General features: G+C 40.5%; 15 protein-coding genes, 1 long non-coding RNA gene and 1 pseudogene across 21 annotated transcripts; 4 read left to right on the top strand and 13 right to left on the bottom strand.

Moving 5' to 3' along the window:
- Nucleotides 1-22,526: 22,526 nt before the first annotated feature.
- Nucleotides 22,527-23,673, top strand: LOC115666172 (germin-like protein 5-1). The gene is made up of 2 exons (XM_030587951.2): nt 22,527-22,676; nt 22,959-23,673. Exons 1-2 carry the CDS (start codon nt 22,553-22,555, stop codon nt 23,495-23,497), a joined length of 663 nt encoding a protein of 220 aa, XP_030443811.2. The 5' UTR covers nt 22,527-22,552; the 3' UTR covers nt 23,498-23,673.
- A 3,087-nt stretch (nt 23,674-26,760) lies between these two features.
- LOC115694360 (pentatricopeptide repeat-containing protein At3g56550) lies at nt 26,761-29,613 on the top strand. Its single transcript, XM_056304084.1, has one exon. The coding sequence runs from the start codon at nt 26,865-26,867 to the stop codon at nt 28,647-28,649; it is 1,785 nt and encodes a 594-aa protein (XP_056160059.1). The 5' UTR covers nt 26,761-26,864; the 3' UTR covers nt 28,650-29,613.
- Nucleotides 29,614-30,263: 650 nt separating this feature from the next.
- LOC115694363 (phytochrome A) lies at nt 30,264-36,476 on the bottom strand. 3 transcript variants are annotated; one of them, XM_030621488.2, is made up of 5 exons: nt 35,454-36,476; nt 32,786-34,983; nt 31,728-32,544; nt 30,822-31,112; nt 30,264-30,665 (listed from the first exon to the last, which is right to left on the bottom strand). In XM_030621488.2, the coding sequence occupies exons 2-5, from the start codon at nt 34,839-34,841 to the stop codon at nt 30,452-30,454; spliced, it is 3,378 nt and encodes a 1,125-aa protein (XP_030477348.2). In that variant the 5' UTR covers nt 34,842-34,983; nt 35,454-36,476; the 3' UTR covers nt 30,264-30,451. The 3 variants fall into 3 exon arrangements, with proteins under 3 accessions (XP_030477348.2, XP_030477350.2, XP_030477351.2); XM_030621490.2 differs by having other exon boundaries at nt 32,786-34,992; XM_030621491.2 differs by having other exon boundaries at nt 32,786-34,853; nt 35,454-36,475.
- Nucleotides 36,477-38,823: 2,347 nt separating this feature from the next.
- Nucleotides 38,824-40,639, bottom strand: LOC115694364 (uncharacterized). Its single transcript, XM_030621492.2, has one exon. The coding sequence runs from the start codon at nt 40,493-40,495 to the stop codon at nt 40,094-40,096; it is 402 nt and encodes a 133-aa protein (XP_030477352.2). The 5' UTR covers nt 40,496-40,639; the 3' UTR covers nt 38,824-40,093.
- Nucleotides 40,640-53,064: 12,425 nt separating this feature from the next.
- Nucleotides 53,065-54,010, bottom strand: LOC115694362 (uncharacterized). The gene has a single exon (XM_030621487.2). It carries the CDS (start codon nt 53,666-53,668, stop codon nt 53,246-53,248), a length of 423 nt encoding a protein of 140 aa, XP_030477347.1. The 5' UTR covers nt 53,669-54,010; the 3' UTR covers nt 53,065-53,245.
- A 1,796-nt stretch (nt 54,011-55,806) lies between these two features.
- LOC115694371 (uncharacterized) lies at nt 55,807-60,637 on the bottom strand. Of its 3 annotated transcripts, none has more exons than XM_030621497.2 (8): nt 60,430-60,637; nt 59,926-60,069; nt 59,660-59,842; nt 59,039-59,112; nt 58,327-58,476; nt 57,608-57,893; nt 56,679-56,912; nt 55,807-56,594 (listed from the first exon to the last, which is right to left on the bottom strand). In XM_030621497.2, exons 3-8 carry the CDS (start codon nt 59,813-59,815, stop codon nt 56,229-56,231), a joined length of 1,266 nt encoding a protein of 421 aa, XP_030477357.1. In that variant the 5' UTR covers nt 59,816-59,842; nt 59,926-60,069; nt 60,430-60,637; the 3' UTR covers nt 55,807-56,228. The 3 variants fall into 3 exon arrangements, with proteins under 3 accessions (XP_030477357.1, XP_056160051.1, XP_056160052.1); XM_056304076.1 differs by having other exon boundaries at nt 60,349-60,637; XM_056304077.1 differs by having other exon boundaries at nt 60,332-60,637.
- A 1,323-nt stretch (nt 60,638-61,960) lies between these two features.
- Nucleotides 61,961-63,539, bottom strand: LOC115694372 (pentatricopeptide repeat-containing protein At4g38150-like). Its single transcript, XM_030621499.2, has 2 exons — nt 62,875-63,539; nt 61,961-62,466 (listed from the first exon to the last, which is right to left on the bottom strand). Exons 1-2 carry the CDS (start codon nt 63,479-63,481, stop codon nt 62,111-62,113), a joined length of 963 nt encoding a protein of 320 aa, XP_030477359.1. The 5' UTR covers nt 63,482-63,539; the 3' UTR covers nt 61,961-62,110.
- Nucleotides 63,540-65,037: 1,498 nt separating this feature from the next.
- Nucleotides 65,038-70,437, top strand: LOC115694370 (DEAD-box ATP-dependent RNA helicase 57). Its single transcript, XM_030621496.2, has 12 exons — nt 65,038-65,203; nt 65,295-65,427; nt 65,544-65,668; nt 65,783-65,874; nt 66,292-66,388; nt 66,530-66,610; nt 66,686-66,918; nt 67,757-67,951; nt 68,034-68,124; nt 68,626-68,748; nt 69,400-69,550; nt 69,855-70,437. The coding sequence occupies exons 1-12, from the start codon at nt 65,120-65,122 to the stop codon at nt 70,061-70,063; spliced, it is 1,614 nt and encodes a 537-aa protein (XP_030477356.1). The 5' UTR covers nt 65,038-65,119; the 3' UTR covers nt 70,064-70,437.
- Nucleotides 70,438-71,423: 986 nt separating this feature from the next.
- LOC115694368 (uncharacterized) lies at nt 71,424-84,131 on the bottom strand. Its single transcript, XM_030621495.2, has 21 exons — nt 83,748-84,131; nt 83,575-83,659; nt 83,130-83,169; nt 82,783-83,031; nt 81,685-81,784; nt 81,535-81,609; nt 80,594-80,692; nt 80,040-80,156; nt 79,828-79,943; nt 79,522-79,621; nt 78,578-78,936; nt 77,967-78,297; nt 77,026-77,237; nt 76,246-76,464; nt 75,792-75,978; nt 75,051-75,301; nt 74,191-74,283; nt 73,994-74,095; nt 73,050-73,407; nt 72,573-72,710; nt 71,424-72,493 (listed from the first exon to the last, which is right to left on the bottom strand). Exons 1-21 carry the CDS (start codon nt 83,877-83,879, stop codon nt 71,858-71,860), a joined length of 3,999 nt encoding a protein of 1,332 aa, XP_030477355.1. The 5' UTR covers nt 83,880-84,131; the 3' UTR covers nt 71,424-71,857.
- A 1,152-nt stretch (nt 84,132-85,283) lies between these two features.
- On the bottom strand, nt 85,284-87,016 carry LOC115694367 (probable serine/threonine-protein kinase PBL26; annotated as a pseudogene).
- A 2,122-nt stretch (nt 87,017-89,138) lies between these two features.
- LOC115666802 (uncharacterized) lies at nt 89,139-90,768 on the bottom strand. Its single transcript, XM_030588457.2, has one exon. It carries the CDS (start codon nt 90,713-90,715, stop codon nt 89,387-89,389), a length of 1,329 nt encoding a protein of 442 aa, XP_030444317.2. The 5' UTR covers nt 90,716-90,768; the 3' UTR covers nt 89,139-89,386.
- A 1,309-nt stretch (nt 90,769-92,077) lies between these two features.
- On the bottom strand, nt 92,078-93,052 carry LOC115666801 (major allergen Pru ar 1-like). Its single transcript, XM_030588456.2, has 2 exons — nt 92,632-93,052; nt 92,078-92,524 (listed from the first exon to the last, which is right to left on the bottom strand). The coding sequence occupies exons 1-2, from the start codon at nt 92,813-92,815 to the stop codon at nt 92,235-92,237; spliced, it is 474 nt and encodes a 157-aa protein (XP_030444316.2). The 5' UTR covers nt 92,816-93,052; the 3' UTR covers nt 92,078-92,234.
- A 4,051-nt stretch (nt 93,053-97,103) lies between these two features.
- On the bottom strand, nt 97,104-98,684 carry LOC115666793 (MADS-box transcription factor 21-like). The gene has a single exon (XM_030588451.2). It carries the CDS (start codon nt 98,361-98,363, stop codon nt 97,284-97,286), a length of 1,080 nt encoding a protein of 359 aa, XP_030444311.2. The 5' UTR covers nt 98,364-98,684; the 3' UTR covers nt 97,104-97,283.
- A 1,367-nt stretch (nt 98,685-100,051) lies between these two features.
- Nucleotides 100,052-100,881, bottom strand: LOC115666792 (major allergen Pru ar 1-like). The gene is made up of 2 exons (XM_030588450.2): nt 100,605-100,881; nt 100,052-100,498 (listed from the first exon to the last, which is right to left on the bottom strand). The coding sequence occupies exons 1-2, from the start codon at nt 100,786-100,788 to the stop codon at nt 100,209-100,211; spliced, it is 474 nt and encodes a 157-aa protein (XP_030444310.2). The 5' UTR covers nt 100,789-100,881; the 3' UTR covers nt 100,052-100,208.
- Nucleotides 100,882-106,891: 6,010 nt separating this feature from the next.
- LOC115694374 (G-type lectin S-receptor-like serine/threonine-protein kinase At1g61370) lies at nt 106,892-109,800 on the top strand. The gene is made up of 5 exons (XM_056303957.1): nt 106,892-108,481; nt 108,551-108,658; nt 108,747-108,919; nt 109,003-109,213; nt 109,322-109,800. Exons 1-5 carry the CDS (start codon nt 107,161-107,163, stop codon nt 109,600-109,602), a joined length of 2,094 nt encoding a protein of 697 aa, XP_056159932.1. The 5' UTR covers nt 106,892-107,160; the 3' UTR covers nt 109,603-109,800.
- Nucleotides 109,801-119,987: 10,187 nt separating this feature from the next.
- Nucleotides 119,988-120,762, bottom strand: LOC130135258 (uncharacterized). The gene is made up of 2 exons (XR_008814717.1): nt 120,651-120,762; nt 119,988-120,224 (listed from the first exon to the last, which is right to left on the bottom strand). It is a non-coding gene; the product is annotated as an uncharacterized LOC130135258 (long non-coding RNA).
- A 2,188-nt stretch (nt 120,763-122,950) lies between these two features.
- On the bottom strand, nt 122,951-126,337 carry LOC115694366 (probable serine/threonine-protein kinase PBL26). Of its 2 annotated transcripts, none has more exons than XM_056303960.1 (5): nt 125,903-126,337; nt 124,976-125,169; nt 124,699-124,888; nt 124,171-124,574; nt 122,951-124,082 (listed from the first exon to the last, which is right to left on the bottom strand). In XM_056303960.1, exons 1-5 carry the CDS (start codon nt 125,967-125,969, stop codon nt 123,285-123,287), a joined length of 1,653 nt encoding a protein of 550 aa, XP_056159935.1. In that variant the 5' UTR covers nt 125,970-126,337; the 3' UTR covers nt 122,951-123,284. The 2 variants fall into 2 exon arrangements, with proteins under 2 accessions (XP_056159935.1, XP_030477354.2); XM_030621494.2 differs by having other exon boundaries at nt 124,171-124,562; nt 125,903-126,335.
- Between the last annotated feature and the right edge of the window lie 4,340 nt (nt 126,338-130,677).

Here is a 130,677-nt window from a genome sequence, read left to right on the forward strand (position 1 = left end):
GGTGACTCACAAACCGTAACCTGAACCAGTTTTTTGACAGGTCCGCATTTGGAAAAATTGCTTGACATGATTACAAAACCCGATTATGATACATGAGCATAAATTTCCAGCTCTAATAGCCATGATATTGTGATGATGTGGATGTGTGAGTGGCACTAATGATTTGGTAGTTCATTGATGCTGACATCATATTCTGGAGCATGGAGCAAGGCCAAATAGTGGCACGAAGCAAAAGAAGACTAGTAACACATGACTAGGTGAAGTCCGTGGTTTCTAGTGTTCAACTCGGAGAACAACTACTTGTCTGATGAAGGAAAAGATTGGGACGAGTTGTCTCGTCCCGACACGTGAGGTTTTTGTCCATGGTGGAGTTGAGTCGCAGTTGGCGTTGACTCAACAACGTGATTCTAGGGTTCAAAGTCTTTCGTAGTGGATCGTGGCGGAGACTATCTAAGTGGTTGGTGGTGAGTTTCGATTGAAGGGTTATGTTAGCGAGAGACAAATAAACTAAAGGCCTTCTGTAAATCGGTGGAATGCAATATACAAGTAATTGCGATCATTTATAGAGAACCTAAACTAATATAGAGTAGATATATGATATCATGATTCTAGACATAATCTGACCATATATAACATACACGCGATAATCCGGAAAGATTTGGTAATTTGTGAATGATGTGCATTACAAATACATCTAACAAGTTGCAACATTCTTTCATAAATTAATGTTTTTAATCCGATATTACTGTTTAAAGGTCATAGTACAAAGGACATAAAATAGATATTAGGTGTTAATTTGAAGGGAGGTTTTCGGCTAGTGATTTTGTTAGATATACGGATGTCTCTTTACTTTAACTTTAGGCTTTTTCTCTTTTTCGACTTTTTGGAGTTTGAAATCAGGTCTTGATTTAACGTCAAACATCTCAAATTTTTAAAACTAGGATAGGGAAATTCAAAGATGGAATTTTAATTTGGTTTATAGCAAGAAAAATTGATTGTAAATATCTTTGGTTGTTGTGCGTGTGAAAATGAGAAAACGCGGTCTTCGTCTTCTGCAGTATTGCTAGGTACTTGGATTTGATGGTTGATTGTGGAAACAAAGAAGAGTCGAATAAACAATGGCACGCGGTTACGAAACTGTCACGGAAATTCTTGTCCATTTCTCACATTTGAAAGATATGTCAAAAAGTAGAAGGCGATTTACGAGCAGATGCTAATTCTAGAAATGACAGTCATATGCCAAGCAATTCTTGTCCATAAAATGTGCGAGTAGTCTGCATCTCTCTCTCTCTCTCTCTCTCTCTCTCTCTCTCTCTCTCTCTCTCTCTCTCTCTCTCTCTCTCTCTCTCTCTCTCTCTCTCTCTCTCTCTCTCTCTCTCTCTCTCTCTCTCTCGTCTTTGCCATCGTTCGACTCAAAAATAGAGGCATCGAGCTCAAACCTGCAACGACGCTTGATCAAATCTAGCATCGAGCTTGAGCAATTCTAGCATGCATCGAGCTAGATGCTGTGACGGACTTTGATTGCTTAACTATGCCCAACCTTTTCAAATTGTCATATATAGTTGTGTTAACAAGAGACATATAAGTTGAATGCTTTTTTCTATCTCGCTAATTGGATAGTACAAGCATTGCTGATCTTTTTATTGATCTAGTGCCCAAAAAAATATGGAAAGATACATGATATCACATATTAAAACATAACGACGATTATATACAATATGAGGTGTTCCTCAAACATTAGCTTCTGCTAATGTGTGTTGGAACAAGTCTCTCGTTAGGATTGAGGTTCATGAAGAGTAGCAAAATAACAATGATAAACGAGAAGACATGTTGAAGGTAGTCCTACAAGAGTGTTGCATATAACGTTCAGCATAGGAAGTAGAGAGATCCATATACGAGCAGATTCTGTAGGGAGAGCAAATCTGAGGAATTAAGGGTGCATCAAGAAGAGAAACTAGAGGTAAAGACGGAACCAACATGACTGACTGGCATGTGAGAGCCATTCATGGATGCAGAATGCAGTATTAAAGAACCATAAAGAATGACCTAGAGGGACAGAAAAGGCAATAGATTGACCAGATCTAGTCAGCACTTTTCTCTTTTTCCAACTTTTTCTGGTCTGAAACGAGGTTTCGATTTAATTGCAAACATCTCGAATTTTTAAAACTACGATTACCGAGGTCGGGTGGTGGGCTGGCCTCTCATCTATTTATTTATTCATTTTGGCTTTGTTGCTTTTTGACGAAAACATGACCATGTGCCAAGGAACACGAAGCGAGAACCTCGAGACACTTCACATGACAATACGGTAATACATTTCTGACTAAAGTAATTAGTGACACTACACAGATCCTCCATTTGAAATTAACTTCATGATGCATCTCTTGTTTATCAAAAACTTCATAAATGAGCCTCTCTCTTTGGAACATCGCCATGGATAAGAAAACTCGTGACACTATTGGGATATAACAAGCGAGACATTATATTGATAGATATTTAGAAAACATGAATTGATTCAATTTGCCTCCTTGAGATACGACATGTTATCTATATATAAAAAGATAATGATGCGTCGCGGTTTTTGATTAAGTAAGTCCAGTCAATTAATCGAGCAAATTTCAATTCTAAATTTTGTTAAACAGATGATCTTGTTGTTATTTTCATTGTGATATGAGATTCTCGAGTTTTAAGGTCGAGATCCATGATTCAATCGAGGCGGCTATCCATCGATCTTTATTAACAAACTCTTGAAAATATGTCATCCAATGATTTCTTGGGAGAAAAATACAGCAATAAACGTGTTCTTTACCCTTTTTATTGGTCTCTCCCCTCCCCTGTCCTTAGGCAGACGACATGACAAGGTTGATGATTGAAGCAAACGTCAAATAGTTGCGCTTATAATACATATCTATTCGTGTGAGTTTTGAGACGTCGTTATTTTCATTAAAACAAGTCAAATAATCTGAATAGAACAAGAACCTAATATCCATATCAATAGGTGAATTGAACGTGTAGTTGTGTATATTTAGTTTTGGAACATCAAATCTTTTTTTATGGGTCACAATCTCTTCTTTATATCAAGTCACACGTTTGGTTCTAGATGTTTCCTCGTCCCATTCATTTAATAACAAATTTAAAATTTGAAGCCTAATAACAAAGCTACAAAAATCACGGCCCAAAATAAAAAAAATTCATAGCTTTAAAAGCAGAGGACATAAAAGTGAAATTGGGATAGAACACCAAGATGGTTTTTCAGCTTTTCTTAATTTTAATCATATTAGAGAACATTTCAAAAATCTCCTCTAATTTTGTACATGTATCGAATACATTTCTCAGTTTATGATATTTGAAGCAATGTTTGTCTTTAGACAAAATTCTTAAAGTAAAAGATTAAACTACCACTCTACTACAGACGATTGATGTGTTGTAATCGACCAATCCCACATGGCCCGTGTACTATCCATGTCATCGTAATTGGCACTTAAAATATTTCAATGCACTTTGTCCATTCATGAAAAACATCAATTTAAGAAACCAATAGAGTGTTAACAAATGTATTTCTAGCAAAAAAAAAACAAAAGTGTTTACAAATGTAGGTCGAGCAATTGGTTCAAAATTGTCCTAATAGTCAATGTCATAATCTTGCTTAAAACCGTTGGCTGCCAAGCAAGCTTAATACTGCTCCATGGAATCATTAGAGTGAGTCTCAACTTAATAAACCCACTTTTGGGGTGGAAGATCAATCAAATCTTTTGTAGGAGTCCTTTCTAAAGCTTGCAGCTCCTCAAGCATTAGCTTCTGCCAATGAGTGTTGGAATAAGCCTCTCAATAGGATCAAGGTTCATGAAGAGTAGCAAAATAACAATGATAATCAACAAAACAGTATTGAAGGTAGTCCTATTTGCATATAAGGTCCATATTTAGGAAGTAGTAAGATCCATACACGAGCAGATTCTGTAGGCAGAGCAAATCTGAGGAATTTAAGTGTGCATCAAGAATAGACAAACTAGAGGTGGAGACGCACTCGACATGACTGACTTGCATGTGAGAACCATTCATGGATGCAGAATGCAGTATTAAAGAACCATAAAGAATGATCTAAGTGGGACACAAAAGGCAATCGATTGACCAGATCCAGTCAACACTTATCTCTTTTTCCAACTTTTTCTGATCCGAAATGGGGTCTCGATTTATTGGCGGGCCTCTCATCTATTTATTTATTTATTTTGGCTTTGTTGCTTTTTGACAAAAATATGACCAAGTGCCAAGTAACACGAAGCGAGAACCCGAAATTACTTCACACGACAATACGGAAAAAAAACTTGTTATACAAATGGGATATAACAAGCGAGACATTACATGAATAGATATAACAAGCGAGACATTACATGAATAGATATTTAGAAAACATGACTTGTTACATCACCATGGCTAAAAAAACTTGTTATACTAATGGGATATAACAAGCGAGACATTACATGAATAGATATTTAGAAAACATGACTTGATTCAATTTGCCTCCTTAAGTTATGACATGTTATCTATATATAAAAAGATAATGATGCATCACGGTTTTTGATTAAGTAAGTCCTGTCAATTAATCAAGCAAATTTCAATTTTAAATTCTGTTAAACAGATGACCCTGTTGTTATTTTCATTGTGATCTAAGGAGCTTCTCGAGTCTTAAGGTCGAGATCCATGATTTAATCGAGGCGGCCATCCCTCGATTTGTCTTCTTTATCAACAAATTCTTGAAATTATGTCATCAGATTAATTCTTGGGAGAAAAATACAGCGATAGGCGTGTTCTTTACACTTTTTATTAGTCCCTCCCCTCCCTCGCCCTCAAGTAGACGACATGATAAGGTTGACAATTGAAGCAAACTCTAAATAGTTGCTCTTATAATACATATCTATTCGTGTTAGTTTTGAAACGTCGTTATTTTCATTAAAACAAGTCAAATAATCTAAATAGAACAAGAACCTATAATTCATATCACTATGTGAATTGAACGTGTAGTTCTTATATTCAGTTTTGCAACATCAAATCCTTTTTTATGGGTCAAGTCACATGTTTGGTTCTAGATATTTCCTCGTCTCATTCATTTTATAATAAATTTAAATCTGAAGCCTAATAACAAGGCTACAAAAGTCACAGCACACAACAAAAATTTCATAGCTTTAAAAGTAGAGGATATAAAGTGAAATCGGGATACTACATCAACATGGTTTTTTAGCTTTTCTTAATTTTAATCACATTAGAGAAAATTTCAATCTCCTCAAACTTTGTATCTATATCGAATACGCTTCTCAGTTTTTGACATTTCAAGCAATGTTTGTCATTAGACGAAAATCCTCAAAGTAAAAGATTAAACTATCACTCTATTACGCGCGATTGATGTGATGTAATCAGTCAATCCACATGATTTGTGTATTGTGCATGTCATCCTAATTGGCACTTAAAAAATTTCAATGTCCTTTGTCCATTCATGCAAAACATAGATAAAAGCAACCAATAGAGTGTTAACAAATGTACATCTAGCAATTGGTTCACAATTGTCCTAATAGTCAATGTACTCCTGCTTAAAACCTTTGGCTACTAAGCAAGCCTAGTATTGCTTTATGGAATCATCAGAGTGAGCCTTAACTTAATAAATCCACATGCTAACCTCTGGTAATTTTTCCCGGGTTAGAAGATCAACTAAATCCTACGTACGAGTCCTTTCTAAAGCTTGCAGTTCCTCAAGCATTAGCTTTTGCCAACGAGTGTTGGAACGAGCCTCTCAATAAGATTAAGGTTTCATAAAGAGTAGCAAAGTAACAATGATATCAAGAAGACGTATTGAAGGTAGCCTTATCAGAGTGGCCGTGTAAGGTTCAACATCGGAAGTAGCGAGATCCATATAAGAGCAGATTCTGTGGGGAGAGCAAATCGGAGAAATTAAGTGTGCATCAAGAAGAGACAAACTAGAGGTAGAGACCCATCCAACAAGACTGACTTGCATGTGAGAGCCATCACATGGATGCAGAATGCCGTAATAAAGAAACATAAAGAATTACCTAGGGGGACAGAAAAGGCAATAGATTCAAAAGATCTAGGCAACACTTTTCTATTTTTTTAACTTCTTAGGGTCTGAAATGAGGTTTTGATTTAATGTGAAACATCTCGAATTATTAAAACTAGAAGAGGGAAATTCAAAGCTGGCGTCTTAACTTGGTTTATAGCTAGAAAAATTGATTGTAAACATCTTTGGTTGTGTTGACACCAGAAAATGACCAAATCTTTACAATCAACATGATGTCGATTTAAGTGAACATAGAGACTACTGATAACGGATGTGGCTATCGGTAAGTCGATGACCATGACATACAGCTACCGTTGTACGATGGTGAATGGTCGGCGAAATGAAAAAAATCAATACATGGCCAATGTCATAGTAAATTTGGCTAAGTGTTCAATGCAATGAGATAGAGAAAGGAAAATGAGGATGTTGATCAAAGACGAAGATATCAATGGACGGTTGAGCTCAGTGGCACTTAAGGAGTTGTAACCGCCTGTGGATAAGGTCGACGAGCGATCGTTGGGCCCAAAGTTTTGGAAATATTGCGATAACTGTCATTAGAATAGAACAGCTTATGATTAGTTATGTTGTGTAGACTATAAAAGTTAGTACCCGTTTATTGTAATAACAAAAATCACGGTCATCCATACAAACCTATGTACTTTTTTCAGTTTCAGGTTATCAATATATTTTCAATTTCCAGCATTCACTTTCCTGATTTTATTGTTCATAATCCTTGTTAATTTAATTTATGTCTGAATCGCTACTGAACCCGTTTAATAAAAACCAAATTTCAACTTCTGGTGAAAGGTATTTCACTACTCGAGTCAATATTCAATTTCCAGTGAAACAAGTTGTGTGTACGTGTGAAAATGAGAAAACATGGTCATCGCCTTCTGCAGTATTGCTAGGTAATTTGGATTCGGTGGTTGAACGTGGAAACGAAGAAGATTTGAATAAAAAAATCGCACACAGTCTACAAAATTGTTCACGAAAGTTCTTGTCCATTAGTCACATTAACAAAAATATGCCAAAAAAAGAAGAAGAAAGAATGCTGTTTACGAGTAGATGCTAATTCAGAAAACGACGAGCAGATGCTCAATTTGGATGAGTCGGACCATCACATGAACACCTATTTCTTCGTCGCAATTTCTGCTTCCCAATGGATCTACTTATTATAATATCTCTAGTTTGTCATGTCTCTTACGTAGAAATGTTATACATAATCAGTCTTGAATTAGTCAAAGTTTGGACAAGTTTCTCAATTCTCACGCCAACTCATTCAAATTGCGAGATTCTCACGTTAAACGTAATCGACTTTTGGTTCAGTCATCAGGGATTAACTTACCATTCTCGGGTGATGGGGTAGCCTCTCACCCATCTATTTGTTTGTTTATTTTGGCTTTGTTGCTTTTTAACAAAAACACGATCACGTGCCGAGTAAGAGGAAGCGAGAACCCCAAGATGCTTCACATGACAATTTCTAACTAAAGTAAGTAGTGACTTTTGTTTTTGTCAGAAAAAGCAGTATTATATTTGCTAATTTGCTAGCAAGGTCAGTAACAACCTTTCGACAAAAAAAAAAAAAAAAAGGTCTGTAACTACCCAAACCGGGAAAGTCTAGACTAAGGATGGCCGGGCCTGTGGAGGGACAAAGAGCAAGTTGGACTCCCTTGGGCAAAGGGCTATGCGGATGGATGGATGGATGGGCCTGGATAAGCTTTAGACAATCGGTGCTAAGAAGACGCTCCTCCCGGTTGAAGTAATCTGCTCTAAAGTGAAAGGGAAAATGACACAAATAATTTCTGAATTTTGATTAAATGTGCAATGTGATCCATAAACTTTTAATTTGTTCAATGTAATCCTCGAACTTTAACCCAATATGTAATGTGATCCTTAAACTTTTAATTTATTCGTCCCCGAGCTTTTTGTACGTGTTCAATACATTGAATATTTTCATATAGTTCGGGATTACATTGAACATATACCAAAACTCCAGGGACCACATTGAACATTAAGCTAAAATTCAGGAACTATATTGAATAAATTAAAAATTCATGGACCACATTGCACACTGGACCAAAGTTGAAAGACCGTTTATGTCATTATCCCTAAAGTAAAAGATTGAATTACCACTCTACTAAGTGTTTAAAATTGCCCCTTAATCTTTTCACATTTGTCGGTGATGATACATAAATTGGCTAATCAATTAGATTAACTAAGTTATCGTAAAAGCACAACAAGTATGCTATCATTGTACTTTAAAAATCAGAATTAGGTAGGAAGACAACTTTAGTGTATGGATGTACTGACGCAATACCGTCATCAGATTATTATTATTATTAGTTGTAATGCGTCATCAGATTATTATTATTATTATTAGTTGTAATTTTGCGGAGCCGATTCAATGTTTCACGTATTGCTTCCGGAATAGAGCCAACACTCGAAAGACCATGGAAACTTCTTGCAATTGTGACGGAACGGGCAAACGAGAAGGATAAGTTGACAACTTTAACTTTTCAATGTTCGTCCTGGGAAGAAAGAGAGAAGTAGATGCTAATCCCCGGAATAGCCAAATGATTCTTGTCCATCTTCTTCTAAGTTATAATAAAAAAACTTCATCAAATACGCGAGTTTTCTTCGGTGAAGTTGAAAAGTGAGTTTCCTCTTAAGAAGAATAGATCATCTTGATTCATGCAGTTTTCTCGATGTCATTGATCAATCAATCGGTCGTCATCGTTGAAGTTTCCTTTTCCCATTCATTTGATAAAAGAATTAGAATAAAAAATCTAATAACAAAGCTACAAAAGCCACAGCACAAAATCACAGATTCATAGCTTTAAAAGTAAAGGATATAAAGAAAAATCTGGGTAGAACATGAAGACGTTTTTTGAGCTTTTCTTGGATTAATCACATTAAAGAAAAATTCAAATTATGCTCATTGTGACACATTTACTCTAAATTTTTTCTTGTGACATAACAAACCTCAAACGTGTGTCTATGTAACACATTAATCCTTTATCAAGGTTCCGTCAGATATTTTTCAGTCAAAATGTCGTTCTTATTTCATGTAAGCCACATGAGTGCCATATCAATAACGTTTGCTTTCCGGAGTCAATATAGGCAGATTATTAATGATCCTCATTGATAAAACTTTGATGGAGGATAAATGTATCACATAGATATAAGTTTGGGATTTTTTGTGTCACGGAAAAAAAACTTAGGGTAAATATGTCACAATGGACATAATTTGGGGGTTTTTGGTAACTTTTGCCCTGTTAATTTTATATGGTTCGAAGAAGGGGGTGTAAATGAAACGATTTCTAATTTTATGACCGCACAAAATATTATGTATAGAAACTTCTAGATTAATCAAGTCAAAGTAATCTCAGTCTTCAAAGATTTTATGTCGCAAAACATGCCGATCGATTGGTTTATAGGTCTTATAAATGGAAAACGCATAAATCATCTAAAAAGAGGAGAGCTATAAATAAACAAGTACTTTAATTTATTTAAGGGGCAATCATCAAACCACAATTATCATGAAATCACATAGGGCCCAACAAAATCAGTCCAATCCAATAAGCCCAACAAGAACAGATAATTATGCCCCTAATCCTGCTACTTGGTACATACCATATGCCATCCCACAAAACATGTCGCTTGCTAAAGGAAGCATCACTTCCAACTTTGACCTCGACTTCTTTCTTAACAGTGACCTTCTCTTCGATCTTGGCAATCTCCATCGCATTCTCTTCACCTCGTAATACTTTGCCATGTCGCTTTAATCGACACCGCTCACGGACTATTGTCATTATAAGCCATCGATATGTGGGTAGTCATTTTTGAATTGTTCACCCTTTTTCGAAGGGCATAAAGGCTTAGCAAGATTTGATTTTTATTTCCACTGCACCTCCAACTTCAACCTTGAATCAAAATCGTCCCATTTTGATTTCTATTTACCTCAAAACTTCGAGGCGGTGCGCCACACAAGATGACCAGCGATGACTGGACAGTCATATCAGCAATTTCCGACAAAAATCGACCAGAATGACTACATTGGAATTTCGCACAAAGGTCTAGGACTAAATTGACAAATTGAAAAGTTTAAAACTAAATTAACATTCGTACAAGAGATTTAGGATTAATTGGGCAACTTTTACTATTGAAACATTTAGATAGGAAATGGAAATTCGAGGCTAGAAAGAGCAAGCAATCATAAAATGAATTTGCATGGAGAGGCAAAAGAGTTACCGAGAAACCGGAATTAGCTAATGCATGGGAATTATAAATGGACATCTGTTATGCTATAGCTTATTATGTATAAAAGTAAAGTGCAAATCCAAACATTAATTCGAACATTCATTTATTTTTTAATGTGATGTATATAAGTAATCTCGAATCCTATCATTAATTACTTGTATTATTTCATTTGAACGTACGGTCGTATAAGGAAACCGAAATCCATTGTTGGGCTATTTGTATTAATTATGTGCATTGTACATAAAGGTAAATGAAGATTCAATCATCAATTTGGTCCGTTTAATTTTTGTTAACAGAGTACATGTATACATATACCGGAATACTTTTATAAATTAATTCAGGAAAATTACCCAATCGGTCCTAAAATTTATTCTATAGATGTCAATTCAGTTCTAAACTTTTCAGTTTTACCAATTTTGTCTTAAAACATATGGCCCTTAATGGGGATAATTACCAAAAAATTATTTAATATATTGTACAGATAACAATTTAATCATAAGCCTTTCAATTAAGCCAATTTGCTCCTAAACCTTTTGACGTTTTGCCAATAGTCCTTCCGGCAAAAATTGATCGGAAATCAGTGACGTGAACGCCGACCTCCCTACGTTGCATGGCCGACGACAATCGGCATTGATGCGGACTTTCAATTTTTCTGAATTATTTATTTATTTTTCTTTTCTTTTTCCTTTTCTCTTTTCTTCTCTTTTATTTTTCTTTTTCTTGATTTTTTCCATTGTGACCGACAAGAGTTGCCGAGGATCGCCAACCACTAGGCCATGAAGCCCTCACCAACCACAAGTGAGGCCATCGCAAACGCGAGCGAGGGCTTCATAGCCCTCGCCCGTTGACCAACAAGCTTCGGTGACCCTTGCTGGCCACAATGAAAAAAAAAATAAAAGTAAAAATAATTTAAAAAATAAAAATTTATCCACGTCAGCTCCGACCATGCCTCGTATGACGATCTGCGTCCACGTCATCGATTTCTGGCCAAAATTGACCGAAAAGACTACACTACTAAAACATCAAAAGGTTTAAGACTAAAATGGCTAAATTGAAAAGTTCATGACTAAATTGACATCGTACAATAGGCTTAGGACTTTTTTGATAATTTTCCTGTCCTTAATTATATGATTTCAATTTACCTATCTGTTTATATACTATAAATACAGATAAAATAATTAGCTAACTAATGATACGATTTTAGTTTACATACTTATACTCTACACAAAGAATGTATCTAAACTAATTAATGATAGGATTTGAGTTTTCTTATATACAACGTATATAGCAATAAAATAAATGACCTAATTAATGATAGGATTTTAGCTTTCTTTATATACAATGTACATAGTAATAAAATAAATGACCTAATTAATGATAGGATTTCACTTTACTTATACACAACATAAGTTTAACAGTATATATGAATCTATACACATGTTGTTGGTATGTAGGTTCACATATCCTTCTTTCAATTCCCAGCATTTGCTGTATTCCATTGCTCCTAGACTTTTTAGGCTGCTTTCATCTGTCCAACCTCTCATTTTCACATCCTAATTTCGCCATTCTGTCTCCTAACAGTGGTTCTATGTGTTATTATGGGATGGCTTCGGCATTGGGTGCTCTTCCCATCACTTTCGTCTTGAGATGGTGGTCGACGAGTTCTGCATCGGTTGGTTCGAAGAGAAAGAATGAACCAGGGGTGGAAGCTAGCAATGCCCCAGTCTCATACGCACATAACTTGTATTCATTCCTTCCTTGCATGAATTGTCCGCGTGCAGGAAAACATGGCAAGAGATCGGTGGCGAAGAGCTTCTAAGGTGGTTGGGAAACCCGAATGTAGTCTTGCGTTGTAAATCCCGCGAAGAGTTTCTTCAGAGACAACACAAAAAAGATCCGCGCAGAATTGTTTGAATTGTTTGAATGACGCTGATGTGGTCCTGGCGAGCCTAAGCTGTTTGAACGATGCTGTGCAGAGTTTCGATTGTTGTCTCTGAAGAAACTCTTCTCGGGATTACCAAACAAGACAACATTTGGATTTCGCAAAGACATTGGAAACCCTTCACTTCCGGTTTCTTGCCATGTTTTCATGCTCGACTGTGACTTTGCAAGCTCCCACCCCAGATTAATTCTTTATTAGTGGGGCTGATTGTCTAGTTGCCCTCGTTATTCTTTGTTGTATTATCACCGTCTCTTTTATTTCGGATTTGTATCTTTCATAGCTTTATTTGCAGAAATCACATCAGCGCGTGTATGAACTGCTTTCTTTCACAGGATTCTCTAAACGCCATTGCAAAATCCGAGTATCACCACATCATATACCGCCAAGAGTTTCAAGAAGATAATCCTAATTGTTTAGGAAAATCCAATTTGGAAAGTGAAAATCAAACCAGAAACCATGTTGAAGCGTTATTGCATGAAACACACGAAGTTAGTGCAAAATCAGACTCAAATTAGGAAAGTAACTAAATTGGACTTCGGTTCCAACTAGACCAGCGGCAGAGGGAGGAGCACGGCGACTGGCACGGCGACTGGCAACGGCAGAACTCTCGGAGGCTACTGTGGGCTGGCTAGGAAGTCTGCTGATGGTAGTACAGCTTGATGGATTGCTCGGCTTGGCTCGTGGAAGAGGGGTGTCAATGAGCTCGTGAATCGTCCTTCCTCTGATGACTTTTGCTTCCCTTCAAGATCACCACTCGCGTTGTGCAGGCCCACTATCTCCAAGCCTGACTAACCCGTGAGTTCTTTACCTTCTTTTCACTCAGAATTCGATATCTGACCAAGCAATCTCCGTCTTCCAACAATCCACCCCACTTCCTATTTTCTTCTTTCCAATTCACTCCGCCATTCTTGAACATGTCTTGGGTTTGTCTCGTTGTGCGAACGAAGAAGATGAGACGATCGCCCAAGAGAGAGATGGCGTGCGTCCTTGAGTTGGGCACCTCACCACGAACCGTCGAAGGATGAGGCTCGGTCACGGACGAAGTACCGCGCGGACGGTTGATTACATCGAGAACGTCTTGGGACAGACACAAAGGACGCAATTGGAGGACATGACCGAGAGGACCGACGACTATGTAAAATAGTATCCGGGATGTGGAGCCCGCCAGTAGTTGCTCGTGAATCGACGAGACCGAGAGAGAGCTCGAATACACCGAGATGGCTCAGTGAAACGCCAATAGACCTCGGCGATCGGTGAGCCAAGAACACCAAAGCGAATAGTGGGCAGTGAGTGGCGATGCCGCGGATGCCAAAGTGATCTTGAACGCTAGAGAATTGCCCGTGGATTGTCGAGAATCGCAGTGGAGGGTGAGTGTTGATGTCTCTTTGCCAAAATATGGTATGTGTGGGGTAGCCTTGTAAATAATTCGAACCCCTCAAACATTAGATGAGAATCGCCAAAATTTAAGTGTCAATAATATATGTGTGTGACGGCAATTAAATTCGCAATCCAATTTAAACAAAGAGAGGCTAAAGTTTGTGTGTTGGGTAGCATTGTAACATTTTATATGGTGCCATGGGGAGGTTGCATTCCGACATTGATCACTTGCATCGTTGCTAAACATCAAAAAAAGGAGTAGAAAATCATCGATCGGATAAGAATGATCGAAAGTCAACGACGACCAGCATGCCAGGAGCAAGTGGAGGAGATGGATGAATTCTATAATGATTGGCCTGCCATAAACCTAAATTGTTGGGGTTATGTTTTAGTTCATATAGATATGTCAAAGGAAAATAATATATGATTATCTTTTTTTACTATAAAAACTCTAACATCCTGAGAATCTTTTCAAATTTAAGGAGTGTTTGTTTCGCACAAAATAAACTATTTAAAAAATATCTTTCTTAAAAATGATTGCTTATATCGCTTTAAAAAATGAATGAATGAAAAATATTTTCTATCGTCCACAAAAATGTTTAGGAAAATATTTTTCGAATCATTCATTTTCCAAGAAACAGACGGAGTCGTTAGGCCTTTGAAAATCCTAGTACTGTAAGTGCCCATTAATTTCACATTTATTTACGTTAATTTACAAATAGTAAAATCATTTTAAATAATGTTAGTTTATTTAAACATTTCTTGATCGAAAATTATATTTGGTTAGGCCAAATAATAAAGGCCAAATAATAAATGTTTATTCGTTATCATTTTCATTAAACAATGTTTGTCATATCTAAATGTCAATCACGCTTTTTATTTATTTTACAACATGATATCTTTCAATGATAAACTACATAGTCAGAATAAATATCAATTAGTTAGAATTTACAAATTAGCACATTTATTTCTTTACAACATTAAAAGAACTACTCTCACAATTCAGACGTAAGAAGTTTTAATTGTTGAGAGACGAATAAAAATTCAAAAGATGATAATAGCTCTTATAACTTATATGAGAGGGGTCGCTATCGATGGTAATATGATATGCAGTTTCTGTTGAAGTTCTGATCTCATCTCTCACACTAAAAGCTCTCATTGATTTCTGGCAATGAAGAAGATACATTAGTTCTCAAATAGAAGAGATGTAAGTGCAGTCGTTTTCCTCTATTAATTTAAAATTAGAGATAACTGAATCAAATTTCTGATTATATAAAATAAAATTATTTTGCTTTCGGGATAATAAATTACGTCGGTTTTTATTTTTGAAATTTTTTCTTGTATTTTCATGTGAATTTTTTTTTTTTTGCTTTTAAGAACAGAAAAATGATTATGTAAATGTAACCAAACGCCTTTTAATAAGTGCAAATGATCTGTATTCCATCAAACGGCTACAAAGCATATGCCATATGCCCTAATAGGTTCCATATGCAGAAGCCTTTTTTTTAGGTTACTACATGCCAAACTAAACTGTTCATTTTTTCTATGATTAATAAATTTAGAGATGCACACAAGAAGTAAACATGATTTTGATGCAACTCAAAAGCATATCTGGAGTCAGAATTGAATATTGACATATGTCTATATAGGCAAAGAGTGGCGATAGTGATAGCAAATGGTTTGTGGAATTGATTTCCTGAATGATATATTAATGTGTAAGTGGGCATTCGAGATGAGTATGCTTATATTCAAAAACCATGAAAAATCTACAAAATCACTCTATAATTGTAAACTTACTTTGCGTAGGTTTAGTATGTCAAGTATTGTTTCATAGCAAAAAAAGACGGTTTCAAGGAATAGCACGAAATAAAGTCTGGATAGCAATAACGGATTCATAAAAGAATCAGCTATCGAGGGCACTCTGTCGACCTTATTGAGAAAATTTCTGACTTGTAAAACATGAGAGGTGGTTGTTCAAAATTTCAAGATGAAGAACAAGGTCGCTAGAGTCTAGTGATGTGCTTTCGAGATTGTGCTCTGTTTGAGATATTGAAGCTCGAAACAAGGGATCAGCTCTCATGAACATGCGATTTTGGAATACAATTGACAATCTTCGTGTGCTCAGACTGCTTATCTTCCCAGTTGCACTCTGTATCAGCTTAGCTTGGTGCACTTACTGTTCTTGGACTTTTCTTGACCTGTCTTGATTCGACGAGCTGCCCATGTTCTCCTTCTCTTTTTTTCCCCCTTGAAATGTTATTTGTCGAAATTGCAGCTGAGCCGCCCGAGGTCGATGAATTTGACCCTTGAATCTGCCCTTGGTGATCTACCTTTTTCATATGGGCCTTACGTGCTCTTATACCCAGGAGAAGAGAACTAGAAGCGCCAAAAGTTGTGTACGGCGCTCACTTTAGTGCCAAAAGTTTTTTTTGAATCACTTAAGTGCCAAATCGGAGAAAAAATGATCACTTAAGTGCCAAATCGGAGAAAAAGCGATCACTTAAGTGCCAATTCCGGCCAAATTGATTACGTGGCATTTATAATTAAATTTTTTAATATGACTTGACATATATTTTTTTTAAATTCAGTCCACATGGACATCCAAAACGACGTTGCCTAATCCAACTAACACTGAAGTGATCGTTTTTTTAACAATAACTAGCACTGAAATGATCACTTTAAATAAAATTTGTCACTCAAACGATTATTATTTACAACTTTTAGACGACACCGTTTATGAGTTATATGTTGACTGGGCACGCCAGCAAGCCATGTAGGACCAAGAAATTAATAAAATATTACCACATCAGATTTTCGGCAATCCAGATTGGATTTGGCACTTAAGTGAACGTTTTTTTTTAAAGTGGCACTTAAGTGATCCGAAACAAACTTTTTGCACTAAAGTGAGCGCCGTACACAACTTTTGGCACTAAAGTGAGCGCCGTACACAACTTTTGGCACTTCTAGTGTCCTTCTCCCCATATACCTAGAATGGAAATACTTAGTCTAGCTCAGGGTATGTTCTCCAGATTCAGAATTTCCTTGTTCATTTTTTTATTTACTTGATGAAAAACTCACAGCACTGAGCATATAGGAGAATATGGATGGCTACATTTGATAACCAATTGAAACTTTACGGCATTTCATGTTTTCTTTTAAGACTTCTTTGTCATATTATTTCTCCCACTATGTGCAAGGGAAAAATACCAGTCTCCGAGAGTGATTGCCAAACTACAAAATCAATTTTGACCAATATGATCTCGAGGGATCAATTTGATACCTGATGCATAAGGAAGGTGGCCCAATTCGGACACAAGCAGACACAACACTTCGGTACTACAACTGCGCGCTCTAATACATGCAACTGTCCAGTTAGGAGGTTCAACTAAGGGTAAAAGCCACCAAAAACCCTAAAATATGCCTACCGTAACATATTTACTTCAAACTTTTTTGTGACACCAAAAACCCCAAACTTGTACCTATATAACACATTTACCCCAAACTTGTACAATGTGACACATTTACCCCAATTTTTTTCTTGTGACATCAAAAATCCCAAACTTGTATCCATGAAACACATTTGCCTTAATAATTTGGTGTCCCAAAACAAATTGGAATTTTTCGTGTCACAAAAAAAAAAAATTGGGGTAAATATGTCACACATGCATAAGTTTAAGGTTTTTTGTGTCACAAAAAAAATTTAGGGTAAATGTGTCATAGTGGGCAAAGTTTTGGGGTTTTTTGTGGCTTTTTCCCTTGAACTAATAGTCTAGTCCAAACTTTAAAAAATCATTTTTATTTCTGAGTCTATACTATAGTACTTCACTAGCTACAAAGTATTAATTTCGGTTATTTGATCAAAAAATAAAGGAAACTACTGAAACTGCACTAAATCTTTTGCAAATTATTTTAGTAATTTGTTAGATAAGAAAATATTTGTAGGATGAATTTGTTAGATTTACGACTTAGTAAATGATACATTTTTCTAATATTCATATAATAGTTGACAAACCATAAGCCATTGGTAAGAAAGGTAAATAAAAGGTGTAAACAATCTTGTCAGAGATAAGGAAGTTGGTAATTCAGAAAGAATTCTAATATAAAACGGTAACTAAACAAGAGTTTGTAACATAATTGTACAAAAGTTGATAATCATTCTAATTGAGGTTGGTAATTTCCAAAAAAAATCGGTAAGTAAGACAAATGAAAGTGGCACCTCAATAGAAAAGTTGGTAAGTTAAAAATAATATAAATATTGGAAATCAATTCAAATGAGAGTTAGTGATCAAACAAAATTCAAATGAGAGCTGATGACCCAAAATTAGGGGAAAAGTACCAAAAAAATTATAAACCTATTGCATTTGTACCAATTCAGTCCTAAACCTTTCAATTGAACCAATTTAGTCCTAAATCTTTTCACATTGATACCAATTCAGTCCATCCAGCCAATTTAGGCCGGAAATCACTGACGTGGACACCAGCGGTCCTATGTGGCACCGCTGGCGCTGACATGACCAAATTTTATAATTTTTTAATAATTTTTTCGAATTTTTTCAATGTTTTTTTCTTTTTTCTCTTTTTTTTCCTTTCCGATAACTGGGTTGGCTAGCGAGGTCATTGGTCGACCATCCCGGCCATATGCTGGTTTGGGCGAGGGCCACCATGCCCTCGCCGGCCACAGGCGAGGGCCGCCGTGCCCTCCCCAGCCACGAGCGAGGCCCGCCACGCACTCACCGGCCACGGACGAGGGCATCGGGCCCTCACCCAGATCCAAGCGAGGGCAGCGAAGCCCTCTCTCTCATGGTGGGCGAGGGCCGTGATGCCCTCGCCTGGTCTGGGCGAGGGCGGCAAAGCCCTCGCTCGTGGCGGGCGAGGGCGTCGGGCCCGCGGGAGTCGGCGCGGAGTCGGGCTGTGCGAGGGCGCAGCGGCCCTCGCGTAGACCAGCATGTAGCTGGCGATGGTCAGCTAGCAACTTCGCCGACCCACCAGTTCTAGGAAAAGAAACATTAAAAAAATATGAAAAATTTATTAAAAATTATAAAATTTGTTCACGTCAGTGCCAGCCCCACGTAGGACCGCCGGCATTCGCGTCAGCGATTTCTGACCTAAATTGGCCAGATGGACTGAATTGATACCAATGCAATAGGTTTATGACTTTTTTGGTACTTTTCATCCAAAATTAGTTGATAACTTATTTGGAGAAAAGTTGGTAAGTCGTTCAAATAAATGTTGGCAATGTTGTATAATAGTCAATAAATTTAAAGCATCGCTAAGAAAGATTAATAAAACTATGTAATAGATTAGAGAAAAAAAATTTGGTCTAAGATAAGAGAACTTGGTAACACGAAAATCAGCTTATCGACTATTAACTCAAATAAGATTTGGTAATGCAAAATTAGTTGGTAATTTAATGAGAGAAAATTTGGTAATCACTCTAATTAAGGTTGGTAATTTCTAACTGGTTGGTAAGTAAGACAAATAAAAGTTGAAAACTCCATAGAAAAGTTGGCAAATTTACAAAAAAAAAGAACATAAACAAATATTGTGAGCAACTCAATGAGAGTTGGTAATCTAATGAAAAGTCAATAAATCACATGGATAAAAGTTGGTAAATTCATATAAGAGCTGATAAGTTTAAGGCATTTGTAAGAAAGACAACAAAAGTTGGTAAATAAAAAAACTAAATAAATATTGGTAAGTAACTCAAATGAGAGTTGATTGGAGTCAGCATGATTTCCGGGTAGAACTTGGAATCGGAGAATCGGACCGGTGAGAACTTGTCCGTTTCGAGGTTTCAGGATATGTAAGGTAGGTTTTAGGTTTCAAAAATTGAGGCACATATTTCAACAAATAGGTTCTAGGTAGGTGAAACCTAGAACCTAAAACCTTGAATAAGTTTTTGTGTTTTTCTTGGTCCGTCTTCGTGCGATCGAGCGGTATTCTATTGCGTTCAACGATGAGTGTATAACCTAGAACCACTAGTCTGAGCTCCCATTTTATGACTGAGACTTTCACTTTGTTAATATTTCATATTCTTTGTGTGCCTAAATATAAATGATGGTCAGTGGATTGTAACAGCAAGTAATGGTCATTAAATGTGATGATTCATTATAATCGTTCAATTTATAATACAGGTGGAATTTAGGTAGACCTCGAAACCTGTGATAGGATAGGTTCCAAGTTCCAAGGTATGCATGTTAAGTTCCAAGTTCCAAAAAATGAGGAACCTCTTCCAATTGGTAGGTTCTAAATTCCAAGTAGAACCTGTACGAAACCTAGTACTACTCACACCTAGTTGATACCCTAAAAATGAGTTAGTAATTTAATTGGAAGAAGGTTGGTAAGTCTTTCAAATTAAAAAAGTAAATTCATATAATAGTTGGTAAATTTAAGGCATTACTAAGAAAGAGAAATAAAAATTAATAGAAAAATATTTAAAAAAATTGGCAATTTGCAAACTGTCGGCGATTTATGACCAAAATTAATCGGAATGACTAAATTGGAAAATCGTTAAAAGATTTAGAACTGAATTGGCCGAATTGAAAAGTTTATGATCGGATTTGCCGCCGTACAATAGGCTGAAAACTTTTTGGAAAATTATTCCAAAGCATATCAGATGAGTTCATTATTGTAACAACCTAATTTCGCAATGGTACGGGTTTTGTGTACCGTCACATCCCACTTTTATGTGAATATAATAAATCTTGGTGGCTTTTCAACTTGTAGCACAATTTAAACAAGGGTTAATACTATGAAAAACCCCAAACTTGTACATTTGTGACAAATTTATCCCAAACTAATTTTTTTACCACCAAAAACCCCAACCGGTACACATGTGATAATTTTACCCTCCGTTAATTTCTGTTAACATTTTACCGTCAAATTCTGAGTTTGATGACACGTGACAATTGACGAATGTACCGGTTTGGGGTTTTACCCTCCGTTTACCACAAGTGTACTGGTTTGTATTTTTTCGTGATATTAATTCAATTTAACAGAGGGTAAATTTGTTACAAATATTTTTGGTGGGCAATAAATTAGTTTGGGGTAAATTTATCACAAATGTACCAGTTTGGGGTTTTTCGCGATAAAAAAATTAGTTTGGGTCAAATTTGTCACAGATGTACCAGTTTAGAATTGTTCGTGATATTAATCATTTAAACAAAGAGAGACCAAAGTTCATGTGTTTGGTGGCCTTGTAACATTTTTATATGGTGCAAGAGGGGGGGAGGTTGCATTCCGACATTGATCACATGCATCGCTATCAACTACCTAAAAATGGAGTAGAAAATGACCAATCGGATAAGGATATCGAAAGTCCACGACGACCAAAAACGCCTAGAATAAGTGGAGGAGATAGGTGATTTTACAAATAATTGACCTGCCAAAACCCTAAACTTGTGGGGTTAATGTTCAACTTTCATTTACATGTGCCATAAACAATTTATTATCGTTTTCTCCTACTGTAAGATTCCAGAGCCGTCCTCAGATGCTTTCCCAAATTTCAGTAAAAGGCCTTTGAAAATTCCAGAACTGTATGCATCCCTTGTTTTCGCATCTTTTGGGTAACAGAATGCTGCTTCCCTTTGGTTATATTTATCTTAGTTTTCATTTGTAAATAGTAAAATCATTTAAACTCGTTTTAGTTTATTCAAATGCTTCTCGATCGAAAACGATGTTTGGTTATGCTGAATAGTGAATGTTTTTGTCTATTATCATTTCGCCAAACAATGTTCGTCGTGTCTGGATGTTATTGTACCTTTTATTTGCGTTACTCCGCAATACCTTTCATTATGATGAAAATAAATCTCAACTAGCTAGAGCTAACAAAACAAAAGTAGCACGTTTATTTCTTTATAACATTGGAAGAACTACTCTCGCAATTCAAAATGATAGTCTCAGTGTTTATCATATCGGACGTGAGAAAGTTTCAATTATTGTAGGACGAATAAAAATTTCAAAGATGCGAGTAGCTCTTGTGCCTTTTAATAAGGGCAAATGATTTGTATAACATCAAACGGCTACAAAGGATATGCCATATGCCCTAGTAGGTTTCACATGCAGACGCCTTTTTTTTAGGCCACTACATGCCAAACTAAAACGTAAATTTTTCTATAAGCAATAAATTTGGAGATGCACACAGAAGTAAACATGATTTTGATGCAACTCACAAGCATCTCTGGAGTCAGAATTGAATATTGATGTGTGTATATATAGACAGAGTGGAGATAGTAACAGCAAATGGTTTGCAGAATTCATTTACTAAATGATATACTAATGTGTTAGTTGGCATTCGAGATGCGTAGGGTTATAATCAAGTACCATGAGAATTCTACAAAATCACTCTGTAATTGTAGACTTATATTACATAGGTTTAATGTGTCAAGCATTGTTTCATAGGGAAATAAGGTCTTGATAGCAATAACGCGGATCCGTGAAAGAACCAACCATCAGGGGCACTCGATCTACCTTGTCGAGAATATTTTCGACTTAGTGAAAAATAGCCTTTTAAAAGAAGTTTGGTATGTCATTCCACCTTCCAATACCTTTTTTAGCTACTTCAAAAGCAGCTGGCAAGTTTCGAGCATAAAAATTGACAGAGGAGCTAGGAATTATTAAAGAAGTTCAATCCCAAAGTTTTGCTGAGTTTAATCATTACAAAAATTTTAAGCTATTTTTCTCCTCTCCAATAGTCGGTAATGAATTATCTATTGTGTCTGAGAAGGCTTTTTCTTTGAGGCCAATAGGCATGTTTCACGCTCTGCAGTTTGAGCTTATAGCTGCATTCAAAAGTAAACGCCTGGTATGTCCTATATCTCCCCTATAAATACTTCCCTCCAAGCTGAGAAGAAGATATCACTTGCCCATTGAAGCCTTCTTCTTCACTTCCCTCTTGCACGCCATTAGCAATGGAGATTGGTCCAAGAATGGTGGCTACTGTTGTTACAGTCATGAGCTTCGCCGTCTTCTTGGGCGTGGTTTCTGCTGATCCTGACATGCTCCAAGATGTCTGCGTCGCCGATCTCGCTTCCAGTAAGAGCATACATGCTTATCTATGCGCGTTTCTTATAGTCTTCTTCTTAAACTGCCGACGACTGCAGACCAGTATCAATAAACCCTAGATGTTAATTCTAACATGTATATGACCTGTTTTCTCCTGTACTTCTCCATGACAGGAACTATGTAACGCTACTCTTTCTTTTCTCATTAGCCAAACTGTTTTTGAAGTTAGTATGGCGCTCATTATTTTATCTCATGGATCAAATAATATGCACGTTTAAGTCATTGTCTGATTCATGCATTTGCGATGAACAGAAGTGAAGGTCAATGGATTCCCGTGCAAAGCGACTTTCAACGAAACGGACTTCTTCTTCGCCGGGCTGGCCAAACCCGGACTCACCAACAACACCTTAGGCTCTCTAGTGACCGCGGCCAATGTCGAGGAGATCCCAGGCCTCAACACCCTCGGCGTGTCCCTAGCCCGCATCGACTATGCTCCTTACGGCCTCAACCCGCCCCACACCCACCCACGAGCCACCGAGATGGTGTTCGTGCTCTATGGAGAACTATACATCGGATTCATAACCACCGCTAACGTCCTCGTCGCTAAGACTATCAAGGCGGGCGAGATCTTTGTGTTCCCTAGGGGTTTGGTCCACTTCCAAAAGAACGTCATGGACGCCCCTGCGGCCGTCATCGCAGCATTCAACAGCCAATTGCCAGGGGTTCAAGCCATCGCAACCACACTGTTTGCGGCCACGCCTCCAGTGCCCGACGACGTGTTGGCCATGGCATTCCAGATTGACGCTCAGCAGGTTGAGATGATCAAGGCTAAGCTTGCCCCCAAGAGCTAGTCTCCTTGTTAAACTCCAGACACGTCAATTCAAGTTTGATTTGGCCCTAAAATAAAATCAAGTTTGACATTGCAATTTCGATTCTGCTCCTCTGAAAATTGTTATCTTTGTTGGTTTCAATAACCCAACGTTTGTGATCTTTTTGTACCCTTTTTATTGAATAAAAGAGGTTTTGAGCCGCCAGAAAAAGGTTTAGGGCTTCCTTAGCAAATTTTTCTATTTGTATGATCTTATCTAATACGTATATAAAAAAAATACCTGCTCCAACCTGTCTCACTAATCAAACAAATTATAACTTGGCTCTTTCCTCTCTATCTTGTCCTTGAACAGGATCTGGTGAACTAGCTAAACTTAAATCAGCTTTGCATATGGAAAGTTGCAACTTTGGTAAGGCATAAGTAGATAATCATAGTGGCAAATCGCGATCAAGGGACTCAAAATTTGTGATAAATTGATCTAATTCTATCCAAATCTGTTCAATATCGATGTAAAATCTGACCGGGCCTTTGAGTAGTTCGCGACATTATTTAATTAGTACCTCTAGATTTACGCGAAAATTGTGAAACCCGTGAGTACATATGTGTGTGGGCTTTTAGGTAATTAAGTTAGATTTAATCATTAACCAAAGTAGCTTAAGGAGCTGAATAGTTGCCAAATATCTTCGACCTCTCATTTTCAGATAAGCTGTAGCTATCAGAAACTCAAGTAGGACCGGGGTAGCTTTAGTAAGTCAAACGCCAAAGATGCTTGTGAAAATTAGAGGGAAGAAGCAAGAATTTTCGCCATTGAATTGACAGCTCCGGACATCATTTGATTAGATCCCGATCTCATGGGCTAATTCATATACTGCTCGCACAGTTCCAAGTCTAAGACTGTATTCGTTATATTCTTTTGAAAGCTGAAGTCGACGTGAATTTTCGCAAGAGAAACATAACGCTAAACATAAAATAACAAAAATAAATATTCACATCAATCGATGCGATTGTGTCAACATCAAAATTTGCTTCCACTGCCCATTTTTGGCCAACGGCTGACAATTGAAGGAGGTTGATCATCAGGAAGCATTCAAATTAAGGTGTGTTATACGTATTACTAAATCTTCCCTTACATAATCGTGATTATCCGCGCATTGTTTGGTGAGATTGTAAAGATTGGTCCACAATAATCCCTTGGCAAAAGTGCCAAGTGGAACATATTCCAACATCCCACAAAGCATTTCATGCTTCCCTTTCTAATTCACTATTAATACCCTCAAGAATATGTTTTTTTTTTCTTTTTTTGTTAATTGCAATGTAAAGCTATTAATGGAAATGTAAGTTTATCTTCTGATTTCCATACTAAATTTATCTTTCCGGTCTGATCAAGGTTAAAGAGCAATCGACCTTATGATTAATGGGTTTTCTCCTATCAAAACTGCTGTTCGATAATCAAATCTCAAAAGAATGATTAGATTAGAGAGATGATTGCGAGATTTATACTTATTGAATGTGCAAGTCTCGATTAGGGACTTACTAAGTGTGTGTTTGTTTCACTAGAAGAGCTTTTCATAAATTAGTTTTCCGAACTTTCACGTGTTTTGGTTCGTTGATAATGATTAGCCAATCGAAAAACATTCACGATCAAAAGAAAACACCCACACGTATAATTAGGAAAATGAATTCCCCATTCTTACTAGAAAAAAATCATTTTCCCAAGCGTAACTAGTCTCTTACCACAACGCTTAATAGATTCTTCTAGAATTTTAAATGATTTTCAACATATTACCAACTATAAAAAAAAAAATCTAACCATTTTCCTCGAAAACGACTTTATCTAAAATATTTTCCTTTACTATTCCCACATGCCTCTATATATGCTTTGTTGATTTTGTCAATTGACAGTTCAACGCCCAAATATGCTGTGGGGGGAATGAGAAGAAATTCACATTACATCACGAAACAGTAAACAGAATGTGACAGCAACTCGTTCCAGCGTCTCAATCCTGCTTATTTCTAAACTTGTTTTTCAGCATCGATTAAGAAACTACTAAATTAAACCGCTCACGCATCAACCTCAATTAATGTTCACAAAAACAAAACTTAGCGATCATGGCGTAGGCATTGACTAATTATTGTATTCAACTTGATCGGGATAAGCTGGCAAATTAGATTCCACTCTCTTTCTTATGCAACTCAACTCATTTAGGACTGAACATCGACCGTATTAAATTTTTTTTTCTTTTTAGTAAAGCAAAAACCCGATAAGATTATATTAAGTTAGGACATGCGAGGATCTTGCCCAATAAAACATGTGCAAAGCCCGCGAAAGGAGCACTCGAGTGATCAACTTTAGGGAGTGATCAACTTTAGGGATGAGTATCGACTTAATGATACCAAAAACTCCCGTGTCATGTCCTTGTTGTCATCGCCCCGGCCTCTCGACGCATAACCCAACACGTGCCTGTGTAATTGGATAAGGGTTAATACCATGAAAAATCTCAAACTGATACATTTGTGATAAATTGATCCCAAACTAATTTTTTTACTACCAAAAACCCCAAACTAGTACACTTTTAACAAATTTACCATAAATTAACTTTTTTACCACCAAAAATCCAAAATCGGTATATCTGTGACAAATTTACTCTTCGTTAGCTTTCGTCAAAGTTTACTATTAAATTTGCCGACTTGTATGACATATGGTGATGTGGCAAGTCCAAGTTGAAATCCACAGGGTAAATACCACGAAAAACTCCAAAGCTGTATACTTGTGATAAATTGACTGTACTAATTTGGGGGTTTTCGTGATATTAACCCTATAGATATGTCACCATACCACTTCATCATGTATCATCCATGTCAGAAAATTTAATGGTAAAATTTGACGAAAACTAACATATGATAAATTTATCACGGGTGTATCAGTTTTGGAGTTTTTGGTTATCAAAAAGTTAGTTTTGAGTAAATTTATTACAGGTGTACCAGTTTGGGGTTTTTTGTAGTCAAAAAATTAATTTTTTGTAAATTTATCACAAGTGTACCAGTTTGCAATTTTTCGTGGTATTAACCCCATTTGAGAAATTCTTATATGGACTTGAGCCCACTCCGGACGTCCATTTTGTGGGTCCTGAAAACTAGATGGCCGCGATGCATCTATCCAATCAAAAAAATTCGGTTTATCATTGCGCACCCTTTTACAATCCATATGTCAGGCTTTCTAGCTCGTGGCACGGCTCGACTGACTATATATCTCTTTCAAAATCGAACTCTTTTTATCCAATGATCATGTGGATTCGATTAATTCTCTAGCTGACAAAGCCAAGTTACATACGTTATTGGTAGTACACAAGATCAATATGAGCAAATACGATCAGTCCTTTTGAGTTTCGATGCACGCTCGGCTCAGCATCGTGTCGGACCATGTTGGCATGTCAACCGCGGACACGATCCTCGCCCTCCTGCAAGGATGCAACAGCCTCCGGAGGCTCAAGACCATCCACGCGCAGGTCTTCGTCCACGGCCTCCAGAGCAACCCCTCCATCTCGGGCAAGCTCCTCCGCTTCTGCGCGGTCTCCGTCTCCGGTTGCTTGGCCTATGCCCGGATCCTGTTCGACCGCATCGAATGCCCGCAGACCCACGATTGGAGCTCCATCATCAGGGGCTTTGCCGTCGGCCCATCTCCTCTGGAGGCCCTTCTTTACTACAACGGCATGCTTGGGTCGTCGTCCTTTTCTTGCCCCGACGGCTACTCTTTCTCGTTCGCCCTCAAGGCGTGCGAGAGAGTTGGGAATGAAAGGAAGTGCGGAGAGATTCATGGGACCGTGATTCGATCTGGTTATGAGATGGATGTCGTGGTGTGCACGAACCTGATGCGGTGTTACGCGGGGAATGGGTTGGTTGAGGTCGCGCGGAAGGTGTTTGAAGGTATGTCCGAGAGGGACTTGGTTTCTTGGAATTGCATGATCTCCTGTTGCTCTCAGGCTGGTCTGCACCATGAGGCCCTGGGGTTGTACCGTCGGATGAGGAAAGAGAATGTGGATGTCGATGGCTTCACGTTGGTGGGATTGCTCTCGTGCTGCGCTCACGTGGGGGCGTTGAATGTGGGTGTTGAATTGCATAGGAGAGCTAGCCGAGAGGGATTTTTGGGGAACATTTATGTTGCAAATGCTCTTATCGACCTGTATGGGAAATGTGGTGACTTGGCCGGGGCTCTTTCCGTCTTTAATGGGATGTCGAAACGGGATGTTTTCACGTGGAACTCTATGATCACCGCGTATGGAGTGAATGGGTGTGCGGATGAAGCCATCCTATTCTTCAGGCAGATGTTGAGAGAAGGTGCTTGGCCGAGCTCCATCACATTTCTAGGATTGTTGTCAGGCTGTAGCCACCAAGGCCTAGTGGACAAGGGTGTTCAGTTTTTCCATATGATGAGCTATAAGTTCAACTTAAAGCCAGAAATTAAGCATTATGGATGCATGGTTGATTTGTATGGACGTGCTGGGAAGCTTGAAAAGGCGCTAGAAATCATAAAAACCTCTCCTTTTCTGGTTGATCCTGTCATTTGGCGAACTCTTCTAGGTTCTTGCAAGATCCACCAAAATGCGCGCATAGGGGAGGTTGCCATTAAGAATCTGGTCCAGCTTGGAGCATGTAATGCAGGGGACTGTATACTTCTTGCTACAATATATGCTGAATGCAATGACAAGCAAGGTGTTGCAAGAATGAGAAGGTTGATCAAAAGCCAAGGAATTAGGACGACTCCTGGTTGGAGCTGGATTGAAATTGGCAACCGGGTACATAGATTTTTTGTGGATGACCAGTCACATCCTGATCGAGACGAAATCTATCGTAAGTTAGAGGAAGTAATTTACAGGGCCAGTTTGGCTGGTTATGTGAATAGTAAGTTTCAAGTGACCATGCCTGACTTAAAATGTGAAGGGCATCTGGAGTCCTCCAGTAAATATCACAGCGAGAAACTGGCAATTACTTTTGGATTGTCGAGAACTCCTGATGAAACTAACCTCCGGATAGTGAAGAATCTGAGGATATGCAGAGACTGCCACTCATTTGCGAAGTTTGTCTCACAAGCATTTAGTCGAGAAATTATTGTGAGGGATCGAGTTAGATTTCATCATTTCAGGGGTGGAGTATGTTCCTGCAAGGAGTACTGGTGAAAACCGAGCATTGTGATTGATTACCTTTAACATTAAAAGGGAAAAAGATAACACGTATGGAAGAAGCCTAGGAGCAAGGACTACTCAAAATTGCAGCTACTTGGCCCACTCTTGGCTAAAAAGATTTTGCCAAGGAGACGCAGCTGAAGCTCAAGCTTCATTACATTATCAAGGATGTTGTCTGACATATATGATGCAGAACCATAATCAAGATGGAAGTCTGATGTCGTGAAAGTTTATATTCAAATACATATGGATCACTTCCATCAATTGGTCGCACTTTGGTTTTCAGTATTTCACATTGCAACTTCCAATGTGACAGAAATGTCAAATTATCATACGTCGAGGACAGTCCATGGGTCTGTGACTCTGTCCTCGTCTGTGACTTGCTATCTTCTAATGAGTTCCTGAATACAATAAAATGGGCGAAATCTAAATGCGCTTTACCAAAAAAAAAAAGTAAACGCTTAAACCGATTGAGTTTATGTTATCCTGGCTAGCCTGCTCCCTGCTGCACCTTTTTATTCAAGTATGACCACTGTACAAGCCCTAGACTTAATATCTCGGTGTAAGTCGCATATTGACATCAGTTGCAGATGCTTTCCTCCAACCTGGTACAGCTTAATGTACCAGTTCATCAACTAGACTGACCAGCTCAATGAAACGATGAAATTTCTCGGGGAGCTTATGCAGAATGCATGCTCTAACTAGCTTTATATATGGTGGCTTATGAAGACATGGATTTCCTTACTGCTGGAGCTCCTGAATTTCTGGACCATTTCATAGATCCCATCATCCCAGCTCAAGAACAAACCAAGCTCGAAAGGCTCTCAGGAAATTAAATTGACCGATCACATTTGGGTCTTTTGCCTGCCTGTCTTGATTTTCATTGTAAACTCAGAGGAGATAATCTGAAAATAAATATGTATGAGCAGAGATGGGTGCTTCTCATATACATATTCAGCATGTTCTCCTGTGCCGTTTCATTAACGTTTGTGTGTCACCGTTACATGCTGAGAAAAGAACTTTGATACGTATGCTATTCAACGATATACCCATGACTTCTGAATTATGACAATAACAATCATGAATACATTGAAGCTTGTATGTCAACAAAAGTAAAAATAGCGCATAACTGTGCGTCAGGACAAGTCAAGTTTGGTGAGAACTTTTACAGGCATTTCTCAGTGGTATGCTTCTGGAGATGCGAGAGGAGGCCGAACTCACAATTAGGTTCCGCCAACAGTTCTAAAAGTTGCCTAGACAGAATTGTTGAACTGGCATATTGGCTCTATAGGTGCAAGAACCTGTATCGTGCATTTCGTGTACAACTTGTTCTACAGTTCTGAAAGTCATTAACTTACCTGTGGAGGTTTGTAAGTACGAAACATACATTAGGCGCGCATGAGAAATTTGAGTACCTATAACTCTGATTTCGCAAAAAGTCTTGTCATGCTTCTTTTGTTTCTTTGTAATTCACCAAAAAGCCACGGCCATCTTTCACAACCAAACTTTAACAGCAACGAAAACAGAATGTTTTGCAATAGTCAACCCTTAGACATCCCCTTCTCTTCTTTCCTCACAGCAACAAAACCGGAAACCATAAACACAGGGTTTTCCTGATAAACCTTAAATGATCCTTAGAAGAAAAAAGGACATCAGAGTCAAAAGGAGTTCAATTCACTTGCAACAGGCTGGAGAAAACAAGAAAAATAAACCTTCACTAGAAGCACGGTACATGACATGACATGCAGTCTCATCGTTCAGCTGTACAGAACGATTGCACATCTTATTTTTTCCCTTCAAACTAGACCCGGCTTATTAGCTACAGCAAGTTCAACAGATATGATGAAGGTGGATTTTCCAGCTTCCCTCAGGTACTGCACATCTCCGTTCATTAGCTTCACCAACTTTCTGCTGATAAGCAGGCTGATGCCTTCCTCAGATATCTCTCCATCATTTTCAAACATCTGGTTCAACAACGTTTCCGGTACCCCACCACCAGCATAGGTCAATCTGATTCAAATTGAAGTATTAAATTGCAAAATTTGTTTGAAACAGGGTGCACAATTTCAATTTCTGGCCATCCATTGCCAACTAATATAAACAGAGAATTGCGTGTATAAACACAGGTGTACATGAGTTAACTTGAGAACAGAATGTCTCCAGTACCTTAGCTCCAGGTGCGCAAGTTGAACAGATTCTCCTAAGTGATCTTTGGTCAAACGAGCTGCAATAACAAGTTGGCTTCCTGTTGGGGTGTAGTTAACTGATATCGACAAGAAATCCGCCAAGACCTGTTGAAGCCTGAGACTATCCCCGTATAAAGTTTCGGTCATGGCTTCTTCCGTTGCATCATTGACAATTCGTACACCCTTTCCATTGCTTTTTATCATGACTTGACTCGTGGAAGCCACCAAGACTTGGTGGAGAGTAAACTCAACCATTTCCAATTCCAAGTATCTGTTGAGAAAGAAATAAGGAATTAGCTAACAGAAAAGGGGAAAAAGAATGACACACTAAAGCTATCAGCTCACCAAATGGAAATACAGAATTAGAAAACAGGACGGGACCAATCTTTTCAATCTTCCTTCATTGCATCAATTATGTATCTAAACTTCGCTACTTTTGAGAGACAGTATACTTGGTGATAAATACATCCCCACCCAATACCGGACACAGCAATATAACCATATGGGAAAAACACATCTCAACATATCAGAGCAGTCTAAGCTTCAGTAGGTTTGATTCAATCACCGCTACATATTTTCATTCAAAGAAGGAGAAAAGGCAAACTCATCAATGACCAGAGAAAGAACAAATCATTACACCACCAGAAGGTAAGGAAAAGACAACCACCAGATAGTGCTTCTGAAAGAAATTAGACTCAAGCCTTGTGTGTTTCTTATCTTTATCTCCCCTGAAAAGTGAATATTTTGAAATCTATCCTTCCAAGCAAACAAGAACACAAGGTAAAGTAGAGATTTCGAAGCATGAAAACATTCTACACTGGATGAGCTATGAGATTGCAAAATGAAATGTGCTCAGACACTATTTATGTGTATCGAGTGATCATACCCATCAATGATGCTATCCAGATCTGAGTCATCAAGGATCTTGCCCAGCTGGCTTTGGCATTGAGCACTAGTATGTAGCAACAGCTTCTGTTCTAGTCCTAACTCAGTACCCTCCAGCATTTTGCGAGAAAACATTATCCCGGAGAGAGGGTTTCGAATCTGCCTTTTCATGTAAGCTAATTGTTTTAACCTTTTCAAGGCAGTTTGTTCAGTTAACCGTTGGAGATGAAGCGCCCGCTGCAGCTCTTGACTTGCGAGCTGCAAGAAGCAAAAAATTCCAGTCCCCGAACCCTCTCCGTCAAATTTCTTGCTCACGCATAGTAGGCAGTCCACAAACTTCCCACCCCGAGCAAAGAATCCAAACGGAACCTTCTCCGGCTCTTTGCCAGTCATAGCACCATTAAGCACTACGCCAAGATTAACAAAAGCTTCTTGATTCTTGAGACGACAGCATGCCATGTGCATGCCAAAAACCTCCCCCAGTAGCATTTTATCTATTATTTCTTCCCGTTTCCACCCGGTCAATTTTGCCATAGCTGGATTCCACTCAGAGCACCAGCCAAATTCATCTGTTCCGAAAATCGGGGGTATCAAGGGGTTCGGATTTTGCACAATCGCTTTGTAGTCACCTTCGATTCGAGTGAACTTGTCCATGACCATTTTCTGACCAGTAATGTCCTGAGCGACAAAACACACACCCACGACATTTTCTTGAATGTCCCTGCTAGCGCAGGCATTCGCAACTAAGCTGATCGGGCCAGAGTCAGCTCTAGAATCATGTGTTTTAATCTCAAACTGGATATTCTTCTCTTCCTTGCCTGCGATGAAAGAAGGTAGAACAATGTAATTAACCGTACTTACTTAATATCCAAGCACAAAGAAAGAATTAATTTAAGATGACGTGCATCCCCCTTTGCCAAGGACACATGCTGATTCCACAAACAAGCACAATATCTTTGCATTAGAAATGCCATCGGCCATCAGCCCAAAGAAGTACACTACCAAAACATGCACCCTGAAATCACGACATTTGATATTGAAACTCAGAGTTGGACATACCATGTAATGCCATGTGTAGCATTTTCTTTACTATATCAACAGAAGAATCGTCCACCAGTGTGAGCAAATGCTTCCCTAATGCTTTCTCAACAGACAGACCAGTTAGCTCAGCAATTTTTGTATTCCAACCATTAACCAGCCCATCAGCATTGACAGCCAGTATCGGTACTGTGGCTGTTTCAATCAGACGGACCATCTCACTTGTCACTGCTTCCAATTCTTGAATCCCTTCAATTTTAAGGTCATTAAGCCTCGTATGGATGGTTGAGGTGTTCATGTCAATCGCTTCATTTTCTTTTAAGGCGTTCCTCAAGATAAGCTGCAGCGAGTGGATTGCATCCATCTCAAAGTCTTTCCAAGGTAAACTCCTTGTCTTGACAACTTCAAGAAAAGCCTTGAAGGACGACCTTGGATGCATTTTCCTATTATCGTCCTTCTCGCCAGGGTCATGCTTTGCTCCACCCCAGCGAATTTCAGAGGCAGTTGGTGAGCGGAACCAGAAAATCATGTCCTTTGCACTTATTCTCACAGCAGCCATCCCACACACAATGTCACCAACAGCAAGTGCCCCTGGGAATCCTGCGTCATACAAGCTATCTGTACTCAATCCCGTGGAATCCATATGGTACTCGGACAACCATAATGCGATGTCAAGCAATTGTGCATCATTCGGAGTTACTCCCAGCTTATATGTCTTGCTTTTATACAGAAGGGCAGCGCCATCACATTTAACAAGGTCCATCACATTTGGGGTCTGAGACACAATGCCTAGAGGTGCATCACGCATCAGCATATCGCACAAGAGCGTCTGGGTTCGCAAGATATTTTTCTCGATCATTTGATTTTCTAGCTCAAGCTCCTTGTTGACATGGATAGCAAACACCTGGGCAAGAAACTCACAGGCATACCGGAGAGGGAACGGAACAAACCTTGGAGTTGTGTTATGGCAAACTACTAGACCCCAAAGTCTCTTTCTCTTTTGAGGCTGCACAGAGTTGGGGTCGTCGACTTCTTCGTTATCCTCATTGATGACAACTGCCATAACCAAAGAAGCGATAGAGTTCATGTTTTCCATGTACTGCAAATGACAAGTGTGTGGGGCCCTCAGGGTCGAACCGCACAAGGTGGGATCAAAGGGCAGATTCTCATCCTGAAGCACCTTCACATGTTTTGCCCGGCAATCAACAATCATACGGACCTTATTCTTCATGAACAGAAACCGTGCAGCTTGAGGAATATCCGTGGCAGGATAATGCAGACCCAGATATGGCTCCAGGCCTGGCTTTGTTATCTCTGAGACTACTTCGCCATGGTCATCATCATGGAACTTATATGCCATAACCCTGTCATACCCCGTTAGTTCAAAGACTTCCTGAACCATCGTGTCACAAAGCCTTTCCATACTCCCACTAGGCAAAGACTGCAAGCGCGCAATGGCTTTGGCCGCAAGCTTATATGACTGCAAGGCTCCAGCGGCTGTCATAGGGACTTCATAAGGCTTCACAGGTTCGAAATCAATGATTATGCTACCAGTCACTCTATGGACAATTCCATAGAAGGGCTTCCCAGTAGTTTTACAATGGACTAAGATGGGATTCAAGAGAGAAACATCTGCAAATCCAAAGACCTTATGGAGAGCAGAGGCGCTGGGCGCAGTAAATATGGTCCTGACGTCGGTCCCGATCCCGAGGACCGGCTGGTCCCCAACGCTTGGAACTGCGTGGCTCACCATGGTCAGCATTTCCGGTGCATTCTCACTGTACGCAGTGACCTTGAAAGTTTTCTCATCCAATGCCAAAAGGCAACCAAATGGCTGGATCGTCTTCCCTTTCTGTATCTGATGGAGGTAAGCCGTTGTTACTTTGTCGGATCTTGGTTGCTGATCTCCACTCAGGGCACCCGTCACCCGTACTGAGCTTGAATAGTCAAAGGAACTACCAGACTCCTCGAAATCAGCATGCAGCTTAGCATCTACAGTGGTTTGAGCAATTATCCTCACGCTATGCCTCGACCTCGCTGAGTTGCTGGATGATTGGCTGGGTCTTGAAGAAGACATCTCTGATCAAATCTGTTCGGAGCACAAAAATATAACTAACTCCAAGAACTGATAAATCCTGATTCAGGTAGCCGCATGAATTTGCTCTGCCCAAACTCCAGTCGGATTTGGCAAATGGATAATAAACACATACCAATATGTTCTGAAAAGGCTCCATAAAGACATAGCAAAAGAGTACTTCAATACTGGATATGCAAAACTATGTGCAACATTTCATTTCCAGCTCTCTAGTCAGATAAACGGTTACCCCATATTTGATCTAAGTTCTATGGAGCGTATTCAACTGGAAACTGAAGCTTGAGACAGTTTAGAATTCCAGAGTAAACTAAATGCAGAGCAAGATGACAGATATCCCACGGTTATGATAAAAATGTCCTATATAAATGACAAACGCCCTATGCTTTCATTAAGCAAATTCTTACCGATCAAAGACCAACAGCTACAGCTAAATGAGCAAACTAGTTCCTACATAAAATGAATTACCAACTGAAACAGAACAGCATAAAACCTACAAGTGCCTAAGTCACACAGACATGTAGAGACAATTACAACACAAACACAAGCCAATCCTCAAACTTAGCGAAGCTAGAAAAGAAAATGAAGTTCTTGCACCTTGGTAAGCTCTGAGAAGGGAGTCCAGTAAGAGCAGAAAGATTTTCTCCTCAGTCTTTCATTCCCAACAGAACGGTAGCCAAAAGAAGAGCAGCTTCAAGAAGAGCCTGGAAATTTGAAGAATCCCAGGAAGCGGAGGAAACACCTTTTTGAACGACAAGAACAAAACCCTCCAACACAATTTTATCAATCCAAGACCTCGATCACCGCCTTCTCTGTCCCCCTCCTCTCACAAGACTATACTTGAAGGGACCACTTAAATCGAACTCACCCATCTCTTTATTTTCCTTTCTTTCTTTTATTTTTCACCTCTCCCTTGATGAATCTCCCTCCAGCTCTATCCAATCAACACTCAGCAAGGCAGACAGAGGAGTGAAAAAGAAACTATATTTTAAAGAAAATGGGAGGACTGTAGTACAGTTCCAATGTTTGGATGATGAGAGAGAGAGAGAGAGAGATAGAGAGACAGAAAGAGGGAGTCTGGATCCCAGCTATAATTAGCATGAACTCGTGATTTCATTAGCTGAGGCTCAGCCAGGCGCTCACCATAAAGTTTCTATTTTTAATCACTACCGATTCCTCCCCCCCATTAAAGAAAGGGGGGAAAAGCAGGGGAGAGAGGAGGGAGGAAAATGAAACCAAGAACACAGTACCCACTACGATTGCCCACTTGGGACAAGCGACAAAAACTCGTAGTGGGGTTCCTCTATATCATTAAAATATAAAGGAGGGAGGATAAGAAAAGGGGATGCAAGCCCAGTTGCAGAAAGGCAGAGGAGAGAGACGAAAATGTGATGAGAGGGACGGAGACATCCCCCTCCCAGTTGCGGAAAGACGGAGGAGAGAGAGAGAGGAAACGTGACGACAGAGGGAGGCTGATGCTGCAAAGAAGGAAGGGCAGGGCTTCGGTTTTTTTAAGTATTAATTGTCATCGGAATTGATTCAGGTGCAGAACTGCAGATGGTCATGGCCTTCTTTGGCATTGGCATTGGCATAGGCACTGGCACTGTCCCCACGTACGGAGACTTGAGGAATACCGGCAAGTGAATGGGGGGGTTATGGCGCTCACGTGTGCCCCCTCCCCCCCTTGTCAGGTCCCCTGCCAATCAACACCAGCTTGATCTTGAACTCGACCATCCCCATTTCGCAATTCTCTTCTTCTTCTTCTTTTTTCTTCTCTCTTTCTTCCGTCTGGATTATTATATTTTTCTTAACCTGGGAGGAAACCCATCTGCACAAGTTGGCGAGTTGGATAGAGCTTCTGAGATTTCGATGGGGGTCGAAACTAGGGAAAAGCGTGAGCGTGCAGGGTCGAACTCCTGGTCTCATTGTCAAGTCGGTATCTCTACCGTTGGTTTCTTGCCCTGTTGAGATTGAAAGCAGTACTTCGCGACGTTTTTCATGCGCCGCAGGATCTTCTGCTTTAAGCTTAGTGGCCTTTTTTTCTAGTCAAGCATAGCTCACATTGAAGTCCTATTGAACGTACACACGGACCTCGTATGATTCGCGTACCATGACCGTCAAGCCAAGTGGTGTAAGACCACGAGCAAGAAATATTTCCATTTTCTCGGTATTTAGATGGACAGTGCGCATGAATTTGTCAAGGCTTTCCACGAATTATATTGTCGATATAAGTGACCATGTTCGAGTAAAATATATCAGGGTTGGGACACATCATGATTGATCCCTGGATGTGTACTCATTTCCAAACTGCTGCTTGAGTGAGTTCCGAGAGCAGAATGCATGAAGTTCAGTGCATTTTCAGGCCTCATACGGCACTTTTCAGATGGCCATTGCACTGATCAGGCCGTGACTCGAGATGCCTGTTAAAGGGTCCAGTCTACAACTAATATATTCACTTATCACTTGTTCTCTGTTCCCTTGTCCCCTATGAATCCATCGAATCACACGTGATGTAAAATGCAGGAGGTAACGAAGAAGCGGTTTTCGTTTTACAACATTGGAAACTGTTGGCTGCGTACTTCTTTTGGCTCTTGAAATATGGGTATGTGCAAGACACGATATTCGTTTGTGCTGAAAGTCGGAAAACACGTGCGGTTGTCGATTGAAAAACTTAAACCACTGTGCCAACCTTCAGTATTGCAACACTTACAACCATGTGTAACGATTAGGCGACGATTCTGAAATACCAACAGCGAGACACCGTTTTCTTATTGCTGGTACACAGCCCACTGGGGAAAATCTCATATCATTGTGCCCTTCCGTCTTAACCGACATATGTGGACAAGGCGACCCAAACACATAAACACTTTGAGAGGTTTACCGACCGACAGATCTGTGCATGCCGAACTTTGTTTTGGGTAAGCAGAAGCAACACCAAAACGTTTGGATCAATAGTATCCCGGAATAACATCCAGTGGCTCCAGTATCTCGACACAAATTACGGTAGCCATTCTTGGACAGATCTTTCTTGCTTGCAATCCTTCTTGTTTCGCATATGTTCAACAATGTCCGGTGCTCAGAGGCAGCAAACATGTTGTACGTTCTGCTGAAAGTGTTCAATCTCATCAATAAGCATGGGAATCACTGACTCTGTGCTCCAATCTCAATTATTAAGTGTCTGAAGACTCTGAACTGATGAATCCATGGTTCAAGATTCTGCTAGGCAATCATTGCATCACTCTCCCCTGCCTTCGCCAATCTGGGTTGACTTCTAGGTTGAGAGAAGTCTTGATGTCCAGCAGTGATCACAATATAAGTTTTATTCTCAATCCACCGATTTCTCTGAGCAGCTGCTTCAACACTTTCCGGTTTCAGAATGTCATACACAAGGACGGCAGTTCTCAATGAAGTCGTCAACCAACTTTCTCCAGTCAATGAAAATTCATTATGTATGAATTTGAGATCTTCTACATCTCTGGACGTGAGGACCAAAATCAGATCATCTATGAAAAATCCACCGGAGCTCTAGGTGTAAGCTCTACATGTATCACAATCCCCAAGACAACTAGATGTTCTGATATTAACTATCCGTGGTTTACCAAACAAATGGCCGGATAGACTCATCATACAGAGCAGATTGTAAAAGAGTGGTGCCCCAGAAGTAAGGAGAACAAATGTTATACCAACACATCTCGTCGATTTTGCATTTCAGGGCATTTTCCCAACACCATAAAGCAGCAACTCTACTTCAACTTCCTGCTTTATTGGTCAAGTTGAGCATGCTATAATTATATGGATATATAAGTAGGAAAGTTATGTAGTTGCGTCAGTCACGAGACATATGAATGGACCAGGTACATCATAACCCATTCCTCAAGAACTGGACATACCACAAAAAATAACTCGTGCAAGGAAATATGGACAGCAATGATGATGAAGGTTAGATAAATAAAATGCACCACGATGCTTAGGTCCAAAAAGAAGATTATTATGTTCATAATGGTTTACTCGTTTATTGCGTTAAAACATCTATTTCTGTTTCTTCTTTAGGGAAAGGAGGAAGAACAACAGGCACTAAAAACAAATTTTTCCTCTCAGAAACACCCAGTCTCATGATACTTCAAGTGGTATCAACAGACTATCAAAGTCACACCACCAAACAAATAAAAAAATTCAGCGTCAGTGAAGCTGGAGTACACCCTTTTTCTTGAAGAAATCATCCGATTTCCCAGTAGTCCCCCCAACTGCATCTAACTCGTCCACTCCTTCAAACTGCTGAGAGACAAGCAGTTTTAATGAAGTTCGAAGAAATTAGGATGCCTCGTTGATTTGCATAGGCAATTGGATAAGTCTTAAGAGTCTTAACTTAACTTTCATTCCATCCGTACCAAATGTTTTGCCATGACTCCTATTTCCCATACTGCTGGCACTGAAATGTTCAAACCGGCCGACCCTTCATACTCGAATTTTCCACATTCACCTCTCCTAATGAACAATCAAGCCAAGTGACAATTTGGCACCGTACACAAAAACCATCTGAAAATTCATAGTCTTTGTCTTCCTATTCATGCCGCATTGCCATAAAACACTCAAAGCCACTCACTGAAAACCCAAACTCAGTGAGTTTTTAATCCATTGAACTGCCGAAAGAACTCGGTAAGTGCCCACTCCACTGAATTGCAGAAAGACAAGCCGTCTAAATAAACTGTCGAAGAAACTACGAGTCATCATCGATTTGCAACACCACTGACGTCAATCCATGAGCTCAAAGTCACTACACACATTATTGCATTCAAACCAAGTTTTTTCAACGAATTCCATCCAAACTATCAGTCATCAATCGATCCGCAACATCATCGATTAATACTGAATTCGATTCCATCCAAACCAAATCTTTTCCCCATTATTCCTAGTCCCATAATGCTGTCATTGAAATGTTCAAACAACCAACCCTCCGTAGTCATACTTTACACATTCAGCTTCCCTGTTGAACAATCAACCCGAAGTGACCATTTGACACCGTACACTAAAACCATCTAAAAAATTCAGAGCCTCTGTCTTCCTAATCATGCCGCATTGCCACCAACCACTCAAATCCATTCATCAATTACCCAAACACAGACACAATTAATCTAAAACTCATCAGCCGTTACCCGCCGCCAAGGACCCCGAATAAAGAAGCGAACTTTTTTTCAGAACCTCATCAACTGTGACTCAAGCAAGACCGCCCCCCAAAGTCAACGACTCAAGTGGGGATTGCATTCCTTGGAGTAGAAATCGTTCTTTTCCAACGAAGCCCTCATCATCTCCTGACTGAATGCGGGATCATTGGGGTCGCTTGAGCGGGACGCCACCGGCGCTTCCAGCGCCCTGGGCCTGCCGACACAGAAGGCGCGGCCAAGACAGCCGCCGCCGCCGACGACCCTCTTCTTCCCCGAGGATCCGGAGTCCATCCCAGCAGCGACGGGGCCGCCGCAAGAGTCGCACACCCCGCCGTCGTTCTTGGCGCGGGACCGCCTCCAGCGCGCGGAGGAGAGGAGGCTGGAGAACGACGGGACCTTTCCGGACACCGTGAAGTTGCGGCCATTGCCGCCGTCGCTCCTCCTCCGATCGCCGGCGCCGGCGTCGGAAGCGGACATCGAACGAGCAGGGACCACCTTCGGGCGATCAAGAACGACGTGCTCATCGTTCGAGCGTCGATGTCGAAGCTTGCATCTTCTTCGGACAGAGACGGAGAGAGACAGGGAGGAAGCGTAGGTTCCCCCCCGAAAAATGTAACGCTTTTTTCGTCTGACTTTGCCGACCCAAAAATAAAAAAAAATTTAAAAAAAACGATTTGATCTGACTTTTGAGAAAAAAATAATTGCAAATGAGTAAAAAATGAGTTAAAATTTTTCAGATTATTGATTTGTTAATTTAGGTTAAAGGTGGTAAGACGGATAAATTTGAGTTTGATTAGTTTAATTCCGGTTTTGGGTAGATAAATCAGTGTCGAACCTTTTTTTAATGGTTCTTTTATATTATTTATGTATATAAGATAAGCACTCTCAAAATGAAAATAGTTCGTATATAGTCTGTTCAGGCTTGACCCTAATTAGATTTGTGATTAATATATATCGGCATCATATGCGAGAGTTAGGCGCACACCAAATTATGATAAAGAAAAGTAAAAAGCATTTTATGTTTGTGTCTTGAGACATTAATTTCTTTATTGGTTTTGTTTTGATAAACAAAAAAGTACTCACGCGATGTAAACCTGTTAGGACATTTCAAATATATACCAATTCTTAGTTTTGTGATGTTGAAATTGGATAATAATAATAATATAGGATATTTGGTGAATGAGGATGGACATTTGAAATTTGATTTTAATAATGGAATTAGGTAGATTTTGGTGAGAAAATTAGAGCGGACGGTGTGCCTGGCAAACGTAAGTGCCAAAAGGATGGCCTTTCAAAAATGGACACCGAATTTTAAAAATCAGCTATATATATAACGGGGAAAATGAAATAAATGGTCCATTAATTTTGACCTAATGTGTAACGTGGTCCATAAATTTTTAATTTGTTCAATGTAATCCCTGAACTTTTAACTCAGTATGCATTGTGGTTCATGAACTTTTAATTTATTCGATGTGGTCCATGAACTTTCGGCACATGTTTAAACTAGTCTCTGAAATACATAAAAATGCTAAATGTTGTCATTGAACTTAAATTAATGGAAAGACAATATTGAATATTTTCATATAATTTAAGAACTAGTTTGAACATGTACCGAAATTTCATAAACTATATTAAACAAATTAAAAGTTTAGTGACGATATTACATATTGGGTTAAAATAAAGAGACCGCATTGAACAAATAAAAATTTCACGAACCACATTGTACATTGGGCCAAAATTCAATGACCATTGTGTCATTATCCTTATATAATGTTGATTAATTAGGGCCAAATACAACCTTTTGGGAGTTGACACCGAATTTCAAAGTTGGCTTTATATATTATATAGAAAGTGAATTTTAGAAATAAGAAAGTGAGTTAAATCCCCCATTTTTTTTGTTATATTTTGTTTTCAGGTCGGGTTAGCCCACGATGCGCCGACCCGGTTCGGGTAACCCATTTATGCTCGAGGCCCACCGAGCCGATCAGGCTGACAGCCATGAATGCTTGATTTTGGAGTGTATGCCTTTATTATCTTGATCTCATTTTGATTTGAAAACCTCCTAAATTGATATAAAAATAATTAGTATGGTACAAAAGTGACCTAGATCTGGAGGAACTTATACTCCTGATAATATTTAATTGGAGTTAACAAGTCTCTATTTTTTCTTTTCTCGTAATTTTTCATTAGTTCAAGATAATCCTTTCATTTTTTTTTACCAGGAAAAATGATACAAAAATCCATAAAAAATGACTTAATAGAATGACATGAAAAATATTGATTCACGGAAATTTCTGCTAATTTTTTATAATTTTAATAGAAGATACAAAATTTGGTCCTCCGCCGGCCTATATAACTTCACAAATTATTGATTCCTCCATGTTTCCTGAGTGACTCGAGTCAAGTTATATGTAGGGATAATGACACAAATAGTCCATGGACTTTAGCCTAATATGCTATATGGTTCCTAAACTTTTAATTTATTCAATGTGATCATTGAACTTTAGCTCAATGTGCAAAGTGATATCCGAACTTTTAATTTGTTCAATATAACATTGATATTTTCATATAATTCAAGGACTAGTTTGAACATGTATCAAAAATTCATGATTCAAATTAAATAAATTAAAAGTTCATGAATCACATTTCACATAAGGTCGAAGTTCATGGACTATTTGTATCATTTTCCCTTATATTTAATTCAAACTTTGATCAGAGCCTCGACAATTGTTTTTATTATTATTATTTTAATTAGGTTGCATCATTCTTAGATCTTGAAGTTGATTGCCATAGCTGGAGTTCGGATCCACGTTAACAAATAAGCAATCAAAGTCAGGTTTTCAGCATGCTAAGCATGCCCTAATATCAAAAGAGGATTTCACGGATCATCCCGTTATTTTTTTATAATATAGTTTGCGAATGCTTCCTAATGGAACAAAGAGTCACGAAAATCAAAGCATTAAATGTCGTCTTCTATTCTGCTTGCTTAAATCGAGCAGCACAGTGGTTGACTTTAAGGCTGCGAATGGTAACTATTTTGTTTCTCTATTTCTATTCCAGAAATAGGCTTGGAACAGAAATCTGTTTGGTAACGAAATTCCAATTTCTATTTCTGGAACAAATTTTTGTTCTAGAAATAGGTTTGGAATAGAAATCAGAAGTTAAAATTTTTTGCTTCTCTATTTTTGGAACAGAAATGAGAAACAAAACTTTTTTATTCTTCTCATCACTTGCCCTCACTACTAGCAGGTCGCTCACCCGCCGCCCATCGCCGGCCACCGCCACCCACCGACCGCCGCTACCCGCCGCCGCCGCCTACCCTCCTCCCCTACCGGCGGCCTACGGCCGCCACCCACCACCAACCACTGTCTCTCGTCGCCACCCGCCTCCTACCCCCGGCCTCCCTGCTCCCGCCACCGCCGCCCGCCTTTGGCTGCCTCCCACCGCCGCCCGCTGTGGGCCGCCGGCCATCGTAGGCCGGCCACTATCTCCCGCCGCCACCCGCCTCCCACCCCCGGCCTTTCTCCTCCCGCCACCGCCGCCCATCTCCCACCGCCAGCCGCCGTCCACCGGCCACCATCTCCCACCACTGGCCGCCCTCCTCCCACCGCCACTTGCCTCCCACCGCCGCCCGCCGTCCACCGGCCACGATCTCTCGCCGACTGCCATGGGCCGCCGTCCATCGGCCACCGTCTCCTGCTGCCGATCGCCCTCTTTTGGCCGCCAACCACCTCCCACCGCTGGCCACCGTTGGCCGTCGCCCGCCGTCCATCGACCACCATCTCCCACCGTCGGCCACCGTCCTCCCGCCGCCGGCCATCGTCTCCCGCCGCCACCCACCCTCCTCCCGCCACCATCCACCGCCCGCCGACCACCCGAAAACAAGAAATTTTATGCCGTTATCAAACAAATTTCTATTTCTGGAACAGAAATTTTGTGTCGTTATCAAACGTGTTTTTTTGCTAAGAAACTCCTCCAGGAACAGAAATAGAAAAATCAATTTCTGGCCAGAAATTGATTTCTGAAACAGAATGGTTACCATTCGCAGCCTAAGTGTGCAGGAATACCTTCCTAGTTTCTGTAGCTTTTTTTTGGTAAGGTGGTTTCTGTAGCTTTTATTTTTATTTTTTTCGTTTTTTTTTTTGCAATACCGCTTGAATGGGTTAAGGAAAAATGACATAGATGGTCTCTAAATTTTGATCAATGTCATCACTGAACTTTTAGACGTTTTCATATAGTTTAGGGGTTACGTTAAATATTTATCAATAGTTCGGGAATTACATTGAACAAATCAAAAGTTCATGGACGATATTACACATTGGACCAAAATTCATAAACTATATCGTACAAATTAAAAGTTCAATGACAACATTATACACTAACATAAAGTTTTAGGGACCATTTGTGCTATGATCCTATAGGTGATCATATTATTATTACTATCATCCATAAAACCGAGCAACTACAGTCGATTATTTGCCCTTTTTTGAGAAAATGAACCCACTTCATGTCCTTATTTGGGATTCTCCCATAAAACTGAGTTAAAATTTTTCAGATTATTTATTTTATTGATTTAGGTTAAAGATGGTAATACGGATAAATCTGAATTTAATTAATTTAATTCCGATTGGCGTAGATAAATCCACATTGAACCTTTTTTTTCAACGGCTCTTTATATTTATGTATTCTAAGCGAAAATAATCCATATATAATTTGTTCAGGCTTGAACCTATTAAATTCGTGGTCAATATATATGATAAAAGAAAAAGAAAAACGAAAAAGGATTTTATGCTTAAGTTCGGAGACCTTAATTTCTTTAGAGCTTTTGTTTTAATAAGAAAAAAGTACTCGCACATTGTAAACCAATTACTAAATTAACTATGGTGGAATGGGAGTGAATATCGAGTCTGAAAGCTGGCTCTATATATTTGTGTGTATCATAAAAGTGATGCAAGAACAATTTTAGAAATACAAAATTGAGATAAATGACACATTTCTCTTTGTTATTGATAATATGTAGTTACATTTATTTGTATATATATGTTTTCGGGTCCGGTCAGGCGGGCCAAGTTGGTTCGGGCCATCCATTTATGCTCGATGCCTAGCGATCCGAGCAAGTCTTGCGCCATACTGGGTTTTAGGTTTGAAGTGTATGCCTGTATTATCTTAATCTGATTTTTGATTTGAAAACTTCCTAAGCTGATTAAAAAAATAAAAAGAAAACTTCGTGACCATAGTTAATTCAAGGTAATTCAAGTTTAACTGTTTGTTTTTTATTGGATCACATTTTTTTCACTCCCTCTTTAACTAATATACTCATCATGACAATGTTTTGACCATATTATCCCTCGTGGGACTCATTTTTTAACATATTATCATTCAAGTTAAATGTGGGGCCCATTTTGTCCTTATTCTTTCTCTTGCTTGTTTGTCATTCTCTTCTTCTTTTTTGGATCATGGTTTTTCCACTTCCTTTTTAGCTAATGCACTCCGCATCACAATGTTTTGACCATATTATCTTTCACGGGACCCATTTTTTAGCATATTATAATTCAAGTTAAATGTGGGGCCCATTTTGACCTTATTCTCTCTTTTGCTCGTTGGTCATCCTCTTCTTCCTTACTCCTTCTCTACCTACGTCATCCGTTGCACACCCGACCCCGAATGTTCCATTGACCGCACCGTTCGTGTAACGTCCTCTCACCTCGGGGTTATTAATACGATGTTTCAGACTCGTCACCATCTCATTTCTTTTATATGATTAAATAAGCACATGCGAAAATGTGTATAAACGAACTCCCAAACAAAATAATAGCTGGAAATCAGGGAAAACACAATAGGCAAAACACACTATTGCCATATTACATAAACATATTTCACAAGCCCTTTTCTACGGGCCGTTCTATGTATAAACCATATCCGGTTACATCACAAGCGAAGGCCAAGGTTAATCCTAACTCCTCTACGTCAACTTCCATCTTGACAAGTACACCAAAACGAAGGTCGTTCGTGTAACGTCCTCTCAGCTCGGGGTTATTAATACGATGTTCCAGACTCGTCACCATCTCATTTCTTTTATCTGATTAAATAAGCACATGCGAAAATGTGTATAAACGAACTCCCAAATAAAATAATAGCTGGAAATCAGGGAAAACACAATAGGCAAAACACACTATTGCCATATTACATAAACATATTTCACAAGCCCTTTTCTACGGGCCGTTCTATGTATAAACCATATCTGGTTACATCACAAGCGAAGGCCAAGGTTAATCCTAACTCCTCTACGTCAACTTCCATCTTGACAAGTACACCAAAACGAACCGAGAACGCGGAGTTCACCCTAAAAACATGGAAAACAACGAGAGTGAGTTGAAAACTCAATGAGTAAATTCATTAATACTTGTGTAGGATGGTGCCTCGCCGTCGTACTAACACATACAATTTTTTTTCTCGCTTTATGTCGATGGCAAATCAATGGCAAAGGCTTTGACCTTGCCCTTGCTATGTTTATATGAAAGCTCACATTTATCATGTCACATAAAAATGTACAAGAAGATTTACATGTGAAGCCTTGCAACCAATCGGCATGCAAAAATACCCGAAAATATTCATACGTGAATTCATTTATTTTACAGTCGAAATCCATCGGGCATCGCCTCCTCAATATGCAGGTGACGGGTCCTTCCAAATCCTTCGGGCATCTGGAAACCTTCGGCTCATCAATAAACACACGTACCGGCACACATATAAGATTTATTTATCATCATCCTAGCTCAACCAGGGCATCTCGGCTCAACCAAGGTATCCAGCTTCATGCTAGGCATCCTGGCTCAACCAAGGCATCCCGGCTCAACCAAGGCATCCCAGGGCTAGCTTACTGGGGCATCTGGGCTCAACCCAGGCATCCCGGCTCAATTGAGGCATTGCCGCCAACGCTATGTGACGACAGTCTTCTTCTTTCATTTAGTGATCACACATCATGGATCGCACAAGCCGGTTTATTATCATCTATCTTAACCCATGCATACAAGGACCTAGCTTTAGTTGCTATGTATACATGAAAAGCTCACAGGCTCATAAATCAACAAGCATGGTTAAGAACATTAACATGTCACACAAACTACCGCATCCAAGCGTCATGCAACCATGCACAAGAACAACATAAAATAATTCACATGGGGTTCCTTTATTACATAACTGAAATCCATCGATGACGGTTTAGTCTCTCGTATGATCATACGGTAACAAACAAGACTTCGGTTCTTATCTTTCATTTTTAGTCGATTCAAGAATGAAGCCCGAGGGCGTGCAAAACATGTATACGAAATGACTTACCGTGGTTGAATACAAATAGGTATGCCGGGCACGAATCAAGGTCCGAGACTCGAATCGCTACACTTTAGCACCGACTTAGACCAAACTTGATATTGGAACGATATTCCTCAATATCGTCCAAGCTTAAGAGAGGCCCGATCCGACGTGCCTACGTTTCACGTTCAATGCCGACGGGAACCTTTTCTTCAATGCATAGGATGTGCTCGACTCTCAACAAAATGAATCATGAGCAAACCACACAATAACCAGCTCAAACTTGTATAGGTGTACACACGAAGAATTTCATTTAAGAACAAGTACACCACCATTGAAAATAAAGTCATCTCAATAATAATAATGGTCAGATGAATATTGCTAGCAAGAACCAATGCCCACAAGAACAAAACCGTTTCAAGCAACAACAACTTCTCAAGCCGTGTTCCAACCACGTCACACACCGCCCTATCCAAGTGTTAGGAAATTCACTTACTTGCAAGCACAAGACAATGTTTACAGGGGTCGAACGGGGAAACGGCAGTCGGCGGCGGCGAACGGGTGAGAGAGAGAGAGAGAGAGAGAGGCATGCAAGAGAGCTAGGAGTGAAAGAAGTGAGCTCCAAGGTGAGAAAGAATGAGGGGCTCATCCTATTTATAGGCACCATCCTCATCATTACCTTTCCAAGTAGCCCAATCATCTTCTTTGAAGTGGCACGCCTAGAGTACCGAGGTGGCAACCTTAAAACGGCAAGGTGGCAAGCCTAAGGCCCTAAGAAGAACACTTCTTATCTTCCTATTTGACCACTCATTCCTATAATGATGACTCGACTAACTTGTTTTTCAAGGAAAATCTAAATGTAATGATTTACTAAATCTATCATTGCCACCTAAGAGGGTGAGTCACCTCCTTCATTTAATACCCAAGTGGCCATCATTGGGTTTGGATTTTAGTCACATGTTTCTACCCAAAACTTGCTCTCCAAGTCTTTGACTCTTCTAGAATCTTCGCTAAGCCTCCTTCTTGCCTCTTACTTTCAAGACTCACTTTAGGGTAATGATAGCCCTAATTCTTAGGGACATATAAGCTTGCATTAAATGGCTAGCTTCCAAGAGGAATTAAGGCAACTTAGTCTTCATGACAATTTGTTCCTCAAGCCACAAAAATAGGTAAGTATGCCCTAAGTAGTTTAGGGACACCTAAGCCAAGGAAATCATTACCCTCATTAGAAAGTTCAGAATGTACAGATTTTTTCTCCAGAAGGCTTCAAATCGAAGTTCTAATGTTCTCATATAGAAAATAATGAAGCTTTGCAATCTAGCAAAACCGGACAGTTTTTGCACTATTCTAGAAATCAGACTTAACAGCATAGTAAATGGACTTCGAAAATTCTAAAATTTGAACATGTCATAAATAAGACCATAAAAAATATTTCCCATAAAGAACATGAAATCTGGATCTGTCTTTAAACATAAATTTTAGTAGCTCAAATACAGACTAAAAACAGTTTACTGGAACAGAATCCTTGCTTCTCAAAGTAAGCTCTTTCCAGAATCCATATCATCTCCAAAAATTATCAAATTTTTATATGTTATATAGAAAGAAGTTTTCAACAACTTTTGTGAAGGAAATTTGTTAAGAATCGTTCTATAAAAACTCGTGGAAAATCAAGAATGTGTAAAGGTTACAGAAACAGTAACATTGGACGGCTCAAACCCATTTAGAAAATGGCATTTCGTACAAATCAAATCATTTTAGAAAAATCTGAATTTAAAGTATGTTATACTTCAAGATGTTGGGAACAACTTTGATGAAAAAAGTTTCTTAAAATTCAGTTCAAAAAAATCTCCACAAAAATAACAAAATGAAGAGATGCAGAGGATCCGAATCTGGGTTTTCCAAAACAAGAACACGAATTGAGTCCAAATGAAAAAACCACCAAATTTGATTCAGCAAAACTCAATTCTTAGCAAAATCAAGGGTATAAGAAGATTGGAAGGCTTAGAAATGAGTCTTATCTCCTTATTCACAGGTAAGAGTAGGGCACGTGTCGCGTTCAAGACCGATCCCTAATCCCTTGGCAAACCGATCCATAGCCATTTCCCGGGGACTGAAATTGAGGATGTTACAGTTCACTTGCTCCGCCGCCTCGCGGCCTCGACTCGCAGACATCACTCTCTCGATGACGTCATTTGCTTCTAGATCCTGAAGCTCTCATCCTCACTCAGGCCAGATCTTCCATGTTAGCTCTAGTCACAATGATCCAGAATCTTGGGCGCGTGAGGATGCTCAACAAGTGCTTGGGAGCTCTCCAGAGCTACCGGATTCAGCGGGAGGTGCAGCACGGCAAGGTGACCATCCTATGACCGCCATCGTCTTTCGTGGCACCATTAGCGCCGGAAAGTTCGACATGTCGACAGGTCTATTTCTATCCAGTAGGACCCCATAATTCCTCCATGTTTCTTGAGTGACTCAAGTTGACTTATACTTAATTCAAACTTTAATCAAATCCCCAAGAATTCTTCTTTTATTATTATTATCGTTGTTGCTGTTGTTGATATTGTTTTATATAACGTTCCATCTTTTTTAGATCTTGAAGTTGATTGCCATAGCTGGAGTTTGGATCCACGTGAACAAAATAAGCAATCAAGGTCAGGTTTTCAGCATGCCCTAATATCAAAAGAGGATTTCACGGACCACCCCATTATTTTCTTTATAATATAGTCTTGCGAATGCTTCCTAATGAAACAAACTGTCACGAAACCAAAGCAGTAAATGGCATCTTCTATTCTGCTTGCTTGAAGCGGGCAGCACAGGGGTTGACTTTAGTGAACAGATACCTTCCTGTAGCTTTTATTTTTATTTTTTGAATCCCTCTTAAATAGGTAATGAGAAAATGACATAAATGGTACCTAAATTCTGTCAAATATGCAATGTCATCCCTGAACTTTTAGATATTTTCATATAGTAGAGGGACTACATTGAACATTTATGAATAGTTCATAGATCATATTAAATAAATTAAAAATTCGGAGACGACATTGTACATTAGACTAAAATTTATGGACCATTTATGCCATGACCATTTATGCCATGATCGCATATGTAATTATATTATGACACTTCATCCATTGAACTGAGAAACTACAGCCGACTCTACGGCACAGTGACCCATGATCTTGAAGCCTAACAATAATAGAAAGTCAGGGTTGAGACGATAATAGACTTAGTTTTGACATAGATGTTTCTAAGAACTTTTGAAATGTTGATCTACTTATCTGATCAAAGTGATTCTGTTGCAGGCTTTCTTTCTCAAGATGTTTAGTATGATCTTCCATCCTTTCAAACTTTACAACTTCTTTCTTATTAGCGAAGGAATCACCTCTCGTGTGATGATGTCTTTGAATGAAATGAACCTCACATATGGAAAAAGAGATTCAAGGTTCTTTTCACTCTATTTCATTTTTAGGTCTCGTGCGATGGGCCTAATTTGTCAAGATAGGTGGTACTTCACTCCCTCTCTCATGCATTGACTACCTCAATCATGTCATAGATATCATAGCTCATGACAGATCATAAGCTATCATTAAAGAAAAAAGGTCGTAAAGATCCAAAATCTGGTGAGTGGGGGTGGGGTCATGGTCCTTCTGAATCATCTGATGATGCTGGGTACACACGAGCAATAGAGCCCAAAGAATCATACAAAGGAGGAGTGAGACAAACATCAGCTCAGATTGTAAGCCAAGACCAGTGTGACTTTCTTTCTGTATCAGGCTGAACAGCAAGAGCATGTGTAAGTGCAAAAGAGTAGATGACACGCCACCCCCTGTGGACTTTCTCTCTCTACCCTCCTCTTCTCCCTTCTCTCTCTTGCTCTTTTCTTTATTAATTTCTTTTCTATTTTTTTTAGTACTTTGGCCACATCTCTCATCTGCAGTATGACTTTACTGGAATGCCAGCTCCTCCTACCTAAAAGTCTACTGTTTTTTCCCCCTACCTCAAGTTGGGGACATGGAAGTCTGATTCTTGATTTACTTCACTATTTTGAGCATTGCTTTCCTTTTCCTGTTTTTGCCTACTTTCATGACAGATCAAGGGTTCCTAGCCATTTGAGGGATCATCATCGACATAGTCGTGAGATAATGAATCGAGTAAAATGTTGACGTTGACTAGAAGTTTCGTTTATCATGCCGGCCTTCGCAAGCTTGGGTTGCTCGAAACCTACCCCAAATTTGCATCTTGAATTGTGTTAGATAACCTTTGGCAATGTATATGCAACATATATCTTTGGATCTTTTTTCTTCGCATATGGATTGAACCTTCCACTAAACTACCGAATGTGAATATAATGGAAATTTACGGATAGATTAAATAAATAAATAAGGGGTTGTATCATTAAATATCCTAAGCGGGTATCCTATGACTTTACCCCCAAATTAATTTTTGTCTCACATAATAACCCAAATCGGTACCTTTAACCCAAATCTACCCTCTATGAACATATTGTCTGATATCCCATTAAAATGCAAACGTGTTAACACACGTGGCAAACAACAGCCAAAGATAAATCTGACATGGATAATGATAAATTCAACGTGAAAATTCTCATATGTTCACATATATACATTTGAACAAAGGGTAAATTTGAGTTGAGGGTGCCAGTCTTAGATTTTTTCTGAGATGGGAATTAGTTTAGGGTAAATGAGTCACGGGTACAAAATCTGAGATTTTAGGTGAAATGAAAATTAGTTTTTTGGTAAATGTCTTATAAGATGCCCGTTTAAAAAATTTGACGAGATGAATATGAGTTTGAGATAAATGGGTCATGAATTACCATGTTGGGATTTCGATGGTATTTATCCATAAATAATAGAAGTGTATTGGAATTGGATGTTTTACTTAAAAGCTTAGACTGTCATCACCAAGATTCCACAAGAATTTACAGGTACATAGCATGTCTGGATAAGGTTAATGCCATGACCGACAGAGAATATATTCCTATGGATTTTTTTCCTTTATTAACTACTCTGGACAATTATAGCTGATTAAGTTGCAGAAAAGCAAGATTTTGCCCCAGAATTCTTTTCTTTCTTTTTCTTTTTTCCCAAATGAAGAATTTGCAGTTGCAAAAACTAAACGAGGGAGGTCCCCCCTCCATCGCCGAAAACTGAAAGCTGCCTCTGCTTTTCCAAGCAGTGAGAATCTACCCTCTATTCAATGCCTCCTTGCTGCTAAAATCAAAGAGAAGGCTAAAAAATTAAAACAAAACCATAAATTCACGACCTTGATGAAGTGGGTTCCATCCCATCTTGTCCTGTTACCCTCATTCTTTAATTTTTTTCATCATGTCCTGTTCTCGTTTTTTGCGCTTTCCCATGGCTTCGCCATAAACCCTGTTGACTAAAATATGAACCGGAGAAGAAACGGACACTGACACCAACGCCCACACACTCACAGAGATAGAGAGAGAATGGGCAATTCCATCCATTGAACCCTTTTCTGCTGAAGCTGCTTATTATGCAGAAGAGACAACAATGATGGTCTAAACACACTTGTTCTTTTACATTTGCATCTTGGAATCGATGGTTGCGGTTGTTCCTGCATAGCAAAGAGATTGAATCCTGGAGCAGCTGCTATTTGCTTTAATTTACTTGGAAATAAAATCTTTCTATCATTAGAAAGGAAGCAGAGCATATAAAGGGACAGACTAGAGAACTGCAACATCTGAATTGAACTAAGAGCAAATCATCACATCCCTATCAATTATCACCAAGATTCAATCTTACATGCAAAGCGCCCATCCTTTCCCCTGATCACCATCACCGCAAAAGAAAGAGAAGACTAAAAATGAGAAAAAAAAAAGGGAGGGCAAAGGAAAAAGGCAAAAAAAATGTCATCTTTCTTTTTTGGGTTGCACTACCAGAAGCAGGAGTCGTAGCTTCTGTTGTGACTGCTGCTAGGATTGAGGAGGCGCAAGAAGTTCGACCTTCTTCTCCTTCCTCTGCTGCCGCTGCAGTAGTAGAGACAAGAACAGCCCCGACCGTGGACATGAGGCCGGACAGATCTGCAGAGCCTGGCCCAGACGAGCCTCCTGAACCGGCGAACGGACCGGAGCCTGAACCAGACGACCCGCTTGACCCGCCGCAGCGACCTCCGAATCCGCTCGCTCAAGCTCCTCTTCCTGCTGAACTGGTAGCTCCTCAGGAACAGCTGCCGCTTCTCCATCATCCTGTGGCTGTAGCCGCCGCCCCCGCCGTAGCCGTAGCCGTAGCCGCCGCTCTCCATCGAGTCGGTCCTGAAAACCGCCGGACCCACCACCGCCGTGCCCGTGGAAATCATGGGTCGGCCTCTGTTTCCGGAGATGGGCGCGAGGGAGAGAGATATCGGGCCAGGGAAGTGGCGAGAAAGGTGAGATTTTTCTTCACGGGTGCTTCCTCAGAGAAGCGAGCGCTGTGTTTCTTGGTCTTCTTGCATTGTGGGGCGAGCCTGCGAGGGCGGCGGCTACGCGTACGCCGCCAGAGAAGAGAGAGAGAGGACAGGGAGGTGGTGGTAGAAGTGGTGGTGGTGGTGGTGGTGGGGGGATGCTTGTGGGGGAACACACTGTTTTGCAAGCTCCATATTTATATATAATATGAATTTGGCTTTTATGCTTAATTTATTTTTATTTTTTTTGTATTTTCTAATCTTGTAATTTGATTTTTGGTAAGAAAAACAATGGGGGATTGAGAGAGTCTTTATAGTTTTCAACTGTTACACATGAGCAACTTAGGTCGTGAAAGTTTTATATAAAGAGGGGAGAGGGGGGAATCACGTGCCTTTTGTGCTGCCCCCTTACCTTTTCTTCTTTTCTTTCTCCTCCTTTATTCCTCTCTTTTAACGTTTTTGGATAATCTCTTATCTCTCTTTTATTTTTGTGATTATTAACAAAGCAAATTGGTAATAACTCGCGATGCCACGTAAACAATTTACTGGACGTCAATAAACAAGTAGCCCGAAGACGACCGGGGGAGGGGATTCGAGTTGTTATGAATCTCTTCGGTCTTTACTTCCTCCTTTCAGCGACGCGCACGGCATGACATGACCTCGTTGTGCTGGACCGAATTACTGATAACCGTCTCGAGTGTATGGCCATATTTAGTTCAGGTTTAACTAGCCCCTATATGGGAATGAATCTTGGGTCTTGCCTGTGGCAAGTCATTCTATTCATTCCTAATTCCCTAGTTTAATTTAAAGTGTTTGGGAATGGTAACTTCAGTAGGTTAGGTAGGGCATTGCATCACAGCCAGCAGATCATAAAAAATTCCAAATTCGTTTGGTCGGATCTTGACCGTCCACGTCAGTAGACCCCCGTTAGGTTCAGTGAAAAGGGTGGCTCTGATCTGAGGCACATTCATGTCTGATTGGCTAAAAAGAGGGTAAAAGGAGGAGGATTGGTTTGCTTGACATGGATGATTACGTAATGACGGGATGAGTGTGAATGAAAAGCTGAGTTTGCATGATGCATGGGATGCGATTGGCTCATGAGTTGAGAATGAGAAGGGATCGCAAGAAAGCTTTGGGATCGATCCACCAGCTTTTCTTGTCGTGATCAGTAGGATGAGATGATAATCAATGACAGGTGTAACCAACCCTCCTCTTTTCTTCTTTAAGGGTTTGTGGTATTCGCCTTCGAGTTTGGCCCAAACAGGACATCCCCATTTGCTTTTGAGAGGAAAAGGTCTTCCCAAGTGTAGTCCTTTTCTCAACAGGTTTAAGCATACCATATTCATGTCAACACACGAGAAAACCCCTGATAGAGAGAGAGAAAGAGTCCAAGCAGTTAAAGCAACCATGAAGATGCTTTCTACACAGAGAAAGTCATGACCAATGAGAGCTTCCTCTTCTAGCTAATTGAAAACCAGGCAACATCAACAACCCCAAAATTTCCCCCCTAAACCATGCAAGCAAGTCCAGGCTAACTCAACAAATCCAAGAGCATAGAGTGACAAAATCTGAACATTGAGAAGTATTAAGAAAAAGAGAAGTCAGATATAGTTGCTGTATTCGACCAAAAAAAATATAGTTGCTGTAGCTTCTAAAGAATGCAAAAGACACCTGGGGTGGTGATCTAGATGCGCACGTCAAAAGATCATATCACGGCATGTGAATAGAGTCATTATCACATCATGGGCAAGCAAAAGATAGCCTCTGCAGGTTACTTTACCTATCCCTGAATACGTGGGGGAAGAAGAGCAGAAAGTGCTCAAATAAAGGCCGGATTAATGGGACTTTTCAGTACACGTCTAAAGCTACAAACAGAAAGGATGGATAAAGTTTTCATCAAACAAGCAACAGTTACGTGCGCTTCTTTGCTTGCATGAGAAAATAACGACTCAAGCTCATCGCCAGTAGCTAAAGGAGTAGCAGCAGATTGATATATTTGCATTCAATAAGAGTTTCGCTAAGAGGTAGTACGGAGACTTTAATGGCTCAAGACATAGCACACAATGAAGAAATCACATACCAATAGAATTAACTGCAAATTCATGTACAAACCAATGCATACTCCAATTTAGACCATGGTAATCACATGTGCTCACTCCCACGCCAAAACTAGAACACATGGAAGCAAAGTATCTATTTCAGCACTGAATTACAGGTTCAGCACTGTGAGTTTGTAAAAGTGCGAGAAATCTTTACCTACAATGTACACTGGACAAGCCTGCCACTAAACAAGATTCCAACCGGAAGCCCCAAATTCAATGAGTACCTCCAAGGACACGATGACACAGGCATTGGTTTCCCAAAAAATGAAAGGCAATATCTGAATCTCCACTCGACCCGTGTTATTCTTTCGCATTTATCCCTTTATGTTAACGGCGCTTAAGTCCATTTAGTGAAGATGCGGCAATTTTTCTTGTCACCTTTTCTCCCCGTCATTAGCTGCAGGAACTTCAGCTGGATAGTTAGAAATGTCTAAATCGATAAGCGTCATGTCGTATGGTGTAGATGACAAGACTGAGAGGTCAACAAGAGGGGAAGATTGTGCATTCATGGCTTCGGAATTTGTTGAATCAGGCACAGAGGTATGATTCCTGGGAGTGCTTTCACCAGAAGAACTTGAGAGCTGCAGTTCATCCATCTTGTTTCCAAGCACATGTTTGTTTCTTCTTACAGTATCCATTTCCTGTCCTGTTGGCACAAAGGTGCGTGATCGATACTTCTTCGTGCCCTCTTCACCCTCGCTATGGTTATAAAGGACATATTCATGATAAGTTGGCGCAAACTGCAAAGAGAAAAAAAAATAGTCTACTTGAGGCACCATCACCGGCAAGTCACAAGCATAAAGTACACAGAGCTCCCTATAAACCTGGTGGACGGTGTCATGGTAAAAATCATTTAACTTCAAAGCATGGCCGAGGCTCCCCATGAAACCATTAGAGCCACCAACATTGGCACCTGCATACTCTTTGTATGGAAAAGCATAGAGGTGACCAATAGCAGCAATCAGCATCTCAACACATATGATAAAATCCTGAAACCGAGCAGCTTCCTCTGCATTTTTTATGAGGTATAACTTGGCAGCGAGAAAAACCAAGACACCCTGCAAAAAAGGTAAGGGAACTAAGTTGAATGAAGAATGCAGAGCCCAGGAAACAATTCAAACAGCAGATATATGCCACTTTGTACAATTATTATACTAAATTACATATCGCACTAGCCTCCTTGTACAATAACTAGATTTAAAAGCTGCTTTCCAGCAAAATAATCAGCTACACATTACACTAGATAGATCTACAGTTATCCCACATCTTAACATAATTGCCAATTTGCTATCAAATTCTAATTTGTGATTACTAGTTCAATATAAGATTTGCCAAATAGAACCATCATTCTTCCAATACTATAAATAAAGACAACACAACCTAGCTTGTGACCCCATGAAATCAATAGCAAGTGATTACTCAACATAAGTGAAAGCAAAACTCCTCTAAAGCATTCATGTTCTTTAAGACAAAGCCCTTTGCAATTCGTTAGGTTCATTCTCCCAATACTTCGATAAGGTACATGTTCATGAAAATCAGTATGGCAACTGCTCTTTTGCTTTGACTTGTGAGCATTCATGCATGCATGGCGATTTTATGGCTACAGCCGTTCTGTTCTCTGGGAAGTGCAGATGAAATTTAGTACATTTTTCTCAACTCTTATTTCTTTTCTCATTGGGTTTGGGGGGTAAGGGAGGGGGGGGGTGGAAATGGGTTAGGGATGTATGAAAACAACATAGCATATTACTTTTACCTGCCAATAAGTTAAGAAGACAACGGACTTGATGATGATAAACTTCGGAACAGGATTGAATGGCTGGAGCAGATCTCTACATGCCACATAAAACAATGCCAAAGCATAAAGAGCCATCGTGTATGATGCAGTGTAAATGATAGTGAGATACAGGTATGATTGTCGAGGATCAAAATTTCCATCATGATATTTTCCTTGAGCATAGAGGACAAGAGTAACAACAACCAAAAAGGGCTTCAGTATCACAAACTGTAAGCATCCTTGCTTGCACCTACGTATGAAACGTCTGCAACAAAGGCATCAAAAATCACGATAAGTTCGTGGAAAGTCTATTTCAGTTTGACAGATAAGAAAGTAATTTGTACAATCATAAGTTGTAACAAAGCTTTGAGATCTTGAATCTATATCCAATCCTCATATATGTTGTTGATAGCATCCAAATCTACTTGTTCGCCAGATAATAAGGAAGAAAAACAAGTGTAACAAGGAAAAGGACAACCACAATTTGACAAATTTGGGCTAAGAGTAACCAACTAACTGTGCAGTTCTTTAAAAGTGTTTATTCAAGATGACTGCCAAGGACTCAATGACCCTGTTTTGAAGACAAACATATCATCTAACTTCTCTAACTGTTGATTTCAAGACGACTCAATTATACGATATTCCAAGGACCAAATTAACTCTTGTAGAATTTGCAAAAGTATAGATCAGGGACCAACCCATCCAGTGGCAAGGGAGGAAAACAGCATGTCATTAAAAACAAGGATGGTTTGAGAACACGACCACTTAAGCTCAGAACCACAGCTCCTGGCCCGCCAACCCATGCAAGGCACAGAGACAGAAAGTTGTAAATAACCCAGGCTTCATATCTGAAAACAGTTCAAAATCAGAAGGATGTCAGGGGAATGTAATTTAACAGGATGCAATGTACCATTAGTCTAAACTGCATAACCTTAACAAAATGTGCACTTTTATCGACTAGGAGAAAAAAAGTATGCATGATCTGCTTCGTAGTAAGGGAAGATTCATTATTCCATCTATTATCAAACAAGTCATTCAGGTTATGTGATAATGCTGCAACTCAAGCCAGTAGCATTTACAGGGGTACTTAAAAAGGCATTGTCCATCAAAATGTGAAAATGACCTTTTGAAAGCATCAAGCTTGGCTCTGCTTGTTCTAGCTTCTTTATATACTTTTTATTTTCCCTCCACAACGTTGAAAAAACAATATATACTTTTAACATTAAGAAATTATGAAGAAACTCCAAAATGACTGCACATGTCAATGTCTGTATGTTTCGAGAGGTTTCGGGTACTCAACATAAAATAAAAAGTCGACTCCAAAATGACCATAACCAATGAAGGGGAAAAGAAACACAAGTGGAGAAGATTTTCACATGCATGCAGTTACATCAATGAGAGTGCACTTACACTTCCCGAAAGGAGTTGAAATATATTGAACTCCCAGGTAAAACCAGAGACAAGAAGGACATCAAAGCATATACCTGTCAAGTAATTCAGAGTAAATCATCTCATGATATGAGCTAGACTCGGAATAAGCATTACAATTGTTTCCCCTGATCCCAAGGCAACATGCTAATGCCAAATAATCCTCACGTCTATCATTTTTTAGCTATAAGTCAACGAGCATTTGACTGATCCACAATTGGATAAACACACATAAAAAAAGCTAAGTATTCCAAATTTCTCCTCTATCTTTAGTGCTGGCACATCCCAAGCATTCTTTGCCTCATTTAGTCAATTGAGTTGAGAGTAGGCCCTCATTTACAAGTGCTCATAATCATCATAAGCGCCAATCTACAGCAATCCACCTAACGGCCTAATTTCACCATAATCAAATAAAAAATTTCATTTACTAAACTGTATTTGTAATTTCCTAAACAAAGACGCGAACATAGATTGCTCAAACTGGGAAATGCTACGAAATATAAGAAAGACGAGCCACACAACTATGTGGAACAAATTAAATCAATCGAAAGGGAACTCCAATTGAGAAGGCAGCATTAAACTCAGCAAGAACGAAACACTCACAGGAACCATAAAGATGATCCGGACAATATATCTCTGGTAAATCGGCTCGGTATAGTTAATTAGGTGCCTGTAGATGTGAAAAATGGCCAGAGCAATGGACCCCACCGTGCATAAGAATGCAATGATGCTGAAGTAAATCGGTACCGAATCGGCCATGGCAATGTTCTGATCCACCAATACCTCCTGATGCCCAAAAAAAATTAGCTAACAAGAACCAACTAGACATCGACATCACACACAGTTAGTAGCCATTCAACTCTACATACCTCGAAGCGCAGTCAACCAATGCTACACGGCCTTATACTTCCAATTTCAGATTTCCACGCTCACTTCGCATGGCGACCCTTCTTCCTCCTCCGACCGAACTCGCGAACCACCCCGCGAACCCTAATCCAGAACCACAACCGGCCCTGCAAGCAAAACGCCGCAAAACCCACGTGAGAATCACTACAACCATCTTCACTAGCAGCTCCATCAGTCCACTTCTCCCCCCAGTCCTCGAAAACAATGCAGCCAACGCAAAACGAAAACTTCACCGCCCCCCCCCACCCAAATACAAACAAGCACGCGAAACCCACCACGGAATTCGCTTCACATCGAACAGCAAACCCGCACCCATCAGCGATAAACCCACAATTTGCTATCGGAAAAGCGAAACTTCGAAAGACCCACAATTCAGAATCCACTACCTGACGTAGCGGTTGGCGATGTACGATGGACCCGCTTTCATTCACGAAATCGGGAGGGAGTTAGGGTTTGCGGGGACTGACCTGGTTCGAGCTCGATGCCTGCGTGGGGATGATGACGATGACGGTGGATCGAGGGAGGTGGGCGCAAGTCAAACTGGGAGGAGACGGGATCCGCTAGAGAGAGAAAGCGGCGACAAGGGGAGCAGAAGGGAGGCGATGAGAGAGAAACGGCGGAGGGGAAGTTTGCTTCGCTGGGGGAGGCAACAATGGCGGCTCTTCAGTCTTCTTCGCTGGAAAATCAGAAAAATAGACCATCTTTTTTCTTTTTTTCTTTTTTTTTGGCCGAATTAAAAAGAATTTATTATTTTTGTGTTCGAGCAACGTCAAACGCCTAAATAAAAAATCAAAATACCCAACTTATTATTGTTTTTTCCTTTTATTTTTTTTAATACCGCCATACGAAAAATTTCTCTATTCGACTCTCGAATTATAATTATCGATACGATGATGACGCTGATGTAACAACTAAATGAGAATGAGAATAAGATTAAGATTAAGTCAAATCGCGTTTCGCGCTTCCGTGGATTACTTTTTTAATCGATATCCGGTCTTAGTTTAGAAAAATTATTATTTGTAGATTTCGGAGGATATTTTGGACATTTCAACTTCGAGACGGAATGCTTTATTTTTAGTTTGCCATTTTGTTTTAGAAAATGCGTGGGAATCAAAGTTAGTTTGACTTCGGTTTCGTTTGACTTGACTTGGAAGGAAATCTAAAGCTAAACAGATGAAAGGCAAGAACGTAGTAGAAGACACAAGGAAATACCTTCCTTAGTTCACGTCATTCTAACCCAAAACTAAATCAGACAAGACTGGATGTTGTAAATCACGCCCTTTTGGGGTTTTGTTGTCTCAAACTTGTAACCCCTTTGATTTTCAGCTTATGCGAAGAGACCTGTAATCGGATCCCGTTTAGATAAGATTTCGGCACAATCCAGCGTCTCCACGACGTAGTTTTGTGGAGTTCGGTCATCCATTCCAACGTGGACAAAGATATTCGTACGTTCGCCTTTGATTCAATCGACAAGATTTATCGCCAAGCACCCAGCCTGACGACAAGGGAATCGAGGGCGGGGATGAGGCCGGGGCCTGGGATCACGTCCCGGCACGACATGAGCACTGGACCAGTGGTTCATGGTCTACCTAGCACCTAGGAATATGCAAGGAAAGCATAGGCCATCATGCTTATTCCGAGTTCCTCTCTTGATGAATTGTCAATGGCAAACTACTCAACAGACCCTTCGACCAACAAGAACTTCAAGGAGCGCTAGCCTTCAATGTGGGGCTTCTTCTTAATCCATCAATGACAAAATACCACCAAGCACCCAGCCGGACTGCGAGGGAATCAAGGGCTAGGACGATGCCGAGGCCCAGGATCACACCCCGGGACGACACGAGCGCTGGACCGATGGTTCATAGTCTACCTAGTACCTAGGAATATGCAAGGAAAGCATAGTCCATGCTTTAGTCTGAGTTCCTCCCGTGATGTATTGTCAAAGGCAAACCACTTACTTAACAAACCCTTTGACCAACAAGAACTTCAAGAAGGAGGTTGTTAGCCTTCAATGGGGTGCTTCTTCTTCATCCATCAATGACAAAGATACATTACAGGAGTGACATGCCAACATTGCCAAGAATCACCACCCAAAACTCAGAAAGTCAAAAATTCTTTTTCATTCTCATCAGCACACAAGCACAGTCCCTACTTCCCAAAGAGAATGCTCATGACACTCCTGAAGACAGGACCTCTTTTGCTACCAATCACTTCTCTAACACCCTTCTCATCAGGCACAAACCCTTTACCCTTCATCGCCTCCAGAAACTCCCTCGCTTCTTCCTCTTTCTGGTCCTTCGCGAATGCCTCGAACACCGCGGCGTAGGTCGCGGCGGCGGGCATCATCCCTTTGCTCATCATCTCCATGACGTACTTCTTCGCGTCTGCCAACCTCCCGTCGCCCGCGAGTCCCTTCACGAGGACCGCGTAGGTGTACGCGTTGGGCGCGACCCCAGAAGCCAGCATCCGCATGAACACCTTGAGCGCCTCTTTGCTCTGTCCACCTGCAATGGGAACATATATGATTTAGAGGCCCATGCTTGACATGATGGAAAACCAATCACAGTGACGAAAACACGGGATTGTTTCAGTCCGAGTCCGATTTTATCCAAACAAGCACACGCTGGAACATGGAGTAAAAGACTCGACTTATTTACACATGCTGCTTGAGCTTGACGGGCTCTTAACGAGTTCCTAGTAATTCGAGTATCGAAATCTAGTCCAGTTCAGACTCCATCCTACTTAATTTGAGCAATTCAAGCCTACTCATGTCGTCTGCTTGATAACTTACGCAAACCAAGCTCATACTTTCACTGGATTTTCAAGCCAAGCTTGAGCATATTGAGTTTAGCATTAGAGTGTCTAACTTTGTCGGGCCAAGTCAAGCAGTAAAGTGGCATTGCGTTCCACACCTGCATTGCAGTATGCCTCGATGACGGCGGTGTGGGCGACCACGTCGGGCATGTGGCCCTTGTCCTTGATCTGGCCGAAGAGCTCGAGGGCCTCGTGGGTGCGACCGTCCTTGGACAAAGCGTCGAACATCTTGACCGCATAGTCGTTGAGCCCCTCGCTCCTCATCTTGTGGAAGATCTCCTGCAAGTTCTTGGGATCCTCGGGCTCTTCCACCGCCGGCTTCTTGCTGAACGGGTCGTAGGGCGGCGGGAGCCTCGCCTCCTCCGCCGCTGTCGAAGTGGCGCCGCCGCCGCCGCCGCCGTCGGCCTCTCCGTCTTCGGAGTCGGAGAACGAGAAGTTGACTAATTTGGGGTTTCTGGGGGCGCGGGGCCCGTGGGCATCGCCGGAGCCGCTGGCGAACGGCCGTGAGGGAGCCGGGCTCGGGCGCAGGGTGGCGGCGGCGAAAGGTACGGACGCGGCCGTTCCGGTGACGGCGGCGGAAGGGCGGAGATGGGTGTGGGGCGAGCTCGTTAGGCGGGAGAAATGCGAGAGGCGCCTGTGGAGAGAGAGAGCGGAGGCGGCGGCGGCGGCGAGGGAGCGGGAGACGGCGGCGGCGGCGGCCGCCATCGACGGCCACTTGCTGCTTCAGCTGGGAGAAAGAGAGAGAGAAGTTGGCGCTGGAGAGCTCGTAATCTTCAATAAAAACGTTCGCCGTCCTCGTCACGTGCATGACGCGTGGGGATTTTTGTCCGAAAATGATGACGTGGAATTTTAAAAAGAAGGAGGAGAAATTAAAACTAAAAATCACAACCTACATAGGGAGAGAGAGAGAGAGGGGAGGAGGGAGAGGGGCGGAGGGGGAGGCGGCGACGTGGCGGGGCAGGGCGGGGCGGGGCTATGAGGCGGAAGAGGGTCCGACTTCCCCCCCCCCCCCCCGATCAAGCTTGGGCTGGTGGACGGAGATCCGGTCCCTTAAATCACAAACGCACACCATCATCTCCACTGGCCTCGATTGCAAAACAACTAATGCGAGGTGGCTTAATTTAGTGTCGAAATGACTCGTTAATCAGACGAGAGGCTGTAACCACAATACATAAAAAAGTGCAAAACATTAAACTCGGTGATCATTTTGGCGATGAGATTTGTGGTCAAAGATATTTGGTGACCAAAGTAAAAGGTTAGGACAATATGATATTTATCCTATAAGGTACTTGTAAGATCGGATAAAATAGGGATATGAGTAGGATATCTCATGCCATTAAATTTTTTTTTTGTCAAAACTCTTGTCATGAGTATGAAGGCATTTTTTTTCTTATATCAACAGATTTTCGAGACTTTTTAAGCACCCGACTAATCTCTACTTGATATGACAATTTCACATCGTATATCCACCTGACAATTACCCCTACCCTCTTCTTCAAGCTCGAAACTATCACCCGTCAACTAATTATCATTGATAGCTGCGAAAAGTAATTATAAGATCCTTAATTCCTCAATATTACACAGATTATTATTGTTTAGCGAGTCCAAATACATGTACCAAAATTACACACGCCAAAGTTCAAACATTTGGAAGAAGAAATGCATCAAGCATTTTGGTAGCCGCAGTTCGCTTGAAAATGCATAGGCTTTATATGTTTTCCTATAGTCCATTCACCACAAACATGATGTCCATTGGTGCACCTTGGAGCCAAATCGAACTCTCCTCCGAGCTAATTCAAATCGATGGATCGAGGTCACAATACAAGTCTCACAACACATATATTCTCGACAAAGTAATCGCTATCCAACGACATAGAATTATGCACAGAACGTCATTTACACGTTCGATTCAAGTTCACGTATGAAGAAATACAGCGGAGGATCATGCCATTTCTTTTAGATACCAAAAGAGGCGAATACAAAGCTTAATAAATTCATCCTCAAAATGATTCGGGATACGACATATTTTTCGAACAATAGATATTTTTATTCTTCAATAATAAGAGTTTATCATAATCTTAAATATAAATTTTCATAGTTTTTTTTGTATGTTAATTAAAATATGGATCAAGCAGCTATTAGAAACTAAAAATCAAAATTGCACCAAACCCTAGTTGGTCCCCCCTGGTGGACTTTCAACGGTCTGCCGTTTGCTTCCTCCTCCTCCTCTGCTCTTCTTCTTCTCCTCCTTCTTCTTCTTCTTCAGCCGAGACGAACCAGCTCTGCGTTCTTCATCTTCATCTCCATCTTCTTCATCGAGCTCAAAGGTCTCTCCTTTCGGCCATGGAAAGAGACCCATCGTCGTTCCTCTTCGCCGGAATCCAATTCAACCGGAAGAAGTTCGCCGGCGATTTCGCCAGATTCCGGGTAACGCTCCCCCCCGCCCCCTCTCCAAAGTTCGTTCCTTTCTGCCCTCCCCGTAAATGGGTCGATCGCTAATACGTTCCTCTGGGTTCAGGACAAGAAGGAACGAGATGATGATGACCCGGTCGGGAGCTCGAGCCCGCCGGAGACCGCCGGCGCGGTCGAGCGTGGAGAGGCGGCGGCGGCGCCCGCGAAGAAGAGGAAGAGGAAGGCGGTGAGTGGTTCAGGTACTTGCTTGGTTGTCGAGTTGCTTCTGGGCTTGGGGGGCGTGTCTTGTTAGGTGCTGTTCACGGAGCCAATCCGATATGCGCTCAAGCTCTGCTTCGTCTTTGCGCTTCGACAGGCGCGGTGGAGGGTTTCAGCGTCTTCAACAGTTCGAAGTCCGCTCCTGATTCTGTAGTCGAACAGGAAGAGAGGGATGAAGATGGGCATTTGAGGGAAAGGAAAGAGATGTATAGACAAATGGAGGTTTAAATTTTTATGCTATTGTTGTGAAGTTTTCATTTGTTTTTCGTTCCTGGGATTTTGCCCGTTTGAGTTGTGCCTCAAATTTGACACTTTGATTCTGTTCTCTGGTTCAAGCGGGATGCAATTCTGCGGAAGAAGCATAGTATACACGTTTCTGGGAGTAATGTCCCTTCACCCCTTCAAGACTTTGCAGAATTAAGAACTAGGTACGTTGCGGCATGTTTCTCTTCGTGGTTGTTTGCGATTTGAATATTCTTCTTATACATCTTTATGAAGCTTATGATTAGGTCAACAAATTTCTATCGGTAGCCATGCAAATAGTTAAGCGGGACTTTCTGATTTGTAATGGGGTTCTTAGGTTCTGATGGGTTAAACTGCATCATTTTCGCTCGTTTTATTTTTTTGCTTTTCCTGCACTTTGAGTATATTCTTGAAATTAATGTACGAAAGTTCAAGTACATTAACAATCATGGGAATTTTTCAGTAACACGTTCAAAGAAACACATATTGAAAGGCAGTTCTCCCTATTGCTCATTTTCCGGATTTATTTCAGGCTAATGGTTGTGTGATCAAGTGACTTTGATTGCAGTACTCCAGACTGATAATTGGATGTTTTTCATTAGGTTTAAATGCAAATCTTATTTGTTGCGGAACATAGCGGAGCTTGGATTTAAGGAGCCAACTCCTATTCAGAGGCAGGCTATTCCAGTTCTAGTATCTGTATGTCCTGGCATTGTTTTCAGATCCACGTCTCTCTTCTTCTTCTTCTTCATGTTCATTGGAATAATGTCTGAAGGTCACTAATTCCTATTCTGAAGTGTTTTTTTTTTTTAATTTTTTACATAATGTGGTCGTTGCCAGGGTCGGGAGTGTTTTGCTTGTGCGCCTACTGGTTCTGGGAAGACTCTGGCTTTTGTATGTCCCATGCTTATGAAGCTCAAGGTTGCATGTCATTCCCTCTACATCGTATTCCTTTGTTTTCCAGATAAACTACTGAAATTTTAGTTTTATGCTTAGCATGCATCCAAGGAAGGAATTCGTGCCGTTATCCTTTGTCCTACGAAGGAGTTAGCTGCCCAGACAACAAGGGAGTGCAGGAAATTGGCTAGAGGAAATAAATTTCGCATTAAATTGATGACTAAAGCTCTTGTGACAAATCCTGATTTATCCAAACTCCGGTGTGATATACTTATATCCACCCCCCTTCGCTTACGGCTGGCCATCAAGAAAAAAAAAATGAACCTGAGCAGGTACGCACTGCTGGAAACATCTCCGTTATGTGTGACTGTTCAATTTGTCGAAGACACCAAACATGTATTTTTGTTGCTAAACTCGATAAGAAAAAATATATTTGCAGCTAAATAATCAAATATTTTTTAGGAACATTTTGTGGCCATATATCAATGGCTTGACATATGTGTGCGGCAATTTTTCCAACAGGAGCGTGAATGATGTGTACATTATCGCCTATCAAAGTAGCTGAACGTTCAATTTTCTTCTCTTGGTTGAGCGTATATGGAGGAATTTAAGAGTCTGCAATAATCTTATTTGAAGCCATTAGAGTGTGTGTGTATCGAGGAAACAGTGTCGAATTGAGTGCCTTTTCTACTCGGTGGATATATTTTGGTAAAGATTGGTGTCAGATATCGATGGGGCTTAATTCTTGAAATATAAGTCTTTTACAACTTACACTGTCAAATTTCGGATGCAAGCCAAGTTCATAGGCATCTCTTATGACTGCACCTTTATAATCAAGTTAGGGAACCAAGTACCATACCTTCACATTGTCATGTAATGACTCACAAAATACAAATACGAGAACAATGCCACTCTAAAGTAAGAACTTCTTGCATGATTTTGGAAATTCTGAATCAACAAACTGGTAAACAAATGGGGGGATAATGTGTTCAAATTGTGACTATCACCAATTGTTTCCAGAGAAATTTACCATACATTGAATTGGATGCTCTCGTTTTATCTTTTTCTAAGGCCAGCTCTAGGACTTTGTCTTTTAAAGTATGCTAATTTCCTTGCACATGCTCCAATAATGTCATTGATATTTATACCTGAGTGTGGATGTTATTACAGGGTCGAGTATCTTGTCTTAGATGAATCTGATAAGCTGTTCGAACTTGGTCTGGTAAAGGAGATTGATTTTGTGGTCAAGGCATGCTCCAATCCTTCAATAGTACGGTCTCTATTCAGTGCTACCTTACCTGATTATGTGGAAGAGCTCGCCCGAACGATTATGCACGATGCAGTTCGAGTTATTGTCGGTAGGAAGTAAGTAGGAAATGCTTTTTCGGGGAGTTGGAAGTGCTTGACATTTCCCATCTTTTGACATGTTCCAATATATTGTGTACAGGAATACGGCTTCTGAATCGATTAAACAAAAATTGGTGTTTGCTGGAAGTGAAGAAGGGAAGCTTCTTGCACTGCGTCAGAGTTTTGCTGAGGTAGGTGTTATTTGAATGATATATGGTAAAAACTTTGTTGTTAAATTAGTGATCAAGCATGTGAGCGAGTGCTAAAAATCAGGTTCATCTTATTTCTGTTGTGGAGAAGGAGCAAAATACTCTCTCACCATAATTATGATGCTTGATGCGGGAAATGGTACCTTAAAAGCATCCTCCTTAGTGAGGTTTTAGGAAACTGATATGCAATATGAGAGATATTAAGATATTACATTCCTTTCCATCATCTTGCAAATTGTGGCTAGATCTGAAGCAGGTAATCATTAGAATCAACTATTTTTTGGGGGCTTTTGGTGGTGGCAACAAGCCAGTCAAATGTGGGTCATAATTGGATCAGAGAAAAGAAATAATCAAGGAGCTAAATTACAATGTGATCTCTTGTTTGTTTAGCCTGGTTTTTTTTTTTTAATTTATCACTATACCTTCTCAATGGTTCTTTTGTTTGATGTATTTGGTTTGTATGTATATGATATGTGTTTGCAGAGTTTGAATCCACCTGTTCTAATCTTCGTTCAAAGTAAAGAGAGGGCTAAAGAACTCTATGGGGAGCTAGCATTGGACAACATTCGAGCAAGTGTTATCCATTCTGATCTATCCCAAATACAGGTAATTTTATTCCATCTTCTCTTTTACTGATGATTATTCCACTATTTATCCCTCTATTGTTCAATTGTTCCCTCATATCTTAAGCAAGGGAAATTTAATACGGGTAAATCATTCTTGCCAGTTTATCAGAGTACAACTTTTAGAGTCGCTGATTCTGTGTTGCGACCCTCATATCTTAAGCAAGGGGAATTTAGTATGGATAAATCATTCTTGCCTGTTTATCAGACTCCAAATTTAGAGTCACTGATTCTGTGTTGCGACCGGCAAAAGAAAAAAAGGAATCCCTGTTGAAAGGGATGTTGGCAGAAAAAGATGGGGAAAAATAGGTACTATGGAAGTTTTTTTTTTTGCGTACTGATTGCGATGATGAGATGTGGCAGATAACCTGTCACTTGAAACATTTTTGCACTAGCTGAGTCAAATTCTTTTGGCAGTTGCATAATTGCTAGTGTATAAGCTGAAAATGGTAATGGGTGAATTAATCTTATACTTTGCTATTAATTGTCCAGGCATTGGATCTGTTTCCTCGCCATGTAAATTATATAGCAGCAAACCCCATGTTTTCGCATCTTCTGTTGATTTCAGAGCTAGAAGCGTTTTCAGAAATTTTGGTCTGCTTTATTTTTATTTTATTTTATCCCTGGGTTGCAGAGGGAAAATGCTGTTGATGATTTCAGAGCTGGAAAAACTTGGGTATTAATTGCCACAGATGTTATTGCAAGGGGTATGGATTTCAAAGGTGTCAATTTCGTCATCAATTATGATTTTCCTGATTCTGCAGCAGCATATATTCACAGGATAGGTATGCTTCTTCTATTGTATCTACTTCGTACTATTGACAGATGCCATAGTAGCATGGTAGTTGTCTACTTGGAAAGCAGCTGTCTTTTTTTTTGTACAGATATCTTGATGCGCTCCTTTTAGATCGACCAGCTGTATCTGATTTCATTGTTTCCATACATTTTGCTTTGCTTTGCTTCACTATTATATTCTTTATATGGCGGAACTAGTTGAGTTTTTAGAAGACATATGACTGGTGTTAGACAACACACAGGCGCGGTGACCTATTTTATATATATTTTTTCTCTTGTTGGTGTTTGAAATAGGTCGATCGGGCAGGGCAGGAAGGAGTGGAGAAGCCGTTACCTTTTACACCGAAGATGACATTCCGTATTTGCGGAACATCGCGAATGTCATGACAGCTTCAGGCTGCGAGGTACCTTCTTGGATAACGGCCTTGCCCAAAAAGAGGTGGAAGAAGCACAGGCCGAAAAGAGAATCGATTTCGACTAAACCAAAAGATGAGAGAGCATGAGAAATTCCATGGAGCTTCGATTATTCTACAAGGCTCACTGAGTTTTTTATTTTTTCCATTTATTTCTTTGGCCAGAGACCTTTGATTCTTCAATTTTGAAGCCGTGATACCATTTCCATTAAATTTGTGGTTGGCGGATCAAAGAAGGAATGCATTAAGCTGATCAGAAGTTTTGGGTTTTTCTGTCAACACATGAAATAGTCCGGAACCATTCTTTGCAATTCTTGTGACCAAGACATGTTACAGTTGCAGTTTTCAGGAACATTGTCTGAAAGATCTCTGACATGGTCCTACGAGTAACTGAGTTCCTCTTTTATAGTTGTAATACTATGTTTCAGAAATTTATCTAGCATAACAAGGAACATGTTGATCCACTGGGTGTCTTTGTTATATACATCATTACATTCCTGGCACGCAACTTTACTCATTCATAGGAAAATGGCACACTTCCTTCAGAGGGTATCTTTCAAAACTGCAACTGAACAACATGCATCTTCGTCACTTCTCACGGGAATTGACAAAGTGAATGATGTTAGTGGATTGTGGCACAAGGAGTTTACAACGAAACTGAATTAGGAAAATTACCTAATCAGTTCGAAACTTATTGAACGGATCTCGATTCCATTTTAAACTTTTCGATTTGCTATTCTAGTTCTAAACTTTTCGATTTACTAATCTAAACTTTTACCCGAAATTTCAATGTAGATGTTTTGGCCAAATTCGTTGGAAATGGCTGATGTGTGGCGGTCCAGTCACCATCAATCGTCCTATGCAGGACGTTACAACGTTAGCAATTTTAGGCGAAAATTGATTGGAAGGACTACGCTAGAATTTGATAAAAAGGTTTATCACTAAATTGACAAATTTCAAAAGTTTAGAATTGAATTAATATCCATGCAATAAATTTATGACTAATTAGACAATTTTTTCAAACTACACCATTATCGAGTATGTCAATAAGGCTTTTACAATAAAGTTGAACCATTTCCTAAGCACGTTATTTCTACAAATCGAACCTTACATCAACAAATCTCAACAGAGACCATAGGAATCGCATAACATGAGACGAAAGAAAAAAGACTCATATTTCTACAAGGTGATATTCCTATTGAAATTAGACGACACGACCACGCAACGTGCGACGCATGCAGTCTATGCTAATAGTTAAAGGTTCTCAACCATCGTGACCTGTACGTTATGGTTAAAACAGGTAAATATTGCCCTAACAGTCCAACATGGGAAGTAAGAATCAATTTGATTCCCACTACACTCAGAGAAATAAACCTTAGCAACCGACTTGGAATTGGGATTGTAAGAGACTCCCCAGACAGGAGAAACAAGATGAAAACAAACGACGACAACAAGAACAGCGATCTGATAAAAAAATGAATGCGAAATCACGGGAGGACCGTCCAGTGAATACATATCATACAAAAAAAGCAATATACATATCATACAAAATGGTCGGTCCTCTGACAGATATACAAGAGCCGGCAGCTACATGCGGTGTATTGAACTCTGCTCTCGTATAGGGTGAATAACCGTGTTCCCTCCGACAGAACCAAAAACCTGCACAATCTAAGCGAAGATCAACTTAGTAAACCATCTAAATCCGCACGCATCCAGCAATCTGAGCCTCTCGACATGCTAACGACTCATCAAAAGTTACTTCAGCTTCCTGATCCAGTGGCAATGGACACAGCAGCGGCTGTTTCATCACGACCAATGGTAATTCGAGCTCTCCAGGAAAAAGAACTATACTGCTAGCTTTAGGAATCTATTGCAGATTGCTGCTTATATAAAAAAGTCCGGTAACGGTGTAGACGTCGAAACCCCAGACGCAACTGGTTCCTGAGTATCTGGTGTCTTGGGGGCCACTTCCTTCTTTTCCTCCAACACTGCCGGCGGTTCTTGTTCCTCCACCTTCTGAGTATCTGACACAGGATCCGATGGCTCGGCCACCTTTTGTTCTGCTGCATCAGCATCAGAAGTTGTTGGAGCATGCTCACCTTCTCCTTGAGCAAGTGGGCCCGGGTCGCTGGCTGATGAAGATAGAGGAGGAGCTCCAGTATCCGTGGCAGGTTCGCTTGCTTCTACTTGCGGTGGAGCGCTCTCTGGTCTTGGGGGTGTCGCTGTAGGAGGTGCTTCTAATAGCATTGGCTTGGCAGGATCCGGCTGTGGAATTTGCGCAGCAGGAGGGGGTTTCTTCTTCATTGCCATTGTAGCCGAAAGAGAAGGCATTCCTGGGGGTAAGATTTCAATTGGCGGTTTCTTGCCAGCTTCTGCCAAACTGGTAAGCTTCGGTTCCTCCAAAGAAGCAAGAAACGCAGCTGCAGCATCTGTTTTAGTGGAAGGCGCATGCTCAACTTCCTTCTGTAACATTTTGTTCCACGCCTCGACCAAGTTCTTTAGAGTGGGTCTTCCATGAGCCTAGAAGTACATGCATTAGGAAAGTCAGGTCAGGATAAAATGAGAAATGATGAGGGAAGTGAAGTTGATTGACCCATACATGAGCATGAAGTACAGCCTCAGCAAGCATCCCAGTTTCCTGCCACGCCCTCTCCATGAGAGCATTGTCGCCCAAAACAGCTGCTGAAAAAGCTGCTTCACGTCCCGAGCCAACCGAGATCAAATTGTTAACCAGACCCTGTAATGATTGTTAGAGAGTTAGAAACTACTTGGGAGTTCACCAAACAACTTTTGGCAGTTGATTACTTCTGTGTGCTTAATGATATTTAAAGTCTCCAAATGATCCATTATTATTGGAATCCAAATTGAACAATATTGAAGATGAAAAACTCTTCTAGCATGGAACACATAGTAAATGTACTAGTGCTCATCACAGCTTAATTCGGTACTGGTGCTCAACACAGCATAAAAATTACCGAGCAATAGATGTATCCTTCTAAATAAATGCACAACCTGAGCAATTAGTATCAATGCATTTCATGACATAAGACAAAGTCACAGGAAGATAGCTGCATACATTAAGCCGCGTCAGTTCTCCATGATTAGCAAGTCGCAAAGCCAGTCCCCTCAGTTCATGACCCTGTAAAGCTCCTTTTACTGAACCGGCAGCGGCTAACCTTTTAAGAGCTTCCCGAGCAATGTCAGCTTGCCCAGTAGCATCCGCAGCATCGATAAGATCCAAAAATTCCTTAGCAAATTTAACAACTCCTTGCACAGCCTCTACAAGATTTTCTTTTTTAGTTGTTACGGTGAGGATATCTTTCAAATCAAACCCTACACTATCTTGGCCCAGCTCCCTACTGTTGCTCATTGTAAGAAGGCACTGGAGAGCTCTTTTCAAATCACTGCTTTGCATAGCCAAATCAAACTCCAACCTGGATAGTGTAGAAACACCAAAATGCTTAATACCTCACATTACATCCTAAAACCCAAACAAAAGCCAAACACCTTGTCATATGCTCAGACTAATGGATGCATCGTCAAGAATTACTGGAACATCATCATCGCTAGGACTTCTGTCCATAAATATTGTATAGAATACATGAGGACCTTCAAGCAGTGATGTAGCTGTAGATGCAAAATCATACCATTCTTTTGACTTTGGACAAATAAGTCTGAAGATTTGATAATCAGTCAAATAATATTGATTCAGTTTGGAAATTTTATATTTTGTGGTAACTCAGTATTGTCCCCCAAATTGTTTGTCCATGATTCAAATTGCTAGAAAATTTTCTACTTATAGGAATTGACATATAATCTGATCATTCATTGAGGCCAGTAGTTAGTGACTCTAAGAACTCTTCAATTAAAAAGTAATTTCAGAAATTAGTATGGTTCAATTAGGTCTAATCTACAGCAAAGCATTTTTTTTTTCTTTTTTCCCTGGTAAATTCCATTCCAGGTTTCAAAAATACAAAGGAGCAACCTCGCCGTCCCTTGTCAGCTATAGTGCAAGTTTACCTCTTAGATATTCCAGGCAAATGAAGAGCTTCTGTAGCATAGCCCATTCCAAGCATAAACTGGGCCAAATCATCATGATGTTCTCTAGCAAGCCTACTTGCCCTGCAGTTCCATCAGCAAAAGAGACACTGTTTACATGACAAAAGATTACACATAGGGACAAGGGGCACCAGTTCATGTAGGAAAGGAGCAACTACCATTTCACTGCACTAACTGCATCCCCATAAGCAGCAAGACACCGGCAACGAATACCTGGGTGACTCAAAGATAAGGCATGTGCACACATATACCTAGAAAGATCAATCAGGTTACAAAAAGATGCGTAGTTAGCTGCAGTGAAATTCATAGACAAACAGCCCAATGGTCTTAAAATTCTAATTTATGAGCACATAACCAACAACAGAAAGGGAAGAAGTATATAAGAGGCCAATCTCCGCTTCCTACTTCCAGCTTAACCAACTTCAGAAACGGCTGGGTAATTTAAACTTTCGTTATGGTCCTTTGGCTTTGGCTACTGTCTGTGACTTCGGTATTCAGTTTCCAGAAATGACAAGTTTGAAATTGCCCAATGATAACTTTCACTAAAGCTAGTACTTCAAGAGTGAAATAATGTATTTATGTTTCAACACATATAAAAATATGTCAGAAAATGTTATATATTTCATCCTCCATTACATACAAGTCAAATATGGTAAACTCTCATACCTACACTACAAGTTATAAAAGCTTGACATTAGTTAAAAGAATTACAACAGAACTTTGAGTAGCTCCTGATAGGAAATCTAATAATTGTACAAATGCTGACCAAGTTATTAATTCAGAACGACATTTTGTTTGTGCAAATTCGGATTGAGAGGATAGAAGTTCTTGAGCAAGATTTTTTTTTTTGGTCGAAAGTTCTTAAGCAAGATTGCACAGAGGAAAAAGTCCTTTGGTTCATTTTACTCTTAGTATGAAGACATACGAGAGCATCAATAACCTTTCAGGAAGTAACTAAAAGATACATCTGAGAAAACCTCTAATTTATCTCATTTCAGAAGCATTGGAGGCCTGTTACCTATCAATTAGCCAAAGAACACCATCCCTAACACCAACCACTAATAAAGGTCCAATAGGTCGTTTTTGCTCCACTGGAAAACGAGTAACTGCTACTGAGACACCACCACCCCCAACAGCAACCTCATTAACTTTTCTTTCTTCAAACTCCTTCAGCACTGCTATGTCATCACCATCAACTTTGGATTGCTTCGGCAAACTCACAAATGGAGGAACAGAAGGAGCATGCTGGAAAGATGCTAGACGAACAACCTGAATATAGAAAGATGGACTGTTACTACACTTCAAAGAAAGGACGAGACAGTCTCAAAAAAATAAGGTTGATAATGACTAAGATTAAGATGGTAGATTCTCCTAATTGAGAGTCCAGTGCCAAAACAAGTCAAAAGGACCGAGTTATTGAAGTGGCATTGGAATATCGCCACATAGGTCAGCAACTTCTATTTGGCTAAATGTACTTCAAAATTCCTCCAACTCATTAACACATATTAAAGCAGAAAGCTGCTTCACGTGTGCAATCAATACTTAAAAGCAAAGCCTTCACAATTCAATAGGCTGATCATAGGCCCAAAAAAACTTGACTATAGCACAAGAAAAAGAAATCTTAGCGAGTAACATTTCAGGTTATTATATTCTTTCTGCCAGCTTATATTAGAATTGATGGCATTATTATAAGCACAATTAAATCCAGTAACATTTCAGTAACATGATGACATCATACAGAATGCTGAAATTGCTTAACCTGCAGCATTGGCGGCCTTAGTTTGATTCTCTCTTGTGAGGACGCTTGCGGACCTTCGACTGTAATTAGAGCTAACTCTCCATGCTCTGCAACTGCCCGTGCTTGCACCTCTCTCAGTTTCATTTCTTCTTTCATCTTTCTTGTTTCTATATCTATTGGTGCCACTCCAGCATCGACAAAGACACATCTGGGGTGACACAAGCACAATATTAGATAATCTAGGAATCAAACAAAATTAGAAGCTTAGTATATTATCCTAGTAGCAAACCAAAGAGTACATGACAAAGAGCCGAGATACAAAAATGAATTTCAAAGGTAACTAATTATTTAGAGAAGGGAATTATAAAAAAAGAGACATTTAGTTGAGCGTACACACTTCTCAAGGTACACAACCAAGCAACCAAAGGAGAAAAAATAAATCAAGATAGATTATCAGACAATGAATGCATCTTACTCGATGGTAGTAGGTGTAACCACAAACAGCTGTCTTCGATGCCAAACAGCACCAGTAGCATAGGGAATTGCAACATCTCCTAAATATCTATACTGCGGTCGCAAAGAAGATATTACTATATAATGATGATATGCAAACGCGCAGTACTCAACAGTTTGGTCCCATGCAGTCCATTCTGGCTGAGGAAGAAGACCACCAACAGGTTCAAAACTCTCCCAGCTGCCATAAAAAAGGTTCAAATAAGCACTGACTATAAATGAAGAAAGAAGAATATTATCGGAAGATGAAACCAATGTCACCAGAAAATAAAGATGGAAACCAACTTACACCAACGAATTGCGGGAAGACAAAAGATAAAGCTATATTAACTACTGCAACTAGCACTGCAACTCCAATAAATTCAAGCAATTCTTACATCCACCCGAACCATGTGAGCCCTGTGCATGTCAGTCATCAGATCATACGAGTTTTACTTAATCTGACGGTTCACATGCATTGGGTCACATGGAGTCAAACGCATACAGCAATTTTTCCGAGACATATCCCAGGAGAATGAGAGGTAGAATCCAAAATGCTGTGATGTCTTCTTACTTCTCAGTTCATCCTAAATATATTTTGCATGTATTATGTTTCATAGTGTGTTGGATACAGTTCGTAATTATCGTAAATAATAGTGAGCAAGCACTCTATGCTCAGCAATATCCAAATACTGATGATCCAAAATACTGGCAATTAAATGTCATTTTGGTAATACTAGGTAAGAAAATAATTGCTGCTGACCTATAGAGCTGAAAATTTGGCAGTGCTGCCTCAGCAGAAGATTTATGAGATAAATTATCATCCAAAGCAGTGAAGGAAGAAAGGCCACTATTGCCATATCCTGATAAGGGCATAGACTGAATTGTTGATATAGCAGTTGCAGCAACAGGGCTGATCCTTCGCGACATCCGATAAGCTACACCAAGAAGTGCTCCACCATGCAAGCCAATAGCCTACAAGAGATGATTTTCAGTCAAAATTACCATGCAAAAGAAATGAAAATCCATAAAATACAAGGAATTTGCTAGGAGGACAATGAACAAGTGTAAACCACATAAAAAAGCAAGTTCCTTTCTATACCAGTCAACAATGAAGCCGCATAACCCTCTTAATACATGAAAAAGAAAATTAGCTTAAGCAATTATCAGTTAATGATCTTTTTAAACAAAATCATCTCTTAATTATATCAAAATGTACGTTTCTTCACAATGAAGGCTCTTGCAGATGAAATGTACCGCAATAATTAGACCATTGGGTCATCAAAGCATGATGAATAATAATGCTAATGGTCAGAAGAACTGTACATTGTCCAACCAACTTGTGGCAATGGTAAAATGTGGGGAGCATCCCTAGATTGAGACTTTCACTTGAATCTTTCCCAGCACTTCCTCACTTTGTGAACTTTGAACGAGTATTCTAGAGGTGTGTAATTCACAAGTTAATTTTGTATCTGTTGGTGATTAGGACTGCCTTAAATAGAACACAGCGTACCCGTTTTCTGACATATTCTAATTATGTCATGAGAAGTACGTCTACTAAAATTGCTCAGTTTAAAAGCAAACCAAGTCATTGACCCCTATTAATGCATGATCCCTGTTCGGTTGAGGCAAAGACTTGCAAAGAGAAAAAAGATTAAATGGCATGCACAAAAAAGCACACTAGATAGCTAAACAACTAAGTACCGGTTCACTGCGACTGCCTATGGATTTCATTAATATATTTGATGTTCCATCATCCAGCAGGATACGAACTTGAACACCGGCCGCAGAAGCAGCAGATGCAGCGGCTGCTGCAGCTTGTGCTGCTGCTGCAGCTGCCTCTTTTGCTTTCCTTGAGGAACCACCTTTGGAAACTACGGGAATTCTTGGGGCAGGTGCAGATTCTAATATTGCAAATCTATCACGACAAGTATCCCATGCCAGAAGTCTTGCTGTACCGGAGTCGACGATAGACCAGTCACCAACTTTATAAATAGAAAAATAAGGAATATCTGGCCACACAATAGAAAGATACCTGCACCCAAATCCAGTAGGAAGCGAGAAGCTACAGTCAGTCAAGTACACAGAAGAAACAATCACATGCAAGAATATTAAGTAATCTGCAGTTGACAGTCCATGTTAATGAAAATTAACAATATACAGGCAAGTATCTGTTTGTAATTAGAGTTACACTGTACATACTGAACAATGTATTCATTCACTTTGTGTGCAGTCGCCAGAAAAAAAAATACAAAATAGGTTGCATGTTGCAGTCCATCTATAACATAGGAAATTTAAAATTAGGCAAAACTTACTTCCCAGAACTGCTGACAGAAAGAATTGAATACGAATCATTTGGAACTGCAGTACTAATGTGCTTCTTAATCTGCTTGACATGTAACAACTCTGATGACTCTCCCTTCAACCTTCCCGCTTCAGATAACGAGGCATTGTTCCCAAGCGATGGATTTCCAGTGGGTGATAACTGGAAGTTTAGTAGCTTCAGCTCCCTCTCAACTACGTAGACTGCTGAATGCTCCCTGCTTTCCGAAGGAGTTGGAAGTGGAGCTATAGGTGGAAGGGCCCTGGCATCAAACTCACACATAATCACACCAACATTGGTTCCGGTAGCAACAAGGTGAGGTTGTAATGGATGTGCAACCATGCAATATACCTGCAATAGCAACTTCTAAGGATCAGAGCTATACAATCCAAAAGAAGATATCAGTACCAAAAACTATGTGATGCCCTAAAAAGAATTCCTTTCCAGAAATACCCAAAATAATTAATCACTTTCTCCACTATTCCTCCCCCTCTCTAAACAACCATCCTAAATCAGCACATAAATACATAAACCACTTTAAAGCCCTCATAGATTTTTCTTTCTAAGATCTTAGTAACAATTTGTGCATTATGATAAAGAAAAAGTATAGTATATTTCAATGTTTTCTGGAAAACTCTCCTTTCAACTTCAGGACAAGAGGAGACAGAACATAAAAATGAGCTAGGCTTCCCATAATTACAGAGTATGGGTCTAGACCGATGTTCTTAATTTTCACAAGGAAAATCATTACTCATTAAACATTTGATTTACGCCTCAGGCAAGTTAAATGGAAGTGTATAACAGATATTTAAATTAAGTGCATCTACTCCAAGAAATTATCGCATAAAGGTTGAGACATTTCCTCTTATGAGTTTACGCTTAACCCACAGATAGATTAAGTAGGTAGAGGGAAAGGATCGACTATTCAGTACGTACTCTAAGTTTCTTGTTCGGCGCAAGTATTTGTGGTGGAACAAGTGAGGAAAGCTCACACAAGGGCCTTGTTAGAGCTGAATATGTGGGGTGCTCAATGGCCCTGCAAAAGACGATAATGGAATTACTCTACCAAGTTAGTAGAATAAAGCATGTTTCATCTAATTATTTTCATTTACCAAGAAACCCATACACATAGAACAAACTCAGTTCTAGACATATTGTAATACTTATTTTGCAAAGGAAAAGCTCACAACACCATCTAGCCGAAAACCAACCAAAGTCATCAAGAAAAAGAGATATGCTTACCATATGTGGGAATCTTTTACACAAGTCAATATATCAAGGTTTGGAGCCCGAGGATGGCACCAAGATGCAACACTGTGGCAAGCAAGTTTAGACACGGGTTTAATTCTTCGCAACTCCTAAAAAAGGGATGAGCTAAGAGTTGTCAATGTTATAAAGCACCAAACAAAGAAATTTACAACCATTACCGTAAATAAAGAGATCAAATTCCACACCTTGAAAGACATTGTGTCCCATATAGCTAGTGTTTTGTCTGCACCAATTGTTATAAGCTGCGGAGGTGCTCCACTCACTCTAGAAAGTTCAACAGCCACAACCCCACCATCATGTGCCTGAAAACGGAATCAATTAGTCTCTGATTCAACCTACCAATACCGGCATCGCAAAATTTAAATGGGTTTTCAATGAGGACTAAACTTCCATTGAGCATTAACAGGAGGAAAAAAGATGTGGAAAGCAAAGCTGACAATAGACAATAGATACCATCAAGAGCAAACAAATGATAAAACAATACCAGTTTCGTTTTTTTTGCAACAAAATTGTCAAGAAAATAATATTCAGGTGGCAGTTTCGTGAAGTAAAGTCAGTAACAGGATTTGCACCATCCATGACTTGTTCCCTCTAAAGTGTTGACGGTGTTGCATGTTCTTCACTTAATCAGCAAAGTTCAGTAAATTAAATTAATGCATCAAAACTGGTATTGGTTCATTTATAAGAAGAGGAACTGAAAGATCATAATAAGAATAAGGAGAGCAGGGGAAAATAGTACTTTCAAGCTCAGCTTGGGTACTAGTTCTCGAGAATCTTGACCATGGTCTGCACTCCAGAGAACAAGCAAACCATCACTGGCACCGGACACCAGAAGTGCCTACATAAATACATGAAGTAACCATTAGAAAGCATACAAGTTGGATGACGAGAAACCATGTATGAGCTACTGCGGGTCAACTTGTTTGACTGCACCAGCAGTAAAAGGTAAGATAAACAAAATTGCAACTAGAACCAGTTGCAGTAAAACAATGTCAGAAACTAATCATCCAGAGCACATGTTAAAATTGATAAGCAAGTTTCATTAGATAAACTGCTGAAAGTCTGCATACATTTTATGAATGCATATATCAAGCAGAACCAATAATCTAAGAGCAAGACAAGATTTGCAAATAGTTCAACAACTCAATGGATTAAGATGACTATAGGATAACAAGTATAACAAAAGGATATGTAATTACTAAAACAACAAATGTAGATTTTGTAACTGAACCCTGTCCAATAAAATTGCACATCAGTTGCTTTTATAACAGAGGATAAACTTGAATTTGGATCACAGTCACCATTGCGAACCGCTTACAATAAAAGAATCAACAACCTCTACTAGTGTTGAAGGAGTTGCATAAGTTGAAATCCAACAAAGAATTGACCACGTCAGAAGCTGTCACTTTTCTCCTTCAACAGCTTGCCTCAACAACTCATACCACCTTCACAACCTAGATTTTAGACATGCTGGTTCACTATGCTGTTCCAGCAAAGGTAACAGTATCAAGTAGAGCATTTTAGGCGAGATACCCTAACCTTATAAGTTAGTACTCACACCTCACAATATCCATATGTTTAGAAGTAGAAACTCGTTCCATCAAATTGTGCATAACATAAGCATTCACAACGAAGTAAAAAACAATGAAAGCTCAATAAAACTGAGTTATGAATATATACCTCACCAGAAGAAGCCATGAAGGTCATTAGACAAGAAATCGATCCTTTATGCCCACCTGTGTATCTCCTTACAAGCTGCAGATAATTTATTATCCTCAAAATGCATGTTCAGCACCAACATTCAGACCACAAAATTGACAAAGGCCAAACCTTCCATGTTATCATTGAAAGTACTCTAATGACACCATCAGATCCACCAAAAGCAACAAGTGGACCATCTCCAGCTGCAGATCTGGCCAGGAACTCCATACTGCATCAAGAAAAAAAAAGCAACAGAGATACCAGCACATACATATCAGCATTAAAAAGATGAAGAACAGCCACCAGACAGTAATCCATTAGTAAGAAAAGAAAGAAAAACAGTATAAGTAACTTGTGTTGTGAATGCAATTTCCAATGACCTATACAGACATTAATTCTTGCCCTCTGAGTATTAGAAGATATGAAACTGATTGGAGCCTAAAAAGGAATGATAAAAATAACGATATGAATATATCACTGCAAACAAATGATGATTGACATCAGTATGAAGATGTCATCTGAGACTTCCGTAAGGAAATTTGACAAAACAAGTTGCCGCGACTAACAGCTCAACACCTACAATTATCTTTTGGAAACCTGACCGGTCACCAAATTAAGCAAACCCAAGCCTGGAAGGCCTCTATTTTCTGGCCAAACTCAATCATGAACAGGGTTATCTAAGCTGGATCGTCATTGATAACAAAACCAGTTGTATCTAAAGTACAAAATATGCACCTGCATGACCAATGAGTTGAGCCAAGGACCTTACAACAGAGAGAAAGTTCCTTGACTAACCAACTATAGAGCCTTTTGTAGTTACAATTCATCAACTATTATCCATGTTGGATTATCATTTCATCGAATTGAGTTCAAGAATAGAATTTACTAATCAACGTTTTATATTTAAAAATGGTTCTGTTCCTACCACAGTGACCTTACTCCTCAAGCTTGACAACTAGTTAATATACTAAAAAGAACCAGAATTAATTAACTAAGTTTACTATGCTGACTCAGTCTGAAAAGAAACATAACTTACTGAAGAGAAAGATTGGGGCACGTCCAGTAGTGTACAATTAATTGGTCAAATTCAAGGCACTCAAAATATTAGTTTACTCAAATACCAAAAAACAAAAATTAAAAAGTGGCTCTCAAACTATAATATTGTCACATTAAGCAACGAACTGTCATTAAATGGAAATTAGGCTATGTCCAAGAGTAAGGACTTGCCAGAGTAGTGATCTGTTGTCAAGTTCTTGCTTGGGTACATCTCTGCCTCGCATTGTCACCAAGTCCAGAAAAATAGCTTTGTTTTCACAACAAATGACAAGAAAATGGCGCCCTTTCGTTGATGGCGCTGGAGAAGTAAATGCCGCAGTGACATTGCTAACAGCTGACGGAGCCTCTGCAGCAGCAGATCGATTACGCCACAGCTGCCAATAGCGTACATCATCATCGTAAAAGTTCACCTGCTTAACACTTAAGTAACAATGTGCAGAATAGTTCAGTTCCTGAACTTTATGGATCGGAAACCAGTAAACAAAGGAAACAGAAATTCATATACAAAGAGCAATTACCTTCCTCCCCGAATGGCCTCAGTTGGTTTACCCTTAGAATCTACAAGAACCCAACAAAAGGAAATCATTAATGCAGAAGTTCACTCACAAAATAAACTCCGAAAGTGTCCGGATAATGAAAAAAGTTGCGCTTGCATGCTTTAAGTTAAGTTCCTCTCATGAGTACACGAGCTTTAGTCGCAATCAATGTTCAATGCTTCAACGTTTCAATAGATGTGGCTACAAAAAATAATGGTCGCGGACTTAAATCAATTCATCAAAATCAATTGCAGATTCATTCGATCAGACAATTCCCGCTGCCACTAAGCTGCGGCGATTCCGCGAGCAGCATCCAAATAAATTGCCTACACAACCAATGCCATCCGCCGCGAACTAAAACGGGCTTTCATCAACACTCACTTATACCTTCTTTTTCATCAGAATCTAATCAAAGCTCTATGCATACCCGATTCTCCTTCGGCGAGCTTCTCCAACTTCGCACCAACCAGGCGCCTCTCGTCGACCCCGCCGGCCTTCAGCTCGTAAATCACCTAAAGAACCAGAAGAACCCCGCGATCACCATCGCATCGCACGCGGCAAAACACGAGGGGGGGAAACGCGCAGCCGAACTGCGACTACCTGACGGTGCTCCCAATTCCAAACGGAGACGAAGTCCGACGCGTCCGCGGTGACCAGCCAGGGATGCGTGGGGTGCAGCTGAATCTTCACTATCTTGTCGCCGCTCGGCCGAAACGCCCTCAGCCGCAGCATTTCGGGATCGGAGACGGAGCCGAAACGGGGGTTTCGATCCAGCAATGGGAACTGGAGACGAATCTGGAGCAAGGAAACGAGCGATCTAGAAGCGAAATCGAGAGGTCGCCGGATCTGGCGTCGATGGCGATGGCTTCTTCTTCTTCTTCTTCTTCGTTGAATGGGGAATGTGTATGCTCTGCGATTTGCGAAGCGACCTCTTCTGCGCTGCGACGATCACTGCGAATCCTCGAAGTCGTCTTCCTCGCTGCAACTTCTTCCGATCTGCAGCTCGAAGCTTTTGAAGAGGAGCCCATTGGGCCTACGGTTTCTTAGTTCTGGTTTTTCTCATGGATTGGGCTGAGGTGAGCGAATCAGATGGGCCGAACGGTTTATTATTGGTTTTTTGGGAGTCTCTGAACTTTGGAACGATGTACAATTTAATCTCTGAACTTTTTATTTATTCAATGCAGTCTCTAAACTTTAACCCGATGTGCAATGTGGTGCCTGAAGTTTTAAGTTCTACATTGGATAATTTCATATAGTTTAGGGACTGCATTGAACATGTACCAAAAGTTCAGGGACCAAATTGAACATAATTCAAATTTCAGGGACTGCATTGAACATTACGCTAAAGTTCAGGGGCTGCATTGAACAAATTACTCGAGATTCAAGTTTTAGATGGCTATTACTCTATGAATGTTGAGATTAGCTTTAGAAATTAAAGTGACAAAAAAAGGTTATAGAATACTTTGATCTCTTTACTGACTCAAGCTTGAAGCCTCTTGACGCCTCGAACAGAGCATTCTCAGCGCTTCCTAACATGTAGCTTGGTTCGCCAAAGTCGTTGCACAACCAGCACAATAGAAAGATCGATCTGATTTCCATATGAGGCAATCAGAGCAGCACCAACTGTATCAGCTCAGCTTTTCAATCCATTACTAGGACTAAGTTGAGGAAATCGACATAACGAAAACGTGAAGAAGGGGGGGTGTTAAGGTGGCAAATTGGACAGAGCTCACAGTCCTTGACCATGAAGTCTCTTTGGCCCGAGTTCTTGCGCACCACAAGCAAGGAACGGCTTAAGGCGTCCGGGTTTGAATTCGTCGTGTCAATATCTGCGCCTGTTGGCATCATGGGGGGGCTTGAAACTGGGAAATGATTCCTCTGGATAAAGTATGTGCCACCTGCGCGAGATGATGCCATTGGCAAGGGATCGGAGGAACTCTGTTTTCTGAATCATGAAAATCAAAGGCCTAATCTACAAGATGTTCTTTAAATGAGTGCTGAAAGTTCATTGGCAAGAATATGCATCGTTAGTTTATACACAGAAAGTATATTTACTAATTGCTTATTCCTGGTATAGCATCACATTTCGAGGCTGAAGTATGCACGCAGGGAAGCAATATGTCACATACTTTAAAGTGAGAAAGAACCTCATTGATTAATGTTGGACAGTCACAAATGATCTAAAATAAAGATGACCAAGTGACAGTAACTTATGATTACGAGTGGACATGCTCATCGCTCGATCGCTTGGAACGAATCGAATCGACATCGTCTAGGGATCCTTCACTGTTGTCTCGCTTTAAGGAGAGGGTATTGCCTCTTGATATACCGTGGCTGGGGCCGTTGTGCTGCTGATAGAAGCTCCTCCCGTTGAACCCACCCGGTGTCATCGTCACCCACAGAAGCAGCATGAACTAGTGACCCTGTTTTGCTGTATCTGCTGCTTCCTTTTGGACTCGAAAAATCGAGTCTGTAGCTCCCCTCCCGTGAACCACTCGTGTCACCGTCCCCCAAAGAGGCGGCATGACCTAGTGACCTGTTTTGTTGCATCTGCCGCTTCTTTTTGGACTCAAAAGATTGATTCCGTCAAACAATCTCTCGCTGCTCTTATCGCTCAAGGAATATTTTCCGCTGTCTTTGGTCATCTCGTGGAACGAAGACACGTTTCCCATTAGACAAACTTGCGCTCATCTTGTGTGAATAATAAATGCTTCCATCATGCAAGAACCAACTGCTTCTGTCCCTCAAGGTAACACTTCCATCCCTCGACATGCTACTCTTGCTTCTCGAACCCGGATCAGATCCCTTATCGTTGCCTTTCTATCCTCATCCTTCCCTCCTGTATCCCGGTCGTGTTTGTGACCTTCATCGACCTCTATGTCCTGCTGATTTGTGCTGTCTTCATCACCGTGATTCTGATGTTCCCTAAAAGTATTGTGTCATATTTTTCTTCATCACTTTCGCTTTTATTTGCTTCCTGGGAATGTTTGTTGGGCTCCGGAGGAGGAACAGCCACGGTGTCAGATGGAGCCACTAAAAGTAAGCTTGAAGTAGTAACAACGTCGCTCATTAGTGGGCGGACCAAGGGTTCTTCTTGCGGACACATGGCTGCTATTGCAACAGCTTGAGTAATGGATCAGCCACGTCTGGAAACGATCTCAGGTCCCTGAATTTAGGCTGAGCCTGTACGCAAATGGAATCCCTGTACAAGTCAGCGAGGATGATGACTAAAACATAGATGACATTGACTATCATTGGACGTAAAATTACCCAAGCAACTAGATTTTGCTCATCAGTGGGTTTGTCATGTCAATTGCTCTCCGTCCGGTATGAGTTCTAGGAGGACGACTCTGAAGCTAAACACGTCGGACTTCAGTGTAAGTTCGCCCGTTCTTGCATATTCTGGAACACAGTAGCCATAAGTACCCAATCCCTGGATGAGACGTGCATCTTGTCTCCAGCAGGCCGAGCTTGGCCAGTCCAAAGTCTGATACTTTCGGACTGAAATACTTGTCCAGCAAGATGTTCGAGGACTTCAAATCACAATATATAACAGGTGGATTGGCCTTATCATGCAAATATTTGAGACCCTGTGCATCACCAAATCCTATTTTCATTCTGGTAAGCCAATCCAGAGGTTTCTACTGCGGTCCAATGTCTGCAGTACAAACTACGACGCAAGTTGGTAATGATTTGTAGCATAGAAGCTAGATGAAATGTCTCCTGTTCTACGTTATCAGCACACTTATTCAGCGACTCTAAATCAAATTCAGACTGGTAGAGGTATCGAACAATTGATCTTCTTCAGAACCTCCGGGCATGTATTCAGACACGAGAAGTCTTTGATCTCCGTCAGCACAATACCCCATGAGATCAACAAGATTTTCGTGGTGCGAGAGACTCAACATGAGGACTTTGACAAGGAGCTCCTTGTTTCCTTGTAGTCCATGCCTGTCGAGTTGCTTGATGGCAACCACCTAACGAACAAGGAAAGCACGGTTTCTTAAACTTCACATTTTTCCAAGACAAAGGAGAGGGAGAGTGAGTCGAAGCCTCTCTGTCACCTGCCCGGTCCCCTGGATGGTTCCTTTGTATACTCGACCAAATCCACCTTTTCCCAATAAGCACTCCTGTTGGATATTCTTTGTGGCAGAGGCTAACTCGTGGAAAGTGAAATTCTAGGCCATGATATTTCCATGCTCTTCTTCCTCCTCATTGATTTGGCTTCCTCTCCGGGCTTTGGCTTCTTGATTCCAGCGACTAATACAACAAGGAAAAGGAGGAAAGTTTTATTTTCAAACAGTACCTCAAAGACACTGTTACATGGTCTTCACTTTATCAGCAAAATTTAGTTATGTAAATCAATGCATCAAACCCGGTATTGGTCATTTATAAGAAGAGGAACTGAAAGATCACAATAAGAATAAGGAGAGCATAGGGGAAAACAGCACTTTCAAGCTCATCTTGGGTACTAGTTCTCGAGAATCTTGACCATGGTCTGCACTCCAGAGAACAAGCAAACCATCACTGGCACCGGACACCAGAAGTGCCTACAATAAATACATGAAGTAACCATTAGGAAGCCTACAAGTTGGACGACGAAGAAACCATGTATGAGCTACTGTGGATCAACTTGCTTGACTGCACCAGCAATAAAAGGCAAGACAAACAAACTTGACAACTAGAACCAGTTGCACTGAAATGATGTCAGAAACTTATCCTCCAGAGCACACGTTAAAATTGATAAAGCTAGTTTCATTAGGTAAACTGCTGGAAGTCAGCGTACATTTTGTGAATGCATATATCAAGGAGAACCAATAACCTAAGAGTAAGACAAGATTTGCAAATAGATCAACAACTCAATGGATTAAGATGACTATAGGATGACAAGTATAACAAAAGGATATGTACTTACTACAATAATGAAAGTAGATTTTGTAACTGAACCCTTTCCAATAAAATTGCACATCATTTGCTTTGATAACGAAGAAAAACTTGAATTTGGATCACCATCACCATTGCTAACTGCTTACAGGAAAAGAATCAACAACCGCTGCTAGTGTCGAAGGAGTTGCCTAAGTTAAAATCCAACAACGAATTGACCACGTCAGAAGCTGTCACTTTTCTCCTTCAACAGCCAGCCTCAACAACTCATGCCATCTTTCACTGAATGTACAAAAGTTCACATAGTGACAACCTTTCCCATAAGTCCCACTTTTAGTTCCATCTTCACAGTCTTCTCATCTTCTTGAATTATGGTCGAAACACATTGTGCCACATCCGAAATTTTAGACTTGCTGGTTCACTATGATGTTCCAGCGAAGGTCACAGTCACAAGTAGAGAATTTTAGGCCAGATAAACTGACATTATAAGTTTATACTCACACCTAACAATATCCAAATGTTTAGATGTAGAAACTCATTCCGTCAATTTGTGCATAACAAATGCATTCACAACCAAATAACAAAACAATGAAAGCTAAATAAAACAATGAAAGTTATGAATATATACCTCACCAGAAGAAGCCACTGATCTGCCAAAAGCAACAAGTGGACCATCTCCAGCTGCAGATCTGGCCAGGAACTCCATACCGCGTCAAGAAAAAAAAGCAACAGAGATTCCAGCACATATTAGCATTAAAAGAACAGCCAGCGGACGGTAATCCATTAGTGAGAAAAGAAAGAAAAACAGTGTAAGAGATGATCTAGTAACTTGTGTTGTAAACCGCATTGATCACTGCGAATCAAAAAGTTATCTTCGTCGCTGCAGCTTAATCTTTGAAAATGAGCCCATTGGCGAACGTGCCTACTACCTACAGTTTCTTAGTTTTGCTTTGCTCACCGATTTTACGGCTCCATCTTCTTCTACTTCTTCATATTTCTAACAGCGAAAGAACAGTGAACTGAACGAAAGGAATGTTCATATTCTCACACACAGAGAGACAGGAAGAAGAAGATGCAGAAGCTCATCCACATTTACACAATTCGTCATAGAACAAAAAATCGAATTTTTATTGATTAATCCTATCTCAACTCAAGAATTGAACATACCCTAATTTCTACCCTGTTCATCCTCACGTATACAAAAATCTAACAAAGATGAAGAATCCGAGACATAAAACGCTCGGGACACTGCTGTACAAAGAATGGAGAAAGACGTGTCTTTGTATTCACAGACGGACGTCCAACTCTTCAAGTGCCGCAAAATCATGGAGATCATATCCATTCACTCTCGAGCTTCAGCCACCGACTGCCGAGTCCTCCGGCGAAGTCAAGAAACCACCGCCGTGGCCATCGAAGTCCTCGAAGAGATTGAGAGAGTCCTCCGGATCAAACCCATAATCCCCAAGATCGGAGGGTGCGGGAGTGGGCTCCATTGCCAAACTTCCATCGCCGGCGGCTGAGTCCTCTGGCGAAGTCAAGAAACCATCGCCGCGGCCATCGAAGTCCTCGAAGAGATTGAGAAAGTCCTCCGGATCAAACCCATAATCCCCAAGATCGGAGGGCGCGGGAGTGGGCTCCACTGCCAAACTTCCATCGCCGGCGGCCAAGTCCTCCGGCGAAGTCAAGAATCCATCGCCGTGGCCGTCGAAGTCCTCCAAGAGATTGAGAAAGTCATCCGGATCAAACCCATAATCCCCAAGATCAGAGGGCGTGGGGGTGGGCTCCACTGCCAAACTTCCGTCGCCGGCGGCCGGGTCCTCCGGCGAAGTCGAGAAACCATCGCCTTCCGTCAAGAGAGCCGCAAGCGCTGGGATTTGACCTTTGAGACTCTCGAATATCGAATCTATCTCCTCGTCGCTCAATTCGTGCGAATCGGCCGCGCCGACCTTGACTCGCGAATCATCCTCCAGCGCCTTCAGCTTTTCGCGCGCACAGTCGCGGACGGCTTCGTATTTCATAATCAGGGACTCGAGGTCCTCCTCGGTCGCGCAAGCGTCCCACTCCGTTTGGACCCATTCCGCCCACTGGGTCAGACCCATTGGCGGCATCACCTCGCCGTCGTCGCCGCCGCCGCCGCCGCCGCCTCGGAGGTAGTCGGATATAATTTGATCGGCCGATGGGTCGCCGAAAGAGCAGGGTTTGCCGGCGGGGGAGAAGACGACCACCGCGGCGCGGGCGCCGCAGAGGCGGCAGAGATCCGACGCCTTGTTGAAGAGCCCCTTGCGCCTCTTCGAATAGGTGACGAGCCGGGCAGCCGGGTCGGCGATCCTGGCTATTTCGGTTCGCCGGCGCTTCGCCATCAAGGACGCCGACAACGACCGGAATTCGCAACTATCCGTCAAAGGGTCTCTTGGGTTTCTTGGAGAGAGGGAGGGGGAGAGAATGCGGGGGCGAACGAGCTCGCAGGCTTCTGGGTTTCTCGGAGAGACACAGAGAGAGAGAATGAAGAAGAGGGTTTGCAGAAGGAGGAGGGGTTCGCAGACGGAGGAGGGAGGAATATATCTTCTGGCCAATACGCGGTTCTTGCAATTTGAAAGGGAGGGACGAGGCGGCAAAGGGAAGCTCCGGGCAACCGGCTGCTCCGGCGAACGCCACCTCCGTCTCCGTTCAACGGCTATGTCCATCGTGGAAGAGAGAGAGAGAGAGAGAGAGAGAGAGAGAGAGATGACGGAGGTGTCTCCGATCTGTGCCGTTCATTTAAGACAGGAATTTTGGTTTAGCTTCCCTCGGTCGTTTTTTCCCGTAAAAAAATATTTAAAATAATTCCCCCAATTTTTTTAGAAGGAAATTAAAGCTAGTTAAAAAAAAAGTAGAAAAAAATTATCTGTAACTTGAGGGTTCTTAAATAAAATATTAAAGTGTAGGGATGAAATTGCAAAATATATATTGAAATATATTCAAATGGCTGGAAAAATAAATGATTTGAAAAATGTTTTCCTCAAATCAATATTGTGCAGCTAAAAAATTAGACGAATGCAGAAAATTTCATTATCAATGCTTTTTTTTCCTCATAGTTTTGTTGTGATTAATGAAAACATATTTGTTGACCAATTTTTCTAAGCAATACAAAAGTTTAGATTTATTAATATATTTTTTAAATTATTCATTTTTCATCATAGAAACACGTGTTCAGTTTATAATCCCAAAAGAATGATGATATATAGTAAAATATCCTTATATCCCATTGCTCCACCACATGGAAAAATTGTCGATTCATCGTCACGTTATAGCTCTGTTTCTTTCTTTGAGTATATATTATTTTCCAAATGAAACGATTGAACCCAAGAAGGATATTACTTGTAATTTTCGCGGCCTAATGGTTTTTATGCTCATAAATCTCTAGCTCTACCGGGCATTAATCTAGTTGTAAAGGAATCATCGATTTTCCATCAGAGTATAAGTTCGATTCTCATTTGTAAGTAGAAACTATGAAAGGTCTGTGTTGCGTTGTCTGTTCCTCTTGCAGTGATTTTATAGCTATTAGCATCTTGTTGGGGCCATAGCAACGACGTCACCAACCTCAGACATTCAGGTGACTATTAATGCAAACAACTACGACGCTTGTATGCTTTAAGTTACATAGATTTCTCATGAGTATACTAGCTTTAGGCCAGTAACCATATATTGGTTTCATTATTGGAATCAATGTTCAATGCTTCAAAGTTTCAATAGATGTGGCTAGAAAAAATAAATGACAGGACTTAATCAATTCATCAAATCATTTGCAGATTCATTTGATTAGACAATTCCCGCTGCCACTAAGCTGCGACTAATTTCCTAATAGCATCCAAATCAATGCCTATTCAACACTCACTTATATCTCTTTTATTAGAATCCATAAAATTTGATGCTCGGATGGAGTTAAAAGGTTGGTAACATATCTATAGGAAGCTTTTTTAAGAGCCTCGTGATGTGCTCCAGGAAACATCTATGCAAGTGCTCAAGCCTTAATGTTGGCTCTGCTAAATTATAGGAATCACTCACAATGAAGTTATAAAGTGCGTATCTTTATTGCCATTCAAATTTAAGTAAGTTTACAGCCATGTAGAAGTAAAGGAACTCAGATACTTCCATTAGAAGATAGAACATCATGAGAACTTATTGACAGGGCTTCTTAAAGTACTCAAGAGAGCATTTGAAGTTTCAAGCATAAGCATTGGGGTTTTGGAGGAGGTATGCTTCGGCAACCTTGTACATTCCGAAGGCTCGCTCTTTGCCTGCCTTAACGTCCTCTTCTTTAAGCTCAACATCTCCCTTCGTGTAGTACGTGCTCGTCATCTTGTTCTTGCTCCCGCCTTCCGGTGTTGGCTCGAATTTGACTTCATAAACAATAGATTCAAACTTCTCCTTAAGATCGATCATGGTATACTTGTACGTGAATGTCTCTAAGTTCAGCTCATCCACGCGATTCTTCATGCTGCTAAGCTGACCACCTGTATACAATAGAAGGAGCTTATATCATAGTATACTTGTCTACGCCCTAATATTTATTAAAGCTAGAAAAGAAGCACATTTATACAACAAAAAAAAGCATGATCACCTTCAATGAAGTTGATCTGCTTAATGGTTCCAGCCCCTCCGTCGCCTTGGATGATGTCAATGCTCTTAATAGTTTGAGGCATGAGTTTGGGAATTAGGTTATGCGAGTCCACAACCATGGCCTTGAACAATTTTGCTGAAGGGATTGGGGAAGTGTATTCATTTGTGAAAGTGAACACACCCATGATGTCTTTATGGTCGCTAGCTCCAGAAATATGAACAATATGATCAGAGAGAGTGGAATTGAAGGAGGTCTGTGAGCTTGGGATAGAAGAGATGAGAATGAGATATACTTATAGGTGGGAGTGGAGGAGTCCTGATTTTTCACGAGTGTATCCCATTGGCTGATAAATTCTAGGATTGCCAAACTTGCAAAGCACCAAACATTCTGCTTTTTGTCATGTTTTGCATGAAAGAAACTTCACTAGTAGATTGGGGATCCATTTTCTAGGAGGGAGATTAAGAGAGACCACTAGGATCCAAAGGAGAGCATTTCTCATGTCCATAGCTGTCCTTGTTCAAGTAGTACAATGGCAACCAAACAAAACAATGAATCTTAATAACTAGACAAATTAATGTACTATAATTGAAATTCTCAACGGACCATGAGTTCGATTCACGTTACAGACTGTTCGGTTTGAGTTATAATTATTCCATACCACCCGCAATCCTAAAGATTTGATGTTGATGGCTAACGGTAAGGAATTTATGATGTTAATCGAACTTGTGAAAGCCAAATGACTCCTTCATTGCCAATCACTTAGTGGGATTCAATTGCCCAGTTTAAATGAACACAATCAGGTCGAATTGTTACATGGAATGAACTTATTCCCTCAACCATGCCAGGTTTAGCTTCCCTCAAGGATATTATTCATAATAACTTGCTCAGATCCCCAAAACTGTTGAAATTAAGCTAACTTGATTTTTCTTAATAATATATCAAAATGTTTGAATCAAATTGTGATATATTCAAATAACTTGAAAACTCTGGTCCTGTTTTTCTAGTCATACCCTTTTGAAGTTGAACACCCTTCCACAAATTTGGGATCCAGGTTTTGAAGCGCAAATTATTTGATCCAGTTCCATCAAATAAAGTGCTTTAAAGGAAGTAATTATATCACTTAACTATATATCCACACAAAAAACTCGAGTAACAGACTAATTTTTTTTTTGTACTAAATAAAGGGGAGATAAAAGGTTTATTAATGGTGCATTTATTTAGCGAAAAATGAACGATTTGAAAAATATTTTTTTTAAAAATGATCTCTTGTACCACTGACTAAATTAAATGAGTACAATATATTTTTATCATGAATGGAATTCTTAAGGCATAGATTGTTGCTAATAATGATAATGAAAGCATGTCCCTTAGACTTAAAACCATGAGAAATGCCATTGACATCAATTCACTTCACTTTGTATTTCCTACTGATTCACGGTGTAAAGCGTAAGTTTTCTTTGTATATATGACAAAAGAGGACGTAAGTATGCTATGTCTAAGCACAAAAAAGAGAGACTTGTCTCCCACGACATCACGACTTCGATTCATGATGTGAGCGATTCTCTGAACGGTTCATGTTGCGTTGTCTAACTGCATCATATTTTGCGTGAGAAGATTTCTTGACTGTGGCGGGGCTGCAATAACGGGCTCGCCAATTTAGATATTCGAACATAGGTAGTGCGACATTAACTGCTCGTGATGTGTTGTCTAACTGGGTCATTTCGTGTGGGGAGATTTCTTGAGGGAGTAGAGAAAATCTTAGTGTGTGAATACTTGTTGAACAAGAGCTTGGACACTTTTCTTTTTCGTGGGTTTCGCTCTCTAAAGAATTTGTATCCATTTTCTTATGGGGAAAACAAAATCTAGTACTCGAACTAGCATTTCTATCTGTCGGCTACCTTGCTTGGACTCAAGAAAGAAGGCGGAACTGAGCTGGGACATACGCTTCCACATCATCCAGGGGGTTGCTAGAGGACTCATGAGCCTCCATCGCGATTCCTGTCTTAGGATTATTCATCAACGCTTAAAAGGGAGCAAATTCCTCTTGAATGAAAAGATGATGCTGAAAATTTCTGATTTTGGGCTTGCAGGACGTTTGAAGGCACCCGAGTCTTGGTAAATACACACAAAGTTGCCCGAACACTGTAAGTTTTCTTTCATACTTAGACCATGACTCAGTCAGGCAAAATTTTATCTAGCTGGGACATTATCAGTATAATCTATTCACAGTTCACCTTTCTGGCCCTTATCCTTTCTTAGTTAAGGATTTTCTGACTTTTGAAGTGCATTCCACAAATCTTCGGTTCAGGCCTTATAGTCTTATTACAATTATGACATTCTATTGAAGAGAATTTGAAATGTTTAAATTATGCAGTGACTACATGTCTCCATGGGTAGAATATTTTTCTGTGAAATCCGATGACTGCTCCCAGAGATTGTCAGCAGCAAGAAAAACACTAGCTTAGATTACCGCGGACAACATCTCAATCTATCTCCTCATTTATGTAAGAGCAACATCTATCTCACAACTAATATCTTTCCTTTTTGGATATTGGCAGTCCCTACCTACTCCTAAGGAAAATCTAACAATCCTAGCATTCTTACAGGCTGAGGCGATTGTGGAGTGGAGGTAGAGAAGTGGAACTAATGGGCGAGGTGATTGCGAATGCCTTCCCACCATCAGAGGTGATTCGATGCATTCACGTGGGGCTTCTCCGCATGCCGGACTACCCTGTGGAGAGGCCCAACATGTAACAAGTGGGTCTGATGCTAAGCGGCGAATCGGATCTTCCTCCACCGAAACAACCTACATTTACCTTTCTAAGCTTGACAGCTCATGAAATCCAGTCATCACAACAAGAAAGCAATTGGTCCACAAAAGCTATCACTAACACTGTCCTTGAAGGCAGATCATCACGCGCCGTCTTCTGTAAAATTAGTATCCATGTATAAATTAGACTGGCTTTCATGTGCATTCTGTACCAAAGGATGAACGGACAGTTCGGTTTAGTGTGGAATTTGCCATTTAAATAGCCAAAGGGCCCGTTTAGTTCGACTTTGGAAGAATGCATTTGGGAGAATGCAAATACCTTTGGACTAAAGGGGTTTTCCGAAATGCAAGTAGTGTTTGGTAAATGTTTTTTAAAATCAACTTGGGTTAAAGGACTTTTGTTAATATTTTTTTATAAAAAAAAGGCTCTGGTGGAGCTTAACCACCGGCCACCGCCGCCAGCCACCGGACCTGCCTGTAGGGAAGATGAACAGTGGGGAAGATGAACAGTGCAAGTGCATTCCGAAAATGCAACTTCTCAAAGTACCTCCACCCTTGCATTGGCCAAAGGTCCCTTGGGGAGCATTCCAAATGCAATTGCATCTCTCCAATGTGAGTAAAAAAATTTGCCAAACACCATTTGCATTTGGCCGAGGGGCTTTAGAGCCCAAATAAGCATTCCAAATGCTGAACCAAACGGGGAAGTGGCTTTGGTTTGTAGTTGTCTAATAAACTGATGTAATAAACTATGTGAATCTAAAAACCCAACATACGGACGAGTTAGCACAAATAGTTCAAGCAGAACACTGTAAGCACCACTAGTCCACTTCATCGTGGAAACGAAAACACCTCTTAATCCTGTCAAGATCATCATCAGACAGCAACTACATTTACAAACTTTTCTTGAAGCATTTCGTGAAAAATCCAGAAAAGCAACAACCGTTGCTTCATTTCAATGTACCCTTGATGTGAAAGCGCCATCACTAGAATGCCGTGAATCGAACGAACCTCTGAAGACGCACCGGAGCAATTATTCGATTCCAAGACATCCAAACGACCCGATTTGTCGAATGGTTAGCCACGTCGAAAGGTGTTTCCTTCGGCTGAACTTCATCCGGAGTTGAAGTCGTGGGGATCGTCATGGGAGACGATCGCCGATCTCTTGGCTAAACTGAGAAACAGAGGAGATCGATGAGAATGCTGAAGCGAAGGGGTTCTGGCTTCTGGGTGGGCAAATCATCGCATGAACCATCTCCAGCTGCAGATCTGCCAAAAGCAACAAGTGGACCATCTCCAGCTGCAGATCTGGCCAGGAACTCCATACCGCGTCAAGAAAAAAAAGCCACAGAGATTCCAGCACATAATAGCATTAAAAGAACAGCCAGAAGAAAAGAAAGAAAAACAGTGTAAGAGATGATCGAGTAACTTGTGTTGTAAACCGCATTGATCACTGCAAATAAAAAAGTTATCTTCGTCGCTGCAGCTTAAGCTTTGAAAATGAGCCCAATGGCGAACGTGCCTACTACCTACAGTTTCTTAGTTTTGCTTTCCTCACCGATTTTACGGCTCCATCTTCTTCTACTTCTTCATATTTCTAACAGCGAAAGAACAGTGAACTGAACGAAAGGAATGTTCATATTCTCACACACAGAGACAGGAAGAAGAAGATGCAGAAGATCATCCACATTTACACAATTCACCATAGAACAAAAAATCGAATTTTTATTGATTAATCCTATCTCAACTCAAGAATTGAACAATACCCTAATTTCTACTCTGTTCATCCTCACGTATACAAAAATCGGACAAAGATGGAGAATCCGAGACATAAAACGCTCGGGACACTGCTGTACAAAGAATGGAGAAAGACGTGTCTTTGTATTCACAGACGGACGTCCAACTCTTCAAGTGCCGCAAAATCATGGAGATCATATCCATTCACTCTCGAGCTTCCGCCACCGACTGCCGAGTCCTCCGGCGAAGTCAAGAAACCACCACCGTGGCCATCGAAGTCCTCGAAGAGATTGAGAGAGTCCTCCGGATCAAACCCATAATCCCCAAGATCGGAGGGTGCGGGAGTGGGCTCCATTGCCAAACTTTCATCGCCGGCGTCTGAGTCCTCTAGCGAAGTCAAGAAACCATCGCCGCGGCCATCGAAGTCCTCGAAGAGATTGAGAAAGTCCTCCGGATCAAACCCATAATCCCCAAGATCGGAGGACGCGGGAGTGGGCTCCACTGCCAAACTTCCATCGCCGGCGGCCAAGTCCTCCGGCGAAGTCAAGAATCCATCGCCGTGGCCGTCGAAGTCCTCCAAGAGATTGAGAAAGTCATCCGGATCAAACCCATAATCCCCAACATCAGAGGACGCAGGGGTGGGCTCCACCGCCAAACTTCCGTCGCCGGCGGCCGGGTTCTCGGGCGAAGCCGAGAAACCGTCGCCTTCCGTCAAGAGAGCCGCAAGCGCTGGGTTTTGACCTTTGAGACTCTCGAATATCGAATCTATCTCCTCGTCGCTCAATTCGTGCGAATCGGCCGCACCGACCATGACTCGCGAATCATCCTCCAGAGCCTTCAGCTTTTCGCGCGCACAGTCGCGGACGGCTTCGTACTTCAGAATCAGGGACTCGAGGTCCTCCTCGGTCGCGCAAGCGTCCCACTCCGTTTGGACCCATTCCGCCCACTGGGTCAGACCCATTGGCGGCATCACCTCTCCGTCGCCGTCGCCGCCGCCGCCGCCGCCGTCGCCTCGGAGGTAGTCGGATATAATTTGATCGGTCGATGGGTCGCCGAAAGAGCAGGGTTTGCCGGCGGGGGAGAAGACGACCACCGCGGCGCGGGCGCCGCAGAGGCGGCAGAGCTCCGACGCCTTGTTGAAGAGCCCCTTGCGCCTCTTGGAGTAGGTGACGAGCCGGGCAGCCGGGTCGGCGATCCTGGCTATCTCGGTTCGCCGGCGCTTCGCCATCAAGGACGCCGACAACGACCGGAATTCGCAACTATCCGTCAAAGGGTCTCTTGGGTTTCTTGGAGAGTGGGAGGGGGAGAGAATGTGGGGGCGAACGAGCTCGCAGGCTTCTGGGTTTCTCGGAGAGACACAGAGAGAGAGAATGAAGAAGAGGGTTTGCAGACGGAGGAGGGAGGAATATATCTTCTGGCCAATACGCGGTTCTTGCAATTTGAAAGGGAGGGACGAGGCGGCAAAGGGAAGCTCCGGGCAACCGGCTGCTCCGGCGAACGCCACCTCCGTCTCCGTTCAACGGCTATGTCCATCGTGGAAGAGAGAGAGAGAGATGACGGAGGTGTCTCCGATCTGTGCCGTTCATTTAAGACAAGAATTTTGGTTTTAGCTTCCCCTCGGTCGTATTTTCCCATAAAATTTTTTTAAATAATTCCCCCAATTTTTTAAGAAGGAAATGAAAGCTAGTTAAAAAAAAAGTAGAAAAAAATTATCTGTAACTTGAGGGTTCTTATATAAAATATTAAAGTGTAGGGATGAAATTGCAATATATATATATATATATATATATATATATATATATATATATATATATATATTCAAATATATTCAAATGACTGGAAAAATAAACGATTTGAAAAATATTTTCATTATCAATGTTTTTTTTTTCCTCATAGTTTTATTGTTGTTAAGGAAAACATATTTGTTGACCAATTTTTCTAAGCAATTCAAAAGTTCAAATTTATTAATATATTTTTTAAATTATTCATTTTTCATTATAGAAACGCGCGTTCAATTTATAGTCCCAAAAGAATGATGATATATAATAAAATATCCTTATATCCCATTGCTCCACCTCATGGAAAAATTGTCGATTCATCGTCACGGTATAGCTCTGTTTCTTTCTCTGAGTATATACTGTTTTCCAAATGAAACGATTGAAACCCAAGAAGGATATTACTTGTAATTTATAAATTGCAAAAATACTAATCGTCGAAAAATGAAAAATCCATATTTTCGCGGCCTAATGGATTTTACGCTCATAAATCTCTAGCTCTACCGGGCATTAATCTAGTGGTAAAGGAATCATCAATTTTCCATTAGAATATAAGTTCGATTCTCATTTGTAAGCAGAAACTATGAAAGGCCCGTGTTGCGTTATCTATTCCTCTTGTAGTGATTTTATAGCTATTGGCATCTTGTTGGGGCTATAGCAAAGACGTCACCAACCTCAGACATTCAGGTGACTATTAATGAAAACAACTACGACGCTTGCATGCTTTAAGTTACATAGATTTCTCATGTGTATGCTAGCTTTAGGCCAGTAACCATATATTGGTTTCATTATTGGAATCAATGTTCAATGCTTCAAAGTTTCAATAGATGTGGCTAGAAAAAATAATTGACAGGACTTAATCAATTCATCAAATCATTTGTAGATTCGTTTGATCAGACAATTCCCACTACCACTAAGTTGCAACTAATTTCCTAATAGCATCCAAATCAATGCCTATTCAACACTCACTTATATCTCTTTTATTAGAATCCATAAAATTTGATGCTCGGATGGAGTTAAAAGGCTGGTAACATATCTATAGGAAGCTTTTTTAAGAGTCTCATGATGTGCTCCAGGAAACATCTATGCAAGTGCTCAAGCCTTAATGTTGGCTCTACTAAATTATAGGAATCACTCACAATGAAGTTATAAAGTGCGTATCTTTATTGCCATTCAAATTTAAGTAAGTTTATAGCCATGTAGAAGTAAAGGAACTCGGATACTTCCATCAGAAGATAGAACATCATGAGAACTTATTGACAAGACTTCTTAAAGTACTCGAGAGAGCATTTGAAGTTTCAAGCATAAGCATTGGGGTTTTGGAGGAGGTATGCTTCGGCAACCTTGTACATTCCGAAGGCTCGCTCTTTGCCTGCCTTAACGTCCTCTTCTTTAAGCTCAACATCTCCCTTCGTGTAGTACATGCTTGTCATCTTGTTCTTGCTCCCGCCTTCCGGTGTTGGCTCGAATTTGACTTCATAAACAATAGATTCAAACTTCTCCTTAAGATCGATCATGGTATACTTGTACGTGAATGTCTCTAAGTTCAGCTCATCCACGCGATTTTTCATGCTGCTAAGTTGACCACCTGTATACAATAGAAGGAGCTTATATCATAGTATACTTGTCTACGCCCTAATATTTGTTAAAGCGAGAAAAGAAGCACATTTATAGAACAAAAAAAGCATGATTACCTTCAATGAAGTTGATCTGCTTAATGGTTCCGGCCCCTCCGTCGCCTTGGATGATGTCAATGCTCTTAATAGCTTGAGGCATGAGTTTGGGAATTAGGTTATGCGAGTCCACAACCATGGCCTTGAACAATTTTGCCGAAGGGATTGGGGAAGTGTATTCATTTGTGAAAGTGAACACACCCATGATGTCTTTATGGTCGCTAGCTACAGAAATATGAACAATATGATCAGAGAGAGTGGAATTGAAGGAGGTCTGTGAGCTTGGGATAGAAGAGATGAGAATGAGATATACTTATAGGTGGGAGTGGAGGAGTCCTAATTTTTCACGAGTGTATCCCATCGGCTGATAAATTCTAGGATTGCCAAACTTGCAAAGCACCAAACATTCTGCTTTTTGTCGTGTTTTGCATGAAGGAAACTTCACTAATAGATTGGGGCTTCATTTTCTAAGAGGGAGATTAAGAGAGACCACTAGGATCCAAAGGAGAGCATTTCTCATGTCCGTAGCTGTCCTTGTTCAAGTACTACAATGGCAACCAAACAAAACAATGAATCTTAATAACTAGATGAATTAATGTACTATAATTGAAATTCTCAACAGACCATGAGTTCGATTCACGTTACAGACGGTTCGATTTGAGTTATAATTATTCCATACCACCAGCAATCCTAAAGATTTGATGTCGATGGCCCGTTAGCAAAGTCCTACCAAGATGCTAACGGTCAGGAATTTATGATGTTAATCGAACTTGTGAATTTGTAAAAGCCAGATGACTCCTTCATTGCCAATCACTTAGTGGGATTCAATTGCATAGTTTAAATGAACACAATCAGGTCGAATTGTTCCATGGAATGAACTTATTCCTTCAGCCATGCCAGGTTTAGCTTCCCTCATGGATATTATTCATAATGACTTGCTCAGATCCGCAAAACTGTTGAAATTAAGCTAACTTGATTTTTCTTAATAATATATCAAAATGTTTGAATCAAATTGTGATATGTTCAAATAACTCGAAAACTCTGGTCCCTTTTTTCTAGTCATACCCTTTTGAAGTTGAACACCCTTCCACGAATTTGGGATCCAGGTTTTGAAGCGTAGATTATTTGATCTAGTTCCATCAGATAAAGTGCTTTAAAGGAAGTAATTATATCACTTAACTATATATCCGCACAAAAAACTTGAGTAACAGACTAATTTTTTTGTACAGAATAAAGGGGAGATAAAAGGTTTATTAATGGTGCATTTGTATCGCGAAAAATGAACGATTCGAAAAATATTTTTTTTAAAAGTGATCTCTTGTACCACTGACTAAATTAAATGAATACAATTTATTTTTATCATCAATGGAATTCTTAAGGCATAGATTGTTGCTAATAATGATAATGAAAGCATGTCCCTTAGACTCAAAACCATGAGAAATGCCATTGACATCAATTCACTTCACTTTGTATTTCCTACTGATTCACGGTGTAAAGCGTAAGTTTTCTCTGTATACATGAAAAAAGAAGACGTAAGTATGCTATGTATAAGCACAAAAAAGAGAGACTTGTCTCCCACAACATCACGACTTCGATTCATGATGTGAGCGATTCTCTGAACGGTCCATGTTGTGTTGTCTAACTGCATCATAGTTTGCGTGAGAAGATTTCTTGACTGTGGCGGGGCTGCAATAACGGGCTCCCCAATTCGGATATTCGAACGTGGGGAGTGCGACATTAACTGCTCGTGATGTGTTGTCTAACTGTGTCATTTCGTGTGGGGAGATTTCTTGAGGGAGTGGAGAAAATCTTAGTGTATGAATACTTGTTGAACAAGAGCTTGGACACTTTTCTTTTTCGTGGGTTTCGCTCTCTAAAGAATTTGTATCCATTTTCTTATGGGGAAAACAAAATCTAGTACTCGAACTAGAATTTCTGTCTGTCGGCTACCTTGCTTGGACTCAAGAAAGAAGGCGGAACTGAGCTGGGACATACACTTCCACATCATCCAGGGGGTTGCTAGATGACTCATGAGCCTCCATCGCGATTCCTGTCTTAGGATTATTCATCGAGGCTTAAAAGTGAGCAAATTCCTCTTGAATGAAAAGATGATGCCGAAAATTTCTGATTTTGGGCTTGCAGGACGTTTGAAGGCACCCGAGTCTTGGTAAATACACACAAAGTTGCCCGAACACTGTAAGTTTTCTTTCATAGTCTAAGACCATGACTCAGTTAAGCAAAATTTTATCTAGCTGGGACATTATCAGTATAATCTGTTCGCAGTTCACCTTTCTGGCCCTTATCCTTTCTTAGTTAAGGATTTTCTAACTTTTGAAGTGCATTCCACAAATCTTCGGTTCAGGCCTTATAGTCTTATTATAATTATGACATTCTATTGAAGAGAATTTGAAATGTTTAAATTATGCAGTGACTACATGTCTCCATGGGTAGAATATTTTCTGAGAAATCCGATGGCTGCTCCTAGAGATTGTCAGCAGCAAGAAAAACACTAGCTTAGATTACCGCGGACAACATCTCAATCTATCTCCTCATTTTTGTAAGAGCAACATCTATCTCACAACTAATATCTCTCCTTTTTGGATATTGGCAGTCCCTACCTACTCCTAAGGAAAATCTAACAATCCTAGCATTCTTACAGGCTGAGGCGATTGTGGAGTGGAGGTAGAGAAGTGGAACTAATGGACGAGGTGATTGCGGATGCCTTTCCACCATCAGAGGTGATTCGATGCATTCACGTGGGGCTTCTCCGCATGCCGGACTACGCTGTGGATAGGCTCAACATGTAACAAGTGGGTCTGATGCTAAGCGGCGAATCGGATCTTCCTCCACCGAAACAACCTACATTTACCTTTCAAAGCTTAACAGCTCATGAAATCCAGTCATCACAACAAGAAAGCAATTGGTCCACAAAAGCTATCACTAACACTGCCCTTGAAGGCAGATCATCACATGCCGTCTTCTGTAAAATTAGTATCCATGTATAAATTAGACTGGCTTTCATCTGCATTTTGTACCAAAGGATGAACTGACAGTTCGGTTTAGTGTGGAATTTGCCATTTAAATAGCCAAAGTGGCTTTGGTTTGTAGCTGTCTAATAGACTGATGTAATAAACTATGTGAATCTAAAAACCCAACAGATGAGTGAGTTAGCGCAGATAGTTCAAGCAGAACAACCTTGTAAGCACCACTAGTCCACTTCAAGTGCATCGTAGAAACGTAAACACCTCTTAATCCTGTCAAGATCATCATCAGCAGACATCAACTACATTTACAAACTTTTCCTGAAGCATTTCGTGAAAAATCCAGAAAAGCAACAATCGTTGCTTCATTTCAATGTACCCTCGATGTGAAAGCGCCATCACTCAAATGCTGTGAGTCGAACGAACCTCTGAAGACGCAGGGGAGCGATTATTCGGTTCCGAGACATCCAAACAACCCGATTTGTCGAATGGTTAGCCTCGTCGAAAGGTGTTTCCATCGGCTGAACTTCATCTGGAGTTGAAGTCGTGGTGATCGTCATGGGAGACGATCGCCGATCTCTTGGCTAAACTGAGAAACAGGGGAGATCGATGAGAATGCTGAAGCGAAGGGGTTCTGGCTTCTGGGTGGGCAAATCATCATCGCATGAACCCGGGCACACGTAAACGCATCTATCCTGATCGTGGATCACGTAGGCCCACACAATCATGGACCCGGAAGAGCTTCTCTCGCGGGCGTCACGGCCTGGTCAGCTCCCCATCGTCTCGTCGACGAAGAGGCGATTATCGTTCTCGCTCACGAGTAGCGCACATCAACTGACTCGAGCTTGCAGCGTTCGTTCAGAGTAAATTTACTGTTAAATCAGAGTAATGATGCAGCTCGCTGAACATATCGAGGCTAGATATACTAGGCTCGATCGATGGCATAGCCTAAATCACCAAAAAAAAAAAAATTGGCTCAATCGATTTGGTTTGGTCTAGGATGTTCCAGGTCAAAAAGCCGATTAAAAAGAGAAGGATTGTTCACTTACAAAGAATTTTGAAATTCATCAATTAATCAACATGAAGTCATATGTAAATGTCGCCTAAACCTCGATTTTAAGAGGACATAAGTTTTGATCAATATAGAGTTAGGACTCCCGCAAACGCAATCAAATAAGTTTTTAAGCTAATACGAAAATTTGTTTAAGGTTCTATGATCGGAAGTAACTCAGACAATTTAAGTGGCTTAGATGTACTCAGTCTCCAAGTTTGGTTTGATAGAAATCCAAGCAATTGAAAGTTTAGGGACATATTGCATATTAGACATTTCAATAATAACATTGCGCATTAAAGAAACATCGAACGACTGTTCGTGTCATCATCTCATGTAACGGAAGAAGTTTTTGGGGATCACTTACACTTACAATCACTTGAAACTGTTCTAACCGAAATCGCACGGTCTTAAACAGTTGATTACGCAACACTTCGATCTCGTCCGTTGTATGGCTTAAACAGATAAGCAAGGTCGAATTTGTCACACCTCGAAACCTACCATAATTGGGGGATGACATGGCCGTCTTTCCACCCGAAGCCTCAAACCACAACCAAAGAACAAATTACCAAAAATCCTCGTTGATATCGTTCTCGCTCTATTGGCTACTAACCAAGGAATCTGAAAAGATTTGGGAAATTGAGCAACCACAGCTAAGTGAGTAGTACATATATCTTCTAAACAGATCGAGTAGACACTATGCATAAATATAAAATAATACCAAAAGCACATACTTCAATCCAAATATATACGAGTTATTTCATTTTAACAAGGCGTACAAATAAGAAATACTCGTTTAAACCACCATCTTAAATCAAAGATCAATGGTCGAGTTCATTGATCAATCTCTATTACAAACCACGTCAATGATCCATTCCATTGATTGATATCAAATCACACATCAATGATTTATTCCATTAATAAATCTCATATCATATCACACATCGATGGTCTATTCTATCGACCAATCTATTGTTCAATACCAAACCATGGTCACGACATAACGTTTTGTGATAAGACGATCAAGATTCCCCTTTTGGCAATGTCTCCACCTACAAAGCCGATGGCTCGGTCCAAAAGGATATCCTAACCCGTATGCATACCCCGAAACCCTACCCGAGTTCACAACCATATTTAGCATCAAACAATCATCCTCCAATAATCCACAATTCCAAATCAATAAATCATTTCATAAATCATAATATGTTTCCCAAACTATTTCGTAATCCATTTCATAAATCATAATATGTTCTCATAACCATTTCATAATCTATTTCATATATCATGTTCACCAAGTAAAATATATACGTGAACTATCACGGCACATTTCATAATATATTTTTCAAATCATTCTCAAATTATTTTCAAATATTAAAAGGTAGTAATTGCCCAATCCGGACTTATGCAACAAACATACTTTAATAACTTGTACGATACTCAAATCATTATCACTTTTAAAATATGAGTTTACAGATCCATAGAAGAGATAGTACCACTTACCTAGAAATGCCTATGATCAAACAATAAATATTACTCGAACCGTCGAACTCGCAATCCTATCAAGTAAGCGAGAAATAATGTTAAAATCGAGTAAACTACTACCTCAACTACGACTCGGCTAAACTACGCTTAGACACTAACATAATGATTAAAAGGTGCCCACAAATCACTCATCCAAAGCAATTATTCAAAATCGATCGCAACGCGGAGCTTGAGCGCGAAACTTGATTGCGCCATAACTTTATCCACTGAACTCTATTCCAAGTGAGCTTACAGGAAAAAAAAAAATCTTTTGAAGCACTAGAAGACCCACAACCTGGCCGTCCTAAAATCGAGCAAAAACCGACGAACTTCAGTCCAAAAGTTGCCAGTCGAACACTGTTCATCACTCATGGTCAACTTCAAAATTTTGTTTCGGGCAAACCGTAAGTCCAAATCGAGATCCGTTAAATCTCACGGTTCCACAGCACCCTAAACTATCATTTATATATATATATACGCAGATCATTAATTCCTTAATTGAATCTCGTAGTTCAAAATCCACAAATTCCCAAATTTGTGCTCTAATTTAAATATTACTCCGATTAGACGAACGAGGGGTGCGAACACTTACCGGACGTTGCTAATCAATGGCGAGGGGTCCATGAGAGAGTGCTCCGCTTCTTTCTTCCTCTTTCCCTCTCTCCTTTTCTTTTCTTTCTCGGCGAGCGTCTCTTTCTTTTCCTGTTACTGTGCGTGCTCTTGGTCTTAAAATGAGCCGAGCATCCAGTGTTGCTTTCTTTGACTTTTCAACCTCTTTCTTTCTTTTTTTTTTTTGCTTGGTCAAAATATCCAAATAGTACAGAATTTGCGGAGGAGGATGATTCGGGTGTGTACTCAGAGTCTGCGTAGAATTTGAACAATCCCAACGTTTAATAGTCAATGAAAATGTGCTCCAGCGAAGACAACGGTTCTTGATCAAAAGGAGGTTGAACTCAACAGAAAATCTTGTTCATCTGTTCTTGATCCGCCGAAAGTGCAGAATCAACCGACCCGCCGAGCTCGTATGGCTCATTCAGTCAATCTTATTATGCGACTTATGATGGCATCGTGCTCTTGCTTGGTCTTCTTCTTCCTACTTCCGGCAAGACATATAGCCAGCGGCGCGGTTCACAATATTACTACGTCGGAGCCGCTCTTTCAGAACCAAACTCTCGTGTCCTCAGGCCAAACGTTCGATCTTGGGTTCTTCACGCCGGATGGGTCAAAAAATCAGTATGTTGGCATATGGTTCAAGAACTTGACGCCTTCTAAAATCGTGTGGGTTGCCAATCGGGATTCGCCGCTCGCGTCGGCAGATCGGTCTGCGAAATTATCGATAGGCAGTGATGGGAATTTGAAGCTCGTGGATGGACAACAGAACATAGTTTGGTCCACCAATGTTTCTGTCCAGTCAAATTATACAGCAGCAATGCTTTCAGATGGTGGAAACTTTGTTCTACAAGACAGAAATTCTATTGAATTATGGGCAAGCTTTGATGATCCAACTGATACAATTCTACTAAACATGAAGATAGGACTAAACGCTAGAACCGGAGAGAGACGGTATTTAGTTTCCTGGAAAAACAACAACGATCCATCGTCTGGAAATTTCACCACTGGGATTACGTCGGAGACTCCGCCGCAACTTTTCACTTGGAATGGCTCGACCTCTTATTGGAGAAGTGGACCATGGGATAAATCGACATTCAGCGGCATACCAGAAATGAAATCCTCATACTATAGCGGGTTCGATCTCAAGCAAGATCCTCAGCAGGGAACCACTTATTACTCTGTCGATTCTAATAACAACTCTTTTCTTGCTTATGGCTTCATTTCACCCGAAGGAATTCTAGCAGTAATGATATGGGATTATGGATCCGAGAGTTGGTTGAAAAATTGGGCAGCACCGAGCAACAGTTGCGAAGTTTATGGAACTTGCGGTCCTTTTGGCGTCTGCAACGCCCTTAACTCTCCTATCTGCCGTTGTGTAAAGGGGTTTATGCCGAGAGTGAAAGAAGAATGGAGCAAAAGGAATTGGACCAGGGGGTGCATTAGAGAAACAGATTTGGACTGTCAGAACACAAGCAGGTCGGCTTTGACGCAGGTGAAGAAAGATGTCTTTGTACCCATGAACCAGATGAAAGTGCCTGATTCTGCGGAATATTTATCAAAGATTAAAGATGTAGGGGGATGCCAAAGCTGGTGCATGAATAATTGTTCTTGCTTGGCTTATTCGTATATCCACCCAGTAGGGTGTTTGGTCTGGGCTAAAGATCTCATCGATTCAGAGGAGTTTTCAACAGATGGGCAGGATGTATATATTTGGGTCGCACATTACAATACAGGTATAAGAAGTTTCATTACGAGTTTCATTTGAACTTTATCACACATCTTCAATTCTTTTCTCGTGTCAGGCATGTCGACACAAGCAAAACTTATCATCAGCATAAGTACCATGCTTGGCATCGTGTCTGTAGGAACTGCTATTTTTGGTCTCTGGAAGTGGAGAGCCAGTAAAAGAGGTACAAGTAGCTCATGTCCAATGCTTAATTTTACATTAAATGTAATCTAGAAACTTTACCAAAATCCTTAAGGCTCTTGACACTCCAGGTATAACTGATAAAACAGGAGAAATGTCTCTTGGAAATGCATGGAAAGATCAGCTGAAGCAAGACGATGCATCCGAATTTACACTGTTCAGTTTTAGTAGCTTACTTCTTGCAACTAACAACTTTGATGCAACAAATAAACTTGGCCAAGGAGGGTTTGGACCCGTTTATAAGGTAAAAGCCTTCTCTAAAATGTTCGTTGAAGGAAATTTTATGACATTATCCAAGGTCTGACAGGTCTCTGAGATTGGAAACAGGGAATGCTGAATAATGGAAAGAAGATAGCTGTCAAAAGACTTTCCAGTAGCTCAGGCCAAGGCATGGAGGAGTTTAAGAATGAGATCGTTCTAATATCGAAACTTCAGCGTCGAAATCTGGTCAGACTCATGGGTTGCTGCATCGAAGGAGAGGAGAAGATTTTAGTATACGAATACTTGTCAAACAAAAGCTTAGACTCCTTTCTATTTGGTTGGTCTCACTCTTTTCAAGTCATACTTGTGCTGATGGAAAAAATATATATATATATATAGTAGTGAGTTACGGTCACGAATTCTTTTCTTTTTCTTCCTTGCTCAGATTCAAAAAGGAAAGCAGAACTCAACTGGGATACACGTTTCCGCATCATTCAAGGGATCGCGAGTGGGCTTCTGTATCTGCATCGCGATTCTTGCCTTCGCGTTATCCATCGAGATTTGAAGGCAAGCAATATTCTCATGGATGAGAAAATGAACCCAAAAATTTCGGACTTTGGGCTGGCACGGATCTTTGAAGGCACTCAAGTTTTGCTAAATACTCACAAAGTTGTAGGAACACTGTTAGTTTTCAAGCCTTCTTGCTGGAATTATCAAGTCAATTAGGAAACTCTACAACACAATTACGAAACTCTATAACTTGATTGATTAACATGAAAATCAATTGCAGAGGATACATGTCTCCTGAGTACGCCATGGGAGGGATATTTTCTGAGAAATCCGATATCTATAGCTTTGGGGTGTTGCTACTTGAGATCATCGCTGGCAAAAAGAACACAAGCTTTTACTACCGTGGCCAGCATTTCAATCCAGTGTAAGGCCGATTCCAGGGAGAATCGGGTAGGTTTACAGGTTCAAAACCTAGCAACCAATCATGTTCGGTTCAGTCCCTAAGGTTGAGCCTTGAACCCATTTGTTCTACCAAAGAACCAAATGGACCAAAGCTAATTTCCCGGAAGAACTGATTTTGAACTGGCTTGAGCTAGTGAGCAAAACAGTCTCCACTGCACTACAAATGAGGCAACTTGTGACAACGCAGTCCGATGAGGGCGGGGAGTGGTCATTGGGGTTCGAGGCCTGGACAAAGAGCGGCTCCTAGCAGGCTTCTAGGATGGCGAAGGGGGCACGTCTCTTGTCCCACATCGCCTAGGGAGGGAGCATTGGGCTTGTTTATAAAGACTTGGGAAGCCTTAACTTGCAAGAGGCCTTTTCTAGGGGTAGTATGGACTGCCTTTGGAGGAACAAAACCGTGAGGACTTGGTGTCCAAAGCAGATAATATCTTGCGAGTGGGACCCAGGTCGTTGCACAACTAGTGTGTTGTTTTGTTAGCTATAAATAGGCAATATGATCTGACTGTGATTGGTACATTGGCATAACTAGCAAGCTTCAAAATTTCTTTGGACCAATAATATGACCGGCAACTTATTTGCCTGGTAATTCTTAGGTCAGTTGACAACTAAGTAATGTGTTTATCAATGCGAAACCTAATTGTTGGCTTTGAAATTTAGCATCTCGGACAAAGTTCTACCAATCAATTCTTGGAAAAGGCATTCCAATGGAAAATTGCATAAGATCATTTGCTGAAGACCACCTACCAATTGGTTTGCAGAAAAACATAAGCTGTGAAAGTGTCAGGATAATGAAAAAAAATTTCACTCGTTGGCTTTAAGTCGAGTTATTCTCATGAGTATTGTTTCGTCGGTTTGTTACTCCGTTGAAAAATCTTTCACCGAACGCTGCGTTTCGGATTTTATTAGAGGAGACCGGTGTCTTGAGTCAAGCTTGGACAGAGAATGTCAAATGCATTTATTGATCTCAATTTAGATCTTACACCCTGACTCGATATGATGTCAAACTCGACAATACTAACTATGCAACGACAACTCGCAAATATTGAAGTTAAGCTATGCCGGAATTTAATCAATGACACAACTTCAAAGTACGTCAGAATTTAATCAATGACGTAACTTGAATGAATACGGCTGGAATTTAATCAACAGCTATACTCTAAACACAGCACCGGAATTTAATCGACGACACTGAGCTAGTGGCACAACACTGGAATTTAATCAACAATGCTGAACCTGATAAAGATCCTCGTCGGAATTGAATCTACGACACGGAATCTGAAGACTATGACTAAAACTACTCCTAATGTGCTTAAGGATAAAGGTTAAATAAGAGATGTGTTGTGTTGTTGAAGAAGGGGTCCCTTCTACGTTGGAAGTCCTTGAGTATTTATAGAGCAGCTTGATAACCGTTCCTTGAAAGTCGTTTTCCACTTCCTTACGTTTCGTGCTTTAACTGTTTCCTGACTTGTCGATATTGTTTACGCTCCTTGGACATCACGTAGTAGCTAATTGTCTTCCACGTGTCATTTTATTTCTTGTTATCCTTGACGCCCACGGTCACGTCTTTACCTTTTGACACGTGTAAATGAATTTCTCACCACGTATTACCATGATTTTGCGCAAAACTCGTGATTCTGAACTTTGTCGACGTCACGTGCAAAGCTCGTGATCCGGGACTTGTCGACGTTACGTGCAGGGCTTAGATTTGTCGACATCACGTGCAAAGCTAGTGATTTTAAACTTGTCGACACCTTTATGACGTGTCCTGTCGACAACTGCCTCTGGGCCTGACTCACGGCCTTTCTCATATTTTTGCCATATGGCCGTACTTTATATCTTCTGTAACTTGTGGATGGCCCATTCCCACCAAGGGTAATTTTGAGTGTCAACATATGCCCCCTTTTGAAAGGAATAAATTTGAATTTATTTCTTTTAAATGTGTACCTTGTCTGTGTACGAATCCCTAGGCGATGATCGTGCCTTTCTGTCCTTTGACGCCCTTTCGAGCAGTCTCTACGAATTCCTCATCCAATATCCATTAGATACATAACCTCGTATCTTCCCCGAAAAGTTTTGGCTTTTCTAATCGTCTTCTCCATCTTTTATCCTTGTAAAAACCTTGTTTCATCGTCGCGTCTTCTTCTTTCAACCCTAAAAATCGTTTCTTGAACCTTTTTTATCGTTTCCCATGGCGTCCAAAAAGTCCGAATATTCATCCAGCGATTATATCGCAGCTTTTGATAAGTTTAAAGACAATCTGCATGATGGTAATTGCTTTTTTCATTTACTGAAAGCTGTCGAGGGTGAATACAACTGTTTCTCTCTGGGTCCCAGTTTCATGGACCATCTCAATATACCTGTGAATCTCCAATTCCACTTCCCGTATAAACACAGTGAGACCTTGGCACTGCAACATTCTTCTATTACGGATGTGTGGTCCATTAGGTCTTCTCGATTTCGAGGTTTCCCTTCTTACGAAGAGGATTTTCACAAATGATTTATTCAGCTAAAGGCTGACCAAGAAACTGGACTTTTATGGACAGCTGCTGGAATCGACATCGCTCTTGAGGTCGAGTATGTCATCTTATGACCTAGAACGTGGATTATTGGGCTCCGCCATCACTTTCGTCCTCTTCCAAAGAACTGTTTTTTTTCCCTTGGGGCCACATGTCCATCACTATGCTCGATGTCTTTGCCATAGCGGGCTTTGAATTAGTTGGTCATGCGGTCGAGGATTTGCCCGTACTGTCTACTCCCTTAATCTCTGATGACACCTTGACATATAGCAATTTCCTGTCCCGATTTTACCGAGCTTCGGGTCTTGTTACTCAAGATGAGCGTCTCTTCTTCTTACTCTTTTGGTTATCAAATATGTGTTCTACAGTCCTGCCCTTAAAGTTTGCAAGGACTATCTGCAAATTGCCGCGGCCCTAGCCACGGGACAACGTCTTGCCTTGGCCCCTCTCATTCTTGCAGTTTTGTATAGAGGCTTCTCCCACGCCTCTCGAGCAATGAAGTTCGGGGACTCTGGAACCATTTCAGGCGCTTTTTGGATACTTCAGGCATGGATGGCTTTGTATTTCCCTTCTCTTTTTGGTAAAAACACTCGTCATCTTCCCCATCTATCTATGCAAGGGTATAGACAACCTATACCTTTACCTCTGAGCTGTCGATTGCTGAGTCGTTCTCCTCGACATGTTTCTTCTTTAGCGCCTCCTTTTGTCTTTTATCTTCGGATTTTTCTTGAACTGAATCATGACCAAGTCATTTTCTTTAAGTATGGTCATGGAGAATTTGATTATTTGTTCGATCCAGCTCGATTCAACCTCTATAGGCTTTTTTGGACTTGTGCTTTGTCTGCAGTAGATCTTCCCATATGGACTTCATTGAAGGGTCGATTCTATCCTGGGTTTGAGATATATTCTCCGCAATATTGTGCTAGGCAATTTGGACTCTAGCAAGCAATTCCCATGCCAATTCCTTATTCAATAGGCTTCTCGGAAGGAACCAAGAAAAAAGAATATTCTCTCAAGAATCGAAGCCCGCTTCTCTGTTGTATTAAAATTGCCAACGCAATGCGTACCCATTATAGTGCGGACCTCTCTAATGTTTTCAGAGCCCGTCCAGGACACCTTCCTGAATGGCAGACTTGGTGGTATTCCTTTGCATTTGAAAGTACATACGAAGAGGCTCTCCGGTCTGCAATTGGTCGTGTAAAGCGGAGTGGTCCTAAGAAACCGATTGCTCAAGGTATAGACATCATCACTCTGTGTTCCTATTCAATTTCACTCTGGCGCATCTTCTAACCTTCCATCTCTTGATTTAGAAACAGAAGAAGACTCTGATGCAGAGGATGTCGACACTGCAGAAAATCCTGCTGATGGTAAATCTCTGTCTTTCCCTGTGCTAGCTCACTTTGTCCTTCTTTGTGTTAGTTGGTTACTTATAAGGTCTTACTCCCTTTTGGATTGTCTCTGGGATAAATGAAGAGGAGACATTGGAGGAGATGGTATCATTATTGAAAAGGAAAAGGAAAAGATCTACTCCTCCTTAGCCAAGTCATTCTGAAGTTTGACTCGTAAAGACTGAATCATAATTTCGACAGGGAGGACTGCTTCTTGTCCATAAGTAAGCATATATGGGCTAGTTCCGATGGCAGTCTTTTTAAACGTTCTATAGGCCCATAATACAGTCGACAACAACACATCCCACTCTTTGGGATTATCCTCCAGATGTCGTTTAATTAATGCAATGATAGCTTTGTTGGAGGCTTCAGTTTGACCATTGGCTTGGGCATAATAAGGAGTTGAATGAATCATTTTAATGCCTCTAGACTTGGCGAAACTAATCACCTCCTGCCCAGTAAAAACCGTGTTTTGGTCCGTAGTTATAGATTTTGGAATGCCAAATCGATGAATAATACGCTCTTCGATGAACTCCTTCACTGTTTTTTACGTTATACTCTTATACGAAGTTGCTTCAACCCATTTGGTGAATTAATCGGTAGCAACCAGAATAAAGCTGTGTTTTCTTGACGTTATATCCATAGCCCAGCCCCTAAATGGCCAAGGTTTAATAATGGGTTTCATTATGGTTGCAGGAACATGCGCTGAATAGGTCCATACCTTTGGCAGGCTTCACACCCCTTAGCATAACTTATGCAGTCTTGGGTAATAGTCGGCAAAAAATAACCATGTCGTCGTAGTAACCACTTCATTTTTATCCCTGATTGATGGGCCCCGCATATGCCTTCATGAACCTCAGCCATTGCTATCACAGATTCTTGTCGTCCCAAACATTTGAGCAATAACCCATCCACAGTCTTCCGATATAACTCGTTCCCAATCATTAAATAATTGAAGGCTTTTCTTTTGAAATTTTTATCAGTAGAGACTGGGTTATTGAGATACTCTATAAATGGGGCTCTCCAATCTTGGACTACCATCTTGTCGACCGTCGTGTCGTCGACAGGAATTTCTGTCGACTGTGTAAATATGACTCTATTGTCCATCGATGGTAGGACCTTGGTTTGAGTGATCATATAGTCGACAAGCTCTTTTGATATTTTATATCCGGAAGCCATTTGTACCAGATTATTGGCCTCCGTGTTATGCTCTCTTTTAATATGGACTAAGTCAAAATCGTCAAAGTGATTTAGGAGCTCTTTGGCAAGTGAATAATAAGATATAATATTCTCGTTAAGACACTGGTACTCCCCAGATAATTGCTTTATCACCAATTGAGAATCCCCTATAACTTTGACGAAACGTATTTTCATATTGGCCAATATATTTAAGCTGACAATTAAGGCTTCATATTTGGCTTGGTTATTGGAGCATTCAAAATTCATTTTGAACATAAGTTTCGTTTTCTGTCCATGAGGGGAAATTATCATGATCCCAGCCCCAGCAGATCCGGGGGTACTGGATCCATCGAAGTAGAGCTTCCATGGGACCACGTGAACGTATTCCTCACAACTTTCATTTCGAGCTCCAGGGTATTCCGTAATAAAGTCTGCTATATCTTGTCCTTTTATTGCTTTAAGTGGCATATAGACCAGATTTATTTCGGTCAGAGCAAATGCCCACTTGGCGATTCGGCCTTTAACAATAGGCTGAGTCAACATGTACTTAATCACGTCTGTTTTACATATCACATGTACCGTAGTCGGCAGCATATAATGACGTAATTTTGTACATGCATAAAACAATGACAAGCATAGCTTCTCAATCGCAGTGTATCTTGTTTCAGGATCATTCAACATCCGACTCAAATAATACACCGCTTGCTCTTTGCCTTCACCATTCTCCTGTGCCAGCATACATCCGATGGTAGTGTCGGTAGCGGCCAGGTACAATTTCAATGGTTGACCTGCTCTTGGCGGCATCAAGAAAGGCGGATTAACCAAATACCATTTGACTTGATCAAAAGCATGTTGATGTTTGTCCTCCCATATGAACTCTTCATGACTTTTCAATTTCAGCAATGGGGAAAACACCTCAATTTTTCCTGACAGGTTAGCGATGAATCGACGCAAAAAATTTATCTTCCCTAAAATCATTTGAAGTTGCTTTTTGGTCGTGGGGGGTGGCAGTTCTAAGATAGCCTTAGTTTTATTCTTATCGATTTCAATCCCTCTCTGATTAACCAGGCCCTAAGAAGTTGTCAGCCCTTACTCCAAAAGCACATTTTAATGGATTCATTTTTAGGTCGAATTTTTGCATCCTAATAAACGCTTGCTCTAAATAGTTTAAATGACATACCTGATCTGATTTGACAATGATGTCACCGATGTAGACTTCCATAAATTCTCCGATCATGTCATGAAAAACAAAATTCATGGCCCTTTGATAAGTTGCCCCTGCATTCTTTAATCCAAATGGCATGACGAGCCATTCGAAAGTACCAATAGCCCCAGGATATATGAACGCAGTTTTATGGACGTCTTCTTTAGCAATGAATATTTGATTGTAACCTGAATAACCATCCATCAATGACATAATTTCGTTTCCAGAAGCTGAATCTACTAGCATATTTGCCATTGGCATCTGATACTCAACCTTGGGAGTAGCTGCATTTAAGTCTCTGAAATCAATGCAGACACGCAGCTTCCCATTCTTTTTCTTTACCGAGACTATATTAGACAACCACTCCACGTACCAGGCCGTCCTAATAAAACCTGCTGCCAGCAATCGCTCGACTTCCTCTTTTACTTTAAGGATTACCTCCGGGGCGAATCGTCTGGGCGGCTGTTTATGAGGCCTGAACCCCTTTTTTATGGGTAGTCGGTGTTCGACGACATCTCTGCTTAATCCTGGCATTTCTTTATACTCCCAGACGAAACAATCCTTATACTTCTTCAAGAGTCTTATCAACTGAGCTTTGAAGTTGTCATCGATCAATGAACTTATATAAATAGGACGGTGTTCGTTATCTAGTCCAAGGTTGACTTCTTGTAACGGGTCATGAGCTTCAATTGATTTTTCACTTTCTTTTATGGGTGACTCTTCAAATTCAAGGATTCCGTCGACAACTTCTGCAGATTGCTATGCAAGTTCGGCCCGATAGGCCGAGTACCTCTCAGTGAGGTCTTTTGACAATATAAGGTTCTCCATAGACAACCTCATTTAATTATGCTGCCAGTTGACTTTTTGGGACCCATTCAACGATCCCTTTGTCGAAACGGCAAAACGCAATACTATTGGGGTCAACGAGAGGTGGCTTGCTGATTGATATACCGTCTTTCAGTGCTAATTGACGAATTGGAGATGCATGTGCATATGTTACTTGTGATTTGGTGTTTGCTTTGACGTACTCTACCTTATCCCTATTCCAAAATGCTAGCATCTGATGAAGGGTTGATGGCACACATTGGTTACCATGGATCCAATCTCGGCCCAATAGTAAATTGTAAGATCCATCTGCATCAACCACGCAAAAGGACGTTCTGGAAGTTTTGGTACCCACGGTTAAGTCGGCTATGAAAATACCTTTAACTTCAGAGATTTCTCCAGTAAAGTCAGACAATTGAATGTTTGACGGAATAATCTCTTCATCACGCCTTCCCAGTTTCTTGTGGAAACGATATGGGATGAGGTTCAGTGTAGATCCCCCGTCTACCAATACTCTAGACACCGGTCGGCCATTAACTTTTGCGTTGATATTCAGAGCCCTTAAATGATTTGAACCCTTGGGTGGAGGTTTTTCAAATTCCACAACCTCCTCAATGTCAAAGTAGAACTCTGCTTTTTCTTTTTCTTCCATTGTATCCTCTGCCGTACGATCTGACTCCATCGTCATTACCCGAAGGTTCGATGGAAGACATACTCGAACCATACAAGAACTCAACGATGAGATTGATCTTGACAATTGCTGTGGCTCGCACCGCACAGACTCAATGTCTTGTTTTGATGAAGATTGCTGAGGTCGACAATATGTCGATGCTTGAATTCCTGATTTTCGTTTCCAGACTAAATTCCCACGCTTAGGATTTTTCGGCCTGGCTTCCTGCTCAGCAATCAAGACTGGCTTCACCTGCTTGATGTGAATTTGATTTACTCGTTGTCGGAGCTGATATTCTTTTCTTTTTCGCAACATTCTCCTTTTTTGAGTCCGCGTTAGGTTTGAGCTGTGATTTCGAGTTCGGCTGGCCTCATACCATTGACCTACAAGTGGGTCTCTTGGCACCTTCAGAGTTCGTCGATATGGCAAATGAGAGTCTGTGTGAAAATCTTCCCGATCAGGGAAATCAGGACCCTATCCACTTGGCTCAATCTTCCCATTGTATGAAGGTGGTGGAGCATAACTTACATAATAATCATATTTACCACTAGGCTCTCCTAAGGTATCAATAGTTGGATCACCTTCTTCATACCTTTGCTCGAATGACTTAATAGTCTTATTACGGCCTCAACGACCTCTACGATGATTGGTACCCTTAAAAGGAGTTTGTTCTTCATATGAATCAATGAGTGCTAAACCACGAAATTCGTCGACAACCTTACCAGGCGGAAGTCTTCGACTTTTGGAGTAATATTTTTCTTGTTCCAAAAGTTGCTTACACTTTTCGTAAAAACGACGTGGCTGATGCCCCCTGGTGTTTGTCCTTAATGACACCATTCCTGCCATTACGGGAAAAGGATCGACATCAACTTCCATTGGGGCCTTGCCTTTGTCTTCAGAAAACTTTATCTTCCCTTGTTTAATAGCTTCCTGGACATTTCTTTTAAATACAAGGCAGTCATTGGTGGCGTGGCTCCACGAATGATGCCATTTGCAATACTTCTTTCCCGCTAATTCTTCTTTGATGGGTAAAACTTGACCCTCTGTCGGCCTGATTTGTCCATCAGCTAATAATAAGTCAAATATTTCCTCTGTCTTGTTGATATCGAAAGAATAAAAAATGGGTTCTTTAGCCTTGGACATGAGGTTAGACTTTTCTCTAACTCTTACTGGTTTTAAAGCTTTGCAGATATACGGCTTATCAATCACCATTTTCGCGAGAGCCATATCTGCTATATCTATTGATTCGGCTTCATCTTCACTCTCATCAGCATTGGCCCAACGAACTTCACCCCGTCGACCATACCTTTTGTCTTTTTCCTGGAGGAGACTTTCATGCTTGGTAGCTATGGTTGACAACTGGAACAGATCCGAATATGGTTGTCCAACCATTCTCTCTCGGATTTCAAACTTTAATCCATTAAAAGCAAGGTCCGCAAAAGTCTTTTCAGGTAAAGGGACTAAACACTTATTCCTTACCCTCTTAAATTTGGAAATGAACTTATCGACAGACTCATTAGCTAATTGTTTCATGGTTGAGAGATCAGCTACAGACAAATCCGGCACAGCCCTTTGAAATTGACAATGAAATAACCTTTCCATTTGTTCCCATGATGTAACCGAATTCGCAGGTAAAGCAGTATACCATGTAAAAACGGTTTTCGATAAGGACAAAGGAAATAACCTCAATTTCCAATAATCAGCATGAGCCGCATCACCACATTGAGCCAGAAAATGATTAACATGTTCAAAAGTAGACTGGTCTTCCTCTCCAGTGAACAATGTAAATTCTGGCATTTTAAAACCTCTTGGATATGGTATTGTATCCATCCAATCAGGATATGGTTTTCTATAAACGTTTTGGAGGTATCCCGCATCATAGCCATATCTCCTCATTACAGGGTCTGCTGCTAATTGATTTCGTGCTGAACCAGCGGCGGGCAGAGGAGCTACCACATAATTGGGTTGCAATGGCGGATTCAGATTTTGATGAGATAATTGGTAGAACGGCTGCTGTGGTAACTGTGGCTGCTGTTGGGGTGGTCCGTTATGAGCAACCAGAGGTGGGTTAACCGGTAAGTTTAACTGTGCTGACACTGGTTGCTGGATTTGAACATTTGGGCCCGTAGGGCAGCTTAGTGGCAGCTTAGTGGCAGCAGGAATTAATCAAAAGCTGCACTTAATCAATTGAACATTTGGACCCCACGTGGAACCCATGCGATCCAAAAGGATGGGATCCATTGGGCTAGCTTGCACTTGGAGGCAGATATAACTTTTCTGAGAATGGTCAGATGATACTAGTAAACATACCCATTTAAATGACTTGCTCTTTAGGACGTTGAATTTCCAAGGAAATATGGCAGTTGCGGGAGAGCTCACTACTAAATAATTCAAGTAAAAACTCTGTACATCTCCTGATACAACTAGTAGTATTGGCCATTTTGACAGATACTTTCACATCAAAGGGCTCTATGCTAACTAAGCGAGCAACAATGGCTATTATGCTGATATGATCCGGTGCGGAATCAAGAGAAGATCTCAACAAGTATTTCGGGCCATGCATGCAGCAAACAAATACCATTGATGACTGAGCACTTGTGTGTTGGAGGATGAAGCCAAATATTGTTATTAAGGACCTTTTTGTCTTTTCTATTAATTTTGCTTTTAGGTTAAAAGCTACACTTTATATATCAGCTATTGATAGAAGTTAGCAGTCAAGCGTCGAGAAGTAAATAGAGAGAAAAGAAAAAAGAGAAGGAAAAATGAGTTTTTCTTTATGAGTGTTCTCAATCTCTTTGTACCACGATCTTGAGAGAAGATCATCATTGTATTCCTACTTTCTTCGAAGTCTAGTGGATTCGCAGAGTGCCTCTGTGCGGAGACGTAGTCCAGGTTTGGGTGAACTTCGATAACAAATTCTCTGGTGTGTTTTTTCGATTCTGTTCTTTTTATTATTATATTCTGCTGGTGAGGATCGTTTGCTTGGGTTATTTTTTTGGAATCGGTGAACGATTCCCAACATTGTGAAGTTCGAATTGTGCAAAGATTGTGTAATTGTGTGTGTGCACACAATAATGCTCCAAGCACAAGAGTCATGATGCACATATCTTATCGCACATACTATAGAGCTCGTTGTCCATCGTTATGCCATCTCTTTCCAGCATATTTTAAATCTTGGGAGCCGTTTTGTTAGTAGGTTTTCAGCTACACCTTGAGGTAATCGCCTTTGACACGGCACTGGCTTGCACAACTTTTCGGCGGAGTCGGCGATCCTCGAAGTGCTTCAGGAATGCATCTATGATAATCGCATCAGGACGCCACTCTTCATCTTCTGCTCTAACAATTTAACTGTGCAGCCAAGTGCTCCATAGCCAAATTCGCCTTACCTTTCTTCAAGAAGTAGAGCATGAATGCCTCCCTGCCCTTGAAGAATGGTCTATTGCTACTCTTAATGGCCTCATCGAATAGTCTCGAAGCCTATTCTAGCACGTCGAGCTCAGGTTTTTCAGATAAGACGTATCAGGGAGAAATATGCAACAAGTTTACTTCAAATTGTTCGAAGTGGCAAGATCGTGTAGCATTTGTGACATTGTTAGAAGGCTTTTCTAATCCGTGTCCATCCGTTGAAGATGTAATTTGACCAGAGCGAAAGGATCTTCCTTTCGACGGAAAATTGTCGAACACGGGACTATGTAGCATGCCCACGAACCCAAACTTGCGGCGAGTGCAGTGTGCCTCTTTTGATGATTCCTGAAGAGTATTCAGACATGCTAGTTTGGCTTTTCAGTGTGCATGATACGAGTTCGTTTTTTTGCCGCTGGAGTTCTCCTTTTACCATAGTGCGATCCGCTTGTTCAAATGCTCATAGACACGCTACCACGTCATTTAATACATTGATTTTATAGATCAGCCTTAATAAAACTTAGCGTGCAAGTCCTCAACATCATGCATGTACTAAAACAAGACCCACCGTTACCGGGCAACATTATAAACAACATCCATCCCAAACTTTCACCGCCGGCAGCTGAGATGTCTGGCGAAGTCAAGAATCTATCACGGAGGCAGTCCACGAAAAGAGCCAAAAGTGGAGGCCAACAAGATTTGAAACTCTCATACTTTAGAATCATAGCCAACACCAACTCAGAGAATCATCACAAACACCGGTCTTGACCGTTTGTTCTCCAAATCCTCCAGTTTCTTGCGCACACAATACTCTGCAATTCGTGATCACGAACTCGACATCGAGCAACTGATCGCAAAGTGTGAGGGATCATGTGCGCAAGAAATTGGAAAATTTGGAGAACAATTTATCCGTCAAGGTCGGTGTTGGCGATGATTCTAGAGTTGGTGTTGGTTGTGATTCCAAAGTTTTGAGGGACGGTGAGATTGACGGTTTTCAAAAGTTTCAAACCTTATTAATTGATTGTTTAATTACATACATACATACATACACACATATTGTCCTGGGAAGGTTTGGTTAAGGATTTATTGATCTAATCTCAAACTTCGCTCATCTATTGACTAGGTCTATAGTAATTAGACATTGTGTCAATATCTTGTGCAAATTTTTCCATGTTAGCAACGTCATGATCGCATTTTGATCGGAGGATCGATACATGTCACACATCTAATAAGTTAGAGAGTTTAATAACGCAAAAAAACTAGAGGAAGAATTAAGAAAAGGATAAGTGATAAGAGCTGAAATCAGACTATATGTTTCGATATAAATCAATTCCAACGTTTTTCTTGTATTTAGGTATTCTTTTTAAAACCTAGTGTACATCATATACATACAAATATCCATACCTTTTGTTTGTGCCACCAAAATCATAAACTTGTACCAGAGTGACAATAATTTCCTCTATCTATCAAAAAAAATTCCTAGACTCTACCCACGTGACACCGATACCCAATTGCTTTTTTTTTTCATGGACTATATTTTGCTTATTGATGTCAAGAGGGGCTTGAACCTAGGAAACGATTCCTCGAGGTAAAGTATGTGCCGCCTACACGAGATGATGCCATTGGCAAGGGATCACATCCCGTGTCCAGCAGCCAATCGCCGGCCATTATGGGTACAAACAGCACCAGTGACTACTGCCTTCTAAGATCAAGAGCAATGGAATAACTCTAATTTCTGAATCATGAAATCCAAAGACCTAATCTCCAATCTGTTCTTTAAATGAGTACCGGAAGTTCATTGACAAGAAAAGGCAGCAGTAGTTTATACAGAAAGCATATTGCTTATTTGCCTATTCCCGGTAGAGCATCACATTCAACGCTGAAGTACGCGCACAGAGAAGCAATGTGTTACATACTCTAGAGTGAGAAAGAACTTGATTGATTGAACCCACGTAAATATCAAATGTATGTCCTCTTCAGTGGCGACCAGATTGTATCCATGTTGGACAGTCACAGTTGAATTAAGAGAGAAGAATTTAAACTCCTGTATGTAAAATAAAGAGAAACCAAGTGACGGGAACTTATGATCATGAGTGGACATGCTCGTCGCTCGATTGCTTGGAATGAATCGAATCGACATCATCTAGGGATCCCTCACTGCTGTCTCGTTTTGAGGAAAGGGTATCGTCTCTGGATAGAGTGTGGCTCTCGTCCTCAATATATGCAGCATGATCCAGTGACCCTGTTTTGCTTTATCTGCTGCTTCCTTTTGGACTCGAAAGATCGATTCTGTAGCTCCCATCATGTGAACGACCCTTGTCATCGCCCCCCAAAGAGGCAGCATGATCTAATGACCCTGTTTTGCTGTATCTGCCGCTTCCTTTTGGACTCGAAAGATCGACTCCGTCAAACGATCTCTTGCTGCTCTTATGGCTCAAGGAATATTTTCCGCTGTCTTTGCTCATCTCGGGGACTGAAGACACGCTCCCATTGGACAAACTTACGCTCAATTTGTGTGAATAATAAATGCTTCCCTCATGCAAGAACCAACTGCTTCTGTCCCTGAACGCACCACTTCCATTCCTCGACATGCTACTCTTGCTGCTTGAATCCGAATCAGATCCCTTATCGTTGCTTTTAATATCCTCATCATTCTCTCCTGTGTCCTGGTCATGTTTGTGACCTTCATCAACCTTTGTGTCCTGCTTATTTGTGCTGTCTTCATCACCGTGATTCTGATGTTCCCTAGAAGTATTCTCCGTGTCGCCTTTCTCTTCATCACTTTCGCTGTCGCTTTCGCTACTATTTGCTTCCTGGGAACGTTTGTGGGGCTCTGGAGGAGGAGCAGCCACGGTGTCAGGTGGAGCCACTAACAGGAAGCTTAGAGTAGTAACAACGTCGCTCATTAGTGGGCGGACCGAGGCTTCTTCTTGCAGACACATGGCTACAATGGCAACAGCTTGATTTAATGCTTTTTCAGGAAATCTACGTTCGAGTAAAGGATCAGCCATATCCGGATACGATCTCGGGTCCCTGAATTTAGGCTGGGCCTGTAGGCAAGTGCGATCCCTGTACAAGTTAGAGAGGAGGATGACTAGAACATAGATTACATTGACTATCATAGGATTGTAAAATTACCCAGGCAACTAGATTTTGCTCATCAGTAGGTTTTGTTGTGTCAATTGCTCTCCGTCCGGTGATGAGTTCTAGTAGCACAACTCCAAAACTAAACACGTCGGACTTCAGTGTAAGTTCGCCCGTTCTTGCATATTCCGGAGCACAATAGCCATAAGTGCCCATAACCCTGGATGAGACATGCATCTTGTCTCCAGCAGGCCCGAGCTTGGCCAGCCCAAAGTCGGATAATTTCGGGTTGAAAGCCTCGTCCAACAAGATGTTCGAGGACTTCAAGTCGCGGTATATAACGGGTGGATTGGCTTTATCATGCAGATACTCAAGACCCTGTGCAGCACCAAATGCAATTTTCATTCTGGTGAGCCAATCCAGAGGTTTCTGCTGCGGTCCAATGTCTGTGGTACAAACTATGACGCAAGTTAGTAATGATTTGTAGCATAGCAACTAGATGAGATGTCTTCTCATCTACGTTATCAGCACACTGATTCAGCAAAAATATATTCCAAATCAAATTTAGACTGTTGAAGGTACCGAACAGGTGATCTTCTAGAGAACCTCCAGGCATGAACTCATACACGAGAAGTCTTTGATCTCCATCAGCACAATACCCCATGAGATTGACAAGATTTTCATGGTGCAAGAGACTCAACATGAGGACTTCAACGAGGAACTCCTTGTTTCCTTGTAGTCCATGCCTGTCGAGTTGCTTGACAGCAACCACCTGACGAACAAGGAAAGCGTGGTTTCATAAGCCCTACATTTTTCCAAGATAAAGAAGAGGGAGAGCGAGTGGAAGCCTCTCTGTCACCTGCCCGGTCCCCTGGAGGGTTCCTTTGTATACTCGACCAAATCCTCCTTCACCCAACAAGCACTCTTGTCGGAAATTCTTTGTGGCCGAGGCTAACTCGCGGAAAGTGAAATTCTGGGCCGTAATATTTCCATGCTTGACTTCCTCCTTGTTTCTGGATTCGCCTCCGGGCTTAGGCTTCTTGATTCCAGCAACTAATACGACAAGTAAAAGGCGGAAAGTTTAATTTTCAAACAGTACCTTGAAGACATAACAAATGACCAACTACTAATATCTAATATCAGGTGCTACATATCTTAATCACGAATGTACCAGTACTAATTAGTGCATTAAATAGATCTTCTGCACTGCAGACTTAGAAGCTATAAAGCTCATGTTCGCTCCGCGCAGTATCTCCCAGCGGAGTGATTTCCAAAAGACTGCTATTTGAGTAACAATTGCGCGAATCACGTTTGGAGATACAAAAGGGATCTTTCAGAATCTTTAAGTGAATGCTCTGCCTCTCATCATGCATTTAAGAGTTATTAAAATCTGTTTTTGAGACCAAACCTGATGAATTTTATCATTACTATTCAATATCAGCAAACCTCATAACCTTCTTTTCACCCTTTCACAACACCACTAGAATTCTATGTTCCCAAATCATGTCTTTAGCCAGATATTAATACTTTATGAGAGATCCTGAGGTAACTGTAAATGGGTATCATTAGCACCACTACTCTCTCAGCCAAAGAGAAACGAAAACAAAATAGAGAGACAGAGAGAAGATAAATAGGAAACTCGAATTTCGGGGCAACCATGGATTCATCTGAACTTCTCAATGAAGATACAGGGAAAGAAGCAAGGCATCAAAACACTTTGCAAATGCATACGCCTCGAAATGATCCCGTTGTACACATACTCGTGCAATCGAAATCGAGAACTTACCATCAGCTGCGTCGTCGTCATGCTCGCCTTTGCACTTCTGTACTGCGAAACAGGGGCAGCAATTCATGCCTGGATCCGGTTAAAATCCCTCGCGCAGACCCACCGGGTTTCGGAGATAAGCCGATCTGGATCGCGAACACGTTGGTCAAGAATCCATAAAAGTGACACAGCAATGAAAAGATTTCAGCAACAAACATAAGATGAAGATGAAGCAGAAGAAGAAGGAAACAAACGGAGGGTCCTTCAAATTTGGTTGTGGGGGAAAATTTGATACAAAAGAGAGAAAGAAAGACAAAATTTTGAAGGACCCTGAACGTGGGTCGGGCAGTTAATGGGATATAACCATGAGGACAGACGAGGATTAACCACAGACAAGAACAGTTTTTAAGGTTTTTCTCTTAATTTCTTCGGTGGAAATTGCTGCGGAGAAAAAGGCGGAGGGATCGAGTGGACGTTTTGTTGCAGAGGGGAGGAAAAAGTGGGTGGGATTTTCTTTTTTTTTTTGGCAATTTCAAAATACAGTTAGGAGGTGGAGGCAACAGTCCAATGTTTCCAGGCTTTAAGGAGGCTGTCCAACCGTTGATAAGCTGAAAACATGGTCAAAAACCGTTACGAATAGCACTGTCAGCTAAAGTTGCATGCATTTCGGATTTGAGAGGATGTTCTGATGGAGATTTGTTTCGTCTATAATATAATACCTTCGAAAACCGGTATCTCATGACACATCTACCCCGAAGCTAATTTTCGTCTCACAAAAAAGTCTCGAACCGGTAATCCCATAATACATTTACCTCCAAACTAATTATTGCTTCACAAAAAATCCCAAACGGAGGCCACATGACACATTTACCCCATACTAGTTTTCATCTCACAAGATGCCCTAGATTCAAATCTAACTTCCATTAGCATTCGTTTCAATACCTCGCTGACCATGTGACATCTCCGATGTGGAGAATGACGTCTCCGACATGGAAAATTCACGTATGCTGACACGTATGGATTTCAACAGAGAGTAGATTTGGGTGAGGAAAATCAGTTTTGATTTTTTGTGAGACAAAAGTTAGTTTACGGTAAATGTGTTAAGAAGGTACCGATTTGGGATTTTTCGTAAGACGAAAATTAACTTGGGGCAAATGTAGGATGAGGGTACTAATTTGAAATCTTTTGTGAGACGAAAGTTAGGTATGGCAAATGTGTCCTAAGGGTACCGGTTTATAATTTTTCTGTGGTATTAACGCTATAAATAAATATCATGACTTCAATGAATAGGATATCTCATCATTAAAATTGAAGAATAAAAGTGAGAATTGACTTGTGATTCTTCAAAGGCTTGTGATCCGACCCAAAAACTTAATCTATTAGACGATAGTCTTGTGATGTATTATGTGTGTTAAAACTCCTTCAGGTGAAAATTCATAGGTTGATGGAAGTTATTGAAATGCAAAAGAGATTATGCATACGTGTAAAGAATTGGTTTATAAATCACAATGTAACAAATAAGGTAATAAGTGATGATGGTTGAATCGACCTTTGATCCCCTAACTTGTACCTAACACGCAATTATGATTTTCTGACTTATTTTATGTTGTCGAACCTCTTAATCTGTAAGGAATGTTTAGTTATGTCATTCCGTCAATAATATCTGAGGTGACATGTTGATGCGATATTTTTATTGTTCAAATATAAAAGCTCTGAAAATTCGTAATTTCAAATTAAGGGGCAATTAGTTGTTAGCGTAGACGAAAAGGCAAGAAAAAAAAAAGGAATAAATACTATCCAATTTTGTCTTTGAAAGTCTTTGAGTTTAAGATATCTTCGAAGATATTCTTAACCAATATAATCTAAACGTACTCTCTGAAGTATTCATAACTGATATAATCGCTTTTTATTAAAATAGCATAGTTTCTTAAATATATTTTAGAACAAATATTAGATATTCGACATGTATACCAATCCCAATTGGACCGGAGAGAAAGTGCATTCTTGGCTTATTTAGGTTTCACTACTTTTGTCTGATATTTAAATTTTTTAATTTATTATGCCCTAAATTTTCTTGAAAGTTGTTAATATATCCTATGCCAAAAAAAAAATTAAGTAATTTATTTTTGCTATTTAGGTATTGAAAAATGCAATAAAAAAACATGTACGTGCAAAAGCGCTGAGTTCGGTACAAAGATAAAGTGACCGAAAATGACACAAAATCTTGCGCAATTGCTTCCTTTTTCTCTTTATCAAGAGTTTTAATTCTATCTTGGAGCATCCTCCTTAGTACTCCTTTGCTTTACTCACTTTTGCTAAGGCTTTACTCAGCTATGATTATCTTGACTTTGGTTCTTTGACACTAGCAGAAAATGGAGAACAAGCAACAGCCTTTTAGGGACAGTGTGGAGACACTTTTGCAAAACTTGAAATATATTTGTGACAAATGTCTAGAGAGAAAACTTGATATTAGATTTACCACCTAGTTTCATATAATCTCATTCGAAGCATACACTGTCTCGATAGGGTTATCAGGAGACAGAGCAGTCCCCGGTCAAGGAATAGCTATTTTAACCACCCGATCGGATGCCCGATCTACCATATCTCGAAAGAGGCGGGTAAAACCTGCAGCCAATGGGTTTTGAAATGGGCGTGGTGCGAATTTTCCCATTTTGCAAGCCGAGTGGGGCGGGCTGCGGATGGATATGGCTAGCCCCGCCCTAAGAACCCACCACGTCCCAATTCCCAATCATATGTTTAAAATTTAGAGATTTCTAGTATTAATTTTAGTTCCTTTTGTAAAAGATTTATTACTTTGGTAATGTATGATTTCTTAATTTTTGTATAGATTCTAATATTAATATAAAGGGTTAATACCACGAAAACCCTAAATTAATATATTTGTGACAAATTTATCCCAAACTAATTTTTTGACCATGAAAAACCCAAACTGATACACCTATGACAAGTTTATCCTCAACTAATTTTTTGATCACCAAAAACACTAAACTGGTATATTTATGACAAATTTACCCTCCGTTAAATTGAATTAATACCACGAAAAATTACAAATTGGTACTCATATGACAAACGGAGGGTAAAAGCTCTAAACCAGTACACTCGTTAACTGCCACGTGTCATCCAACTCAGAAATTTGACGGTAAAATTTAACGAAAATTAATGCATGGTAAAATTGTCACGGGTGTGCTAGTTTGGGGTTTTTTGTGGTCGAAAAATTAATTTGGGGTAAATTTGTCACAAATGTACCAGTTTGGAGTTTTTCATGGTATTAGCCCTAATATAAATACTTTCAATGATATATTCCCTTTTCTCATCATTTTTACATGACAAATTTCCAAACTGACATATATAAGAATGCCAAATTCATATCTTTTTTGGCCATAAATGATTCATTCAACTTGCAAATTTTTCCAAAGATCATTACATAAATTAAGGGCGGCGCTATTTCCACTCCTTATATGACTAAATCCACCCCATTTGCACTAAAAAGACAAAATAGCCATTAATCACTCAATTGCAAAGTGATAACCCCATTCCTTCTTCTTTTTTTTTCTATTTTTCTATTTCTATTTAGGATCTAGTTGCCATAATTAATCATTTTACATGTTTTGTCTTTTAATGTAATTTTTTTATTGTATTCCTAGATATTCCTATAACATTTTACATCTTTGTGTAAAACTATCTCACTATTAGTAAGAAAAAAGACAAATTCTTTGATATAGTACAAAAACTCAAATGTCTCTTTTCATCATTTCTCATATGATAATTTACATATTCTTTGTTTTTTTTATCTCGAAAGCTCACTTTCTTGGTATTTTTTAATTTTTAATTTCATTAGTCTAAAATATATATCAAGTCTCTTTACTAATTATATTAAAGAATTTATTTTTTTCCTTATTATTGGCAAGATATTAGTACACAATGTGACATCCCGAATTTCGGCCCATTTTTGGGATTTATAAAATGCATAATTTGTCAGTGTGCTTATAGTAAAATCTCGCCCGGGAACTAATCACTCCCGATGATCATTTTAAATTAGAGATTTCGCTAGAATCGCACTCGATCAAATTTGGCCGTTATTTGGATCCCGAACTTGACAGTCGATTTCCGGGAGTTTCGAGACAAAATAAATTGGACGGTGTCAATATTATGGTAGCTAACGTTGAGATTTTCAGGAATGATGGAAAAAGGGGAGTTTTTGACCACGTGCGAATTTGGACTAGTAGACCTCCCTAATTATATTTTGGTCTAATTAATTTGGCCTTTGTCCATTTTTATATGCGAGGCTTATTTTGGACCGGTAGATCGTTTTCGATATTGAATTTGGACCATCGATTTGCAAATAATATTTGAATCTTCAAATTATTTCTTATTCTATTTCTCTCTCTCTCTCCTCCCCCTCTGCTGCGCACGATGGCCCCCTCCACGTGTCTCCTCACGCTCATTTGTTTCCTCAGACCTTCTCTCTCTCCTCTCTCTTCTTCTCTCTCCTTTCCTTCTCCCTTCTTTCTTCTTCTTCCTCCTTCCTCCCACATCACGTTCTGCTCCTGCTTTTGCTCCTTCTCCCTGCTGCCGACGTCGACCGCCTGAGCTCGCTTGGCCGCCGCGCGTCGCCGCCGTCGACAACTAGCTCGACCGCCGCGCCGTCGTCCGCCAGTCGCCGCCCCGACCGGCTGGTCTCCCCTTCTGTTCCAAATATCGTTTCCCGACCCTTCCGCGCGCGTGTCTTCCACCGCGCCGCCGTTCGCCGCCGCGCCTCACCGCCCGTCTAGCCG

Source organism: Syzygium oleosum, unplaced genomic scaffold, assembly GCF_021117445.2.
Source record: "Syzygium oleosum isolate NSW1041296 unplaced genomic scaffold, Sole_v2.1 Sole_v2.30, whole genome shotgun sequence".
Taxonomy (NCBI): Eukaryota; Viridiplantae; Streptophyta; class Magnoliopsida; order Myrtales; family Myrtaceae; genus Syzygium; species Syzygium oleosum.

Excerpts from the sequence above, each read along its gene's own strand:
- LOC115666172 (XM_030587951.2), top strand. The coding sequence starts at position 22,553 with ATGGAGATTGGTCCAAGAATGGTGGCTACTGTTGTTACAGTCATGAGC. Across the intron at positions 22,677-22,958 it reads CGTCGCCGATCTCGCTTCCA|AAGTGAAGGTCAATGGATTC; the intron begins GTAAGAGCATAC and ends TGCGATGAACAG.
- LOC115694368 (XM_030621495.2), bottom strand. The coding sequence starts at position 83,879 with ATGCTGCGGCTGAGGGCGTTTCGGCCGAGCGGCGACAAGATAGTGAAG. Across the intron at positions 81,785-82,782 it reads GACAACAGATCACTACTCTG|TATGGAGTTCCTGGCCAGAT; the intron begins GCAAGTCCTTAC and ends TTCTTGATGCAG. Across the intron at positions 79,944-80,039 it reads GGGACACAATGTCTTTCAAG|GAGTTGCGAAGAATTAAACC; the intron begins GTGTGGAATTTG and ends TCCCTTTTTTAG.
- LOC115666793 (XM_030588451.2), bottom strand. The coding sequence starts at position 98,363 with ATGGCGAAGCGCCGGCGAACCGAGATAGCCAGGATCGCCGACCCGGCT.
- LOC115694366 (XM_056303960.1), bottom strand. The coding sequence starts at position 125,969 with ATGAATTGCTGCCCCTGTTTCGCAGTACAGAAGTGCAAAGGCGAGCAT. Across the intron at positions 125,170-125,902 it reads TGACGACGACGCAGCTGATG|TTGCTGGAATCAAGAAGCCT; the intron begins GTAAGTTCTCGA and ends TTGTCGTATTAG. Across the intron at positions 124,083-124,170 it reads AGCAAAATCTAGTTGCCTGG|GCCCAGCCTAAATTCAGGGA; the intron begins GTAATTTTACAA and ends ACTTGCCTACAG.
- LOC115666802 (XM_030588457.2), bottom strand. The coding sequence starts at position 90,715 with ATGGACATAGCCGTTGAACGGAGACGGAGGTGGCGTTCGCCGGAGCAG.
- LOC115694370 (XM_030621496.2), top strand. The coding sequence starts at position 65,120 with ATGGAAAGAGACCCATCGTCGTTCCTCTTCGCCGGAATCCAATTCAAC. Across the intron at positions 65,875-66,291 it reads TTTGCAGAATTAAGAACTAG|GTTTAAATGCAAATCTTATT; the intron begins GTACGTTGCGGC and ends GTTTTTCATTAG. Across the intron at positions 69,551-69,854 it reads AGCATATATTCACAGGATAG|GTCGATCGGGCAGGGCAGGA; the intron begins GTATGCTTCTTC and ends TGTTTGAAATAG.
- LOC115666801 (XM_030588456.2), bottom strand. The coding sequence starts at position 92,815 with ATGGGTGTGTTCACTTTCACAAATGAATACACTTCCCCAATCCCTTCA. Across the intron at positions 92,525-92,631 it reads GCAGATCAACTTCATTGAAG|GTGGTCAGCTTAGCAGCATG; the intron begins GTGATCATGCTT and ends TATTGTATACAG.
- LOC115666792 (XM_030588450.2), bottom strand. The coding sequence starts at position 100,788 with ATGGGTGTGTTCACTTTCACAAATGAATACACTTCCCCAATCCCTTCG. Across the intron at positions 100,499-100,604 it reads GCAGATCAACTTCATTGAAG|GTGGTCAACTTAGCAGCATG; the intron begins GTAATCATGCTT and ends TATTGTATACAG.
- LOC115694371 (XM_030621497.2), bottom strand. The coding sequence starts at position 59,815 with ATGGCCGATTCGGTACCGATTTACTTCAGCATCATTGCATTCTTATGC. Across the intron at positions 59,113-59,659 it reads GGATCATCTTTATGGTTCCT|GTATATGCTTTGATGTCCTT; the intron begins GTGAGTGTTTCG and ends ATTACTTGACAG. Across the intron at positions 57,894-58,326 it reads CCTCCCTTGCCACTGGATGG|ACGTTTCATACGTAGGTGCA; the intron begins GTTGGTCCCTGA and ends CCTTTGTTGCAG.
- LOC115694372 (XM_030621499.2), bottom strand. The coding sequence starts at position 63,481 with ATGGCGGCCGCCGCCGCCGCCGTCTCCCGCTCCCTCGCCGCCGCCGCC. Across the intron at positions 62,467-62,874 it reads CGAGGCATACTGCAATGCAG|GTGGACAGAGCAAAGAGGCG; the intron begins GTGTGGAACGCA and ends TTCCCATTGCAG.
- LOC115694364 (XM_030621492.2), bottom strand. The coding sequence starts at position 40,495 with ATGTCCGCTTCCGACGCCGGCGCCGGCGATCGGAGGAGGAGCGACGGC.
- LOC115694360 (XM_056304084.1), top strand. The coding sequence starts at position 26,865 with ATGCACGCTCGGCTCAGCATCGTGTCGGACCATGTTGGCATGTCAACC.
- LOC115694362 (XM_030621487.2), bottom strand. The coding sequence starts at position 53,668 with ATGATTTCCACGGGCACGGCGGTGGTGGGTCCGGCGGTTTTCAGGACC.
- LOC115694363 (XM_030621488.2), bottom strand. The coding sequence starts at position 34,841 with ATGTCTTCTTCAAGACCCAGCCAATCATCCAGCAACTCAGCGAGGTCG. Across the intron at positions 32,545-32,785 it reads GCTACACATGGCATTACATG|GCAAGGAAGAGAAGAATATC; the intron begins GTATGTCCAACT and ends CTTTCATCGCAG. Across the intron at positions 31,113-31,727 it reads CTGGATAGCATCATTGATGG|ATACTTGGAATTGGAAATGG; the intron begins GTATGATCACTC and ends CTTTCTCAACAG.
- LOC115694374 (XM_056303957.1), top strand. The coding sequence starts at position 107,161 with ATGGCTCATTCAGTCAATCTTATTATGCGACTTATGATGGCATCGTGC. Across the intron at positions 108,482-108,550 it reads GGTCGCACATTACAATACAG|GCATGTCGACACAAGCAAAA; the intron begins GTATAAGAAGTT and ends TTCTCGTGTCAG. Across the intron at positions 109,214-109,321 it reads CTTAGACTCCTTTCTATTTG|ATTCAAAAAGGAAAGCAGAA; the intron begins GTTGGTCTCACT and ends TTCCTTGCTCAG.